Source organism: Lacerta agilis, chromosome 17 (assembly GCF_009819535.1).
Source record: "Lacerta agilis isolate rLacAgi1 chromosome 17, rLacAgi1.pri, whole genome shotgun sequence".
In the NCBI taxonomy this organism is placed as follows: Eukaryota; Metazoa; Chordata; class Lepidosauria; order Squamata; family Lacertidae; genus Lacerta; species Lacerta agilis.
Window position 1 is genome coordinate 27115963 of NC_046328.1, and position 114342 is coordinate 27230304.

Genomic DNA, 114342 nt, shown 5'->3' on the forward strand with positions numbered 1-114342 from the left:
GTGAGGGATGTGGGTAGAGTTAATAAGTCCAGATCTCTTGCAAAGATGTTTAGATGGCATCCTTGGAGAGGCAGGACATCCAGGTGCTATTTAGGAACATAAGGAGCTGCCTTACCCCAGGGTCAGACTATCTGTCCACATAGACCGGTATTGGCTACTCAGGCATCCAATTAAGTTGATAGGAGGCAGACACATGATGCGTATAAAATGAAGTACAGTCAACTACTCATTTACGCAGGGGTTATGTTCCAAGGCACCACATGTTGAAGGGAAATCATGTATATTGAGAACCCCATTGAAAAAGCCTGCAAACATGCTCTAAACCTCTGAAAACCCTTGAAAAACCCTTAAAAAAAACCCGAAACCCCACCAAACTCCGTCACAATTGCTCCCTCCAAACCTCCTTGTTCAAACTCCAAAACTCCACAGACCTCATAGGTTGCTGCAAAGGCTCATGGGATTGCTAGACGCCATTTTCACACTCCTTTAGGGTCATTTTTGCCCCTTTCCGTGCCATTTTTGCCCCTTTCTGGGTTTGCAGGGATGCGCTTGTGCGCGGTCACACATCCCTCAAATGCGCATAAATGGGAAGTTGCCTGTGGCAATCTATGATTGCTCCATGGAGAAGGGCTGTAGCTCAGTGGCAGAGCACCCATTTTGCGTGCAGAAGGTCCCAGGTTCAATCCCTGATGTCTCCAGGCAGGACTGGGACAGTTCCTTCCATGAAACCCTGACAAGCCACTGACAGTCAATCTGGACCATGTTTTTCCGCAAACTTGGGTCTCCAGCTGTTTTTGGAATACAGCTCCCATCACCCCTAGTTAGCAGGACCAGCGGTCAGGGATAATGGGACTTGTAGTCCCAAAGCAGCAGCTGGAGACCCAAGTTTGGAAAACCTTAATCTAGACATTACTGAGCTGGATGAACCAATGGCCTGACTCTGTCTAAGACAGTGTTCATGTTCCTTAAGATAGGATGGGTTGTAGATAAAGGAGGAGAATATGAGGCCCCACCTTGATTTCGGCTTTTTGGAGAAGGGAGCCAAGGCAGTTTCAATATCTGTATCAGCTTCACTCTCTTCCACTTCCTCCTCCTCCTCTTCTCCTTCACAAATGGATTCTGTTCCTGCAGTCGATAAATACAACGAGGAGAAATTTGACAGGAACAAGGGCGAAGATGGTAAGGGGTATAATCTGACATGGGAAAGTACTCCATCTCGGTTGCCAAATTCTCAGTTGTCCCTTTGTTAAAAGGACTTCCTGGGCAGAATTTAAACCAGCCTTCCCCAACCCATTGCTCTTCAGTGTCTTGGACATCTCTTGGGGCTGATGGGAGTTGTAGTCCTGTGCATGTGGAGAGCAACAGGTTAGGGAAGGCTGGTTTAAACTGTTGCATTGGACGCCTAGAACAGTGTTTCCCACCATCCCTGACCACTGGTCTTGCTAGCTAGGGATGATGGGAGTTGTAGTCCAAAAACAGCCGGTGACCCAAGTTTGGGAAACACTGTCTAGAACCTTAAATGTTCTGGCTCCAAGACACCTCAATGGACACTTCCTCCCAAACGAGACTCCATTCATTCAGTTCGGTGTCCCCAATCCAAATCCCGTGGTGTCGGATGAGAGATGAATGGCTACCATGGCCTTTTCCAACTGTGGTGCCGCCTCAATGGAACTCTCCTTGTTAACGAAGTTCATGGAGTTTTGAGACCAGGTGGCTGATTTGTTATTATCAATTAATCTCTGTGTGCTGCACTTTAGGATTCTTTTTATAATGTCCTTGGGTGAAATTCTAATGGGGGGGGGTGGCTGTAGATCACAGCGCTAGAGCACATACTATGCACAGAGAAGGTCCAAGGTTCGATCCTAGCATCTCCAAGGAAGGCAGAGAAAGACCATTGATCAAAACCCTGTAGAGTCACTGCCAGTCAGTGTATAGAATACTAGGCTAGATGGGTCTGGCTTGTCAAAAGAAAGCTTCCTGCTTTTCTGTTTAAATCAACCCTACAATGATGACTGGAATCTTACATTATTTTTAGAGGGAAGGCCATCACACCTTGGCCAGGGCACATGCTTTCTTTCATGCAGAAAACCACAGGTTCAGTCCTTCACAGGTTCCATCTCCAACAAGTAGCTCCAGGAAAGACTGAAACTCTGGAGAGCCTCTGCCGGTCAGAGCAGACAATACTGAGCTAGATGGACCAATGGGCATACTGCTTTGTTTCCAATCAGAGCATGTCCCATAGCTTCCTGCTGAAATCCTGCAGTTTTCATAGCATAAATGTCCTGGGGTGGAGGTTTTTTTTTTTTTGTCCCACTTTTTTGTGTGCCCCTCCTGATGACAAGAAGATTGAGAAAGCATCATGGAACAACGAATAAAGAGGAATGACGTGCGGACAGTCCAGCATAAATCCCCCACTGATGCGCTAATACTACATTAATAACACGTCGCAGAAGACACTCAGAAAAAGGGCAGCGGAAATGTCACCGTATGTGCAGCCAGCCCTGGGATCTGCTGTGCTTACCTTCCTCCATGAGATTGACCCCCAGGGGTTGCCCATTCTGCAGACTGGAGGTCTGGCAGCTGCCACCGTCATCCCTCAAAGAGAAGAAAGAAGAACAGTGATGGGGAAGGGGGGGGTCCATCTCCCCACACAGGATAGGGGAGGAGGGTTCTGCCCACCTTCCACCCCACTGGAACACTGAGAACTTACTGCTCCGATGTGCCGCAGATCCTGGGTTCCAAAGGGAACTGCTCTGGACCAGTATTGATGCTGGCTACATCCTCTTCTGGGCTCCTGGCCCCCTCCTGGCTTTCCATGCCTCTCCCTGGGTCTCCCTGCTCATCACCGCTTCCTCCAGCCCTGTCTGGCTCGCCATAATTTCTGCTGGTTCCTCCTCCCTCCTTGTCCTCACTCCGACTTCTTCCCTGGCCATTTCCATCTCCCATATCCAACTTCACTGCTGCCACCTGAGCTTCCGGCCCTGCAGTTGCCTCCCTGTTTTCTTGCACATTTTGATTCCTCCCCAAAGATCTTGGTGTGTTGTTTCCTTCCCCTGTCCTGCTCTCACCCGCCACATGAATCCCACCCTCCTGTTCTCCCTGCTCAGGCTCCAGTACTTCCGCTCCTTCTTCAGCATTACCACTTTCCAGGGGCTCCTCTTCATCCTGAGCTGGTTTTTCCCCTGGAGACCCATGGTCCCCGGACATTTTATCCCACCCCAAATCCAGACTTCCTGCAGCTTCACTCGCCTCACTGCCACCGCCTCTTCCCTTTTCCCGTTCCTCCTTTTCCCCAGGGTTTCCATCCCAGCCCAATATTTCCTCTTGTCCCAAAAACTTTCTGGGCTCCTGGATTATCACCGTCTCATCCTCTTGCAGCAATCCTGGAAATCTGGAAACAGAAGGTGGGGAAAGTTAGTGAGGTCAAGGGCAACGGGCTCAGGTTTGTAGGCTCCTTCCAAGAAACGCCAAGGAGAGCAAGTTATTGAGCTTCTCCCCACTCCTGACAACTGTCCTGGTGGAGAACCAAGGGTGGCTGAGATTCCAGGGTGGTGGAGGGATACCTGTTTGGGGGCACCTGTGACAAATCTTCACTTTGAACCATTGTGGGAGCATCCTTGCACTGGTTCACCTGCGTCCCTCGTTGCCTCAGCAATGCCTTGGAGGCACTTTCAGCCACCCAGTGCTCCAAATCTGCCTCAGCTGTGTCCAAGCCAATGCCACCCGAGCTCATCCCCAGTGGTCCACGCTGACCCCAAGAAGCTGGCGAGAGAAAGAGGGAAAATAGGTTTAAGTTTTACAGCTGACCTGGCGGCAGGGCTTTAACTTGAAATCGAGTCTTGAGACCATGGGCGTACCCAGGGGGGGCAGGGGGGGCAGCTGCCCCCCCAGAAGCAAAAAACAATTAAATGGTTATCGGCAGCCTAAAAGGGAAAAAAAGCTCAAGACGGTCTTTCTCCCCCTCCCAAAATCTCAATAACAATTGAGCTCTTCTGCTCTTGCCGAGGCAGTTGGCCAGTGTGTGTGTGTGTGTGTGTTGCGCCGGCTGTTTCCCCCTCCCTCATGCCGACAAAGAGCTGGCGTGCCTATCAGAGACCGGATCCTAGCCTGCCCCCTGCTTGGTCAAATGGGGATGCAGCCTGAGACTTGGGCAGTGTCAGGGGGCAAATTCATCGTTGCCGGGATTCATCGTTGCAAGGGAGCTTGGCAAACTTGAGTTCCCTTGCATGGTGAGTAGTTCCTTTGCGAGGATTGAGGATCCTGGGAAACTGAGTTTTTCAGCCATTTGGGGCTTTCTGTTTGGGGGGGGGGAGTTTTTTCTGTTTTTTGAAGCTGTTTTTTTTTAAGCTGTTTTTGTTTTTGAACCTGAACGACCATGGCTTGCCCCCCCCCCCTAGTTTTGATCCTGGGTAAGCCCCTGCTCGAGACTCTTAGCATGCTGGCAATAAATAAAAGCTGAGCAGAGTTCTGAGCAAGTGCAAAGTACCTTCCCTGAGGGGCAGAAGGTTCTGTTCCCCAGAATTTCCTGGGTGTTGTCAAGAAATAGAAGAAACCCGATGCCGGCACCCTTACCTGTTGTGTCTCTGAAAAGCATCGCAGCCTGTGACCTTCCTTGTGGGCTGTAGGCCAGGCTGCGACCGTTCCACCTCACCGACACGTTGTTCAGCTCCTCTCTGGAGCATCTGCTGCTGCTGCTGCTGCTTTCTTCCCTCGGGACCTCCCTTGTGATGGTGGTGCTGGCAGCAGGACTTTCGGTAGGATGGTCCTCTGGCCCCTGGACTATGCTAGTCCTCTGCCATTCCTGGGAAAGGTCTCTCCTCAACATGGTGGCCTCTCTAGGGATTGTCCAAGGTTGGGAGAGCAGAGAAAAGGATCCACCTTGGCCAGGAGATATCAAGACCTCCTCATCCTTCTGGGGTTGCCATGGAGACCGTGAGGAAGACCAGGCCTGACTGCGATGTTCTCTGGAAGTTTGGGAGCTGAGTGTTATGGAGGGGAAAGGATGGGCCACGGAATGGCCCCAGCTCTTCCTGTGCTCCCCGAAACCTGACCAGAGTCTCCCATAAGTTTCCGGGGCCCAGGATGGCACCGTTTCAAAGGGGTGAAATGGCAACTGTTCTCTCTGGCGTCCGATTTCAAATGGGAGCTGCCCATCCCAGTTGGCAGAGTGGGGCCTTGCCAGCAGTTCCTGGGATGCAAGGAGCGAAAGAAAGGCACGTGGGAGCCAGAATGGGAAATATTTCAAATATTCACTCTTCAAATGGTTATTTCCTTACGTTTGCTGGTGGTTTGAAATAAAACGAGGTTTAATTGTTTCTAAATGTATTTTAAAGAGCGCACAGCGAAAAGCTACTAGACAACCGTCAGCATCAGAAGGTGGATGCTATACCTCAAACTTCAGAACTAGAACCTGGATGACAAATATTTATTCCTGAATTTATAAACTGCTCTACATTTAGAGAATTCCCCAGTGGTGAACAAAAATGAAACATAAATAAATATTCATTTTTGGCTTTTATTGCAGAAATTATTTCAGAAATGTAAAAAGTCGGCAAAATTTCAGATTTGAATGGAACCCTCTCCAGATCCAAGGAAATAGGCCTGAAACTTATCTTTTGGGGGGGGTAGTGCTGGTGCACAATTTGCCCATTCCTAAATGCATATGAAATTTCACTTCAAAAGAATATTATTCATTGGGTTTTGGCACAGCGGATTATATAGTTCACAACAGCCACCTGAGTTAGTTTACCTGTCTCGCATCAGACCTGTGTGGCTTCTGAAGGCCTCTGCTCGGATGCGGAAGGGATTCTTCATAGTTGCTCTGAAATAAAAATTAGCTTTGGATCATCGGGGGGGGGGTGCCGATTTCTCCATCCCCAATTTTATCCACCGGCACCCCTTAGTTTAACACTTGACAGGTGAGGAGAGATTAGAACTTCAGGTCAGCCATTTGTTTTCTCCATCATGGGAGCACGAATCTAGCTCGGAAAGTTAATAGTGACCCAGGCAGGTCATTCAAAAGGATGTTTCTGGGCCTCCTGTTTCACTCAGGTCCTGCTTGCGGGTTTCCTGTGATGGGCATCTGGCTGGCCACTGTAAGAACAAGATGCCGGATTAGATGGGCCTTTGGCCTGATCCAGCAGGCAGGCTCTTCTCATGTTCTTATGATGGCAAACGTCCTCTTTGTCTAGGACCCAACAGCGACAGCTTACTATCCCTACGCAGGAAGGATGAGGTGTATCAGCCCAAGCCAATGGCAAATAGTCAGCAAAACCTGCAGGGCAACAGGTTACTCCTCACTGCGCTGCATGGAGGTTTCATTTTAGCCATTGACATACTGCACCTTGATCCGGTTTCTTTTTAAAAGCTACCTTAGATTAGCAGTCATCCCTACCATCTTATGAATATCACCTGTTAGTTAAATGTTGCAACAACAGGCAGATCTCTACCCAGGTAGGTAGCCGTGTTGGTCTGCCATAGTCAAAGCAAAATAAAAATTAAAAAATTCCTTCCAGTAGCACCTTAGAGACCAACTAAGTTTGTTGTTGGTATGAGCTTTCGTGTGCATGGTATCTGAAGAAGTGTGCATGCACACAAAAGCTCATACCAAGAACAAACTTAGTTGGTCTCTAAGGTGCTACTGGAAGGAACTTTTTTTTAATTTTGAGATCTCTACCCGTCACTGGATCTGCATGCTGGGGGGAAATTGGGCCTATGAAACGTCTGCCTCTCTCAAGATGTTGAATGCATGAGAATCGCTAATCCTGCCCTTGCAATATAGCTACACTACGCAGAGGAAACCCACCGCTAGCAATTGATGGGATTCTTCTCCCATGAACCTGATTTTAAACAACCCCCTTGCCCGTTTTTCTTGGCTACCTTGGCTAAATCGCTTCTCTTCCTCCTCCTCCTCTTCCTCAATGCATCTATCTTGGCCGACAGATCCGCCAACTGGGCCTCCACTTCAGCAAAGTCCTGCAACAGCTGTTTGTTCCGGATCCGTGCTTGGTTCTCATGCATGCATAGCTCAGTCCATAACCTGCATAGTGCAGCCACTTGCGTCTTTGGGCTAGGGGAGAAAGAGAAAATAACTCTGGCACTGCATAAAGTGGAGCAGGGTAGCAAAAATAAATTGGGGGGGGGGAGATATTATAAGAGGTTGGTCAGGGTGGGGGAAGGTAAGCATCTTGCCATCTGATGATAAAGAGTGTCATGTATGGAGGAGCTTAAGGCTTCATGGGAAGCCCTCAAAAGCACCCTGCTGATGACCAGGCTTTGCATTACTTGTGAGCTACATTGACGAAAGTGTTGTTCTGCATAAGTCATGTTTTTTTATTAAGATGCTCGTGATCTTCCATATCTCATTGCTGTGCTGCTCAGCACATAGTGCTGTCTATGAATGAGGGAGAAAAGGAGAGAGAGAGATGAGACGAAGCAGGAGAGACTGAATAAAAGAACTGAAGAACTGTAAAGTTGCAGGAATCTGGCAACTGGACTTCATGCTTGCTGCCTGTGAACTTTAAGGAAGCAGGAAACTGAAAAGCGGAAACCCTCTCTGGGCTCAGAGAGAGAAACTGAGCAAGAAACTGCTGTGCCTTTAGTGTGTTTTAGTAACATATAAGTTCATCCTGACATATGTGTGGAATGTGTTGTACAAGGTATGGAGGTGCTACTAAGAAAAACTCTACTAAAACTTTCATTTAATGGTCTTCATAGCTTCCCTAGAAAGATGGATAGTAGGGCTGGATGATGTATTGCTACATCATCCAAAATCGCTTTGAAGTCCACATCGTGATAATGGTTCCATAATATTTGACATGGCAATATATCACAAATCACAATGTGTGTGCTAGGTAAAAAATTGTGATATGGGAAAAACCATGAAGCTGGTCATCACTTCTCTCATGATTCCTGCTGCCCCTGTTGCTCTGTACTATAAAATAACAGTTGTAACAATATGTTAAAGGTAAAGGTAAAGGGACCCCTGACTGTTAGGTCCAGTCACAAACAACTCTGGGGTTGCGGCGCTCATCTCACTTTACTGACTGAGGGAGCAGCCATTTGTCCACAAACAGCTTTCGGGTTATGTGGCCAGCATGACATAGCCGCTTCTGGCGAACCAGAGCAGCGCATAGAAATACCATTTACCTTCCCGTCGGAGCGGTACCTATTTATCTACTTGCACTGCATGCTTTCGAACTGCTAGGTTGGCAGGAGCAGGGACCGAAAAACGGGAGCTCACCCCGTCGCAGGGATTCGAACTGCCTACCTTCTGATCGGCAAGCCCTAGGCTCTGTGGTTTAACGCACAGCGCCACCCACGTCCCTTTAACAATATGTTAAATGTAAGTAAAAAATTGATCAGTTTTAGACACCTAAGTAGCAGCTGTTGCCAGGACATTACCCCGTTCACGTCTACATAGTTACATCCTTATTTCAGACATTGGGATATATCACTATTTTTAGCTGGTGATATATATCACAATGTTGAAAACCAGACATGGCTCAGCCCTAATGGATAACTCTCCCTCCATGCCAGTTAAAGACGATACGATCTAAGTGTGTGCATGTGAAGCAGAATGTTGGGACAGTGATGAGAGATGAACTGTCATGAGCTCCGCAAGTTAACAGTATCAGAGGACGCCAGGGGATTTTTTTTTCTCTGGAGCCCTGATGTGGGAGCAGTGGACTCCAGGTGTCTGTTGGAGGTTTCCAGCTGTGCCTCCACATCTTCTCAGCCTGGATATTTGTAACATAAAATAAAAATGCAAATATGGCAACATGGCAACAAGCTTCTGGCGACCTCCTTTCTGAAGGAAACCAGACCTGAGTAAGCACTCCATTCCTGGAATGTGATGCCACTTAGAGAAAGTAGAGCAAGTACAACACATCCAGCTGATGACTGGAGAGGACATCCTGCAGTTACCATCCAACTAGGAAGTCCACTCTGCTCTATGCCAGAAATGAGCCCTTAATGTGGAGGTACCTGTTCTTTGGCCGCCTTCTACTTCAGTGCTTCTTGGAGACATTCCTCTTTCAACAATGAATATATTTCCCAGTTGGCATCTGCTATACCGTATTTTCCTGTCTATAAGATGCCCCCATGTATAAGATGCCCCCTATGGTGCTGGAGGAGACTCTTGAGAGTCCCATGGACTGCAAGAAGATCAAACCTATCCATTCTCAAAGAAATCAGCCCTGAGTGCTCACTAGAAGGACAGATCCTGAAGTTGAGGCTCCAGTACTTTGGCCACCTCATGAGAAGAGAAGACTCCCTAGAAAAGACCCTGATGTTGGGAAAGATGGAGGGCACAAGGAGAAGGGGACGACAGAGGATGAGATGGTTGGACAGTGTTCTCAAAGCGACTGGCATGAGTTTGGCCAAACTGCGGGAGGCAGTGGAGGATAGGTGTGCCTGGTGTGCTCTGGTCCATGGGGTCACGAAGAGTCGGACACGACTGAACGACTGAACAACAACAACAACAACAACAACAACAACAACAACAACATTTTGGGGGGACTCAGATTTAAGAAAATGGGGGAAATGGCCCATAGTATAAAATGCCCCCTAATCTTTGACATTATTTTTTAGGAGGGAAACCTAGTTTTATACATGGAAAAATACGGTATGTATTCACGCCACACCACTTTCTGAGCAGTATCAGATTCCAGGGGTTCAAGGCCCTTCCCCAGGCTTCACGTTTCCTTTTGGGAATGAGGCACAGCAGACTGTGGAGTCTTTATGATATATGATTTATTTACATGTATATACAACCTGAGCCTACGATGGAGGGGCTCACAGTACAAATACCCCCAAAGGGTCTTGTTTCTCCCAGAGCCGCAGCCTTGGATTCAAGCAGACATCAGACATTGCTCTCCAACTTTCTCTCCAGCTTGCTGCTAGGTCACACATCACCGCAAACTCTCATATTTCAACTCAGGATTTGCCCTTTTAACTATCTCTCATTTGTTGTCTCGCACAGAGCCCACTTTCCTTTGCTCTCTTAATGGGCCATTTCTCAAGTGATCATCTTAATGCAGGAAACTGGCCTGGTTTATATTTCAACACTTGCTGCATCCAGGGATCACTCCCCCCCCCCCGCCCACAAACTAGTAACAATACATTTGGAGTGGTGTTTTAAATTTCATGTGTTTTTAATTTTATAACACACAAATGTTTAAGCTGCTTTCTGCATATGCAATTGTTCTGTGTATGTTTTTATAGTATGGGTAATCCTTTTGGGTTGCTTTCAAGGGAAGAGGTTCATAAAGAAAATAAGTAATAATGTAGCTTTAACACACAGTCTGGCAAGCAGAGAGAATTGAAAACTGAAAGAACAAAAATAGGAACCAAGGAAGCTGCCTTACACAATCAGACAAGAAGTCCTACCTGGAGACCCTGGGGGTTGAACCTGCGACCTTCTGCATGAAAAACAGAGGCTCTGCCAACTGAGCTACCGCCCTGCTGGATCACAGTTGTTTCTTAACACAAATAAAAAAGCTGGAAGATGCTTCAAATGCTCCATCCCCATCTCTGCAAGCTGTAGCAACAAGCTTCTCTAAATTGTAGCAGAAAAGATCACTTCAGCCTAGTCCCTGTTTAGAAGGGCTTTCTGCATCAAATCTCCAATTCTATAGACAGCCATGCTCTTTGCAAATTACCTTACAGCTCTTTGCAAATTAAGAAAAGGCACAATGGAAGTGGTATGCAGATAGCTTGCACTAGTAGCTCATCCTGGGTCATGTGCCATCAGCCATTTATCGGGGATGGGAAGCAAATTGATCATGGTGGGCAGAGAGAAGGGGAGGGACTCAACTGACCTCTGCAGGCTATTTGGAGGGCAGATCCCTACCTTTTTCTCTCGCTCTCGGTTTGTGGGGTACGATCCAGTTTGGCATTGAGAGCCTCAGGCCCACAAATTTCTTGTGACCAGTTTCTCATCCTGATGGGGGAATCTTTTGCAGATTGTTAAACTGATGATAATGTGCTCTCCTCCTCCCCTGAGCTTCTTCACCCATCTCACTTCCCCATACAAGGTTTCTAACTGGGCCAATCTGCAAAGATGATCTCTGGATTAGCAAGTAAATCTTCTTGTTAAAACGCTGTAGTCTCTCGCCAGCCAAGTCACTGCTGAGTTTCACTCTTTCTCTCTCTCCTGGCAAGGACCAGCTAAAAGCCAGAAAGAGAGAGACCTGTTTATTATTCACCCCAATTTTCTTGCACAAAGCCTATGTGGAGATTAAAATATGGAAGCTTCCAGGCTACCTGTCTATTGAACACTCATCCTGATTTGTTTGCAGATGTATTAGACAACATTTCCTATTTAATGAGCAGTCGTTTTGATGTGCTAGTGGAATGTTTGCATCAAAACAAGTATTCTCCCACACTTTCCGGTCTCTTTCCTTGCTGCAAGAAGTTTGACCTTTCCGGGAAGCAGGTTTGTTGCAGAAAACCTCCCAATCAACTATAATTGTACAACCTGAATTTACAAGTATGCAATTGGATCCCACCCAAAAAAAGAACACCTTATGTCTTATCTTTATTGAGCATTTATTCTGGTTTGTTTGCAAGGTGGTTGTCTTGATTTGCTAGTGATGAGTTCCTGTTAAATCATTTGCTCCTCCCACACTTCTCGGTCCATTTCCTCATTACTTTCCTAAATGCAAAAAGTCCTGTTTTTAAAAAGTGGGTTTATTGTGCCAGAGCAACAGAGCCCTTTAATAACACTTTAATTGCAGAAAATACTGACAGTCTAGGGGGGAAACAGAAGCTACCAAATCATCTTGGTGAGATGGCCCTCGAATGTGGTCTCAAGCTATCCCAGGGAAGTTGAGGTCACTTCAAGATGACCTGTTCGTTGAGCATTCATTCTGATTTGATTCATGGGGAGGTTAGACAGCATGGTTCCAAGCAAGTGTTAAGTTAGCCCACTCTTTCCAGAGCATTTCCCCCCCCCCAATTTCATTTCTTATTGCAGAGAGCCGCAAATCAACTTTTAACTGCACCACCTGAATGTGCTGCAATGTGACTGAATCTGACCTGACAACAGTGATGATTTAGAAGTGCTCATGGTCTCAAGTTGCTGTATGGAAATGGGAGAGAGGAAGCTGGAAGGACTTTGTGACCAAAACAACAGACACTTTCTTTAAAAAGTACTGCACAAGAACACCCATCCAGGAGAGCAGTTGTCTGACCAACTCTATCTGGGCTATTTGCTCTTCCTGCAAGCAAGCTGTATGGAAGTTATCTTGTACTTTTTTATCTTGTGAACTACCCTGAGAACTTCAGATGAAAAGTGGTATATAAATTATATATATATATATTCCTCCTTCTGGCAGCTTTCTGCAGAAAAAGGGCCTCCTGCAGATACCATCTCAACGTGAGCTCCATTGCACATGGTGTTGGAGTCGGGCCTTTAAGGTGGTGGCACCTCCCCTCTGGTCTCCCTCCCATGAATAGACAGGCAGGCACCATCTCTACTGACATTTTGGTGCCTGTTACAGAATTTCCTATTCCAACAAGCCTTCTAATGTGGCTTTTTTTTTAAAATCCTAGTCAACATCCATGTTGGCTGTGAAATCATTTCATGCGGAGTTTATTGTGCATGTTATTACAGCAAAATTACTCAGAGATGCTTCATAGGAAGTGAGTCATGAATGAGATAAATAAATCTATGGGGACACCTGCTGACAGTCGCCAACACCCCCACAATGAAATTCATGCAGAGGGAGGTAGAATCGTAGAGGCCCACTGCAATGCAGAAATCTTTTGCCCAACATGGGGCTTGAACCCACGACCCTGAGATGAAGAGTCTCGTGCTCTACCAACTGAGCTATCCAGCATCCTAAGGAGGCATCAATTTCCGTTTTGATATATGCTCATCACATGCAGCTTGTTTCCGTTCTACTGTTCACCTTCCGACGAAAGCCATGTTATTTGTTGTACTTGCCGTGTGAAAATTAATGAAACACATTTTTTTTAAAAAAAAACCCTCAGTTATTTACCTTGCTGTCCTCTGTGGCAGAATTTTACATAATTATGTTGTCATTACGTTATTTCACCCCATTCATTTCAATGCAAAGGAAATGCAATGCAATTTTGGGACAGGGGGAAGGAACCCGTTATGTATCATTTGTAAACTGAAAGCAACAATAACAAATACCAATCATATTCATTGGATTGATTTCCATTCCAGACTTGGGGATGATGAAGCAGGCATTAGCAATTTCAACTCCTCTTTCCCTGGGAATTCTCTGATATCCCCTATGTGAGGAACCCACCCACTCTATTAAAAAAAAAAATACAATATCTCTAAACACACACACTTAATTCTAACACCAAAAACAGGTTTTGTTTGTTTGTTTTATTGGCCTCCAGCTCCTCCTTCAAGAAAAACACAGCGAGATCTTCTGTATTACAATGTCACAAGGTCTAGGACATTAAAAATAAAATAAAATAAAATAAAACAAGTTACTGGAGATGAATCCTGGCAAGCCCCAGGAAAAGGGGTGGGGTGGGGTAGAGAGAGACTGATAAAGGTATAAAATTAATTTTGGGCAGGGGAGGTAGAAGGTGTCATGTTGGAGTTCCACATGGATGGATGTGAAAGCGGGGTGCAGGCATGCACTATGGATTTGGGAGAGCAGAACCAGAAGTGGTCGAATCCAGCACTCGGGTGTACAAAGTGGGGAGGATGAAGAAAATGGTTGTCAGAACTGGGGAGGGAGACCACCCTCACGGCTTTCTAACAGCAAGGGATGGGGCCCGGATGTGCTCAGCTTCCCCCGAGGTCCAGTTGTAGCATTTCCTCTGGAGTGAGGGAGAAATGAGGCCAGAACAGGGCTCCCAGTTGGGTTTAAGAAACAAAAATCAGTCTGGTTGCCAAGCGACGGGAATCCACTTGGCTCACGCACACGGCCTCAGGGCGCCTGGAGGAAAGTCCCGCTCACCCAGATCCCAAGGCCCTGAGTTTTAATAGGACTAAGAACAGCCCTAAGTCCCAGAAAAGAAAAACTGAGGAGGGGGTCATCGCCAAATCAGACTATGCGCTCACCAGCCCCCCTCCACCCTGGCTCCGAAGAAGGCTGAGGCCTAGGCCTAATCTAGTATTGCAAGGGCCCATCACAGGATGCTGAGGTGTTGCCAGGGCGACAGTGGGAAGCTTCTCTCCGGGGCTCTTGCCAACAGGGCCTCCACCCCCTGGGCCTTTCCAGCTGCCGCAGTGGTGGGGAGCTCATGCCGCCTTGGGGACAGGGTGCCGGGGTGGCCGCAGGAGCCCCCGAGGCGGCAGCGGCCGGTGGAGGGCCGCCCTCCTCCGGTTCCTCAGGCTCTGCTTCCGCAGCAGGTATCGGGAGTACTGCACCTCGGGCATGGCCAGCTTGAGGCACTGTTCGTCCAAGGGGGCGCCCGAGCCCGGCAGGTCGTATCCCACGATGCCCACCTTGGCGCTGGGCTGCCAGGGCCGCAGCTCCTTGTTCTTGATCTGCATGGCCGGGCGCAGCTGGGGCTGGCCCCCGAAGCAGCGGCGCGCCAGGTGTTCACAGGCCCGGCGGAGCGCCCGCACCTCCTTCTGGACACAGTCCTGGCCCATGCGCCTCAGCTTCCGCCAGAAGGTGGCGTTGAAGTGGTCGTAGAGGCGGGCGTCGAGGGTGTTCCAGGCATGGACCTGGGCCGCCACGCGGGCCGAGGTGATGTTGAGCTTGGACTCGGGGCTGCGCATGTTCAGCTTGACATAGAGGATATCCTCCAGGTCCCAGGCCAGGAGGCGGCGCAGGAGGACCAGGGACTCGTCGAAGTACTCGGCCAGCATCACCAACGAGAAGATGCCTTCGACTTGGCGGATGAACTCCGGCAAGTAGGTGGGGTCTTCGGGGCTGTGGTCGGGGTCCCCCCCCAGGTCGTATACCAGCGTGTTGTGTGCGTACATGGCGTATTTCTCGTGGGGGCGGTAGTAGCGTCGAGGGTCGTCGAGGAAGGTCTCCATGGAGCCGTTGGGCACCCTCTTGTAGGCCGGGCAGTACTGGTTGTAGTAGCTGAAGAGAGACTCGAACATGGCCACCGGCTCGCGCAGGATGGTGACGTAGATGGTGTCGTTGGGCATGAGGCGGTGCAGCTCCTCGCGGTTGAAGCGCAGGTGGCTGGCGATGAGCCGCGGCGGCAGCGTGTAAGGGTGCACGAAGCGGGCCGAGAAGTTGCGCGGGTAGCAGAACTGGTGGTCGCAGGTGTGGTGAGGCAGCGCCACCGTCAGGTTGTGGCGCTCGGCGAAGCGGAAGAGCAGGTTCTGCACGGTGGTGCTGGCCGTCTTGTGGGTCTTCAGGAAGGCCACGGCGGTGTGCTTGGGGCGGGGGGGCGGCGGAGGCGCGCAGCTGAAGGACGCCGACTTTGGGAACCTGGGCGGAGGGGGGCAGAAGCAAAGGGTCCGGTTAGAGGCGGGGGGGGGGGGTCGAGAGAAACAACAACAAGCCCAGAGATGCTTCCCAGTCTCACCCCGAAGCCCTCACGGACCCTCCACCCTCTTCCCCCACTTATTTTGAGCCCTCCCTTCATTTTAATTCCGCTCCACCACTTTTTTAAAGCTCTGCTCCTTTCCCCTTTCTATTACCCAACCCAAATCTCATCCGCAGGGCTGGCCCAGTTATGAGCCTTGGTGAAGCAGGTGCCTCAGGTGGCAGGCTGGGGACAGCTGGGTGGAGCGGGAGAGGAGCATGCCATTTTCCACCTCCTGTGCTTGTTTGCCCATCTCCTCCGTGGCCACCCCAACCTCCCTGAGCTGCCTCAAGTCACCTCAGGCACGGGAGGTGGTGGCAACATTTTCTCATTTGCCTCAACCGGTAAGACATCATAGGCCATCTTAAAAGTGCCCACTGCCCATTCCCACACCCACCCACCCCTTCCTTCTTTTCTTTCTCGTTAGTCTTAGCCTGGAATGGTGCCAGGGGTCAGCATCACTGGGGACCTACAAATGCCCATGCTCTAATAGGGGCCCCACTCTCTTGGGCCTCTTCCTCCTTGCTGTTGGTGTGAGTGAGAGGTAAGAGCAGAGAAGAAGAAGCCTCTCTATACTTTGCCCTCATTCTCTGGGAGGAGGTCTGGATTGGACCCAGAGGGAGAAGTATGCAATTGGGCAGCGGCAGCAGCAAGGAGGTGGTGCACTCAGAACCCCAGATGTTACTGGACTACATCTCCCATCATCCATAGCTAGAAAGACCAGTGGTCAGGGATGATGGGAATTGTAGTCCAAAAAGAAGCTAGAGATCCAAGTTTGGGAAGCACAGGCTCAGCCAATGGGCAGGCAGTTGTAGCCCAGCAATGTCTGAAGAACAGTGGCCTAGGGCATACCCAGGGAGAACAGGGGGAAGAGCATGTTGCCCAAAGGCTGCCCCCAAACCTAGAACTGTCTGGCACCAACCCCCGCCGTTTCTAAGTCTCCCACGCCTACCAGCCAAGGTGGGCACTTTGGTGCAGGAGCAAAGTGCCTGTGCTGAACGCCAGGAGGAGGAGGAGGATGGCCTTCTTGCGTGACATCATCTCAAGGTTGGAGTGCAATGGGCACAGGCTATGCTGGGGACCCTTATCCAGGCACAGCGCAGGGGCAAGTCCACCCCGGCATGGAGGCTCAGGGCAGGCAGCAGGCAGCGGCCTCCAGCCTTGCGCAGAAAGGGATACCTGCGAGGGGAACCACAGCAGTCAGCAACAAGTCCTCTCTCTCTCTCTCTCTCTCTCTCTCTGTGTGTGTGTGTGTGTGTGTGTGTGTGTGTATATATATATATATATATATATATATATATATATATATATGAGTCGAGGAAGATCCAACTCAAACAGAGGCACTATGGTTTCACAGGTGAACTGCTATAAAATGCAAGTAGAAGAGGTTGTAGCCAATGCTAATCCTCCTTAGAGCAGATCCACTGATGAGAAGAAGAAGAAGAAGAAGAAGAAGAAGAAGAAGAAGAAGAAGAAGAAGAAGAAGAAGAAGAAGAAGAAGAAGAAGAAGCTGAGATGGCTAGACTAACTGTGAGAATTAAAGAACAGATTGAAGAAAAGTTTCTTGAAGAATGGAAATATTTTGCGTAATATTTGAAAAAGTATTACGGTTATGTTAAAGCATATGCAGGATTTGAAGTATAGCATCAGATGAGAACTGCAGTTTAATCATTCATAATTAACATATATAATAGGTAAAATATAAGCAATATAAGGTAAGAAAAAACACCATGGAAGGGTGGATGGGAAGTCAACAGATATGAGAGATTTGTTCTGGTGGTTGTTTAAAAGAATTTGTAAAAATTGAAAAGTTCATTAAAAACTTATGGAGATAATACTAATACTAATAATAACAACAATAAAATATTATTATTATTATTATTATTATTATTATTATTATTATTATTATTATTATTATTATTCTGCACATATGACTGCTGGGAGGCTTCCAGCAAAATTTAAAAACACCAGAAAACATCAAACATTCAAAACTTCCCTATACAGGGCTGTCTTCAGACCTCTTTGAAGTTCAGAAGGATGACTAATGTAGGTTTATTCATTTCAATGGGTCTCCTCTGAGTAGAATTTCATGGGAAACACTGGGAGTCATGTGTCTACAAAGTGGGGGGGGGGAGGCTGGCATTTGCCAGAGGCAAGGGGAGAAAACACATTCTGCATATACAGCATATATTCACCCACTGAGAACAAACATGGTAAATAAAATAAATGGTTCACCCACCCGTTAATATCAGATGCTCCAAGTGTCCCTATTTTCCAGGGACTGTCCCGGATTTACAGATGCTGTCCCAGTTTCTGATTGGATCCTGGAATGCCCCGCTTTTCCTTAGGACGTCCCTATTTTCATCAGAGAAATGTTGGCAGGTATGGAATTATCTGACCCCTCAAGCCAAGGAGATAAGTAAATATGCAGCCTTTAGAAGACATCTGAAGGCAGCCCTGTATAGGGAAGATTTTTTAATGTTTAATGTTTCATTATGTTTTTATATACAGTGGTACCCCGCTAGACGAATGCTTCGCTAGACGAAAAACTCGCTAGACGAAAGCATTCGTCTAGCGGGAGGCTGCCCCGCTAGACGAAAAAGTCTATGGGGCTGCCTCGCAAGACGAAAAAATTTCGTCTTTTTTTTTTTTCGTTTTGCGGAGCGCGGCTCCCATTGCCGCTCCGCAAGACGAAAACCCCGCTAGACGAAAATTTTCGCGGGACGAATTATTTTCGTCTAGCGGGGCACCACTGTACGTTGGAAGCCACCCAGAGTGGCTGGGGGAAACCCAGTCAGATGGGCGAGGTATAAAATCATTCATAAATAGATAAATAATGGAATAGGACATCCTTGTTCTCATTGGAGAAATGTTGGAGGGTATGAAATATGTACTCTGGCATCAAATACAACATTTGGTTCTGAACATTATGCGGTAGCTGAATATCTAGAAATGAAGTAAAAAAATAAAATGCCATGAAACACTCTTCCAGCTCCAAGTCCTGCCTTCTCTTCTCAAAAGCCTAATTTTGCCTCTCGTCCTCATTCCGCCCCCAGTCCAAACTGTGCTCCCCCTTACACAGTTGTTCCTCTTCCCCAGCCTCCAGAACTATATTCCTCCCCACTGTCACCTGTCCCCTCTGCACTAAAGGGGGGGGGAATTAAACTCCTGAACAAACCCTTAAAAACAAACAAAGCAACAATCTCAGAGATGGTTATCTGAGCATGCCCCGAGTGTCCCTTCTCTCCCCCCCCCCCATATATCATAGAGGACAAGGGTTTCAAGGTCAGAGAACATGGCATACAGGCAGAGTTGAGCCCCCAAACCTCTCTATTGAGAAATAACCTGCTAGCACAATCCTGGGAAGGGAGCGGGCAGAGAGAGGAAATTGCCACCAGCTGATCTTTCGCCTTACCTGGGTTCAGCAGCTCCAAAAGAGATGTTCTTACAAAGCAAACCCCTTTCCCTTCCCACCCAAAGCAAAGCACCTGTCCTATCAATTTCACTTTATTTCCTGCTCCTGGCCCCCAGTTCCCTGAGCTATCCCTTACTCTCACTCTCTCTCTCTCTCTCTCTCTCTCTCTCTCTCTCTCACACACACACACACACACACACACACACACTGTCCACAGCTGAATGAAGGAGCATCCAGCAATCTCACCGCCACCAGCCCCGAGGAAACCAGAGAAAGCCACCAAGTTCACCTTTCTTCGCACAACAGGAGATTAAGTGTCCCAGGACTGGGATCGTTCCTCTCCCCTCCCCACCCGCCTCACCGCTCTTTTCTGGACAGATTCCAACTCCTCCTCCAGCTCCTCGCCATGTCCTGTGGAAAGAGGGCAACACAATTGCTCCTGGGACATGGGCCTGGAATCGCCAAGCACAGCAAACAGAAACAGCTGGCGCCCCCACCCAACGCCACCCTCTGGCTTTCAGGCCTTGGCAGAGAAGCCACCTTGCAGCTGAATAAAGGCTTTGGGGGGGTCTCTGTAAGCAGCCTTGAGTCCTCCAGGTATTTCAGACCACAATGGCTGATGTAGTTCAAAACAGCTGGAGGGCTCCAGGTTAGCAAAGGCTGGCCTGTAGCATGAAGGAATTGTTTATTTACTTCCCTATTAGACTAATCTGTATTCCTGCACTGCAGGGGGTTGGGCTAGATCACTCTTGGAGGTCCCTTCCAACCCTGTGAGTCTATGATTTGTTAGTTGCTTGTTACCCAAAGGTCTTTGAGCTCCTTAAAAAAGGTAAAGGAACCCTGACAGTTAAGTCCAGTCACGAACAACTCTGGGGTTGTGGAGCTCATCTCGCTTTACTGGCCAAGGAAGCCAACGTTTGTCCGCAGACAGTTTTTCCGGGTCATGTGGCCAGCATGACTAAGCCGCTTCTGGTGAACCAGAGCAGCGCACAGAAACGACGTTTACCTTCCTGCCGGAGCGGTATCTATTAATCTACTTGCACTTTGACATGCTTTTGAACTGCTAGGTTGGCAAGAGAGCTCCTTACAACACGTTTAAAAGTGTACGCCTTAAGTACATTATGCCACTGAAATAATTCATAACAGCACCTCAGTATGAAGGCAGATCCTGAGGGCTTCCAGTGCTCCCGATCATGTGCAGAGTGCAGTCCCTTCAGCACAGAATAACCACAAACAGCTTCCCTCTCCAGCACACATTTGGAAGGGGAGCCACTACAGCAGGTGCCAAGTCATTCTTCAGAGGCTCAAGCCTCATTTTCAAAATGCACACAGCTCTCCGTGTCCCCCTTGCTGGCTCAACATGGAAATAAATGAGGAGGATTTTATAATGTTATAAAGTTACTAAAGAAGATTAGAAATGAACGCAGAAGAGAGGATGTGAGGAGGTCCCAAAACAATGTTAGGAATAAGATAAGGTTAGTTAAATAAGTGTTTGTTTGTTAAGATTTTTGTATTTTTTTGTAGTTTTGTAGTTTTTTTGTAGTGTTTTGTTGTATTTTGTATTTTGTGTGTGTTTTATTGTTAAAATTTAATAAATTCTTATAAAAAAAGGAAATGAATTTTGTAGTCTGTTCTGTTGACATATGCAAAATCTTAAGACTTCTTTTGCAAAGGAAAGGAAAGGAAAGGAAAGGAAAGGAAAGGGACATACTTCTAGCCCTCATGAAAGTTTGCAATGTTCTCTCTGCCATCATTTAGAAGGCAGAGAATTTAGAAATAAAATATGTATTAGATATACTTATTTCCTACAAGAAATGGGAGGTGTTTTGCTGAGATTCTTCATTAGTAACTTTAAGCATGTGCAGACTGCTTTTTGTTGTTGTTGGGTGGTTGCAGAAAAGGGTGCGAGTGGCAAACTTATCTGCAGGGGGTAGAAATAATTTTTGCAGCAGGTAGAAATAATATGGACATTTCTGCAGTAATGCTGAACCTGGTGAAGAACACCTGCCCTGCATGCAGAAGGCCCCAAGGTCGCTTGGATAGCTCAGCTAGTAGAGCATGAGACTCTTATAGAATTCTATGATTCTATTCCAGTGGCATATCCAGGTGTGGGCTTGGAGAGACCCCTGTCTGAAACATGGAGAGCTGCTGCCAGTCAGTGTAGGCACTACTGAGCTAGATGGGGGAAAACAGGTCTGGTTCAGTATAAGGCAGCTTCTGCTGTGTGGTTGTGTCTGTCCTTATTGACTTTCAGGAGGAACTTAAAAGCATTCCTGTTCACTCAGGCATTCGATGGTTGAAAGATACTGTTCCTGGCAACTCCGAAGTCACTGGCTGAGATAATGGGGGTTGTTTGAAACATTTTTGAGAATGTTTTTTTTTTTTAATGATGCTCTTTTAATTATGTGCTTGCTGCCCTGGACTCCTCTGGAAGGGAGATTTAAATAGAAATGAGAAGAAGACGACGACGACAAGCTGTGTGGCTTGTTTAAAATCACGATAAGCTCACTGACATCCAGTGAGGCTGAATGACAATTCAGGACAGACAAAAGGAAGTCCTTCTTCACACAGCACATAGTTAAACTACAGAATTGGCTCTCATAAGATGGAGAGATAGATGACTCTGAAAGAGAATTGGGCTCATTCATGGAGAATAAGGCTATCTGCGGCTACTAGTCATGATGGCTACATACAACTTTTCCAGGATCAAGGGCAATGGAAGCTATTCATTACCAAAGGGCATAATGGCTAAAAGAATTACCGGGGTCAAAAGCTACCAAAAAGAACTGCTTTGTGTAATCACTCCAAAGGAGAATAGCCATCCCATTTTTAGAATTGTGACTCAAGAACTCTAATAATAATAATAATAATAATAATAATAATAATAATAATAATAATAATAGTATTATTTATACCCCAGCCACTCTAGCTAAAGGTGCTAGTTTCATGGCACAATAAAATTAAATCCAGTTCAAAGGAGAAATTACTGCAGGAGGAAGACCTGACCCTAGAAAAGGAACTGCAAGAACACATGCGATACCCCAAGCTCAAATGAAAATTGTGCAGAGAAGTCCATGAAGGTGGCAGGCGTGGGGCAACTCACAGACAGGCAGGTTGCTATTAACAAGACAGCTATGGCCAGTCCTGGATAGCTTAACCAGAGTTGTCCATGCACTGGTAACCTCAAGGCTGGACTACTGCAGTGTGCTCCGTGTGGGGCGGCCCTTGATGTTGATCCAGAGACTGAAGCTAGCGCAGAATGAGACAGCTGGGTTAATTGTTGGGGAAACTACTGCCAGGATATAGTAACCTCATCTGCATCGGCTGCCAATCAGCTGCTGGACTAAGTGCAAAGTTCTGGTACTAACCGTTAAGGCCCTCGACAGCTCAGGACCAGGTTACTTGAGAGACTGCCTTAATCCTTATATGCCTAGTAGGTCACAGCAGACTGCAGAAGAGTTTCTCTTTGAAACTCTAAAATACCAGAAGCCTCTCTCAGTAGCCTGGAGCAGGGCTTTCACTGTGGCTGCCCCTGTTCTGTAGAAGAACATTTCCGTTGAGGTATGACAGGTGCCTGCCTCCTGTCCTTTCTGGAAGCAACTGAAGACATTTTAGTTTCAAGAAGCATTACCAGCTGGATGGAAGGGTGTTCTCAAACCTATTTTCAGTTTCATTTTTGTACTGTTTTTTTAAAACCATTGTAGCTGGTTTTTGTGGTGTGTTTGCAAATCATCTTCATAAATTAATGAAATTAGAATGACAAAACCAATAAACTTAAGCAATAATAATTAACGATGAAAAGTTTACAATGGGCCTTGCTGGAAAACTATTTCTGGCAAAGAGAGCACGAGGAGGAGGATTTAAAAGGTACTGGTGGGCAGAACGCCCAGCATGAGGAAAGGTTTGCCACAACTGTTTAAAAAAGAGAATCCATTTTGTACAAGCAGGCACTGTGGAGAACTGAAGTCTGAAAAAAGTAAATGAGATACTGGAGAGAGGCAGCAAAAGCCACTGTTTCTGGCATCCATTGCAAGGGCAGACCAGGAACAAAAAAGAAGTCAATGTGGATATAAAAATAGGCATCAGAAATTATTCCGTTGAAGTTAGGCATAGGAGCCGAAGTCCATGGCAAACCAGCACAATGAACCATACACAATAATAATAATAAAATGTTGGTGGGTTTGTGCAGGTGTGTTTTCAGTGTTTTATAGTGTTCCTTACACTGTGTTCCTCAGGGCCACCTCAAGACATTTTGCTACCTGAGGTGAAGGACAAGATGGCTCCCTCCCCCAGGGCACATACAGGAGCCAACTGGAATGGCAGTGGAATCTTACTCCAATATCTTTCCCTGCAATTGAGGGCAGCAGGCTGGCATAGAGGGTACAGGGCAGGCCATGTGGCACTGACAGCTCTGGCTACTCCTCATACTCAGCACCTACTGCCTGAGGCAGCTGCATCATTGTAGGACCAGCCCTGGTGTTCCTGCCACCCCAAATGGGACATTCAGATGACACCATCGTCCTTTCACAACCATCGTTCTGTGCCTTGCATTTGTCCATCTTTTCTGCTAATGCGGAAGGCCCAAAGATCCAGAACAGCAGTGCAAAAAACAACAACAACCCATCTTAGGTGTGGACGTTCCTTTGGGCTTTTACTCCCCAGGTTTAAGTGTGTGTGGTTTTGACAAAACTGGAGACTCTCCTCCAACCACACCTCTTCCCTTCTGGTTGCTCCTCACCCGAGGCTGTTTCATTCTGGTCTTGCACCATTGCTGCTGGACCTGCTTTTAGCCTCATTTCTTCTCTGCTGTGCTTATTTCTGAAGAAGAGCTTGTTGCTCAGAACCTCCATGCAGGGAAAGCGGGCAAGTTCCCACTTGTCTTCTCCTGCCCCAAAAACATAGCATCAAAATACAGCAGGGTTCGCACATTCCCCTAACCCCAACTATGATGGGTTCAATGATTTGGCTTAGCATGCATGTTTCCCTAACCCAGGCTCATGGGGGATGGTTTTGTTTTCTGCTTCAGACAAACCATGAGCTGCAACCAAGGTTTGCTCTACGGCTGGAAAAGAGGAGACTGAGAGGAGATACAACAGCCATATATTCAGATATCTCAAGGGCCATCACATGGAAGATGGAGCAAGCTTGTTTTCTCTCGTTCTGGAGGGTAGGACTTGAACCAATGGATCAGGAAGAACTTTCTGACAGTAAGAACTGTTTGGCAGTGGAAATGACTCCCTTGGGAGGCAGTGGACTCTCCTTCCTTGGAGGATGGATGGCCACCTGTCATGGATGCTTTAGTTGAGATTCCTGCATTGCAGGGGGCTGGGCTGGATGGCCCTCGGGGTCCCTTCCAACCTTAGAACTCTATGCTTCTACGATCTTTTCATTCCAAGCAGCTTTCAGTTCATGTGCACTGCATTCTGGATTGCTTCTAAGTGCTGCTTTTTCAAAGCATTTTCTAGTTTAGAGATCCAGAAGGACTGTGATTTACTAGGGAAGGGTACCCAAAAAAAACAAGGCTGTCTATAATAAATAAAAAGGGACAGTTAGAAGGCTTTCTCCATGGGCCTTGGAGATTGTGACAGGCTACACGTGAGGCAGCAGAGAGCCCAGAGGCTGGCAGGGCCAGACCCATGGCTGTAAAGAGCTATTTGGTTCACACCCATCACCTTGAACTCGGAGCCCAGAAGGCAGCACAGCTAACAAGGGCAGACGCCTCTGCGAGGTCCTCCTCGTGCAGGGCAGACGGCCTATTTCAGCGGCCACCAATGCCTCCATGAGAGAGGCTGATCGAAAGGTGGGTGAACCGAATTGACATCCTTTCTCATTCAAAGTTATCAGCAGAGAGGGCGGGGGAGGCTGAAAATCCAGAACCAAGGACTGAATGGAAAATCCAGAACCAAGGACCACCTGAAAATCCAGAAGCAAGGACTGAATAGAAAACTTGACAATTAAAAATGTGGAACCTGCCCCCCAACTCCTCGAACCCACCCTTTCAGAGCCAAGAGATGCAGCACCTGGCTCCCAGTGCACCAGCCACTAAACCTCTCTGTCCTTCACTGGAATCTAGGCCACAGACTTCATCCGATCGATGAGCACGAGCCTCAGGGGTGAGGTGGAAACTTGACAGCTCCGGTTCCCTCGATAAATCCATGTACAGCTAGAGAGAGCGCCGGAGGGCCAGGGAGGGGGAGTTGGGCGATCAGAGCAGGAGCACGCAAAAGCTACTTTGCAAAAACAACATAGCCCTTTCCTCTCTGAGCCAACCTTTCCTCCTCTCCTCACCCCAATTCTTCCGCCCCCCCCCAATTTATTTTTATTAAATTTCCAAATTAAACACATTACCTCACCCCAATTCTAAGGGCCCTCCCAGACTGGTGGGTTTCTTGCAGGCATTTCCCACAATGTGTTGCTGGTGGAATAACAGCGCATTAGTGGCGGATTTAGACTGGACCGTCCACGCAGCGTTCAGCTTTGAGAGTTGTTCTGCAGTGTAACCCCACTGTCACTGCATTATTGCTGTCTGAAGGGCTGCTCTTGCACTACAACAGCGCAAAGCAGAACCAAAAGGTCAACGGCACTCCAGAATATTTGCGGTACGAAAAGCTGCAAGTTTTTCAGCAGGAGGTCACGGGATACGCACCAATCGCGAACGAAGCCGCCCTGAACCTTTTGCACAGATGCAAACAGTATCAAAAGGGGGGGCTGATTAATTTGCATGTCAGAATTAAGAGGCAGGAAAGGTGTTTTGAGGAGGGGGAGAGAAGAGAGACTGGACTGGAGAAAGAAATCTTTCAAATTCCTGAATGCTAGTTGCCACATTTCAGAGCACCCAGGAAGAAGGAGCTTAGAATTTTTGTTTTTCAAATCTTTGGATCCAGTCCCCAGGCACAGCTACTTGGGAGTTCATTCTCCGTCAACCTCAGCCAGGCTCGTTTCTTTGAGACAACAGTGCGTGTTACGGTTGTTGCTGCACAGACCACTCATTATCTACAGGACCTGCGAGGCCCGGGTTCAAATCCTGCCTCTGCCAGGGGCTTTGTGCAAGTCACCCACCCTCTCTCAGCCTCAGCCCCTGGAAAATGGGGAGACGGTGTCCTTGTGAGTCCCAAATAAAGCAAGGGCTTTTAAAAAGCAGCTAGCAAGTTTGAAAAAAAACACAAAAACATTATTGCTAGCATTATTAATAGGCACTGCTGCAACCATCCAGCTACTCTGCCTTTTATGCGGCAGTTTGACTTGCCCATTCAGGTGGAAACAAGGAGGACTGGCTACCTGCCTAGTCCCAAGAAGTATCCATTACCTGCCGTCCACCGGCTCCTCCGTGCCAGGTTACCTGGGCTCAGATTACTGCCAATGATTAAACAGGACAAGGTTCCAGCAAAGGTGACCTGGTTTTAGAATGCGCTGCAAGAGCCCGTTCACGGTCGCCGCACTGGGCCTCTCAGAGAGGCTGGAGGAAGGTGACAGCAAATTGGGAGAGCCCAGTGCCCAAAGATCTTCTCTAACCACTGCATAGCACTCCCCTTCTTCACTGGAACATAAAAGCTACAGCAGGAGTGGGGAACCCTGATTATCGGCTGTGCTGGCTGGGGCAGATGGGAGACGGAGTCCAGCCAAGTTTGTAGAGCTACAGGTTCCCCCCGCCGCTGAACTACAGGAATGCTTCTGAACCTCAGTTAATAGCTATTACTCCACTCCTCCCTTCCAGATAGTGGAGTCCGTCACCACCTGCCGGAGGTGGATTGCAAAAACGATACACATATCCCATCCCACTGCTTTAAGAAACTTGTTAGAACCCATTTTTCTCCCACGACCTCAAAGAGACCCAGGCGTCCTGGCCCCCAGGCCCATATCCTTGCCAAAAACTTACTGGACCCTCATTCTCCTCCCAAGGCCTTGTGGAACCCAGATATCTGACTTAGTAGAGCTACATGAAAGTCCCACCATAGGGATCAGACATTTGCCTATATGGAAATCTCTAACCGGTTTGCATACATGCTAACAAAAAGGGAATTGATATGAGAACTGCGATGTACATTACTCATTCAAAACCGAATGATACTACTGAAAATTTAATAATAACAACTCCGCATTTTAAGTGACATGGCCAAGCAACGGTAAATATCTCCCAACAATGTACATAAGTAGAACTAAGAACTACAGAAGCAAACGATATGCGACACTTCAAAATACATCCTTAAAAAGACGTCCTTTTAATTGTGCATTTATGGTTATTTGTGCTCATGATGGTATCAGGGCACTTTCAGTACGGCTTTGCACTTGCCAAAGTTTGGGGTAAACATACTTGCTGGATTTCCAGTTGGTTCATGCATCTACAATTGCTTCATGCCGAAATCCTGTAACATAAAATCCTGTTTATTTTAATTTTTTTTTGTCCCTCTCTTTTTGTGCTATAGGGCAAGGGGGGTCCCTCCAGGAGGCAATGGTGTAATAGCCTTGAGTAAGCATCACAGAGGGACGCAGGTGGCACTGTGGTCTAAACCACAGACCTTTGGGCTTGCCCATCGGAAGGTCGACGGTTTGAATCCCCGCAACAGGGTGAGCTCCCGTTGTTCAGTCCCTGCTCCTGCCAACCTAGCAGTTCAAAAGCACATCAAAGTGCAAGAAGATAAATAGGTACCGCTCTGGCGGGAAGGTAAACAGCATTCCGTGTGCTGCTCTGGTTCACCAGAAGCGGCTTTGTCATGCTGACCACAAGACCTGGAAAAACTGTCTGCAGACAAACGTCGGCTCCCTCAGCCAGTAAAGCAAGATGAGCGCCACAACCCCAGAGTCATCCGTGACTGGACTTAATTGTCAGGGGTCCTTTACCTTTTTAAAGCATAACAGAACCACTAACGCAGTGGAATTGCGTGTGGATGGTCAGGTTAGAAATCCACCAATGATGCGCTATTCCAGGGGTCAGCAAAGGTTTCCAGCAGGGAGCCAGTCCACTGTCCCTCAGACCTTGTGAGGGGTTGGGCTATAGAGTGGTGCCCCGCTAGACGAATGCCTCGCTAGACAAAAAACTCGCTAGACGAACGGCATTCGCTAGCGGAAGGCTGCCCCGCAAGACGAAAAAGTCAATGGGGCTGCCTCGCAAGACGGAAAAAAAAAAATTCGGCGCGAAAACCTCCGCACTGCATTGCCGCTTCGCTAGACGAAAAATTCGCTCTACAAAGACACTCGGTAGAACGAATTATTTTCGTCTAGCGGGGCACCACTGTATTTGGGTGTGTGTGAACGAATTCCTATGCCCAGGCTTCTTCAAACTCGGCCCTCCAGATGTTTTGAGACTACAATTCCCATCATCCCTGACCACTGGTCCTGCTAGCTAGGGATCATGGGAGTTGTAGGCCAAAAACATCTGGAGGGCCGAGTTTGAGGAAGCCTGCCTATGCCCCACAAATAACCCAGAGATGCATTTTAAATAAAAGGACACATTCGACTCATGTAAAAACACGCTGATTCCCGGACTGTCTGTGGCGATTGGGCTGGATCTGGCCCCTGGGCCTTAGTTTGCCTACCCATGCACTATTACTTCATCAGAGACATGTTGCAGAAGACAACCTGAAAAAATGACAAACCCCAATCCAGAGGGCCCCCAAAACACAGCATCAAAATACTGTACAGCAGGGTTTGCACCCTAAGCCAAACTATGACAGTTTCAATGATTTGGCTAAGCAGTTTCCCTAACCCAGGCTCATGGATGGTGGCCGTTTTGTTTTCTGCTCCAGACAAACCATGAGCTGCAACCAAGGTTTGCTGTACGCCTGGAAAAGAGGAGACCGAGAGGAGATACAACAGCCATCTTCAAATATCTTAAGGGCTGTCACATGGAAGATGGAGAAAGCTTGTTTTCTCTTGCTCAGGAGTGCAGGACTTGAACCAATGGCTTCAAGTTATAAGAAAGGAGATTCCGAGTAAGAGCTGTTCAATATTCAATACTTCTATTGCTTGGCTGTGAGTCCTGGAGGACTTGCTCCCTGCCATGACTGAGCTACAGAAACGGAGGCTGCTGAAGAGGTCAGAGACCCAGGTCATTGAGTCTGGGCTTCCACAGCCACCAGCTCCCATGAACAACCATTGGCAGGACTGGCAGCAACAGCAGCAGATATGTTCTATGCTTACGATAATGTTTTATTCTCTTGCTAATTATGGTGCTTTAAATGTGCATATTTGCTTTCTCTTCAAAGATTTAAGGGCTTTCCCCTCCTGTTAACTTTGCTGCGATAAATGTGCTTTCTGTAGTTGACCTCCATTACGCCGCTTTATTTTGAAACCTTTAAGACAATATTTTAGCTTCCTGTTAATTATGTTGCTTTGAATGTTGACTTCATATTTGACTTTCTTCAGTCATGTTTCATCCTGGATTGTTTCATTTGATATTTTAATGTCGGCTGTAAATTGCTTTGAGCTTTCCCTCCCCCTTGAAAATATAAAATGTAGGGCAGGCAGAAATCCCACAGGTACAGCTTTGCCTGTCAGATCTTCTTCCTGCACACAAAATGCTGCAACCCTTCCAGTTGCTGTGTGTTCTGCAACTGTTAAAACAATGCTGACCCTTGCCAAGGAAACAGGACCTATCCTACGTGATTTTGAGTCTGTAGCATTGCAATTTTCCAAAACGAAGACAATCCCCCCTCTCCAACCCCCTGGGAACAGAGAGGATTTGGGATGTCGACAGAGCACTGAGATTTTGCTTTACCCTTTCCTTCTTCTGCATGCTCCCAGCTCTTGGGAACAAGAATGAATTATCTATCTTTAGAACCCACTTTGCCCCCTTGAACCGCTTCTCACAGGATATATATATATATATATATATATATATATATATATATATATGAATGACGCAATGTTCTTATTGTTTCCAGCATGGGTAAGACATCTTCCCCAACTGCCAGCCACGGGGAGGCATAATTGCCTTCATTCTATAGTGACTGTTTTTTGCTTACTTCATTCAAACAACATGCATGGATCCCCACAAGCCACAGTTAAGAGGGCAGCAATGAAGAGCTCAGGGTGACTTGGGAGCCCTTTCTCCAGCAAGAAGGCAAAAAAGCACTCTTGGCATGGTCAGGGGCACACAGATTCCAGAGCCACTCTCTGGGGCACATAATAATTCTATCTCTTTAGGCTCGTCCAGGCTTTGCAACACCATAAAAAGTGGGATCCCAGAGGGCTGCAGTCAGGTACAGCTCTTCCCCCCAAAAAAAACACATGTGCCATCCTGCACCCCTGCATGTCTGTCCTTCGTTCTCACTCCACCCCTCTCAATCCGTTCTCCCATAGCAAATGTCAGGCTTGTTGTTGTTGTTCAGTCGTGTCCGACTCTTCGTGACCCCATGGACCAGAGCACGCCAGGCACGCCTATCCTTCACTGCCTCTAGCAGTTTGGCCAAACTCATGTTAGTAGCTTCGAGAACACTGTCCAACCATCTCATCCTCTGTCGTCCCCTTCTCCTTGTGCCCTCCATCTTTCCCAACATCAGGGTCTTTTCCAGGGAGTCTTCTCTTCTCATGAGGTGGCCAAAGTACTGGAGCCTCAACTTCAGGATCTGTCCTTCTAGTGAGCACTCGGGGCTGATTTCTTTAAGGATGGATAGGCTTGATCTTCTTGCAGTCCATGGGACTCTCAAGAGTCTCCTCCAGCACCATAATTCAAAAGCATCAATTCTACGGTGATCAGCCTTCTTTATGGTCCAGCTCTCACTTCCGTACATTACTACTGGGAAAACCATAGCTTTAACTATACGGACCTTTGTTGTCAGGCTAGCTGAGGCTAAACCCAGTGGAAGATGTGAAATCTTGTTATGTTTTCCATCGGTGGAGAGGAAACCTCTGGCCCAGCTGAGCTGGGCTCCCCTCCACCTCAAATGCCACCTTAGGGCTCACTGAGGACCATCCTTGTCCTGAGGGGAGGGGAGGAGAGAACTAGCTTTCAGAAAGCCCCACCCCCACCCCCCCACTGCAGCTTGCCTTTGCCATATTGTGGTAGGGGAAACCTGTGGCCACCCAGATGTTGGCACAGTACAACTCCCATCATCCCTGAGCATTGGCCAGGCTGACTTAGGAAGGGCGAGAGGGAGAGAGAGCTGTCCAAAGAAGGCCATGGAGAGAACCTAAGAAGGTTAAGCAGAGTGCAGCTGCTGGATCAGGCCAATGGCCCCTCACAGTCTTCTCACAGTGGCCAACAAGATGCCCTTTCCTCCCCACTTGCGATTCCCAGCAACCGATATAAAGAAACCAGAGAGCATATAAAGAAGGAACAGGTGTCCCTGTTCACTTTAGGATCTGGCCATTCCCACCACCAGCATGTGGCCCCCAAGACATTATTACACTCAAGGCAATGCCAACTTGGTGCCCTCCAGCTGCTTTGAACTAAAACTCTGGAGGGGCAACAGGTTGGCGATGGCCGCTCAATGTAATGGGACGCTCAAACAGAAACAGACCCCTGATCAGTGTTCCAAACTCAGGTATCTAAGATAGGCACCCCAATGACTCCTTAAACCAAGGTTGCAGTCACCAAAATGGAATGTCTAGTTGCCATTTTGGGGCAAGGGGGCTCTAAAGTCTTATTTTTCAAATGATGGACTGACTGTGATTGATTCTCAGTTAAACATCTGGCTAGTTCAAATGACAGACAACCTTCAGCTAGGTTAAGAGTTTTGAGAACTTAAAGCAGAAAAGTCCCTTGATCCAAGGACAGTCCACATATATATTGGAGCCAGTGCGGTGTAGTGGTTAAGAGCGGTAGACTCGTAATCTGGTGAACCGGATTCGCGTCTCCGCTCCTCCATATGCAGCTGCTGGGTGACCTTGGGCTAGTCACACTTCTTTGAAGTCTCTCAGCCCCACTCACCTCACAGAGTGTTTGTTGTGGGGGAGGAAGGGAAAGGAGAATGCTAGCCGCTTTGAGACTCCTTTGGGTAGTGGTAAAGCAGGATATCAAATCCAAACTCCTCCTCCTCCTCCTCTTCTTCTTCTTCTTCTTCATCTGACCTCTTTTTCTTAATGGTGACTGTTCCTGCTCTGGCTGCACAGAAAAATCATTTGAGTTCCCGAAATTCATTCTGATTGTGCAGATAAAATATAACTGATAGAATACTACAGGACGGGGTATTAGTGTGTCAAAAAACTCCAGATCGAAGGATCCCCAGATGATGGAGACGTCAGGTGCCATCGTGGTGCCTAGGCATCATCACTTGGTTGCGAGTGCCCGAAAGCCAGGTGCAAAATGCGCCTGGCTAATTTCAAACACTGCCCCTGATCCAGCCCGTTCCTCGGCTAATGGTAGGTGATCCAAAGCTAGAACGGCTTGAAGACCTCCGGCGAAGAGGAGCCCACCTGCCCTCCTAGCTCTCTAGGCCATGGGTAGGCAAACTAAGGCCCGGGGGCAGAATCTGGCCCAATCACCTTCACAATCCGGCCCGTTGATGGTCCTGGAATCAGCGTGTTTTTATATGAGTAGAATGTGTCCTTTTATTGAAAATGCATCTCTGGGTTATTTGTTGGGCATAGGAATTTGTTCGCCCCCCCAAAAAAAAAAATTAGTTCGGCCCCCCACAAGGTCTGAGGGACAGTGGACCAGCCCCCTGCTGAAAAAGTTTGCTGACCCCCACTGGCAAACTATCAGTCAGGACATTTCTCCTGGAACGCAAGATGCAGACCTACCTTTTGGACCAACATCAAGGAACATGCCTTTGTCATCATTGATGGGGCAGCCCTTTGGGTATCTGTGGAGGGCTATCCTGTCCCCCTCTCTGCTTTCTGTTCAGCATGCTGAAGACACCCAGCTCCTTCACACTCCCATCTCCACATTCACTTCCCTCCTCTGAACCTGGTCCAATTTGTCTACGTTCTTTGGAAAGCGCAACACCACAACCTGACACAGTTTGGTCCTTTGTCCCCTTTATGTTTTCCTTCTTTTGCTCCTGCTGCGGCTTCCTTTGTTTTGCCCTTCTCCAAAAAAGACAATAATTATTATTTATAAAAGAAAAAAAATAAGACTTGATGCCTCCCCTCCCCACCTCCAAGCACAGTCAGAGACTCAAAAGAGAGAAGGGGCTGGACAACTGCAGAGGTGCATAGCCAGGGAGAGCTCTGCCAAAATCCGCAGGCTGGGGAGGGGGCCAGAGGGGGCCAAAGAGGTATTCTGCATGCAAAGGAGTTAGCGGCAGTGCTGTTGGCTCCAGCTCAACCCAAAATCTGAAGATGACTTCCTGACTAGGCCTTTAAATATAGCTGTCATTGCGTTTCTGGCATTTTGAAGTGCTAATTAAAGGTGCCGGACTCCTGCAGAACATCCATTAAGCCGAAGGAATCGGTTGTCTTAAAAAAAGAAAAAAAGAAAAAAAGTTTGATAGCAGGGATGAAAATAAACTGCAAAAAAAATACCGGTAAGAAGTGCTCCCCTCTTAAAATACACCCCCAGGAAAGTAATCAGGTTGGGGCACAGCACGGGGCCTTCTTGACGTTGGTGCCTTAATCATTTAACTAACAATGCCATGTACACCCACCTCAAACACACTAAAGCCCGACTCCACTGCAAAGGGTGTTATGTATATCTCAGCCATGGAATGGAATGAAAGGAAGGAAAAATCACGAAGGAAGGGTATACACAAGTAGCCAACCGTTGCAGGAAGAAGGTCAGAATAAGCTCCGGCTTGCCAGAGACGTTGAAAATGATAATAAAGGTTTCTTCGGTTAATGTTCGAAGCAAGAAGAACAAGCAAGTCCCTTGCATGGAGAAGACAGAGAAACGCTATTGGGTGACAGAGAGAAGGCGGGTGACTGCTCAACACCTACTATGCCTCTGTCTTCACCCAAAAGGAAAGCAAAGAGGGAACTGCAACACAAGATGGGAAAACAAGTGGTAAGGGGACTTTAAATGAATTCAAATCTCCAGGGCCTCATGAGCTGCACCCAAGGGTTACTAAAGGGGCTTGCGGGTGTAATCTCAGAGCCTCTGTCTCTAATCTTTGAGAATTCTTGGAGACTGTAGGCGGGCAAATGTTGTGCCCATCTTCAAAAAGGGGGGAGAAGAAGATTCAGGTATCTACCAACTGGTGAGCTTGACATTGATACCTAGAACAGATAATTCAACAGCCGATCTGTGAGCACTTAGAAAAGGATGCTGTGATTACTAAGACCCAGCATGGGTTTCTCAAAAACAAGTCATGCCAGACAAATCTCATTTCTTTTTTTCTTTTTTTTTTGATAGAGTTACAAGCTTGGTGGATCAGGGGAATGCTGTGGACATAGTGCATCTTGATTTCAGTAAGGCTTTTGACAAAGTCCCCCGTTATATTCTTGCAGAGAAGCTAGTAAAATGTGGGCTGCATGAGGTAACTGTTAGGTGGATTTGTAGCTGGTTGACTGACCAAGCCCAAAAAATGCTCACTAACAGTTCCTCGCTGTCCTGGAAAAAAGGGACAACTAGAGCGTCAAAGGATTCTGTCCTGAGCCTGTTATTGTTCCACATCTTTGTAAATGACCTTAGAGGAAGGTATTGAAGGAATGCTAATCAAATTTGCAAATGACACCAAATGCAGAGGGGTAGCCAATGCCACTGAAGACAGAATTGGGATTCAAGATGACCTTAACAGATTGGAGAACTGGGCCAAAACATTTCAATAGGGACAAATGCAAGGTTCTACACTTAGGCAGGAATAACCAGATGCACAAATATAAGATGGGGACACCTGGCTTGCCAGTAGTACATGTGGAAAGGATCTGGGGTCTTAGTAGGTCACATGATTAACATGAGTCAACAGTGTGATGCAGCAGCAGAAACAGCTAATGCTATCCTAGGCTGCATCAGTAGAAATATAGTGTCCCGGTCAAGGGAAGTAATAGTCTTGCTCTGTTCTGCCTTGGTCAAACCACACCTGGAATACTGTGTCGAGTTCTGGGCACCACAATTTAAGAAGGATGTTGACAAGCTGAAACCTGTGCAGAGGAAGGCAACCAAGATGATCAAGGGTCTGGAAACTAAGCCTTATGAGGAACAGTTGAAGGAATTGGGTATGTTTAGCCAGGTAAAGAGGAGACTGAGAGGAGATATGATAGATTATTGCCATTTTCAGATTCAACTACATACCAGCAAATTCAGGTTGCATAAGTATAGCTACCTGGGTGGTCCTGCACAACAAACCCACTTCCCCCAAAGATCAGGCTTTTCGTGATAAGGAAAGCGACAGAACACACACACCAAAAAGTGCAAGTTAATATTTGCTTTGGTGCAATGTCATCTAACCTCTTTGCAAACAAATCAGGACGAATGCTCAACAAATACATCACTTGAAAGTGCCCAATGTTAAACCTTTTTAGAGCATTTGCACCGATTTCTTTGCAGAGAGGTTAAATGACAATAAACATCCATCCTCAATGAATTCAAAATTGCTTGCGGGGTGTTTAAATGTCTTCCTATTAAGCTATTGTTCATCCTGTCCGCTCATTTTTTCTTGAAGTGGGTTTGTTGAACTAGGGCAAACCTAAATTTCTACTACACACCTGATCCCTCCTGCAAAATACAGAGTCTGGAGGCATCCTGAGAGTCTTGTGTGGAAAAAAAAACTGCAGGTTGTATCCAATGTTAATCCTGCTCAGAGTAGACACATTGAAATCAATGAGCGTTATTAAGTTAGGTCCATTATTTTCAATAGGCCTGCTCTGAGTACAACTAAGCTGAATTCAGCGCAAGAGCTCTTTCACACTAGAGGATGTGTGTTGTAGCGAGAAGGCACTAGGTTCAATCTGCAGCATCTCCAGTTAAGGGGATCAGGTAGCAGATGATGGGAAGGACCTTTCTCTGTCTGAGATCCCAAAGAGCCACTGGGAGCAGACAACTTCTCTCCTATGTTCCTACGAATCCAAACTTGAGTCTCTCAGCTGAAGCATACCAGTAAACCCACAAGAAAGTAGGGTTGCCAATCGTTTCTTCCTGTCAAGACCCCCATGAATTTCACATCTGTATGACAGGCAGAAACTCATAGGTATAGCTTTCATCTTTCTTATGCCCATGCCAGCAAGATGTGGCAGCACCCACTGAGTTATTGCCTGGTCTGTGGTTGTTAAAGGATACAGGGCCACGGCAAAAAAGGAGAGGCACCTGTCCTGTATGGTTTCATGTCTGTACCACTGCCTGTCCTAAAAAAAAAAAAAAGTATAATCCCTAGTCAGAGAAGACAAAGCTGGCAGATCATGGACGCACACAGAGCGTAGAAGATGCTTTGTACTTTCCTAGGTTGAAACACAAATCAAAAACTAAGAATGCTGTGAAGGCATGCTATCAACAGCGAACAGGGTGATCAGAAGGCCAGTGTTGCTAATTGGATTACTAGCCAGATAAGCCTAGTTGAAGGCATTAAATTCTGGCTCCATGCCCCGTCCCCCAAAGGACATAAATCCTATCATTCGTCTGGCTATTCCAGAACCTACCACAGGCTGCATCAGGGCTTGACACAACAGGACAGCCTTTGCCAACCGGATGTTTTGGGCCACAACTCCCATCAGCCCCAACCATTGCACTGAATGGCCACAACTGACTGCAGTCCACTGATTTCAAGGAGTCTGCTCTCTGAGTAGGGCTTCAGTTGACCACAGCCCAATCTCTTTCAAGGATCCCTTCCTCCAGACACCCCCACGTTTGGAAACAGGTGCTGCATCTAAGGCATGCATCAGATTAAGCCTTGGGAAGGCTGCACAACTGCAATGCCAATTTATACTCCCGAAGGCAGATGGAGGAGGCAGGAAGGGTGTTAAAAATCTTAAAATTTGTCCCAGTATAAGGCAAGTCCAAGCCACATCAGACAAACCTGCCCACAACATAGTAAAGTTAGAATCCAACCATCCAAGGGGAATCAGTAGCTGCACAAGCCAGTTGGGGAAACTTGGAAGAATTCAGGTCGCAGGGGCGCCACCTGAGCATCGAAAGGCTTGGCATCATCACACACAACCAGGAAGCACTTCCCAAGCAGCCTGAAATAATAATCCAGGCACTAGAAATATTAATCCGGCTGCGGGGAAATATTAATCTGCCTCTGGCAAAGAGGAGCAACTGACCCAAATGAAGTCCCTTTTGCCTGCGGGATTATGTGGTGCAATTGGGGTGGGGTGGGGGAATAAAGGATAAAGCTTGTGAATGTGAAGGCACAGGAAGCTCCTGCCTTATACTGATATAATGAAAGGGGCACAGGAAGCCGCCCTAGATAGAGTCAGATCCTTGGTCCATCTAGTTCAGTACTGTCTCTACACCAAACTGACAGTAGGTCTCCAGGTTTTCAGGCAGGAGTCTCTCCCAGCCCAACTCAAAGATGCTAGGGATTGAACTTGAGGCCTCCAGCATGCAAATCATGCACACTCCTTTTCCTAAAAGCAAATCAAAGATTCCAGCCCTCATTGTTCTTCATAAAGGGCTAATTTAACTAGGAACACAGGAGGCTGCCATATACTGAGCCAGGCCGCCACTGCATTTCCCCATCACCTTCCTTACTGCAAAAAGTCCTAACAGCACCAAATCCACTTCAATTGCACCACCTGAACTGGGCAGAATGTCCAAAACAGCGACTGTATGAACACACCTTGGTATTCAGTGACATAACGCCCCTGGGCGTGCGCGCGCACACACACACACATGCAGTTTAGAAAGCATTTCTTAATGTTTCACTTGAATCCACCTTTTCACAGGATTTTGACATGCTTTGTGTTTCCTATCGAATGGTCAGGGGTGATGGCGGCTGTGAGTCCAGCTAAATCTGGAGGGCCGCTGGTTGTATACAATTTTTTTTTTAAATGACCATCAGCAATTAACAAAATGGAACAATTGTAGTGTCACTTGTAGACAAGTATACGAAAGGAAAGAAGTAAGTTAGAGCTTGCACAGCAAGAGGAAATCTCTCACCCATCAGGAAATGCAGCTGAGAACAGAGAGCCACTCCAAAACGGGTCAGCAGGTGGACAGAGGGCTTTATCCCTTGTGTTAACAAGAGTAACACACTGAAACCAAAGGCCTGGGAATCTCTAAGGCTGAATTTCTCCCCTAGGTCCCCCCCCCCATTGCTGGGTTGGATTTCTCTTGAGAAGCCCCTGCATACTCATGATTTGACACAGAGGTTTCTCAGATTTCTCCAGTGTGGTACAGCCACCTCCATTCTGGCAGCTACCAGCAATTTATGTCTCAGATGGTTCTGTGCCAAAGAGTTATTAACTCCAACTCTCAAAACGCCTACCCTTTTAAATAAAAAAGTACGTGCAATGGCATTCAGTGTCCTGGCTCCAACAGCAAATTTAAGACAAGGACGTTTGTGAGGATGTATCCGGTGCACAGACTAGGAATGGGGGTAGTTAGCTAACACACTCCCTCCCACCCTCCCAAGGAGTCTGCAGTGACTTATCTGGGTTCACAGTTTTGGGTTCTTTTCCACCCACCACGCTAAGGGTAGTGATGTTACCATTTGCACACACACAAAAAACACCAATTCACTTGGGCCCATGCATCCGAATCTCCCCCCCCCCCCCGCGCGCCTCGACCAGCCTCACTGCAGCTCCCGTCCAGTTCAAGGAGGCACGTGCGGGAATCTCCTTCCCCGGTGGATCGGGCCCTACAGAGCAGGCTCCCCCCCCCCGTCCTTCATGGTCCACCCCAAATCCACCAACTCACCTCTGCCTCTCGGGGCGACAGGGAAGCCTCTGCGCAGGTTTGTGCGTTGAGAAACAGAATCCTAAAAACGTGTCCCCTCCCCCGAACCGCCTCTCAATCCCAGGGAATTCGATTCAGAAATCTCTCGCTCCTAACTTATTTTGCAACCGTTCTTGCCCTTCCAAAGAGCTTTACAGCTAGGAAGCAATCAGGCTAAAATAGTTTGTTTAAAAAAAAATTAAAAACCAAATCAAGCAAATGAAATCCACAGCGCCGATCTCAAGCATGCTTACTCGAGAGCAAGTCACCTTCCTCGCCAAAGGACCAGATGGCATTTGAAGTATTTGGCTATTTTTTCTAGAGAGAGGAAGGAGAGGTCCTCCTTTCTGTCCCCTTCTCCCACCCCCCAACTCCCTGGAGCTTTCCTCCTCCCTCCCACCCCCACCCCCGGTCTCTTTCCCCTCGGAGGGAAAGATTCTCACACCACCTTGGCTTTCTGCCCGGGTCACCCTGTTCTCACGTTGAGCCACGCCAATGGAAACGCATTGGGATGCGTGCAGAAAGAAAGAAGGAGAGCGCCATGCCCTCGACCCCCCCCCCCAAAAAATACGAACAACGCCAAAAAGGAGGAGGGGTAAGGAGAAGGAAAAAAGGAAAATCCTTGCATCAAGAAAAGACCCTATGCAATGGCTGGCTGGAGGAGAAAAAGGGTTCCGGGAAGGCGGGGGGGGGCGGATATAGTGCCCCCCTTCCCACGGGAAAAACAGCTTCTCCACCCACCCCCGACTGGAGGACACCCCCCGTTCCCGACGCACCTGTCCCCCTCCCGGCGCTCGCGTCGCCTCGGCTCCCGCTCCGGCGCTCCGCCTGGGGGAATGCCTCGGGGGGGCTCGTCCCCCAGCGCCGCATCGCCCGGCCCGGAGCAGCGGCCAAGGCCGGCGACGGCAGCGGCCAAGCCAGCAGCAGCAGCAGCCCTTCGCTGGGAGCCGGGCAGAGGGCGCGTTGCGCGCAGCCTACGAGCCGGCGGCGTCCCGGCGCAGCGCCATGATGCGTCTTGGGGAGGCGGAGGACGGGCTCTCGCTCCCCCGACGGCGGCGGCGGAGGCGCGGGGAGAGGAGGACGCGGCGGCGGCAGACCAGCCAGAGGGCGCGTGAGGGCGATGCGGCTCTGTACACACAGTCACACATACACATATACACACACACACACACACACACACCCAGGCACGTGTCGCCGGGTGGAGTGTGTGATGGGGGGGGGGGGTCGGTTTCCCTAGGCGAAGATCCTGCAAGTGCGCGCGCTCCGCGAAGGCGCGTGTTGCGATTGGCACGCGTGGACGTGCCTGCTGCTGCGCCGCGGGTTGTATCCAACCGAGTTATGCTCGCAGCAGAGCCGTTGGGATGGCTGGACCGAGGTGAGTCGATGGATGTCTACTCGGGAGTTTGGCTAATGTGAGCTGCCTACAACCCAGGGTTACGTCTTACGTGTGAATGGCCCCCCGGCAGTCGCTTGGCCTTTGCTGGGCGTTATGTGCAGCGCGCGCGCGCTTCTGCGCCTTTTCCTCTTTGTGTGGACACGTGAGGGCGTGCATGTTTCCCCATCTTCAGAGGAAGAGCTCAGCTCACCGGTGCCCAGTTGGGTCTCCTCCTTTCCATTTCGCCCGGCGACTGGTTCCAGTGCCGAAATGGGAGAAGTCAAGGCAGGAGGGGCTTCACTGAGAACACTCTGCCCAAAGGCTGTTTCCAATGTTGGGGGAAAGCTCAGCACCCAAAAGGCATCGTGTGCTAAGCAAAGAGGGGCAACCTCTGAGCATGTGCAGACTGAGGGGCTTCCTTGGAGCCAGACAGTCTTTTCTCAGAGTGTGTGCAGAGCACTCTAGCACCTGTTTTGAAAATAAATCTTTATAACCCAAGCAAGTATGTCGCCACATTAAAGAAATATTGACTTACCATTCTAGTTGATTAATCTGGTTGGTTGGTGTGGGATAGTGCTTTTGAGATTGTTTCCCAGCTCCTTTGACCTTTCCTCATACGGCTTGGTTTTCAGACCCTTGATCATCTTGGTCACCCTCCTCTGCACACATTCCAACTTGTCAATATCCTGCTTAAATTTTGGCGCCCAGAACTAGGCACAGTATTCCAGGTGTGGTCTGACCGAAGCAGAACAGAGCAAGACTATTACTTCCCTTGAACCGGACACTCTACTTCTGTTGATGCATCCTAAAATAGCATTAACTTTTTTTTGCTGCTGCATCACACTGTTGACTCATGTCAAGGTTGTGGGGCTACAACACCCCTGGCATCCCCACTTAAAAGGAACCAGAAGGCAGGCAATGGGGAAAGGCCTTTCTCTGCCTTGGACATGCTGGTGCAGGGGCTACCAGTCCCACCTTGTTTTGATGCAGCAGGACTTTTCTTACACCCTTACTGAGAAGCAAAGTTCAGCTTACAAGCCTATGCATACAACCTGAGAGCTAAACAGCAGCATTTACCAGAGCTCTGGTGCTCTTTCAACATACCATGAGCATCTTCAGGAGAGACACTCTTAGCCAGACTCTCCCAATGTTCATCTTACAACCCATTAAACCAGTGTGCTGGTACCTGGTACGCAGGTGGCACTGTGGGTTAAGCCACAGAGCCTAGGGCTTGCTGATCAGAAGGTCAATGGTGTGAATCCCCGCAACGGGGTGAGCTCCTGTTGCCCGGTCCCAGCTCCTGCCCACCTAGCAGTTCGAAAGCACGTCAAAGTGCAAGTAGATAAATAGGTACTGCTCCGGTGGGAAGGTAAACGGCGTTTCTGTGCGCTGCTCTGGTTCGCCAGAAGCGGCTTTGTCATGCTGGCCACATGACCAGAAGCTATATGCCGGCTCCCTCGGCCAGTAACGTGAGATGAGCGCCGCAACCCCAGAGTCTGACACGACTTGTCCTAATGGTCAGGGGTCCCTTTACCTTTTACCTGCCCTTTGGAATGCACCCCCAACACACATCGGGGGGTCACCTACAACCATTGGGGCAAGTGGGGCCTTGCCCCACCAACCTCATTCTGCCCTCTGCCAGATTTCCAACCCTCCCTCCCCCCCACTTGCCTGCCTTCTTTCTTACAACCGGTTAGGGTGGCTCTGTCCTGCCAATAACTCTGGCTCCATCCATTGTTGGTCTTCCTGAATTCTGCCCCCGCTAGTCCCACCCAATGGGCACCAGCCGCTCCGCTCCTGGTCTTGGCATTTAACAGCCTGCGGAAAACTCACCTGATCTCGCAGCAGGCTTTCCCAGAAGAATGATTTAGCTGTGTCGATGTATTTGTTACAAGCATGTGTCTGAATGCACAGGTATTTTGCTAGAGTGATGAGGTTCGTCCATTAGGAATATGTGTTTACTCTCACACTTAAGTTCTTAAACCAGAGGAATAAAGAAAGCTTGGTTTATTACATGTAATGAAGGTGAAAGAATATACAAACAACCGCCTGTTTTGTGCAAGGGATACATTCCAGGTAAGGCTGCGTGATATACTGTATCAACATGTGTCCAAAACCGGTTTGAAGTCCAGATTGCGATGTCGGATTCATAGTTTCTGACCTGGCAATACAGTGGTACCTTGGGTTACAAACACTGCTAACCCGGAAGTAGTACCTCAGGTTAAGAACTTTACCTCAGGATGAGAATAGAAATTGCGCTCCGGCGGCGTGGTGGCAACGGGAGGCCCCATTAGCTAAAGTGGTACCTCAGGTTAAGAGTGGCCCACCGGAATGAATTAAGTTCATAACCAGAGGCACCACTGTATATGGTGAATGATGGTGTGTGCAAAAATCGCAATGTGGGGGGGGGGGGACCTTGAAGCCAGCCAATGCCTCTTCATAGCTCCACCATTGTTTCAGACATGGTGATATATTCGTATATCGCGATGTTTAGCTGGTGACATATCATGATTGAAAAGTAGGTCTCAGCCAGGCACAGTTCCAGGTTATTGCTCACATTGTCAGAGTGTGCATAAGCCTGTGCTGTTATGCCCCTGTCTCATGTCTTGTTCTGGATCCGTGCATGGTCACACATTCGTTGAATGGGCACAAAACACGAGTTGCCTGAATAAATGCTGCTTCGTGCAGCAAAATTACATTTTGAGCAAGCCACGGGTCCTACAATGCAGGCACACTTTGATCCCTGATTATTCTCAAAATCCTACAGAGAATGAAAATTTTGCCACAGAACTCATACTAAATAGCAAGGGGGGGGGGGAGAGGAACTGTACACCTGTCCTGAAGGAGAAGCAGGTATGCATTTCTTGTTGGCACCAAGCAGAATTCTCGGAGTTTTGAGAGCCAACCTTTGAAAATCAAGGGCTTTTGTACCATTTTTGCCAATGCGTTCAAATAGAGAAGGGAGCGGGGCTTTGAAATGACCAATTCCTATAATTCCAATAGTCCCGTGGTTCCGTTGAATTTATCCCAGAGTTTCCTACCTTTCCCCCATAATTCACAGTTAGCGATGACTAAACTGGCCGCCTTGTCTGCCTCCTGCCTCAAAGTTATCCCACCATTATCTTGACGGCCTCCATTCAAGTGTTAAGTCAATTTTCTGAAGAAGTGTGCATGCACACGAAAGCTCATACCAGGAACAAACTCAGTTGGTCTCTAAGGTGCTACTAGAAAGAATTTTCGATTTTGTTTTGTCAATTTTAATGGTAGCTAGGTTAACATGTGCTGATCCTTATCCAAACAAGGATGTCTCCTGAATGCCTTTCAGGGCGTGTTCCTGAGATTAGACCCGTACCAGGATCAAGACAGTTAATTGTGGAGGTGCTCCTGTCATATGAAGTTATGTCAAACTTTTGACTCATGCCATGATCTACAGTAATAAACTAAAGTTCAGATTGACACACTGCCAATTCACATATTTGATTTGGATATCTTTTTTTATGGGTCTTGTACTTCATTTATGAATGTAATTTGATGGCTGGTTTTCTACCAACTTTGTGCCAACTTTGCTGCCACATAAACCCGGACAACACCATTACTGGCCCCAACGACATCAAACATACCATCTCGGGACTATTTAATTGCTCATCTTCTAACATTGTGTATGCCATCAAATGCCAACAGTGCCCTTCAGCTCTCTATATTAGACAAACAGGCCAAACCCTACGCCAAAGGATAAACGGACATAAATCTGATATCGGGAATCACAAGACAGAGAAACCAGTACATTCAGTCTCCCAGAGAAACCAGTACTTCAGTCTCCCAGGACATTCTATACAAGATCTCAAAGTAGCTGTCTTACTGCAAAGGAATTTCAAAAATAGACTGGAAAGAGAAGTTGCTGAATTGCAACTAATTACCAAACTTAAAACCACGGAGAGACCTGGTCTGAACAAAGACATTGGATTCTTATCTCATTATACATGACAAAGCTATCTTTAGCCATCTCACCCCTTGCCTTTTCCTGTAAGACCAATTGCAGTCGTTAACAGTCTTCAACAGGTTTTCCACACCTATCAGCCGATCACCCATTCCCACCACCCTTCTGAGTCATACCCCTCCCCACTCTCTCACTATATATAAGGGTCTGGCGACTTCTGTTTCAGTGTATCTGAAGAAGTGTGCATGCACACGAAAGCTCATACCAAGAACAAACTTAGTTGGTCTCTAAGGTGCTACTGGAAAGATTTTTTTTTATTTTTTATTTTGTTTTGGTTTTCTACTGTTCAGTGCCATTATTATTATTTTTCTTAACGCTGGCGGTATAGAAATTCTTGGATGTGAAGCAAGCAGATAAGTTTCCTACAGGGCTGCAGCTCTTGCCACTGCAAGATTGTGCACCTACACGATAGGGAGGAGGGTGGGCTTTCCTGCCCCCAGCACTCCAGCTGCCCTTCCTGCCATCTCCTTTCGGCTTAAACCTGACTGCAGCTGCTCCGCTCCTCAAATCTCACATTTCCCTCCTCACCCCCTTCCCTTTCCCTTCCCAGAGTGGCTAAGTGGAAATGCTTCTTAAAACGTTTGGAATTTGATATTTTTTAGGAATCCGTTACCGAAAGCCCAAGCCGTAAATGCACAGCGAAGAACACAGTTGCCAAAAGTAATACAAACCATCAAGCTCTTCCTATGTCCCAGAGCAGAGCCTGGGAAAAGCTTCTCCTCTGAGCCACGGCCAGTTGAACAATGGATACTGTATAAATTTCACCTATCTACTGTGGGCTGGTTTCTTCGTCCACTCATGGTCCCCTCTCCACCCTCCGTCCAGACAAGCAACAGGCATGATGAGAGAAACACTTGAAGTGCAAATCAGGACTGGTGTGAGGGTCTGGGAAGAGTTCTGAGGGCCAGGTGGAAAGACTTATAGAGGGCCACATTTAGCCTCCAGCAGTGGCTTAGCATGGGGTGGGGCACAGGGGCAGTTGTCCTAGGTGCAAAATGTAAAGGGGCGCAAAAATTTCCTTGAGAGCCAGTGTGGTGTAGTGGTTAAGAGTGGTAGACTCGTAATCTGGGGAACCGGGTTCGTGTCTCCACTCCTCCACATGCAGCTGCTGGGTGACCTTGGGCTAGTCACACTTCTTTGAAGTCTCTCAGCCCCACTCACCTCACAGAGTGTTTGTTGTGGGGGAGGAAGGGAAAAGGAGAATGTGAGCCGCTTTGAGACTCCTTCGGGTAGTGAAAAGCGGGATATCAAATCCAAACTCTTCTTCTTCTTCTTCACATCCCACCCCACTCTCTCCTGCCTCTGAAACTTTGCTAACAGTTCTGTGGTGGCTCCTCCTACCCGGGTGCCCAATTGATGGCCCTGCCTTTAAGGCTGGAGCACCCAAGCAGACTTGTCTAGGACTGAACTGGCTCACTGGTGGCCGGAGCCAAGAAAGACCCAGCGGGATGCCCCCTCCCCAAGCCAGGCTGGGCAAGGCCAGGCGGGGTGGGGTGGGGGGATGGGATGGGACAGGACAGGACTCCTAGGCCTGGATCCAGTGGGCAGCAGGGCAGAGAAGAAGAGAGGAGCTTCCGTGCTCAAAGCTAGAGGGGGCGCCTTATGTGCCCGTTCCTGCCTTTCCACTCTGTGCCTTCAAGGGGCTGGAGGCAATTGTGCGCCAGGCGGCTGAAGGCAAGGGGGCAGGAAGGAGAGGAGACCCAGGGGGGGGGGTTTGGCTGTGCTTGCCTGTTCCGCTCAGGGGAGGGTGACCTTCTCAGGAGCTCTTGGCCAAGGGGCCTTGGTAGGTCCCTAGATGGAGGTGCATGGCAAACCCAGGAGCCGCCTTCGGGGCTCACAGGCGACCGAAGCTGCCACTACCACCACTTTTTAGGGGGTGCAATACTAGACTTGTCCTGGGCGCTTTCAACCCACGCTATGCCACTGGCCTTCGAGCCTAAGGTTTCCCACCCCTAATCTGTTTGGCAGCTGGTTCTGTTTTCTTTCTCCCACTCCCCTCAGGTTGAATAAGCCTATGCCGGCATTTGTGCATTCCCATAAAATACTTACAGCTGGCCACATAAAATGGGTGGGGATCCTATGGCCCCAGGGCAGTTGGACTTTGTCCCCACCTCTTTTGCCTGCAGTTTTTAAACAGAATTCCTTACAGCAAGTGTTCTGTTTGCAGACAACCCCGTTGTTCCTTCCGTCTTCCACTTTCGCCAAATACCCGGTACTTTTTCGTTGTTAAAAGAAGGTTATTCTCTGACAGAGAGGAAGCGGATGTGGCGCAAAGGGTTATATTGAGCTAAGCCCTGCTCAGAGTGGACCCAATGAAACCAATTGCCACAGATCAGCCCCGCCAGTTATGGGGTGAGCCTGTGAGCTGGTTGGGATCCTGGGTAAGAGATGGGCAGAGTCCCGGATGAGGTGCAGGAAGATTCAGAAAAAGAAGAGGTTACCAATTATGGCACTGATATATGTGTTTTTAATAGTCGTTAATACCATGCTTTATCACCCTTTGTTTCTGTATTAAGCGGTATAGATTTGGGTAGGTAGCCGTGTTGGTCAGACACAGTCGAAATAAATTTTGAAAATTAAAAATTGTCCAGTAGCACCTTAGAGACCAACTAAGTTTGTTCTGGGTATAAGCTGTTGTGTGCATGCAGAACAAACTTAGTTGGTCTCTAAGGCGCTACTGGACAATTTTTTTTATTTAAGCGGTATAGAAATGGTCCTTTAAGAATAAACCTACATCCCTTCATTTCAATGAGTCTACTTTGAGTTGGACATAGCTGGCTACATCCCAAAGTGGATAGGGTTGCCCTAATCCAGATGAACAGGCTGCAATTTCTCTCCCTCCCTCCTGGGAATCAGACACCCCTTCTCTCAATAAGCCCCCCCCTACAAGATGGGGAAAGTCTTGGAGAACTGGAGCAGAAAATGCCACTTCCCCTCCCCTCCCCATCCCCACCAGCCTCTCCTTTGTCCCAGCAGCCGGACACCCATTGTGTGCTGGGGTGAGGGGCAGGGGGCTGACCTGTCTACCAGGGGACAATAGCAGGCATGCTGGGACTTGAGAGGTCCCCTTTGTTCCTCCCAGCCTCCCACCCTCAAGCCCCGGCCCTTCCTCCCATCTCCCCCTCCCCTCCCGGGGCGAAGGGCAGAAGCTTGAGCCACAAAGCAGCGATTGTGGCTGCGTCCCATGAGAGCGACAGCAGAGAAGACAGGCGGATGCTGGCCTTAAAAGCAGCCTGGGACAAGTCCGCCGCTGGCGGGAAACACCCACACAGCTGGCAAGCAGTGTCATAAAATCAGACAGGGGAAAGAGGTTCAACCACAGCTGGGGCGCTGGCCCTGTCTCAGCCCGGCCAGCGCACACTTTTTTTTTTTTTTTGCTTCCAGCTTTGTGCGTTGATTTTGTTTTTGAAAAGCAGGTTCCAGCCAGCATGCCCAATGGTCAGGGATGACGGGCACTGAGATCCATTGACTCTCGGGGTCTCTTCTACGATTATGATTCTTCTAGTCACCCCCTTTCTATACATTATTTGTCTTCTACGCAGCTGCTGGAAGTATGGCAGCTGTCCTCTTTCTTTACCTGTTTTGAGTGTGTTCAAAAGCATTGGTACATTTCCATAAGCCGCCAGTAGCCGAGAGAATAAAAGCATTTGGACCCAAGACCGCTCAGTGCAGGGCTGCTGAGCCTCCCCCCCCCCCCAGCCAGAGGGCCGGCCAGAAGTTGGATGGCTAGATGTCATGGATGCTTTAGTTGAGATTCCTGAATTGCAGGGGGTTGGACTAGATGACTCTCGGGGTCCCTTCCAACTCTACAATTCTATGAGCCAGGAAATGGGGTGCAGGTATTGAGGGCCACAGCAGTAGCAGAGCACTTATTTTGCAGCCAAAGCTGCCAGGTTCCAGACACGGCCTGGAGAGTCTTGTCTGAAACCCAGGATACGATACAATTTGATGCAGTCGATGCTGGATCAATACAGACCAGTTGTCTTGAGTTAGCATAAACCGGTTTCCTATGTACAGTGGTGCCCCGCTAGACGAATGCCTCGCTAGACGAAATTGTCTATGGGGCTGCCTCGCTAGACGAATTTTTTTTAGTTTTTTTCCTTCGTCTAGTGAAAACCGCGGTTTGCATTGCCGCTTCGCTAGACGAAAAAACCGCTAGACAAAAAGATTTGCAGAACGAATTATTTTCGTCTAGCGGGGCACCACTGTATTTGCAAACCACCACCACCACCCCGCACCCACCTATAGCTCCATTAATGGGGCTACCAAGAGATTTCCTGTGGAAAAGCTTCTGGCAGGTTTTTACCTGAGCGGTGTGAATTTGCTGCCCCCTGGTGGTCACTATCCAAACCCCCTTCACTGAGAGATTCGGGACTTCTGACATCCGCAGGTACCAGCATCGGCTACCTAGCTAGTCAATTCATGATTTCTATCACACACTTTACATTTCAAAACGCTTTAGCAGCATGTTTGCATTCACAACAAACCTGAAGGTGTTTGTCATGAGGAGTGGCAGCTGCCTGGGGCTATGGCAAAGGTGGAACTTGAGGCAGAGACCAGAGCGCCTATTTGCTGCACAACACTGAGAGCATTGCAAAGCTTGGACAACAAACCAGTAGAGAAAGGACAATATAGTTGTCACGACCTACCTCACAGGGCTGTTGTGAGGATAAAATGGAGCAAGGAATAATCATGCAGGCCACCTTGAACTCCTTGGAAGAAAGGTGGGGTATAAACATATGATTGATAAAAGAAGTAAAATTCCGCTTTCTTGTTTTCAAACAGCTCCGAGTTAAGCTCACCTTCCCCCTCCTACAATCGCAAAAAGAAAGGAGCGTTCCTGGCACTGAGCATTATCTCAAATCCCCTAACATGCACCCGAACACTTAACGAGACTCACCTTATGTGGGATGGGAATGTGTCTGGGATGGGAAAATAGGGAAATGACAGCAACGGCAGACATGCAAAGGAACTTGATAAAAGGTATTAAACCAGGGTTCCCCAGTGTGGTGCCTGTGAGCACCCCAGCAACTGACACCCCCAGCCCTTGGCACATGCCAAGGCCCCCACCCCATTTTATTTCATAAAATACATAAGCTTGGTATTTTAAAAAACAAACAAACTCAAAAGTGGTTTACAAAAAACCCTGTTTAAAATTCTTGTTTCTCATTTCTACTTTTGGGGGCTACAGGGTTGCCTGGTTTTTTGTGGCAGTGGGGAGGCTGCCAGATTTTTCAGTCCGTTTTCTTTGTTGTTGGTTTTTATGGGGGGGGGTGCACATTTGCCTGCTCTTGGGGAGGTCTCCGAGTATCAGCAGTGAGGTGGGTATTTTGTGTCCAAGGCAGTTTTAAGATTACCAAATGAGATCCCCTGAAATCAAGCAGAAGCTCACAAGCAGCCAGGCAGAGAATTGGGTTGTGTGTACACGTACACACACACACACACACACACACACACTTACTTCAGAGCAGGAGAAGGGACTACTGTGAGCAGGAATGCACAAATCCAGTTATGGAAGCAGGTTGACACAGCATTAGAGTAAGAGAAGCAGTACAAGAGCTCACCCATACCTGTGCATTTTACCTTCCATGCTTTAACTGAGTGGAGGCGCAGGGTGAGGTTAGTGGCAACCCTGGAAAGAGACAGCTTAAAGCTGGCAGGGGAACTGAGTGCAAGGAATAAAGTGGCAGAGAGATAATGACTCAGTGTGGCTCACCTGAATGCTGAGTCCGAAACAGGAGACTGGGGGCACAGGATTATCTTTCCGGACGTATGAATTTGCAAATAAACAACTGACCTCCTGTTTCAAAGCACTGGGGGGGTGGGGGACCACAGACATGGATCATACACTATACACACACCCTGCAAATTTCATGCTTCAAGTTTACTTTCCTACCCACGGGACCTGCAAAGTTAAGACGCCCAAATTGCCATGGAGAGTAGAAATCATTTCACCCTCCTCCACCTAAGTAAACAAAGACCTCCAGAGGGCAACTCTGACTTTATTTACAAAATATTCCACATCTTTATCCAGACCGAAGACACGAGAACAACACGAGAGCCAGTGGGTGCAAAGGAGAAATGGAAGAGGGAGGGGGTTAAAAATGAACGACAAACAGGGACTGCCGAGACTTTTCGGAGCTGGGCTAGAACTTGAATTCTTTGTACTTCTTGGCTCCTGCCCTGGTGTCCTGGGGCTGTGCTTTCCGCTTCTTTTGCTGGAGGAGCAAAGAGGGCAGTCACAACATGCTGATAATGCTGGAGAATTTGATTCCACCCCAACCCCCACAAAAAAGCCCAATGCAAAAAGACACATATGCATGCCTGCACACACCCCTCCCCACCCGCTATGCAACTGCATCACCTCTCCCAAACTGCTGTGTGAGCTCCACCCCCCTTCCCTTAGGGCCCTGTACTCTCTTTTCCCCTCCTCTGCCTTTCCTCGGCTTCTTGCTACAAGTTTCTGACGGGCCTGTTGCTTTCGCTGTCCCCCTTCCATCCACAACACCTGACATGCAGACAGGCTCTCCTGGCCCCCACCTCCCTGCCAGCAACCCAGCCTTTGTCCCTTCCCTGAACCCTGTTTGAATTCCTCTCCCCAAAGCCACCCACAGCCCTCTCACTTCCCTCACAGCAGCTGCATTTTGCCTTTCTAGGACAGGGTTCCCCAAACTTCGTTTTTCTGCTGTTTCAGGAATACAACACCCATCATCCCTAGTGGTCATGGATGATGGGAACTGTAGTCCAAAAACAGGTGGAGACCCAAGTTTGGGAAACCCTGTTCTAGGACATCCCATGAGAGGGATAATGGAGAACCTGCTTGGCATGCATAAGGGCCTGGGGTCAATCCCCAGCATCTCCAGCTTAAGATCAGATAGCGGGTGCCGGAAAAGGCCCTTCTCTCCCGCAGAGCCACTTCCAGAGTACACAGTGCTGGAGAAAGGCAGACAAAGAGCCTGGCCTGTGGGAGCTCTCCGTGGCTCGGCCAACTGTCTAGGCTGGCGAGTCCCCTCCATTCCACAGGTCCCCATACCTTCTGCTTGGCAGCGTGCTCAGCCACCATGTCGCTGAAGTCCTCCTTTTCCACCTGGGCTTGCTGCTCCCGCACGTGTTCCTCATACTTCTGCGTCATGGCCATGGGGTCCAGCTCCAGCTCCTCGGGGGCCAAGGCCACCTCCACGCCCTGGATCTCTGGCCCAGGACCTTTGCGGCTCATCACCTGCAAGGAAACGCAGGGGAGGGAGGGAGGGAGGGAGGAGGCAGCCAACAGCGGATACTGGTGTAAGGTGTTTGCGGGGTGGGTGGGTCACTATCCCTCGCCTCCCAAACCGCACGCAAACACAGAGGGGTGTTGCAGGCAGCCCACCTCTCAGCTGTGGAAGCAGAGCATTGCCTACAAAAGCCTTGCTTTGGAATAAGTCCATCCGCAGAGCTGCATCCGCAAGAAGGCGGGCAAGCCAGCACGGGGGACTCCCCAACTGAGGGCATCACTCAGGAGCAACTGCCTGACTCCTGCTCACACGTGGACAAGCACTCGTTTGTCTCTCTCTGCACACACGCCACGTGGTATGTGTGCATCCATAAATCTCTCTCACTGAAGCCCCACTTTTCCACCTGAGACTCTGGTATCCAAGTAATTTCTGCTTCACAGGAGACCCGCTGAAATTAATGGACCTAAGTTGCCATCCATGTCAATGGGTCTACTCTGAAAGTAAGTGTGTGTGTGTGTGTGTCTTATGTGCAGAGAACCAGGCTCCACCAATGCAAAGTTGTCCCTACGAACAATTATTGAGGAGGTGGTCTGATCTCCCACTTCCTTTGAGTTAACTCTCTTTTAAAGCAACAGGGAACAGGAATTAAACCATCTGAAGCAAGGGTTCTTTAAGCTTAAAGTGATACGTGTCTGTAAGGACCTACAGGGCAGCAATTTTAATTTATTATTATTTTTGTTCCCTTGCCCCTGCCTAGTGACAGAGTGGTCGAACTTCGCTCCAGGACAGTTGTTAACTTTCCTTCTCTCCATCCCCAGTCTAGTATATCTGAAGCAGAAACCAGGTGACCGCACCTCCAAACCTGCTCTGCTCAGCTATGCCTAAAACTGAATTTGCTTGCTTTAAGAACAGACACTCTGCACACCTTGTTTCAGAAATGGGCTTCAGGGCAGCGTACGCACAAAATGAAAACCCACAAGGCAGCATTTGAAAGCATAAATCAGTGGAACAAAAATAAAAAATTAAGGGGGGGGAATGCAGCAGCCCAAGATGCCTGGGTAAATTTTTAAAAAGTTTTTAACCTGGTGCCACGAAGTCTACAGTGCTGGCTCCAGGTGTCCCTCAACTAAGAGATCATTGCAGGGTTGAGGGGCCACCACAGAGTAGGCACTCTCTTTTTAACATTCAGAGCGTTCCTCTCTTACAGGGAGAATGCACAGAAGGGTCTTGATGATCAGCCTCTGGTGTTTGAGGTAGTGTGCCTCCAGATACTGGGAATCACAAAGGAAGGAGACTGTTGCTGCATTCAGGTCCTGTTTTTAGGCTTGCAGGAGGCATCTTGCTGTCTACTGCAAGAACAGGACGGAGGACAAGATGAGTCTTTGGCCAGATCCTGCTGCCAGGCCCTTCCTACATTCTTAAAACACATGAGGTTGATATGGGAGGTGCTCCTTCAGCTATTTGGGCCCCAAACATCCTTCAGCAGAAGGCAGAACTAAAGCCAGCCTCTTCTTACCGTTGCCATGTCATAGATGTGAGTGGAGCCCATCATGGCCCCGCCGACTGTCGCAGTCCTCTTCTCTGGCAGAACGGTGAAGAGCTGGGGTGTCTCGCTGCTATTGAGGATAACATGAGGGAGAGAAGAAACGCTCAGCATCAGGGAAAGGGCAGAGAGAGGGTGGTTGGGTGCAGATTAGCCAGGAAGAATCTTGCCACACGTGGTGGAGACAGAGCTCTGGGTCAGTGCTAACAGGCTCTTGCACAAGGGAGGGGAACCTTTGGCCTGCGGGCCAATCGTGGTCTTCCAGGCTCCCCTGTTTGACCCATGACTTGAGCAAGCCACGCCCACCTGCTCCCAAAACATGCAGCAACCCCTGGGAGACGGCCGAGGAGAGAAGAAGCCAACACTTACCCATCCATGGCCTCCTCGATCTTCTTCTTACGCAGTTCAATGAGTTCAGGCGTCTCCATGCCAGCCGGGACCGAGGAGAAGCCCCCAGGCGTGATCAGACCACTGGAGAAAGATCAGAAAGGGTGGTCAAAGGCCAAGCCAAATTCGACCAGCTGCCCCCCTCCCATGAATGAACAAGCGATGGTCTCAAAACAACTCTAGTTCCAGAGATCCACTCTGTCTCTGCAGGGGTGTCTGCGTGTCCTGGGCAAGACGGGCCCAGCTCCTCCTCTACTAATACCCATTTGCTTGCCCTTGGCCTCTGCCCGAGTCAGCCTTCCATAAATAACCCTGGTGGCCTCCATAAGCTTTGGACTACAGCTCCCAACAGCCCCAACCAGCATGGCTCAGAGAAAAATGCAAGCTCAGTGGGGGAATGTTGCGCCACTTCCTCATCACCAGCGACAGGACCAGGGGGCGCTGGGCTGGGTAGGGGAGCAGTGGACCCTCTGTGCAGGGACGTGGGTGCCAGGCAGGTGCCCAGCAACTGCAGACACTGATACTTGCTCAGCCAAGGCATGGCAAGAGAGAGCGTCAGGTACTTAAAATCAAGAGAAATGTAGAGCCGGAAGGGACCCAGAATCACAGCTACTTGCCTGTCTGCTGGAGTGATGAAACCCGTCTCGTCCGGTTTCTCTTCATCACTCTCCTCATCTTCCTCCTCCTCAGAGGATTCCTCATCGGAGGGCTCCAGTTCTCCCCACGGTGTCCGGTCGATCTCTTCCTCCTCTGTCTTGGTCTAATGGCGGGGAAGAGAAAACGTGATCCTGGCACCTCCCAGGCCAGCAGATCCAAACGCAGCACAGAGCAAGGGCTCTGGAAAAGCGGTCAAACCCCACAGGCGGCAACCCTGGCCGCCAAGCAAGTGAGGCTCCAGGTGCCTACCTGGAATTCAGCCGCGTTGGTCCCAAAGACATCTCCGTAGAGGGGCTTCCCAGTCTCATCTACTGGGGGCTTACCCCAGCCCCCAGCGTGGTATCCGAATGAGCATCCCTGGAGAAAAAGAGGGTGGAGGGGAGTCAGTCATTCAGCAGTGGACAGGAGGAGCTGGGAAGTGTTCTCTGGGCTCCCCCCCCTCAAATCCCAAAGCTCCCGAGAGTGCGGTGTTACTTTGTGATGTGAGGGACTTCCAAGCTCCAGCTTGGATAGCTCAGTTGGTTAGAGCGTGGTGCTGATAACGCCAAGGTTGCAGGTTTGATCCCCGTAAGGGACAGCTGCATATTGCTGCATTGGAGGGGGTTGGACTAGGCCAGGGTTTCTAGGAGGGGGTTGGACCAGGCCAGGGTTTCTAGCTGCTTTGGGACTACAACTCCCATCATCCTTCGCTAACAGGACCAATGGTCAGGGATGGTGGGAACTGTAGTCCAAAAACAGCTAGAAACCCAAGTTTGGGAAACCCCAGACTATGTGATCCTCAAGACCCCTTCCAACTATGATTCTATGATCCCTCTTCAATACTTGCATACCCATTTAGTGCCAGATGTGATCCACAAGTACTGAAATCAGTGCAAGCGGGGAAATGCAGCACCTTGAGACTCTCAGCTTAGGAGCCCAACTTTCCAGCCCTCAAGGCTTTAGAGAGGGACCCAGAAGTGTGTGGGCTACAGCTAAGGGGCATCGGTAGGGCTTTCAGCAAGGCAAAGCTTCAGTCGCCTTTCCTAGCAGACTCCATGGGGTGGGGAAGCAAGCAAATCACTGGAGATCTGCGCAGGCCAGACTCCAGCCCTTGCTTGGGAAGCTGCCACGCACCAAATCAGAGCTTTGGTCCGTCTCGCTCAGTACTGTCTACAGCAGGCATAGGCTAACCCGGCCCTCTAGATGTTTTGGGACTACAACTCCCATCATCCCTAGCAAACAGGACCAGTGGTCAGGGATGATGGGAGTTGTAGTCCCAAAACATCTGGAGGGCCGAGTTAGCCTATGCCTGGTCTACAGTGACATACCAGCAGCTCTCTGTGATTTCAAAGGGGATTTCTCCCAGCCCTGCCTGGAGATGCCAATAGGGATTGAGCTTGGGACTTCCAGCACGCATGAGACACAGCTCCCCCTGCTACAGGTCCTGCACACCAATCCTTGATGGGTAGTCCCCACTGGGACTGGTGGGGTGGAGGACGGAGGAGCCAACTGGTTCCAGTTTCACCCCCCATTCTCCTCTTGCCCGCTGAGTTCTACAAAGGCAACACCGAGACTGAGCTGCCACCCCTTGGAATGGTTATAAGAAGGCAGGGAGGCAGGGGCTGGTTGAGGGCAGACGGAGGTTGGTGGGGCAGTGCCCCATTTAGAGCCACTAATAATAACAATACAGGTCGCCAACTGGCCATCTGTTTTCTAGAAAGTGAGAAAAAGCCAAGGCGGCAACAAAGGGAATGATTCTGCTCACCTCTGGGATCGGGGAATTCAAGCCCGGAATCTTCAGGTTGGGATAGGAGGGGGGCGGACCGTAGCGCTGCATGGCAATCAGCCAGGGAGGAGGGACTTTGTGCGCGTTCTTGTTGGGGGCAGGCCAGAAAAAAGACAGTCATCAGTCACAGAAGCCTCCCCACTTGCGTTACCCCAACCCCCCAGCTCCCCTTCCCCGCTATCTCATGCCGTACGTGCCGCACTCTGCTTTCCATTCTCACAGCCCTCCCTCTCCTCCAGTGGGGTTGCATTCAATGCTAGTCCTACTCAGAGAAGACCCCGGCTTCATCAATTTAAATCGGCCTATTCTGGGAAGGAAACAACCCACAATATCCTACCCAAACACACTGCCCCAAATTTTTTTACCTGCCAACAAAACCAAACCAGGAGGTAAGCTCCTGTGGGGGTGGGGTGTCTGAAATTAAATACAGTAGTTAGGAAGTAAATTACACACTCAGTTCTAACTGTTAGTTCTACTCAGAGGAGACCCACTGAAATTAATGTGCATGATTAACTCACTGGGTCTATTAATGCTAGTAGGTCTGGTATTACCCCAGCCACTCTGGGCAGCTTACAGAATATATAAAATATATAAAACGTAACAAAGCGTCAAACATTCAAAACTTCCCTATACAGGGCTGCCTTCAGATGCCTTCTGAAAGTTGTATAGTTCTTTATCTACTTGACATCTGAAGGGAGGGCGTTCCACAGGGCGGGTGCCACTACCGAGAAGGACCTCTCCCTGGTTCCCTGTAACTTCCCTTCTCGCAGTGAGGGAACTAACAAAAGACCCTCGGAGCTGAACCTCAGTGTCTGGGCTAAGTGATGGGGGTGGAGATGCTCCTTCAGGTATACTGGCCCGAGGCCGTTTAGGCTTTTAAAGTTAGGTGCAACCAGCTCAATTTACACTTCCTGAAAATCGCTTCACTCCTGAATTTAAAACACATTTGCTAAAATGGGGATCTGGAGGATGTAGATTGCCTCGGAAACCTGGTGAGCCGGCAGCCCGCATTCTGCCTGCCTTGCCTCCAATTCCGCCTTCCATGAGAGCCCATCCTCCCGTCAGCCCTGGTGGCTGGGAGGGCCGCTGGGCTTAGCCTTCTGCCACTCACCGGCCCGACGGGCATCCCCAGCGCAATGCGCAACTCGTCCGACAGGTCCCCAGGCTTCTTCTCCTTCAGTCGCGTCTCAAACTCCTTACCCTGGCAGGGAAGGAGAGATGAAATCAGAAAGGGGGGCTCTTCCACAATGGCTTCCTTCCCTCCCTCCCTCCTACCCAACCAACCCTTTCCGGAGGGAAGGCTTGTCCGGACAACATGGCGCCCCAGGGGGGACTGGTGTTTGTCGGGGCTGGAGGGGTGGAAAACAGGGAGGCCGGGAGGGGGTGGTGTCAGAGCCAGTGACAGGCAGAGCCAACCAACTCGTGCCTTGTCCTTATCCTCCATCCCTGCAGAGTTCTACCAGGGCAGCGCTGCAATGCAGGAGCAGGGCAAGGCTGACAGCTGGTACCACCCCCTGAGCTGGCTCCAACTAAGGAGGCAGGCAGATGGGGGCTGGCAGAGGTTGGAGGGGCAGTGTCCCATTCGCCCTCATGGGCCAGCCTCCACCGAGGGCTCCTCTGCTACCTCGTAATACAGGTCGCCGTGGATGGTAAGCTTGGGCTTGGTCTGCCACTTGAAGAAGGCGTCGTGCAGCTTCTGGTAATCGATATCGATTTTGCCCATCTTGGGACGAACTTTCTCCCTCATCTTGGACTTCATGGTCTTCTGCTCCTCCTAGGAGGGGGTGGAACAGGAAAGAAGGCGGTTACAAAACGGAGGCCTACACGTACCCTGTCTTTGCCAGGATGCATGAAATTTGGCCAAGGGTCACAGGTCGCCCAAAGGCTACAGGGTAATGCCAGGTTTAACCATCTCCCTGAAACTGCTGGGAAATCTGGTTAGCACCAAGTTCAAAGTGTGCAGGCCACAATTCCAGGGAGGTCAAGACTTCAGCTTCCTGAGGATCTCACGGTGGTAGCCAATGTCTGTCGTACTGAAAGCAGACTTACTGAATGCAACCAACACGACCAACGGAGGTAGATTAATCTCAGTGGCTCTGCTTTCAGTAAAATTTCATTGGATACAACCCTCAGCTGCCGCCCGATGGCAGGAGCATCTAAAAGGGGCAGACAAGGATCCAGTTCACTGGCCAGATCTGGTTCTCCACTGCTGGGAGTACAGTGGTACCTTGGTTTACGAACTTAATCCGTTCCAGAAGTCCGTTCTTAAAACAAGGCGTGCTGTTTTCACATAGCAGCGGGGGACTCAATTTACAAATGGAACATACTCAACAAGAAGCAAAACATTATTCCAAGGCAAAGTTCACAAACCAAAACACCTACTTCCAGGTTTGCAGCATTCTGAATCCAAGCTGTTCATAAACTAAGCTGTTCTTAAACCAAGGTACCACTGTACTGGGGTCATTTTGCTGCCCGATGTCAAAGAAAGGCCCCTGCTCAGCTCTTTGTGCAAAAGCAGACCAGGTGGGCAACAGGACGGCTTCCTCTCTGCCCCCGATGGCAGCTGGCTAGGTGAGGAGAGCAGCTCAAGTGTGGCCCGGAGAGCTCTGTTCTGCAACTCCTTGCCTGAGGCAGCTACCCCCTCTGCCTAACAGTTGGGCAGATGGTGCAGAAGCAAAGGGCAGCCTAAGCAACTCGCCCCACCGCAAGCACTTGACATTCCTGTGAATTTCAGGGCCCTGCCTGTGTTTTTGGAGGGGAGGGGGACACAGACTGACCTTTTCCTGCAGAGCCTCTCTCATCTCCTGGATGCCTGTCCGCTTGATGAACTCGGGGAGCTCAAAGGGTGGCTTCTCGATGCCCCTCTTGCCTTGCAGATATTTGCGCTTGAAGCACCAGTGCCGGGGGACAGGGACAGAGTTGCGCGTGGCCTTCAGGTGGACGAGCAGCTTGGGGTCCTGGGCTGTCACGTCGTGCATCTCCACCACGTCAGGACGGGCCACGAGCTGCGGGGAGGACAGGGCAGAAATGGGGCCAACTCTTCCTGCTTTTTGGGTCAGAGCGAACCAGTCCCATCTCGCTGTGGAAGTTGCTCTTCTCACTCCCAACCGCCGGGCTTTTTAGAAATCAGCTTCCCATGCCACCCTGCTTGTCTAATTTGACATGTAAGGCCTCGTCAACCCGAGTTCAGTGCCAGGGCTCAAAAGAACACCTCTGAACACACAGAGCTTTGCCACAGACACAGGACCACCCACCAACTCCACAAAAGCACATGGCATTAATCCCACAACAGAGGCAAGGCTGCACCTTGAGCCACAGCAGCCTCCCTAGATCACAGAGATACACTGAAAAAGTAGCAGTGTATCTGAAGAAGTGTGCATGCACACGAAAGCTCATACCTAGAACAAACTTAGTTGGTCTCTAAGGTGCTACTGGAAGGTTTTTTTATTTTGTTTTGACTATGGCAGACTAACACGGCTACCTAGCTGTCACGTTAATCACTAAGCCTGCCACTAACCATATATTTACCATCAACTTTGAATTCTAATCATGTCGTGTATGTATGAAATGTAGCTTTTAAAGTAAAAGGAATATAAAAAAAAACCTCAGGTCCGCTACATGAGTGCGTTCTTTAAATGTGGGTTGTAAAACTGGTTCTTACATTAGAATTTACAGTTTGTGGAGAATATTCTCCGGAGAATTTTCTAGCAGAGAATTTTCTCGAGAATATACTCTGGAGATAATGTTCTCACCTTACATCACTAGTTAGGAGACCATTCACGTGTTAACACATCATAGCTCCTGGAAGAGTAACATCTCTGTTTTGGGCCAGCTCTCAAATGCATCAGCAATAGGCAGAAATTGGGGGGGCGGGCAGGAGGAAGGTGGAAGAAACAATGAGGGGACAGCCTCCTGGGATGGAAAGGCAGACTTCCAATTCCTTTTAAAGAGGGAATCAACTGTACCAGTGTCCCTCTCCCTGTTACCCTCCACAACAGACATGCACTTGCACACCACACACCAACAATCGTACCTGTTTGAGCTCAGCCACCGTAAAGCGATTCATCCGCCGAAGCTTCTTCTTGGACAGTTTGGGAGCCTCTGGCTTCTTCTCCTGCACACAGTAGGGAGGGGCAGGCCGTCATTTCCTCTTATTGCTAACCTGCACTTTATTTCAAGTACTGTGACTTCCACAGCACTCCCCCCCCACCGCCCGCCTTGCAGACTCCCAAAAGCTCAAAAGGAAGGAGGAGTTGCGTGAAAGGAGGATTCCACCCCAGGAACCTGACAGTCGGGAGGCAGACTGCCTCTGAACTTGGGAGGTTTCACTCTTCAGGCGTTAGGAGAGACCTGTCCGTTTGCATCACAGGGTCTGGCAAGCAGTTCTTAGGAACCGAGGGTCCCGAGGAGGTGGAGTGAGAGCATTTCTGCCCACCCCTGAGATGCACCCACCTGCTCATCATCTGAGCTGTCGTCACTGTCTTTCCTCTCCTCCTCAAAACCCTTCTTCTTGGGGAGAGCTGAACTGGCCACCTTGTCTGCTTTCTCTGGTTCCTTCTCCTTGTCCTTTTTAACATCATCGGTCAGCTGTGGCAAGGGACAAGCAAAGGGTGAAGCAGGGACTCCCCGTTCCTCCTTCCTCCTTCTTAGAATGAAGCACAAACACAGGGAAGCAGTGGGGTCTCTCTCTTTTATAATGTAAACTAGGTCCAACACCTTCCATAGAAAGGTAAGGAGAACTTGCCATGTTGATCAATCCCTTTAGAGGCGCAATGATGCTCACTCCAGACTCCCATCAGTCCCACCATTAATGGTTAGGGATGGTGGGATTTTAATATATTTAATACGTTTTCAGCAAAAGTTCACATGCACTTGTTTGACAGGCATTTCTAACGATCTGAGGTTCTTCCCCATAAAAAAGTGATTTCTATTTGTTATATTCATATCCCATATACAGTGGTACCTCCAGTTGTGGACGGGATCCGTTCCAGAGGTCTGGCCGGATCCCGAGGTTTTTGCAACCGGAGAACGCATCTGCACACACACACACACACGCAGCGGTAGAGCGCTTCTGTGCATGCGGCAAAACCCAAAAAAATGCTTCTGGGATTGCCGCTTACGCATTCCGAATTTTTCGTAACCGGAAGGATACACAAGTGGAGGTACCACTGGAAATGCAGGGAACGAGATCAGGAAATCCCAGGCCCTCCTCATACCTTGAATGCCTCAAAGATCCTCTTGAAGAAAATGAAGTTGGGGTCATAGATCTCTGGCTCCTCTGTGACATACTCAATTTCCACTGGGCCATCGCCCCCAGACTCCTCCCCACGCCCCTTGGCATCCTGGGAAGGTGGGCTCTCTTTTGGGGATGTGCTCTGCTGCTGCTGCTGTTTCTTCTTCTTCTTCCGGTTTCTCCTCTTGCGGTTTTTCTGTCAAGCGGACCAAATGCGCTCACTTAGATTTAACAAGATTTACATACTACTAAGCTGCTTAAAATAAGATGCTGGTAAGAAAACACAAATAAAATAATTGGACTTAAAACAACCCAAATATACATAATAAAATTGTACGTCTGGGTAGGCTTGTCTAAACAAAAATGATTTTAGCAGGCGTCAATAATGGTACAACACTAGTATCAATAAGCAGGGAGTTCCAGAGAGTAAGTGGTGCCACGCTATACAGGCATACTGCAGCAACTTTAATGTTTTGTTTTTTAACTTTCAGGATCAATTGGCCTCCTGAGGCCATTTAGAAGAAGTCAAACAAAAGTAAGGTCACAAATTATTAATAGCTACTCAAGAAAGCATTAAATCAGCAGCAGATAAATCAGGGATCAACACACAGCACCATAATGAAATAAAAAAGGTCTGAGAGGCTCTCCTAAAGGCCAACAAGGAGGGTGTCAAATGCATTTCCCCTGGGGAGGACATCCCAAAGATGCGGGGCCAACACAGGACACATTTCCTTTGATAGGGCAACATTACTGCCTTAAAGGCAGCCCAGTTCTTAGGAACCGGCTCTTTCTACCACCTTGGGGGGGGGGGGAACATCCTCAGCTCATGCTCTAAAGTCTCACTTGACTGAGCCCCTTTACCCACCCCCTTTTAATACAGCTGCCTGAACACACCGCCCATCAGTAAGCTTCTGCTCGCCTTAATAGGCCAGGACAGGACAGCTTTGCAGAGGAGCCGATAGCTTACAGACAACCGAGGCTGCCACTGGCGGCAGTTCAGGGGTGGCCAACTTGCCCAGACCACTGGTCGTGTTAGCCAGAGCTAGCGGGAGTAGTTCAGAGGTGGCGAATCTGTGGCTCTCTACATTAGTGGTTCTTTAGCCTTTTGGGGGGTCACTGACTCCTTTGGGAATCTGATGAAAGCTACGAATCTCTCCCCCCCCCCAAATGCACATAAACACAAACACACAAAAGCTTGCATATGACATATTACATTTTGAGGGGCGGATTGTGCATGTGTGTGCCCCATTCACAGGCCCCCAGAGTTTTAAGACCCCTGCTCTAGAGGCTGTTGGACTACACTTGTTGTCCTCAACCACTGGAGCCCCAGTGTCATCTGGAAGGCCAACAGTTCCCCCACCCCTTCTGTACTTCCTGCCTCCTCACCTCTTTCTTAGACAGAGCCAAAGCATCCTCTTCAGCATCTGAAGCGGAGATACCAGCCAACACCCTCAGGTCAGTCTCCATGTCATCATCTATGGGAAAAGCACAAGTGTGAGGGAATGAGTAGCAGAGAAGATACAGGAAGCCTGGCCTAACCATCTCTGCAGAAAGCTTGCATGCTGGCAATTCCACCCCTCAGTCGGTCACGATCTGCCACAATCTGCTCTTCTGCTGCCTTTACTGCCACTCCGCAAAGTGCAGAAGGAAGGCACAGAACCCAGCTTGAGAGGGCCCAGAGCGTGCGAGTCACAAGTTCAGTGGCCAGCTCCTCCAGAGCGCTTGGCCTCCTCCAGGTGATGCGACATCACGCATGCATGACGTGCACCGGGACACCTCAATCTTGGGGCAACCTGACACCTCTGGTTAGAACTAAAATTTCAACTCCCATATTGGTCATGTGACCGCACGGAACACACACAAATTCACCTAGAGCAGGGCTAGAGAACCTCAGACCCAGGGGTTAAATGTGGCCCTCCAGGCCTCTCTGCCGGGCCCTTGGGGCTCTCCACGAGCCACACCCACAACTGGCCTTGCTCCACACCCTCCTTGAATGTTTCTGCCTGGCTGAAATGTGTCCTTACTCTGATAATGCTTCACGCTTGCCTAAATGGAGGATCATAGAGGGGGATTTGTGAGTGCTTGCAGAAACCGGTCTACTGCAGGAAGCTAAAATTCACATTAGTTGTTCCGCCCCTTTTTGCCTCTGGCCCTGCCCACCACTGGCATGTGGACCCCCCCCCCCCCAGGTTACCCTGGAGAGAATGCAACCCTTGGGCTGAAAAAGGTTCCACAGCCCTGACTGTGTGTCTCAATTTCGACTTTAACCTTTGCCTCAGGCAACCCAGTACCTGTGGCGCTCGGCACAGCAGTGAGCTCCTCCTGGCGAATCTCCTTCAGCTGGAGGATCTTCTCCAGGGCTTGAGGGATTTTGGGACCCACGCCGGACTCATCAACCTGGAAGACGAGACAAAGTTTCTTAAGACAAAAGTGGCCTCATTCTGCTTCCAAACGCAGATCTTTCAGCTTTTGTCTAACCCTGCGTTTGTTTTAAATTCAAGCTGCGTCTCTCAAGAACACAGGCTGCACCAGAGAGCACACTCCCAGCACCGCCCGTGTCTGACTGCTTGAACCTCCTTCCCATCTGAAGCCAACCTAGGGCAAGAATGCCGATTCCCCCACTCACAACCTCCCACAAGAGGCATTGGTGGCTCTAAAAGGGGATTAGGCAAATTCACGGAGGAGAGGGCTATCAAAGGCTACTGGTCACAATAGCTACGCTCTGCGCTCCATAGTTGGAGGCAGCAATGCTTCTGAATACCAGTTGCTGGAAACCACAGGAAAGGAGAGGGCTCTTGGGCTTGGATCCTGCTTGCTGGTTTCTCACGGGCATCTGGCTGGCTGCTGGGAGGACAGGATGCCGGACTCGATGGGCCACTGTCCTGATCCAACAGGCTCATCTTAACTCGCTCAATTTCTCCCATTCCCCAAAGCAGTTTCCCTGTCACCCTGCCAAGCCCACCCCCCCCCCCACATCTGCAACAACCAGTCTTACCTCGCGGCTGTCCTCTCCAGGAGGAGGTGGGGGGCCACGGGGTCTTGGGCCAGGTGGTCCAATGGGCGAGCCCACAGGAGGGTTCCCTAGGAAAAGATTGGCAAATGAACTCCCAATGGGAAAGCAAAGCAGCAACGGCCACCGTCAATGGGCCACTTCCCTACTTGTCAGAAGGAACTGCATACTTTGACATCACTTGAAAAGCTTTCACGCCCATTGCAAGACAGGGGGTGGGGGATCTGTAGCCCTGCAGGTGCTGTTGGGAGTCCAACTTCCATCAGCCCCTGTCAGCATTACCAATGCCATGGGTGTTAAGAGATGTAGTCCAACAATACCTGGAAGGCCACAGGTTCCCGGTGGGGCTTAAATCTCTGATTTAAGCAAGTTTCAAGCCCGTTTGGTTCTCAAGAGCTTTAAAGAGGGAGAGCAACACTGAGTAGTGTCTGATCAACCTCTTTAGCTCTTAACTCCACTCTGCAAGTGTCAGCTTGCATTTCTTGGTGCAGAAAGTATTGACTTGATGTGTAGAGATCTTTCCTATTCTAAGTAATTCAAGAGGCTTCTGTGTGAAAGAAACAAGCAGAAGGTTCATGATGTTTAGGTTATTCCTTCAGAGGAACAGCTGGTTTAAACTGGTTCTCTTATCTCTTTCTGTGAAGGTCATGCTGACTGTAATAGCAACAGAAGGAGCCTGGGTTTCACTTTCTCCATCTCTCTTCCTTCTGGTGTGGTTGTTCTGTATGTAGTGTTACGAGTTATTATGAGTTATTGTAAGTTTAAGTCTGCTGCAACTGGATTTCTTATGGACAGGGCCAATCCTGAATGTATTGGATTTGTGACCATTATGCTCATCTGCCTTCAAATAGCAGTAAAGCTCTGCTGGATGAAACATCACCGTATTTTTGCACCATAAGACGCACCTGACCATAAGACGCACTTAGTTTTTAGAGGAGGGAAAAAAATATTATAGCATATGCAGGCGATGCTGTGAGCAACTCCGGAGCAAGAGGAGGAGCTGCGCACAGCGTTAAGCAAGCGGAGCTCCCCTCCTCCCCGGCTGGGTTTAAAGCAAGCGGGGGGGGGGGGGAGCACAGCGTCTCCCCACCACCACCGCCAACCTCTCGCAAAAGCGGGAGTAAAAAGTAATTGCCTCTGGTCTATTTTTTGGGAATCCTGCAAGGTGTTTAAGTTTTTACTCTGCTAACTATATGTTGAAATTTACTCTGGATCAAAATTGAGTAGAATTCCATGACAATAAGTACCAAAATATGCAGATACATTTGCTCAATTTTAACACAAGCCACTAAACTCAGCTTTCCTAAGTGCAATTTTAGTTCTGCACATACAACCAAGCCAGCAGTCCCACCTTCCATAAATTTATCCAGCTCTTCACTAAAACTAGGATGGGGGTGTAAAATCCCTTGGCACAGAACCCCAGTTAACATTTTGTGCAGTTGTGGGGAGGGTTTCATTTTGATTCTCTCAAGATTCCCTGCCTGGCATTTTTAGCAAACAACTTCAACAATCTGCCATTCCTTCAGTTCAACAAGTTACTGCACAATGCAATTTGGGGCCTGCTTTTCACTGAGGAGTACAGACTCAGAGGGATAACCCTTGCCAATACACCTCTTTTTAAAGTGGGCATAAATACCTATCCTCTTAAATAAATAAATAAATAAATAAATAAATAAATAAGATTCTGGGCTCCCCTCCCATGTCATCATGTAATATGCTGTTCCTTGAAATAAGAATAAGTGGGAATGGATTCCTAGCCAAAGAGTATGCGAATGACCCAGAGTGAGTGAGGTCTGACACTCCTCCCTGAATGATTCTGGCAAGACTGCCTGAAGCAGCTTGCCCTCTTTGCATAAACGGGCCCAAGTTCCTTCTCTGACGCAAAGGGACTTACCTCTTGGGAGCCCCTGAGGTCTTGGCCCCAGGTCCGGAGCAGCCCGAGGTACAGAGGGAGCCAGCTTAGACATCTCTTGCTGGCGCTCCTGTTCCATAAGGACAGCAGCCTGAGACGGGAAGAGAAACAACACAGATTCTAACATAGGAAGCTTTTTATAACAAATCACACAATTGATTCATCATGCTCAGGCATATCTACATCGACTGATGTCTCCAGAATTTCAAACAGAATATAGTTATAAATTAGCCTCTTGCATATGTACCATAAGTATGTATACAAACTCAATGAGAGGTATGAGTTTGCTTTTGCCATGTTACCTCATTTATATTAGGTCTCATTCGAGACAAGCAAACTCTCATTTTCTCATCAACGCAAAAAAACCCTTTCACTTTTCTGATCTTTCATAATCTGTTGGAGTTGAAAACAGTATGTCATGGAGAACTGTGGAAGAATAGCCAGTGCTTTTGCTCTCATTTTGAAAATATATCTATCCATATTCTGCAAATACAGTGGTACCTCGGGTTAAGAACTTAATTCGTTCTGTAGGTCTGTTCTTAACCTGAAACTGTTCTTAACCTGAAATACCACTTTAGCTAATGGGGCCTCCCGCTGCCACCGCCACAAGATTTCTGTTCTCATCCTGAAGCAAAAGTTCTTAACCCAAGGTACTATTTCTGGGTCTGTAACCTGAAGCGTCTGTAACCCGAGGTACCACTGTAATTAAAAATATTTTGATATTATACTATACTACACTTAAACGTTTCTTTGATTGTCCTTGAATCTTCCCACTGTATATGCCACCCTCTCCTGCCACACCCTTTGAGAACCACTGATCTAAAGGGAGAGGTGAGTAGGAACATTCAGTTCACAGTATAAAACAGGGATGGGTCTCTCCAGCTGTTGTAGGAGTACAGATCCCAACATCCATGACCACTGACCACAAGGGCTGGGGCTGATGGAAGCTGGAGTCCGAAATCTGGAGGACCACAGGCTCCCCATCTCTGGTCTCACCCTTGCGCTCCCTCTCTCACTCACAGACGCACAGGCTACAAATATGTTCTGCAGCACAGCAGAGTTCATGTTGATTGGGAGCCTTTGCATTATGAGACACAAACACAGAGGAGCAAGCTGTTACCTGCTTGACCCTCTCCTCCTGCTGGATCAACATGGCTGCTTGCTGCTGAGCCAGCTTCAGCCGCTCTTCCTCAGGTAACACAGAGGGATCCACCGCCTGCATACGTAGAGGTGGGCCCATGCCAGGGGGCGGAGGAGGCGGCCCCACCCCCATAGGGAAGTTGAGGCCCATGCCAGGGGGTGGAGGAGGAGGCGGAGGCTGCATTGGCGGCATCCCCATGGGAGGGGGCGGCAGAGGCATTCCGGGATGCTGCAAGACAAGAGAGAAGAAGGCAGCTGTGGGAAACGTTGGAAGCACGCTTGGCTCACATTTTTAAGGATTCCTGCGTGACACAACCACCCATGAACAGAATGACAAGAGGAGTTAAAGATCCAGACGTATGGGATGGGCGAGACCTCGCTTGGAAGCAGATCTAAATGTCTTTGTGGCTCTCAAGCTGGACGTGAGCCAGGAAGGTGATGCAGCTGCTGAAAAAGCAAATACATTTTACGGCTACGTGAACTCAAGCATAGCATCGCAGCAGGCTCCACGCTATTCTGCATTGGTCAGGCTGCATCAAGAGCAGGTGGGGGGAACCTGCTGGCCCTCCAGATGTTCCTAAACTACAACTCTATCATCCCTGACCATTGGTGGGGCTGATGGGAGTTGTAGTTCAGCAACATCTGGCAGAAAAAGGGCTCCACATGTATAATCTAGGCTAGGGAGTCCTATAGATGTCCATAATTTTGGACTCAACGTTTTAAGAGGAGTGCAATCAGAAGAGGGTGATCTTAAGGGGGGCATCTGGGATATAATAATGTGTTTGTGGGAGGAGGATTATTGCTTTGTTTTTGTTTTATTATGCACTTTGTGTTCTCATTTTGTATTTTTATGTTGTGAATCACCCTGTAATCTTCAGATGAAGGGTAATATACAAATTTAATAATGACAGTAGTAGTAATAGTAATAATAATAATAATTTGTATAAGTGAAGTTTTAATTTTTATGTATAATTTCTGCTCATATGTTTCTGTTTGGCTACAACCAGTATTCGGTTGCCTTATTAAATTTGGGTCTTTCACAGCCCTGCTACCTGACATTTTTTAAACAAACATACTGGAGATGAACCTGAGAGTGAATCCAAGACCTTTTTCATTCAAAGCACATGGGCTGCCGCTGCGCTTATGGCCTCTCTTGAAGCCGCTCAAGTCTCATGAAAGTGGCCAAAGAGGTTTCCTGGATATATCACTCACCTGGCCTGGCATGGGGGGCAAACCTGGCTTATCTCCATCATCTCCTCGTAGAACTGGCCTGTTGAGCACTATCCCAGTCTGTAAAGGAGGAGATGGAACAGTTGTAGAGGCAACCATCAACATCATCATAACATTTATTGCCTGCCCCTCTCCACAAGGTCCCAGGGCAGGTTACAAAGGACACCCATCTGCCCTGTGAGAGAAAGAAGAGGGCATGGGAAGCAGGCATATACAACAACAGGGCCTTCTTCAGTCTGACTGCCCGCCCCATCCCCTGGCCAACTTTAAATGTTTGGGGGATGTTGGAGAGAGGGTACAAGCCAGTCCTTCAGGCAGCTTAATGCATTCTTATCCTCAAGTGTTCTGAGTGGTCACATTTGTAGCCACAAGAAATACGGTCTCACCTGAAGTGTGTAAGTCTGCAAGCGTTCTACCAGCTCCTCACGGCCACCTGGAAGGACAGAGAGACGCTGAGGTCATTCTGGGGTTACTCTATGTCACATGGGATAAGATGTCAGGATTGGAGTTTAGGGCCAACAGTACTGCACCAATTCTCCTCAAGCTCATCTCTCTCTCTCTCTCTCTCACACACACACACACACACACACCATTCCCAACATCCTGACCATATTGTACCAACAAAACAACTTCCTCATCATCTCCCATTTACCTTCAATAGGGAAAATCCCCAGACTCTCCCACATACCCTTCTTTCTGCAGCTCAAGAGCAGGGCCTTGACATTATTAATTAGAGTGTTTGTTAAGTTAACCGCTCAAGGCTAAATAATCTATGTCAATAGAGGCAGCAGCCATTTTGCATGGAAATTTCATTCCTGGCCCCTGTGCACATAAGCCCATCCCACCACCTTCTGGGACCAAAAGGACCCACACGTTGGTGGTCGCACATCAACTGGATGCTGCCTGTAATTATTATATAAAGACCAGCAAGTTCATTGCACAGGGTTGGACCAGAGGACCCTTGGGGTCCCTTCCAACTCTACAATTCTATTATTCTATAAGTTCAGCCAGCATCAACGTGATATGACAGCTGTGTTAGTAGTTTACCTAGAGACACCTAGTGAGTTTGAGAGACCAAACACATAGCTCAGTTTAGAGTATTTGCTTTGCATGTAAAAGGTTGCTGGTTCAATCCCTAAAAAAGCATCCCAGGCATCCATTTTGGTAGACAACACTGGGCTACATGGACCATAAACCATTATACAGTCGTACCTTGCAAGTTGAACGGAATTCGTTCTGGAACGTTCGGAAACCAAAGTAGCCAATTGGAAGCCACAGAAGCCCTGTCAGACGTCTGGCTTCCAAAAATAGTTTGCAAACCAGAACATTCACTTCCAGGGTTGCGGCATTCGGGAGCCAAAACGTCCGAGAACTAAGCTGTTCGAAAACCAAGGTACGACTGCACACAGAGATGAAGCCTGAATACAACCTCTCTGCTGCATTATGCCCCAAAACCTGCTACTTGGCAAATACACTGTTCTCTTCACCTGCAGCCCCTGGAAAGCTGGATTTTGGTGTGGAGGGCCCAAGTCAAAATTATTTCACATATGCCACAAATGTAAAAACTACAAGCTGAACCTCCCTCCTCTAACTACTCCACAAAGCAGGGTTAAGGAACTCAGACCCATGGGCCAAATGTGACCCCCCAGGCCTCTCTATCTGGCCCTTGGGATTCTCCCTAGGTCACTACCACCCTCCTTGCCCCTGCTCTAACCCTTCTCCGGTTATTCTGCCTGGTTAAACTATGTTATTGAATGTCTCAATTGCCTGGAGTGAAGTACATATAGTGTAGTGGTTCAAGTGTAGGACTAGGGTCTGGGAAAATAGGTTTCAAATCACCATTCATACTGCAAAGACACCCAACTTCCTGCTGTTCTCTGGCCCCAAGAATTCACTGCCAGCTTCATAACCCCTCCCAATTTCCCCAACCTCATCCACTAAAATCCCTTATTCTTCTCCCTCTCTCCAACATTCCCCCTCTCTTCCCGCTCTGATACATTTCTGCTCCCCTGTAATAACAACTCATTGATCTTGGAAGCCAAACTAACCAACTCTAAAGTCTCTAATCCCACTATGGATACATTAAAGGAATTTTCAGAACAGGTAAACATCATCACGCCAAATGAAATTTGGAAATAACAACTCAGGCCTCACCTACATTACTGAACCCATAAAAAGTGTGTCCCCCCCCCCTTTAAAAGTGCAATCCATGAATTCTTACTCAGAGTTACATACAAAAATGAACCACAGCTCCATGGCAGAGCCCATGCTTTAAATGCAAAATCTGACACTCAGCTCTATTCCCCCACTGCCACCAAAGCTCCTAAGAGCCCTTTCACATCCTCCTCCCATGACCCCCTTCCTCCTAGAAAGAGTGTAGCTCAGCACTTCTCATACAGAAGACTCCAGGTTCAAATCCCCTGTGGCATCTGCACACAGGGCTGGGAATGCCCCCTGCCTAAAATCCTGGACAGTTGCTGCCAGTCAGAGCAGGGCAATACTGTGCCAATTGCGTGAACCACCCACAGCCTTTCGGCCTAACCTGCCTCACAGGGTTGTTATGAGGATGAAATGGGGGGGGCTCCTTGAGGGGAAAGATGGGGCGTAAATAAATGTGATAAAGCTGAAATAAATATAAGGCAACTGCCCGTGGTCCCTGCCCCCACCCCACCCCCGTTCGCCCGCCCACAGCACCTTCCCCGCTCTCCTCCTGCTGCTTCCACACTACGAGGGTCCTTCCAGATCACGGGAAAGGCCTGCAGGAACCTGTTCCCCTACCGGCAGGCTGTAAGCGCCCCCTTCCCCACCACAAGCAAGGCCTGCTCACCCTGCGTGGGCGCCCCGATCTCGGCCAGTTTGGCCTGCAGCTCGTTGGGGGACCAGGCCGCGTATCCTGGCAACGGCATCTCCCCTGCCTTGGGGGGCTCCGAATGCACCTCGGACGCCATCTTGCCTTTTCACCGCCGCGCTCACGCGAAATCCGCCGAGCGCGCACAACGCAGAGTTCCCGCTGAGACCGCGCGGCCACCGTACGCGGTACTGCGGTGGCGCCTCCCGCCCAATCAGCGGCAGCTACGACAGAACGGCGTGTGCCCAATGAGGAAGCTTTGAGAGGACGCAAGCCGCGGCGAGTATAGGCAAGCGGCCAATCAGAGGACGGGGATGCCGCGTTCTATTCAGGAGCGGGAGGGTTAAGTCGCGTTGGGTTCTGGGCTATGTAGTTTAGCTGAGCTTCGATGTCTCTAGTTGCGGCCTTTTTTATGTGTGTATGTTTCTGGCCCACTCAAAGCACAGCGTTTGATAATTTGAACTTTTTGTATCCTCTGTTTGCTCACTGGTCATATTTATTAAGTATCACACAGAGATTTCTGCTTTTTGTCCAAGGGTCTCAAGGGCTGTAGTACATAACACACTGTTTTGAACGCATGACGGTATCCAAATGAAAGTGAGTTTGCAAAGCAAACATTTCTCCAGCACTGTGGGAAGCACAAGTTAAATACAAGCTTCATCTTCACAGGGAACAATCAACATGTAAAAATAATATAGGATCACATTGAAAGTTAGCTGCAGGGGTGCAGTCCCAGATGAACATTTGTCTGTCTGTCTGTCTGTCTGTCTGTCTGTTTGTTGTTAAATTTGTGTCCCACCTTTTCTGTCAAGTGGTGCTCAAGGAAGCTGACAGTGAAATCAAGTAAAATACAAAATATCAAAAACAAGCAGGTTAAGCAAATCAATAAGCACAAAGTGGTAGCCAAATTGCAGCATGCACAATGGACATAACAGCCAGCTTGTGAAGCTAAAGACCTGACTGAATAAAAATGTTTTTGTCCATTGGTGAAAATTCATCATTTCACACCCACCATACATTTAGAACATCCCCAGCCCTCCAATAATCCTATGAACTGTAATATGTTAAGGGTGCTGAGAACTATAATTCTGTGAGGAGTAAACTTCACTTCCCATTACCCTCCCTTTTATGGGGGAAAAGGTACACCTGTTAAAGTGGTATAAAATATGATTTAAATATATGGTGTAAGTCTAACCTTAAAACATGCCTCCCTTGCTAAGGAGTTCCAGAGCTTGAGGAGCTTCCTACAATCCTCTGAGGGGCAAAGTCAAGCATTCAAAACAGATTCTGCAACTTATTTATGTCAAACCCAGTAAATATAGTTGTGCTCAACAGATAGATGAAAAGTCATTTAATAAACATAACATAATGTATAAAACAAGTGAGAAATCAATAAAACGTCAAGCTATGTTGACCCTTTAACTGAAGCCTCCAGGAGCAGGTGAAGTCTAGTTTGGGAACACCATGCAAACATCTTCATTTGGAAAGGTAATCATGTTCAGCTGTCTGTAAATGGAGATTAAAAAAAGGAGTCAGATCCTATGATTATTTATTACACTTTATCCCACTCATTCCAGCATGGTATAATGGTTAGGGTGTTGGACTAAGGTTTGAGAAACCAGGATTAAAATCCTCATTCAGGGCACTTGCTCAAAATTCAAAATGTGGCCACTGGTGAAAAAAATATCAGCAACATTTGGTCTATGCTCTCAGTGCAAGGGTGGGAAGTTGTTGCCCTTCAGATGTTGTTAGACTAACTCCCATCGTTCCCAATTCATTGGCCATGCTGGCTGGGGCTGATGGGAGCTGGAGTCCAGTAACATCTGGAGGGCCCACACATATCTCCCATCCCTGCCTTAGGAAATGGATACCGGTATATTTCATTCTCTCCAGCAGCACTGAACAATGAAGAGTACAAAGAGGTTAAGCTTAATCTCATTGAGCTCCTTTGAGGAAAGAAAGAGCATATCTTCATTGGAGATTAATTTCAGTGGACTCTCCTACCCGGTGCTTTTTGTCCTGGCGGCATGTGCCAGTACGCAGTACTGTCACCTTCTTCTTTTTTCAAATCAGAGCCTCGCACCTCCTTCCCGAAGCCTGGACAACTTCTGCCCGGCTTAGGGAGGGAGGGATGATACTCTGGCAGGGCCCAAGAGCCCTCTATTGTATGGTGAATACCGGCACCTTTTTTCTAGGGGGAAAAAGCACTGTTCCTACCTCAAAGAAAGTGTCTAAGATCTTGTCAGTGGTGGCCGCCTGAGACTGGAACTGCTGCTGGTTTGTCTCAATTGCTGTCATTAGTCGAAAATAGAAGTAGAGATATTCCCACTCTCTAGACAAAGAAGAAAAAATCATTGGGGGTACCAAAGAGCTTGGGACATAAGTACTGATAAGAGCATCTTCCCCAGTACAGTACCGGTATTAACTATTTCAAGCCCTAAGTATAATCAGTGGAGGAGGCCCTGTTAAAGCAAGCGCTGCCTGGCTGGTGCTCACTTGCGGCAGCGTCTTCTCACGTCTTCTCAAAGCCCATTCCCTACTTGTGGAATGCTCTTCCTGGTGAGATGTATCTGTCCACCTCATAATTAACATTTAGGAAGGGTGTTAAACTGTTACTTTTCACCCAGGCATTTCATAACTGAAAGATACCTTTCCTGGCAACATTGTAATTATTATTATTATACTGCTAAATTATTTTGTTCCGCTGCTTTTGGTTGTCTGAGGGGGAAGGTCTTCCTTATTACTACGGTGGTACCTCTAGTTACGAACTTAATTCATTCCGGAGGTCCCTTCTTAACCTGAAACTGTTCTTAACTAGAGGTGTGCTTTTGCTAATGGGGCCTCTTGCTGCCGCTGCACCGCCAGCACACGATTTCCGTTCTCATCCTGGGGCAAAGTTCTCAACTCGAGGTAACTCTTCCAGGTTAGCGGAGTTTGTAACCTGAAGCATTTGTAACCTGAGGGGTTTGTAAATCGAGGTACCACTGTACTGATATTTGTAAGCCTCTGTGGAACTCCGTTTTCTTCTCTTCCACTGAAGAGCAAGCTAAAAAAATGTTGCAAGTAGATACATTTTCATATATTGGCTGCTGTGCATCCTCACCTGTCCATCAACTCGAGGCTGCCATATTTTCCCATGACTGTTTTTCTGAATAATTCCTCCTCCTTTTCCTCTTTTGCTTGGGGCTTATCTGCAGTAGGGCATAAGGAGACTTGCCAGCATGCATAGCCTGGCTTCAATGTTAAGAATCACCTCCCTCCCTCTGAACTTGAGGTTGTAATCAGTGTTCGTCCAACTCAGAGTGTATCCATTGAAATGAATGGACATAACTAACTTAGGCTCGTTCATTTCAGGTTCAGTTGATGAGTGGGGGACACAAAGAAGCCTGCATTTTGCAAGCATTGGCTGCTTGAAGGGGAAGTCCCTTTTGGAGATGATGCCTTAAAAAAAAAAAGACCAGCTGCTTGCTTTGGTTATGCATGCCTGCTCACTCAGCCAAACTGAGCCAAACCCCGCCCAGGTTCACCAGCACAGCAAGGGCAGCTAATGTGATGTCAGCTGATTGACAAATAGGCATGGTCTGTGGGTGGGAAATGGCCTTGTGGTTCAAACTGGACCACCTGGTGGGCAAAAACACTCAAGGAGCAGGTGTGGCCTGCAGGGAAAGTCCAAGGGGCTGATAGAAATATTTGGAGGGCCACATTCGGGCCTGAGGTTCCTCACCCCTGCAATAAAGGTTCTAAGCTTGAGCCCAGTCTCAAACCCTGCTGCCCATGCCCCCAAACACTATTGTCACCTGCTACTTTGACAAAAGCATCCTCTGCCACACTGCTCTCCTTCAGTTCGACCCACTTCTGTCAATTGGAGAAAGAAATACAACTCAGTGACTGGCACGCTCATCCTGGCAGCCCCAGCCCCAGCTATTCCCTGTCAACCCCCAGTCTGCATGGGGGAGAGGGGGCGGCAGCTGCCCCCTCCCAAATCAAGTAACTAAGTAAATAAATCCTTAACTAAAAGTATAAATTGTAGAAAGATTTTGACAAATTTTTCTGAGCACTTGAGGTCAAAAGAAAGTAGTTTAAAACAACGGTTGTTGAGACATTTCATTCCGAATCTGCTAGACAGAGCCACAGAGGATGGTGACAGGTGGGTGTCCTACCCCACCCGTCATAAATCCGGGGTACACCAATGGGAGCTGTGCTGACCTTTTGCCTCTTGAGCTCTTGACGCTTCACCAAAGCCATCTGGAAGTTGTCAACCAGGACCGCAATCACCAGGCTGCAAGAGAAAGGGAGAGAGGGCAGCAACGGGGCTGTGACTGTTCTATATTCCACAACTTACCAATTGCTTCCTCAAAGAGAGATGGGAATGTACATAAAACCATCGCTTTCATAAAAACAAACAAACAAACCCAGAGGCCTTCCTTTTGGGTATTCTACCACTAGAAATTAAAAAGGAGATAAGATCACTATTTATGTATGCTATCACAGCAGCTAGAATTCTCGTGGCAAGGAAATGGAAGAACGAAACAGTACACAATCAGAGACTGGCAGATCCTCATGTTCTAACACTTACAACTAGCAAAATTGACAGGAGGAGTTAGAGGAGTATTGAATCAGAAAATTTTTGGAGAATGGAAAATATTCAAGGAATATATAGGATCGTATTGTAACAACCCGGCCATACTAGCAGAACTAGAGTGGTACTTGTAAATAAAATATATAATAAATATCTTCGGAGATAGATGGAATAGTACTAAAGATCAAAAACTGTGCAGAAAAAATAATGACAGTATGAAAAGTACATTGAGAACGATTGGAAGACTAGTTTTTCAGAAGTTTGTTTACTTATTTTTTTATTGAAGTGTTAACAAGGAAGATTTTTTTTATTATGTTAGTTAACTTTTTTCTTTTTCTTTTTTCCCCCTTTTCTTTTTATGTTGTTGAGATTGTGAATCTTTTTATATGTGTAATTTAAACCAATAAAGATTATTTAAAGGAAAAAAGGTTAAAACAATCACATATACAAAATCAATTAAAAATACATTGCATATATAGGAACGCTTTCAAATCCAATACAGAGCCTAACTGCATCTCAAGGCTTTAACGGCAATCGTTGCTATTCAGAGCCGGCCCACCCATGAGACTGGGTGAGGCAGTTGCTTCAGGCGGCAGTTGGAACAGGCAGCAAATCCAGCGCACCGCTTGCCTCCTCCCTCTTCTGCTGTTCTCGTGCTGCCGCTGCCGCTGCCACTGCCACTGCCACTGCCACTGCCACTGCCACTGCCTCCTCTTCCTCTACTGCCACCTGCTCCTCTCTGGCCTCCTTTTACTCCTCCACTGCCTTCAGGGCACCAGGACTTCCCTGGGCGGGCTGCTTCCAGTCGCCTCAGGCGGTAGAGGAGGCGGTGGCAGGGGGAGCAACATTTTCTGCTGTGCCTTAAGCAGCAAAAATGTCCTGGGCTGGCCCAGTTGTTATTTAGTCTTTTCTTGGGTGTCTCAGGGTTTCAAGAGCGCTTATCGCTGCGTTTAGTTTATCTCAAACTTTTTACTTTCGCTTTAAGCTTTTACCTTGCTGTGCTTTTTGGAATCCACCCCACACAGTTCCCGTTCTGGTGTGATCAGTCAGAGCTCAATGTACAGGTGAAACTCGAAAAATTAGAATATTGTGGAAAAGTCCATTTATGTAAGCAATTGTTTTCATTAGCTACTGGAGTTTAATATATGAGATAGACTCACGACATGCAAAGCGAAATGTGTCAAGGCTTTATTTGTTATAATTGTGATGATTATGGTGTACAGCTGATGAAAACCCCAAAGTTGCAATTGTTAATTTGGGGTTCTCATCAGCTGTATGCCATAATCATCACAATTATAACAAATAAAGGCTTGACATATCTCGCTTTGCATCATGTCATGAGTCTATCTCATATATTAGTTTCACCTTTTAAGTTGAATTACTGAAAGAAATGAACCTTTCCACGATATTCTAATTTTTTGAGTTTCACCTGTATTTAGTAAACAGCTAATCCCATTAAGAGTGTCTGGCTAAGACCAAAGAACCCCATGTTCAAAGGTGCTCAGTTGTGAAGCTCGCCAGGAGTATGGCAGATTTCCCTGCCCAGTTTGGTAAACTTATCAACCCAATGGTCTCAAAGCAGGTGTCAGGAGGACAGCTCAGGCACCCAAATCCCATCCCCCCCGAAACCAGACGCAAGGTCGTATCCAAGCAGATCCTCCTCCACTGTCTCAGGCAGGACTAAATCTGCCACAGCAGGGGCACCAGATCCTGGGGGCGGGCGTGCCCTTTTGGGGCTCCCCCCAATATTTTTGGGGTGGAGGCCGGGCCTCCCCCAGTGTCCAAGAAATGAAGAGGCGAAGGACGGAGCAGAATGTGGTGAGGCTACAGTGGCTCACATGCAGAGAACTGCCCCCTTGCAAGCTGACATCTCTGTGCCAGGGAGAACCTTGGGCCGGTCCTGATAATGTAAGGTTAAAATTCCGCGGGGGGGTGGTGGTGGTGGTGGTGGGCGGGCAGTGAACAATGTAGGCTACCTTGAGCACCTTGGAGGAAAAGCATGATATAAATGTAATAAATCAACGAACCATCCCTTGACTTCCCATCCAAGGTCCTCTCCAGTAAGTCAAAAACCTGAGGAACCTATACAGTACTTACTTGAGAAGGAAGAAGTACTCCACAAGGATGTAGATAATCAGGAAGATGATGATGTACCAGGAACCTGGAAAGGAATATACATGGGGCCTGTGAGTGATAAAGCTGCCTGGGGTGGGTTTTTCAGGAAATCTCCATGTTTAACATATCGGCATGGATTCCCCACCACCACCACCAAAATTCCCGTCTTGCTCTTCAATCTTGACACGAGGTTGGTTGTATTTTTTTTTTTAACTGATTGTGCTAAAAATTGCGCTAAGTTCTATGCACCCCCCCCCCGCCTGACAAGCATCCTCTTCCCTCACCTGCAGCTTGACAGGTAAGGTAGATGAGGGACCAGTCATCCAAAGTGAAGAGCTGGAAAAGTGTGAAGATGGTGTTGAAGAGGTCTCCGAAGTGTTTTTCGTCAGCTTCCTGGAACATGTCACGCAGCACCACGGAAGACATGACTGACAGGTGGAAGGCGGGGCTAAGGAACGAAATAAGCAGCCTTGGAAATGCAGGATCGCGGGAGAACGCCATCCCTTTGCTCTTCCAAGGATTTGTAATTAACCTGTGGAATTCACTCGTCATAGGATGACATGACAGAAATCAGTGACAGTAACATTTTGGGGAACGGAAGGAGGCAGATCTCAGTGTTGCCCTTGTTAGAACTCAGCAGGGAGGAGGAGGATGGGGACAAAACTAGAATTACGGTAATGGCCTCTGTCTACCATTGGCTCTGGCGCCACCTATCGCTGGCCTCCCTGCCTTCTGCCCTACCAGTCCCAATGGGCACCAGCTGCACCTGGATTCTTCCCTCTCCATTCTGCTCTTTCCCGGGAGGATACAGAGGAAAGAGAACATGAGGAGAATAATGGCTCCGATGGACTGGCAGGAAAGCATAAAAGTGCTTGTGACTTCCTGGAGGTTCTCCATCACCCTGCGTGCAAAAGCAAACAAAGAAACTGAGAGTTAGGTAGGGTTGTAAGGTCAGTCGCTGTCAATCCTTCTGCCCCGCACCCCACCTTCTAAAACCTGGGAAGTTGCTACGGATAATAATAATAATAATAATTTATTATTTATACCCCGCCCATCTGGCTGGGCTTCCCCAGCCACTCTGGGCAGCTTCCAACAAAATAAGATGACCCATTTATTGAGCAAATTACAGTTCCAAATATTCTTTGTGGACAGTGATAGAAGAATGCTTTCAAGGTATTGGACGGGAGGGTCCTGGTATGTGCTAGAAGCCCTCTTGCGAAATATTGACCATCTGGAGGCGCCAAGGAGCTCTTCTATTCCCCTCCCCCCCCAGGCTCGAAATTTTGGCGCTAACCGGAGTGTGAGCAGGAAGCGGATGGCACGGATAGCACGGACGGCCTTGCAGATTTTGAGGACCCGGAAGAGTGTGAGTGTGTTGCTGCGGTTGCCCGTTCTGATGAGCAAGGGAAGCAGAAAATCCAGCACCGTCATGCACATAATGAAGAAATCTGGTGAGGAAAAGAAGAGGAAACATAGAAATTAAGGCAGACCCACATGAAACGGTGCTTCAGACTGTCAGCTGAGCTGGGAAGTGTAGCATGAAAGCAACGTTAAGCTTATACAACTAGTATAACATTATGGGCATTCTAGAGAAAACAACAACACATAGCTGATTCCCACCCTGAATCTTGTGCTTGCTTAGTACCAACCTCTTCATCATTTGAGAAGGGTCTGCTGTTAGTTCTGCACACGTTGCTATTCTCAGGCAGTCTGCTAATTAAATAGTTTGCCCTGGAATCCCTTGGTATCAGCCAGGGCTTTTTCTCTCAGCTTGAACTTGCCGAAACTCAGTTCCGGGGCCTCTCTGGTGGGTGCCATTGCCATAATAAGAGAACAAGGGAGGCGTCCATGGTGGGTTCCGGCGCCTCTTTTTCTAGAAACATAGCACTGGCATCAGCACCTGTTCATACCCCCTCGACCACACTGCAAAAAGACCCACCAATGTCATTCCACGGGTCGTGGAAATAGTCACAGCCCAACGCAATGAGCTTGAGGATGGCCTCTAACACGTAGACAGAAAGGAAGGCAGGATCCATGGCAGCAAAGAACCATTCTGTTGCAAGAGAGGAGAGAAAGAGAGAACCGTTGTGAGAAAGCCACTCTCCTCCATGATGAAAGCTGTTGTGATCTGTGGAGATGCCCACCACTGAAGACGGTGGATAGCCTAAGCGGGGGAGTGGGGGCATTAGTCCCTGGTTGAATCTCCACAGGAGATAAAGGTGTGGGTACAGGACCACAGATAATGCCCCTAAAAGCAAGGCCAAACTCCAAAGTGGTCTCAGCAAGGTTCTGAAGCAACTGGCTGGTTTCTATGGGGGATAGGTAGTCACTGACTAGTGTTGCTTCCTGAAAGGGTCAGTGCCTTATTCTGCAGATATAAGGCCCTTGGGTCAATATGACTTCCAACTGTGGGGATCTCTCCTGAGGGCCAGCCTTCAGAGTCTGGGAGCAGAAGTTCTCCTTGGGGCAGGACTGAAGCCCCTGGCCTTATTGAAACCAGAGCATGCTCTGGCTACTACCCAGCATTCAGAAGAAGTCTACGGAGCAGGATTATTTATGAGGAAAGAAACGCCTCTCCTGAGGGCTGACCTCCCCGAATTTCGACCACCGCAAACGTTTGAGCCACCAGCAATAAGGTGTTGAGGGCAACCACCGAGCAGATTATGAAGTCAAAGATGAAAGACTGAGTCAAGTCGTAGATGATCTTCCGCAGCAAGACGAGGTGTGGGTGGATCTTCTGCCAGGCATACACCACCATCTCTTTCAGAGTCATTCTTCTGTGCTTCCTTTTGCGATGATGGCGGGTGGGCTTTGCTAGAGTTAGAGAGGGAGGAAGAATCGTTTGAGGGTGAGGGCAGAGGAGGCAGCCATTCCCCTCACCCAGTTTCTCAGACCGCATGAGGTTGTCGCCTGCAACAAGGGCCTGGATAGTTGAGTTGGATAGAGCGTGGTGCTGACAATGCCAAGGTTGCAGGTTTGATCCTTGTATGCAACAGCGGCATATTCCTGCATTGCAGAGGGTTGGACTAGATGATCCTCAGGGTCCCTTCCGACTCTACACTTCTATGATTCTATGATTCCAAGGGATGTTGGAGAATCCAGAAGAGAAAGGGAATGGGGGTGAGATTTGCTATGTTTGCTTATTCATCCCTTGCCCAGAACAGAAATTATCCAGTCAGTATTATTGGTAATGGAATAATGTAATGATAATGAGATTGATTTTGTAATTACATGATGTAAGTGTTCACCATAGCAAGCAGTGATATGGATAATGCAGTTTTTGTCAGGAGCCAAACTGCAGTGTAACAGAATCATAGAATTGTAGAGTTGGAGGGTCATTTAATCCAACCCCCTGCAATGCAGGAATCTCTCTGCCCAACATGGGGCTTGAACCCACAACCCTGAGATCAAGAGTTTCATGCTGTATCAACTGAGCTTTCCCGCTGAATGTGACGAATTGTGGGTGGGACAGAAATAAATCCCTTCTTACATACCTCCCCCTACAGCACCCATGTTGGGGACTAAGTCCCACAGTTCCAAGTAATCATTTCTGAATTTGGCTGAGCTCCTCCTCCTCCAGAGGAGACCATGTTAAGTACAGTGATTTAATTTACTGTAATTGGGAATGCTTTAATGCATGAATGTGTGTTTAATTCTGGAATGTTTTCCCGTAGCTCTCGTGTGATTGGTTAATTCTGTTCACATGGGAGGCATCTTATTACATTCTCCATTTTGTTTTTTGTGTGAGTGACTTGACTGTAATGGCTGCATCTCCATGAACGCTGAAGAAAAGAGAGAACTCTCTAAAATGCAACACACCCTCCAACATTTCTCTGACGAAAATAGGGACATTCCTATTATTATTATACCCCACCCATCTGCCTGGGTTGCCCCAACCACTCTAGGCAGCTTCCAACACATATAAAAACATAATAAAACATTGAACAGTAAAAACCTTCCCTATGCAGGGCTGCCTTCTGATGTCTTTTAAAGGTTGCATAGTTACTTATCTTATTGGTTTGGGGGTTATATAACTCCATACCCTCCAACATTTCTCCAGTGAAAATAGGGACGTCCCAGGATCAAATTTGAAACCGGGACAGCTTCTGTAAATCCAGGGCTGTCCCTGGAAAATAGGGACACTTGGAGGATCTCATATGCAATAGAGGAGAAGAGTGCTAATGTTTCTCTGAATGTATGTGACAAAAAAGAAGTACAGAATCTGATGTTCTCCCAAAGAAGCAGTAAAGAGAAGTCTGCTGGAAAGAGAAAGTGGAAGCCTCTTGGAAGGAGCTGCATGGGTTAGCTGGGCAATGTACAGAAGGCTGAGTGCAAGGCCTGGAAAGACAGAAAGACGAGTTAGTTTGAATGTTTACGGAATAACCTTCAACTACCGTATTTACTCAAATCTAATGTTCACCTTTTTTGGCCAAATTATGTTTTGAATACTAAGGTGCGCATTAGATTCAATGGCACATTTACATTCACCAGCAAATACATACATACATACATACATACATACATACATACATACATACACACACATTTGGTTTCAAGGTTCTGGAAACTGAGGTGCACGTTAGACTCGAATAAATACGGTAAGGGGGGGGGGACAAGTCCCATGCTTGGATAAGCATGTGAACGTAAATATATTCTTCTTTAGCTACGTGTTCTGCAAGTGAAAGCTTCGAATATTTTAACCTTGTTTTAATTTCAATAAAAGAGTCCGTATTGCACAAGATTTGGCTTCCTAGCGGCAATTTAGCTACTCTTCCAACAGACCAATCTCCATGTAAACTTCCCCTCTGACAGTCTTGCCAGGGTTTTAGGGAGCTAAGGATCTGGGGCCCTGACTAGAAAAGGCTCCCCACTCCTGACAGAGACAGCCCTGGGCTCGATGGCCAGGTTCAGTATAAAGCACATGGCCATCTAAAAATGGCCCGGGGGTGGGTGGGAAGGTCCACTGCACCTATGTAAAGCCAAACTGCACCCCTGGAATCACCCCCTCACTTTTGACTCTCGTCCCTCCATGTGCAGATTTGTCACTTCTCCTCGACCTGCTGCTCACATTGCTGAATCTCCTCCGGTGGTGTCTAGACCCTCCCAAGGCGTGCGACACGGAGCTGACGGCCAGGACCGTGGAAGGATCTGGGTGGGGTGAGGGTAAGTACCCAGGCCCAAGGCCGGAATAGGGAGTCCCAGGCACTCCGGCGCCTGCACCCTGGGCTTGGCCCTGCTCCTGGGTCGGCAACAATTTCTCCATCTGAGGCATAGAGGACATGGCGGGCACGGTGAGGTACCGGTAATCCATGGTGGCGGATTGAAGGAGCCCTCACGGCTCAGACGCGCCTGCCTAGAAATGTCCTCCCAGTCTGCTTCTCCAGTCTGGGCTGTGGCGAACCTGGAACACGGAAGGCCCCAGGCTTCCGAACGGGGAGCCTTGGCAGCTCTTTGTGATGCCATTGTGAGGCAAGGCAAAGGATGCCAAGGCAGTCAGAGGTGGCGGTGTTAGCAGACAGCCTATGGAGCCTAAGGCCCAGGCCACAGATCTCCTGCCCCGCTCCACATTTTATTTTTAGCTTTTTTTCCAGCTGACCTTTTCTACGTCCAAACAGGTACCATGTAAGAAACCATAACTAATAACAGAAAAGCAAACCAATCCCCCTGCAAAAAGTGTTTTGATTTTCTTCCAAAAACTGGTTGACAACACAGTACCATACTCATAATCAGGGGTCCCCAAACTAAGGCCCAGGGGCTGGATGCTGCCCAATCGCCTTCTAAATCCGGCCCACGGACGGTCCGAGAATCAGCATGTTTTTATATGAGTAGAATGTGTCCTTTTATTTAAAATGCATCTCTGGCTTATTTGTGGGGCCTGCCTGGTGTTTTTACATGAGTAGAATGTATGCTTTTTTAAAAAAAAATGCATTTCTGGGTTATTTGTGGGGCATAGGAATTTGTTCATTTTTTCCCCCTTCAAAATATAGTCCGGACCCCCCACAAGGTCTGAGGGACAGTGGAGTGGCCCCGTGCTGAAAAAGTTTGCTGACCCCTGCTCATAATCCTCCAACATGCTGGAGACCCAAATCGGACACTCCTTTTTTTTTTTTGGACCCAAATTCTCACACGTGCGTGTGAACACAAGACCAAAAGACACTCGTTTTTTGGTCTTGTGAAAACTGGGGCCCTGAAGCAGAGGCGCCGCCAACTCGTAGGGGCCCAGGTCCCTTTGTGCCCCCCACCCACCTAATAAAAGCCTCGTTTGGACTTCATTTTGCAAGGAATTTGTAACAGGGTTGCTGGAGGGCAAGAGAGCTGGGATTGGGCACAAACCTCCAACGTTGTTTCTTGCAGCCCTTGAGATTGGAGTAAGTCTTAGAGCTCTGCTAGGAGAAGAGAGGAAGCGGCTCCTGGCTCCTTATCATTTATTATAATTAAACCTGGAGTGCTTAATTCAGATGACTTGGAGAGTAAAGCTCCCCACCTATGATTATTGTTGTTGTTGTTGTCGTTGTCAGTGTTTGATTTTTTTAGAGAGGGAAAGGTGTCGGTACACACAATGATGTTGTTACAGTAAGTGCCACACTTTTAACATTGGGGGGGGGGGAGAGGTGCCGATACTGTGTACCCTTGAGTATCCTCAGAAAAAAAGGAATGGTTGTTGTTGTTGTTGTTGTTAATCCACCCTTTACCCCAAGGTTCCAGGGCAGGTTATAATTAAAACGCAATATTTAAAAGCAACTTAGGTTGAACTCTTCTGTGAACTGCCCTGAGACCTCCGGGTATAGGGCGGTTTATAAATACAAATAATAATAATAGTAATAACAATAATAATACGGTAATAATAATAATAATAATAATAGTCACAGAAATAAGGCAGGTTCTAAAAATATGCTCAAGCAGGCAAATGCATAATTTTGCAGCCAGCCGCTGTTGCTTTGGTGCGAGCGGGAAGGCACCCAGATGCCTACAAACTTGGGCTTGTGGAGAGCTGGGTTCAAGTCCTTTTTTAGCTTTAAGAATTCAGAGTAGCCCTGGACCAGTCAAGGTTTCTGAGACCAGTCAACCTCACAGAGCTGTTTTGGGGTGGGAAAGTGCGGTGTGAAGGGGAATAACCCTTCATCAGCACTAGGTACATCTATTGCTAAGATTGGGCGCAGGGTTTATCTGCCCCCCCAATATGTTTATTCAAGTTGGCACCACTGCTTCAAAGCGTGGCATTGCCTAGCATCATAGGGATGCCAGGTGACTGACAGGTGGTTCCTCCAGCTGGCATGCCAGGGTTTGGGGAGCTAAGGATCTGGGGCCCTGACTAGAAAAGGCTCCCCACTCCTGGTGCAGACAGCCCTGGGCTCCATGTCCGGTGGTCCGATTCAGTATAAAGCAAATCCTAGAAAAAGCAGCAGTGCTGGCTCACCCCATTTTGAAGGAAGTTAAGTGATAATATACATGGCCGTCTAAAAATGGGTCGGGTGGGGAGGCCCGCCGCACTAACGTTAAGTGTAAATGCACCCCTGGAGTCACCCCCTCACTTTTGGCTCTCGATCCTGTGTGTACAGTTTTGGATCCTTGCCTCGACCGCCTGCTGCTCTTGCTGCTGTATCTCCTGGACCCTCTCATGAAGGGCGACATGGAGCTGACGGCCAGGACCATGGAAGGCTCTGGGTGGGGTGAGGGTAAATTCCCAGGCCCAAGGCCAGAAAAGGCAGTCCCAGGCACTCCGGCGCCTGCACCCTGGCCTTGGCCCTGCTCCGGCATCATTTTCTCCATCTGAGGCACAGAGGACATGGCGGGCACGGTGAGGTAATTCATGGTGGCGGATTGAAGGAGCCCTCACGGCTCAGACGCGCCTGCCTAGAAATGTCCTCCCAGTCTGCTTCTCCTGTCTGGGCTGTGGCGAACCTGGAACACGGAAGGCCCCAGGCTTCCGAACGGGGAGCCTTGGCAGCTCTTTGTGATGCCATCGTGAGCCAAGGCAAAGGATGTCAAGGCAGTCAGAGGTGGTGGTGTTAGCAGACAGCCTATGGAGCCTAAGGACCAGGCCACAGATCTCCTGCCCCGCTCCACATTTTATTTTTACCTTTTTTCCAAACTAACCATGTAGGAATCATAACCAATAACAGAAAAGCAAACCAATCCCTCTACAAGAAGGCGGGGGAAGTTTCAGAAACTGGTTGCCAACACAGTACTGTACTCATAGCCTCCAACAACATGGGGAGCAAAATTGGGATGCTCCTTTTTTGGTCCTGGGCTCTTGCGCCTCTGTGCGAGCATGAAACTAAATGACACTCGTTTTGTGATCTCGCGAGACAAGGCAGAAGCGGCTTTCATTCTGGCATGAATGCTCCATCCACTTTTGCCCTTGGCCCTACTTACCACAGGCATGCGGCCCTTGGAATGTTACCTAGAAGGGAAAGTGACCCTTGAGCTGAGAAGGATTCCCCACCTTTCATCGCCACCAAGCGCCATTTTCAACTGCCCAGGTCAACCCCCTCAGAGCAGGCTGAGTCTTTCTCGTCTCCAAAGCTAGTTTTATTTCTAGGTGCCTCATGACTACAGGTCCAGAAGGTGCAGATCTGGCTGCAACGTTCCCTCTTTCTTTCTTTCTTTCTCTCTCTCTCTTTCTTCTTTGCCTGCCAGGCTTTGCTCTCAGGTCGATTCTGGGAGATCTTCCGGATATTCTGTCCTCCTACGCCTGAAACACACCACAGGTCTGAGAAGGTCCTGGGCAAGGCATCAGGTGTGCATTACCCAAAAAAATAAAAAAATAAAAACCAAGATGAAAGAGGGTGCAGATGCACATAAAATTTGCATGAGCTAATTTTGTAGGTAACAACTCGCATGCAGAAATAATTTCTGTAGTGTGAACAGGAACACAATACATCTCGCCATGGGGGGGAATAGGACAGCGAGCAGGTGATCTGTGTGCCTGCTCATGAGAACAAAAGAAGGGCCGGCTGCTGGATCAGGCCAATGGCTCATCTAACCCAACACTGTTCTCACAATGGCCAACCAGATGCCCACTACAGTGGACCCTCTGGGTATGTATTTTAATTCGTTCCAGGGGTCTGTGCACACCCCGAAAAATCCGTATCCAGAGGCACTGCTTCTGCACACACACGCAGAGTGCTTCTGCACATGCGCAAGCGGCGAAACCCGGAAAAATACTCCCAGGTTTGCAGATTTCGCAACCCGAAGTTTACGTTCATCAAGAGTAACGTAACCCGAGGGTTTACTGTATATAGAAAGGCCAGAACTGCTGTGCAATTACTAACGTTTGATGGGCAACCTTTCAAGGCCCCAGCTTTTTAAACCAACCTTGGCTTAAAGCATGGACTGTTTTTAATCCAGACATAGACCGTGCAACCTTTCCAACAGAGGGAAGAGAAGGCTGTGCTCTGCAAAGCAGGATACATGGCCTCCTGAAAGAAGGGCTTTCCAGGGACCTCCATGTATGCACACACACCAATCCACTCTCCATGCCTGCACACCCCTCGCGTCCCACCCAGGCAGTGGCGTAGCATGGGGTGGGGGGTGGCAGCACAGTGGCAGTTGCCCTGGGTGCAAAAATGTCAACACCCGGTGCTGCCTCAGTGTAGCTGCACGATTCTGACACTCGGCTCCATTGAGAACGGCTACTCCATGTGAACCAGGAAGTAATCTCTCCAGACAACGGAGCGACTCTTCTTATCTCTGCAGCTGCGATCTCCTGGGTGATGCAGAGGCCATTAGGCAGTTGAATGTGCATGTAACAGTTTCCCTCCCTCCCAACCCCACTCCGTGCGGTCCCCAGGCGCTGGCAACCCTTGCTACGCCACTGTACCCAGACCACCCAAATAAGCTTTTCAGGTGGCAGCAGCAGGGAAGGATCCCTTTGCCTTACCCCTTGTTTCATTTACACGGCATGTGTGCTGCAAAGCAAAAGCTGAGGTGGCAGCCACCCCACTGTCTTCTCTCCATAATGCCTCTGGGCCTTTACAGGACACAAGCCCATGTAAAATATATAAATCAATAGCTTGCAATTGACATCAGCCCCAATGGGCACACCAGCATTTCATAGAATCATAGAACTGTAGAGTTGGATGGGACCCCAAGGATCTTCTAGTCCAGCCCCCTGCAATGCAGGAGTGGCAGCTAAAGAATCCCTGACAGATGACCATTGAGCCTCCGTTTAGAAACTTCTGATGGAGGAGAGCCCACCACCTCCCAGGGGAGTCCATTCCGCTGTCAAACAGCTCTTCCTATCAAAAAGTTCTTCCAGAGGTTTAGTCAGAATCTCCTTTCTTGTAACTTGAAGCCATTGCTTTGAGTTCTGCTCTCTCTTGGTGCCCAATAAACAATCTGGAGCTCCCCAATTCTTTCTTTGCAAGCGGGGTTCACTGACAGTGAGCCCGCCTGGGATCGGCTGTGCTAGGGAGTCCCAGCAGGCCATCCCGGGCGCACAAGCTCCTCTTCTTTAGGGAACGGCTGCATTGCGGGGGGTTGCCCTAGATGAACTCTCGGGATCCCTACCAACTCGACAATTCTATGATTCTAACAGTGCTAGAGCCCCCTAGCTTGGCATGCAGAAAAGACCCCATGTCCATAATGATTTCCAAATGAACAAGGGGGAAATATCTGTTTTCACTCAGGGGAAGAAGGAGAAGGCCTCCGGCCAGCCACCTTCTTCCTCTCAACCTTCCTTACATGGCTTTGGCCGAGGACTTGCGAGCAGATTGCCGCACCGCATGCTTCCACAGCATTTCTTCGTCGATCCCCAGCGCAGCCAGGACCTGGGAGAAACGGCGCTCCACAGCCTGGCGGGCGTTGGCCTGGCAGGGAGAGAGACTTGAGTGGAGACACAGGCAGGCCAAAGGCAGAGTAGTTTAAAAAAAACAAAAACCCATACAAATGGCCCTACTGCCACAGGCTGTGCTCTCTCGCTCTCTCTGCTGCCATTTTGTTGGCTCTGCCAGAACAAAGGCAGCAAGTCTTTTCCTTTAAAGGCCTCTGATCGCCTTGCAAGGAACTGATCTTTCAGTGTGGCCAGAACCTACCCTCCGGAAGTCCCTGCCCATTGACATTTGTTCTGTTTATAGCCAGCTCTTCCTCCCAAAGGTGCCCATGGCAGCAAACACAGCGAAGGAGGTGAGGCTTATTGGCGCTGATCTGTGACAGGGCCTTTTCGGTGGCAGCTCCTGTTTGCGAAATGCCCTCCGTGGCGAGGTGTGCCAGTCCAAGAGCATTCCTGCTTGCATAGGGCTGAAAGTTACTGTTCCCGGGAACCCTGAGATCAGTGCTGGAAATAATATTTTTAGAATTATTGTTTTGCTTTAAGGTTTTCCGCATTGATAAATCAAGGCCGAGTGGACAACTCAAACCTGTGTCTCCTCGCACTGAACCGGATATTCAAGCTGCTGTGCTCTATAACCCATTGCTTCCCCTCCACTCCACCCCAGCCCCCTGCCCCCGTTTCACCTGCATGACTCTCTCAAACAAGAAAGGTCTGCTCTCCACACGGTCTTGCATCTCCTGCAGCTGCAATGTGTACTCCTCCATGCGCTGCTTTTCCTGCCTCCTGCACACCAAAGTGAGAGGTTGGTAGGCCTTAGCTGTATTGTTCCTCTTCTGATCCCTCTACCCCAACCTGTAAATAACCAGGCCTGCTTCCCCTGTAAGTAGAACACCTGCTTTGTGTGAATTATAGAGTTGGAATGGACCGTGAGAGTCATCTAGGCCAGCCCCCTGCAATGCATGAATCTTTTGCCCAACATCGGGCTCGAACCCATGACCCTCAGATTATAAATCTGATGCTCTACCAACTGAGCTATCTGGGCAACCCAGGTTCGATCCTCCCCAATGGCATCTCTAGATTTTAAAAGTCAGTTAGCGGCATAAGGGGGGAGGAAGCTGTTGCCAGGAAGAATATTCCAGGAATGCGGCCCTCCAGGCTTTTCTGCCTGGCCCTCGGGATCCTCTCGAGGCCACACCCCTGATCCAAGCCACACCCTGCTCTGTGGCCCTCCTTAAGTACTTTTCACTGGCAGGAAAGTGCTCATAATCTTCCCAGAAACCAGTGCCATTGTTTTCTGAAGGTGAAGTTTGAATCCCCACCCCTCTGTCATGCTCAAGAGCAGAATTGCTCCTTCTAGCCTTATGAAGATATTGCTGGGTAATAATTTTGGCAGCCCTTGATACAACCCTAGTTGGCAGCCGAGTGCAAACCAGAAAACGGGCTGTGTACACCTTTAAAGCACATCCGCCCGCCTCAAGAATCCTGTGCACTGTAGCTCTGCAAGGGGTAAGCTACAGTTCCCAGGGTTCTTTGGGGATGGCGAATGTGCTCCAAATGTGCTTTCTGTGGGATATAATCCATTCGAGCAGTCAAATACAACATTCCTTGTTTCCCTAGAGTGGACACAGGCAGGGGGATGTTACGCCAGCCAGTATAACTTCCTGTTCCACTGGTCTGGAGCGTCCTCCCCCTGCATGTGACCAGACAGACTGGCGTGACCCTGGCTGACTCCATAAAATATGCGAGTCACACACCCATCTTTCTCTTGATGGCATTTTCTTCCCTTTTTGTATTTTGCTGTCTGCTGGCTCTCAGCCAGCAGTACATGGGCTCAATCTCCATATGGGATGAACTCGCACTTTGTTCTGTAATTACAAGATAAAGCCTGCCTTCAGGGATTATACTGTGAACTGAATGTGAGTAAACTAGTTACTTTTAAGACTCTTGTGTCTTGATTCTTTTAAGAGAGATCAAGGGGGACTTGCCAGGAATAATCCAATCTGGGCAGTGAGACTAGATTGCTTAACTAAAGAGATTCAAACAAATCTGCAAACTAGCTTACTGCTGTATCGGGGGGAATCTGCTCCGCTACATGACTCACCAGCGCGAGTGAAGGAAGGATAATATTTAATCAATATATTCTTTCCTACTGTCCTTAACAGTCCCACACCTTCAAGTTATGGTGCATATGCAGCCCCCGTTCTGCCCCACATCCCAGAGGGACTTTGCAGAAACCTGACGGCAGGTTACCTGAGCATCTCCCGTTTTCTCTGCAATGACACGGAGGGGTGGTCCATGGTCTGGTACGTCGCCAAGCACTTGGCCACTTCCCGCTGCACTTGCTGCTCCTTCGCCCTGCGCAGCTCGGCTCGCCGCTTCTCCTTCCGTTCCTGCCTCTCCCACTCCTGCAAGAGCATCCTAACAAAAAGAGGCCAACCTCGGGCATGGGGAAACCTCTAGAGGTGAGGGTGAGGGGGTCCTCCAGGCAGGCTGGCATTGTGAGGACTGAAGGGCTCTGTCGCCCGAGCGCAGCAAAGCCACTTTTAAAAAAGAGGCCGACTTTTTAGCGGTGGGAGGAAAGCGATGGGGAAATGGATTGCAAAGGGTGAGGGCAACGAATAATGAAGATGTGTAAATGCTCTGCAAGCAAACTGGGATGGGTGCCGTGCTGGATGAATGCTAACTGTGGTATAATCATGTCAGTAAAGACTGGATGAACGAACACTCGGTAAACACGGTGTCTCATTGATGAGCAATTTTGTCTACTGCAGTCTCTCATTTTTCCTACCTGAAGTTCCGTTCTCCACTTTTCCACATCAGTTTGTGATTTTTGTTTTAAAAAAGGGGTCCTCGTGAACATTTACCAGCATTTTAGTATGATTTCCCCCCTTAATATACACATACAGCCGTACCTCGGAAGTCGAACGGAATCCGTTCCAGAAGTACATCCGATTCCAAAACATTTAGAAACCAAGGCGCGGGTTCCGATTGGCTGCAGGAATCTCCTGCAGCCAATCGGAACCCACGTCGGACGTTCGGGTTCCAAAGAACGTTCACAAACCAGAATACTCACTTCTGGGTTTGCGGCGTTTGGGAGCCAAAACGTTCAACTCGCAAGGCATTTGACTTCCGAGGTACGACTGTACCTGCTTGCAGTTTTGCTTAACATACGCATTTTTGCAAAGCAGTTCTCACCCAATAAATCACGTCTTATTTTCACTAAGTTGGACATTTTTATGTACACTGTATGTTAGTGTGTGCATTTCTCTACACGTTACTTGGCTGCAGAAGTGAATTGCACAATTTAGGGGAGTGAGTATTTCAAAGGTGTGTGGTGTGGGGTTGTTTCCTGTTTCAGAAATGGCGAGTTAGGTTCCTCTTTAAACACAAAATGAATTTAATTTCTCCTCCATCCCTAACTTTTCACTTAGCAAAAGTCAGCCTTTGGGGTTCTTTGTTTTAATGCTTAGCTGAAAATTCTGCAACCTACCCCCAAGCAACCCCCTGGCCTTTCTCATTGGACTGCGGGAAATAATAGCACAAAGACTTTGGAAACGCCACCCCCCTCCCCAGGTGCCCTGCTTACCTGTTGGCCTCTTGCCGCTTGCCAGAGGTCTTGGTGTGCATCACTGGAGCAACCATGGGGGGACCAAAGTCCGGGCAAGAATGGACCCTCCAGTGTACCCCATACAACCGCCGGACCTCGTAATACGGGTCTTCTGAGTCCTGCTTGTCCTCTTCTCCAGAGAATTGCTGGGAGCTGCCCGTGGAGTGAAGTCGGAAAGGCTTACAGATGGTCAGCTTTGCTGGGCGGAGGAGACCAAAGAGGCATTAACGTGACCTGCCCCAACCCGCCTGCCCGCATATCATCACTTCGCAACATATTAATTGATTAATTGAAAGTATTTTTTTTAATTGAAACTACGGCAACTGAAATAGAAACAAGCATCCAAACAGGAACTGCACCGTTTAAAAGGATACATCGGATTGCGAGTAAGCTTTAAATGACAATGGTTGCTCTTATAATCCAGTCTATAGAAAAATAGGAAAAAGGAGAAAAGGCAAAGAAAGGAAAACAGAGAGTGGAGAAAAGAGAAGAGAGAAGAGAAAGAGAGGCCAGCACACGTTAGAGGGAAAGGCAGGCTATAAATGTAATAATAGTAATAATAATGTTTTAAGAATTTTAAGGTCTCAAATATAGAATAAATGTTCATAAATGCACACATATCTAATTACATGAACCATGTGTCTGAAATGGTATAGGTCAGGAGAACAATCTTGAAGCCATTTAGAATCTCTCAATGACCTCAAATATTCCTCTGCAGTAAAGGAGGCAAATGGGGAAAGCCTTCCCACTGTCCTTTTTGCTTGCAAATCCTGCTTCAAGGGTTCATTTGTGTATGAATAGGGTGAGCCTGTGACCTGGATTCAGGAACTAAAGTATTAACCATCACAAAAGAATGGCCAGGCTGCCCAGGTAATGCAATCAGTGACCGTTATCAGGTATCCTGGCAAACAGGATTTCTGCTGTAGACTGCCTCCTCTGCTGTAGACCGCCCCCTTCTGTGATGTACGTATGATAGTAGTCTTGGGCTACAGGGTGGGCAATTTCAAAAGTCTATATATGGGCTTGCGCACCATTGTTCAGAGTTCTCCTCCCTCCTGCGTGTGGTGAGTGGGAACCCTGTTGCAACAGTCCCCTGAATAAAGATCAGGATCGCTAGCCGCTTTGCTTTTCGGTTTACTCTGGTTGGCTGTTATTTCTCCTACCAATAGGGAACCCACTTAAGGACTCTATATGGGCTCTGGAATACCCCATAAAGGAAAAGGAGCAGGGTTTTTTTCCCTAACAACAACAACAACTCACTTTACCAAACTGAGTCGGACTTACTTGGATACCATCCTTAATGTTGACCTTATGCCCCCCCCCCACCTTGCCCATTACCAATGAATGACTGCTCCCCACCTTGATCCTTCCTCTGCTCCAGTTGCTCTTGGAAGCGCCTCTGGAGACTCTTGAAATTGGGGATCCTGCGGTTGATGGTGGGCTGGAAGGTCAGGTGTTCTTCCTTGTCGGTCTGGGCCCGGCCCTTGGCTTTCCTCGCCTCCCTCGGGGGACCAGGCTCCTCGGGCTCTGTGGCCAGGCAGAGGAGCTCCGCTCGGAGTTTCTCTTCCAGCCGCTTGAGCGAGAAGTGCTTGTTGCTCCTGGGGCCCTGATCCTCCAGGCTCAGGAGCTTCTGGGTGAGCTGCAGCCAGCGCTGGCGCTCCTTGCGCATCTGCCGCTTCCGATCCTCCAACCGGGTGTCCATCTTCCAGTAGAGAGGCACGAGGGAGCTCCCAGGAGCCGGGCTCACTTGGCGGTGGCATTTCTGGCACACGGGCCAGGGATCCTCAGGAACACCATTCGAGGGCTTGGGGTCTTTCGAACAATGGCCGCCTTTAGGGCTGCCGGCTCTTGTGTTCCCCAGCTCTGGCGTGCAGGGAGGCTCACGGAAGGTGGTGACAGAAGTCTGAGGGGACCTCTTCTTCTTGGGTTTCTCCAGGAGCCGGTCTTGGTACATGGCCTGGCCGTTGACAGAGATGCTTTCCCACATCCAGTGGAAGGGAAAGGAACCCGGTCGAGATTGCTTGGCAGATGCGGGGACTGGTGTAGGGCTTGGTGAGGCATTGCTGACATCTGGAGTGGGAGGTACTGGGTGCTGCCTAGTGGGGGAAGCAACACTCAGATTGGACACAAACCTGGTCTCCCCACCTCCCAGTTTTGGAACCCTGCTTCCCAACTTTGATTTGGATCATCAAAACGCTTCCAGCTTCCGGCAGCTTTTAGCGCTATCCATTTATTGCTCCTCCACTGTAAAACGGCACACAGAATCGCAACTGGTTTTTCACTGGCATTCTCTTTTGGGGGGCACATCCTGCTACATTCCAATCACACTAGTGGGTGTGACACAACCACGGAGGCAGGTCCTATTGAAGGACTTTGGCTCAGTGGCAAAGAGAATTTAAAAGAACTGCAGACAGTACAATTGAAGCATCTGATGCACATTTCACTCGTGAACCTGGATAGCTCAGTTGGTTGGAGCATGGAGCTGATAATGCCAAGGTTGCAAGTTTGATCCCTGTATGGGGAAGCTATATATTCCTGCGTTGCAGGGGGTTGGACTAGATGATCCCCAGGGTCCCTTTCAACTCTACAATTCTGTGATTCTATGTCATGGATTGGTTGGGTGCAGAGGAATGGTGGGAGAAACCAGCTGGGGAACCACTCAGAGAAGAAGCCTCACAGCCTGTGGAGTGGTGATGGGACGATGCTGAGTGGTTGGAGGGAGAGGACTGGGGAGAGGAGTTGCCGGAAGCTGGAGTACAGGACTTAGTGAGCAGGGAGAGTCTGTGGCAGAGAGAAGTCCAGCATCAGAGACAGAAGCTGAAGCAGGAGAGGAGGGAGGTGATGAGACAGAGATGAGTCCTGCTGAAGAAGGATCACAGGTATCTTCCCCTCCTGATGTGACAATCTCGCTTCCCCAATTGTTTCCCAGAACCCGGAGAGGCATGAAAAGGACGGAGGAGAGGTAGGTTGGCTGCCTGCAGCCGCAGTCTCAGATTGCTTGAAAAAAAGCCCTGCAGTGGAGGGGAAGGCTGTGAGGAGGCATAGTCTCGGCAACTGATTTTCATGGAGGAAGACCACTGGGAATGTGCTGTTCTGACTATTAGGCCTGACACTCAACCCCAAGTCTTGGGGGATCATGTTTTTGCTAATAAAGAGTTAACTCCATATTTGATCTGTGTAAATTGTAAAAATGCTCCTTTCAAAACTTGACCTCTCAGTAAGACCTCAGTCTGGGCAGGCTGTATATTTTAAAATGACAAGCACAAACAGATCCTGCTCTTAATCAGGGGCATTTCCCTTGAATTACCACCCAGTCCTTACTTAGGATTCCTCCAAAGAACCTTGGGAACTGCAGCTTATTAAAGGCGCTGAGCGTTGTGTTAGAAGACCCCTCACATCACCCTTCACAAACTACAGTTGCGGGATTCTTTGGGGGAGCCACAATTGTTACAGTAGTATAGGAGTGCTTTAAATGTGTGCTGTGGGTGGGACCCTCCTTAGGCCCACGGCAACAACTTGCCTGCTCAGTTCTTGCTCCGGGTCTACGTCTGAGATGCTGTTGGCATTTGGGGCTGTTTCCTCAGGCTCCCAGCAGGGCTTCCTTGCGGGGTGAGGGCCTCTCTTCTTTGCCCGCTTCATGCAGATCAGCATCCCATCACCAGCATCCAGGTAGTCCTCCTGAGTCACACAGACATTTTATAGCACCAAGGCTGGCCTCAGAGACATGCTATTGGGCACGAGGACCCTGAGCCCAGCAGAGGGCCCACCGTCTAAACCAAACCACAGTTTCCACTTTGCACAGAGAAGATCGGTTGGATCATAAGAGATCCCTCAGTTTGCTCTTCCAGGTTGGGGCGGGGAGCCAAGAATGTCATGCCTGAGGGCCCACCCAAAATCCTAGGAGCGATTGCAGTGATTCTAGTGGTACGATCCGGGCAGGACTTTGGGGCAGATACCCAGGACCCCACTCAGCAGAATGAGACCTCCTAAATAAAGGAGTAGGATGTATCATTTTACAGGGTGGAACTTACTTCTTGTTAAATTCTTCAGTGAGGAGCCTTAAAAATACCTTTTTGGGTATGAGGAATTCAAATCTGCTATTATTTTTTGTGATTGGACAACATTTACCGGTAGCTTGCCAAGTCTACATTTTATGAAGTAGCATAGAATAAATTGCTTTAGGAAAACCAATGAATTTTAATTTTACCTTCTGAAAATGTCAGTCATGCTAAATAATAATAATAAATAAAAACAATATTAATATGTAATATACAACTGCAAGTATTTGGCAATCATTTGTCATGATTTCTATGCTATTTCACACACATTTTACATACCAATCCAAACTAAATTAAATCAATATAACCAAGCAATGTATTTTGAATTCCCAAGTCATGTTACAACTTTTTAGCACCTCTCCTTTTGGGAATTTGTAAGCTGACAAATTCAGCATGCCCTAATTGCAGCAGGGACTGCCTTACCACATTTCATAGTAAATTAAGCAATGTGCATCGTGCTTTTGCTTTGAACTGTGCGATTTACTGACTGGCACAATGTGAAACTGAGGCTTAAAAATATGGATATTTAGGCATGCATGTTCACTTGCATTCTGCACCCTTTCCCTCCCCACCATACAACGTCTGGTACAAGTTACGAAATCAAGTCCAAGGGGAACAATGATTCCCGTGCAGACCAACTGAGAATTTCCCATCATTCACCTGGGCCCCATCACCCTCTGGCTAGGAGCAGGCAATCCTCTGGCTTCCAAAGGCCACAAGCAGCATGGCCACACCTGGAGGTTGATGTAGCCTTGGTGCACACATTCACATTACATCTCTCTGGTTTTCAAAGGCTTACACATCCCTGTGAGGCAGACCCCCCCCCCCCAGTAGCAAGGGAAACACGCTTAGAAAGTATATGAGGTGCACAGAAGCATTTTGGCCATGCTGATATTGCTGAACTAAAACATCTATAATCCCAGGCCATTGGCCATTCTTGCTAGGGCTGATGGGCGTTGTAGTTTAACTACGGAAGGGCAAATTTTCCTCACACCAAATATCACTGGATGGAGAAACCGTGACTTCACCTCTTTGTTTGTACAGTGCCTAAGGAGCATATTAAAACAGTGCTAATCTTGTTGTCTTGTGTGTGTGAAGTATGGCCCCCGCTTATGGGAGCAAGAAACTCCTGTTGCCCTCTCCAAGCTACCTGCTGTGGAGCGGAGCTCTCCGAGATCAGGCCCAAAAGCCGCACCCGCCCCTTTGGCTCATAGATGGTGCCGGCGATCCGGTTAACGGGGTCCACTGAGGGCCTGACACAGGCATTGGTCAGCACTGAGTGGCGATGAGGGTTCAACATGGTGCCCACGACAACATGGAAGGAGACGCATCAGCTTTCCAGTTACCACAGCAACCGGCCCACTTCCAGAACAGCCTGAGTGGCAAGCTTCCGGAACAATACATGGCTCTCCCCAGCCAGGGGTTTTCATTTTTATTTATTTCATAAAAGTTATACACCGCTTGATTGTAAAAACAAAACAAACAAACAAACAAAAAACCCTCAGAGCAGTTTACAAAATATAAAACAGGAAAATCAGGGGGGGGGGAATCACAACCCTACTCCAGACCCTCCTATTGTCCCTATTTTCCAGGGACAGTTCCAGATTTACAGAAGACATCCCAGTTTCTGATTTGATCCCAGAATGTCCTTGTTTTCCTTAAGATGTCCCTATTTTCATCAGAGAAATGTAGAAGGGGATGGTAGGACGTCCCTATTTTCATCGGAGGGTATGGAGTTATGTGACCTCTGAGCCAAGGAGCTAAGTACCTATAAAACCTTTAGAAGACATCTGAAGGCAGCCCTTTATAAGGACGTTTTTTTAATATTTAATGCTGGAGCAACCCAGTCTGATGGGCAGGGTATGAATAATAATAATAATAATAATAATGGAATAGGATGTCCCTATTTTCATCAGAGAAATGTTGGAGGGTATGCTACTCTATAACATACAGAAATTAAAATACTAAAACTGGTAACTTTCTAAGCATCTGGGTAATTTGTCTAAACAGGAATGATTTTAGCAGAAAGAGTAAAGAGAAGGTGCTTGCTTGATCTCAATCAGCGGGGAGTTCCAGTGGGTGCTGTGACACTAAATGATCAGAGTTCTTACAAATGCGTAACAGGTATTATGTGGCGCTTGTAGTAGCGCCAATTCCACCAATCAAAGCGGTCAATTGGGCATATGTGAGGTAAGGCGATCTTGCAGGTAAACTGGTCCCAAGTTGTTAAAGGCTTTATATAGTGATAACAACACAATGAACTTGGCTCAGTAGCAAATCAGCAAGTAGCACAGATCTCTTGAGCACAGGCGTTCTAGGCTGACAAGGCCTCACTTCTGTCAGCAGCCGTGCTGCAGCATTCTGCACTACCTGCAGCTTCCAGATCAAGCGTAAGGGAAGCTCTCACATGGAGCGCATCGCGGTAATTCCAGTCTTGAAGTAAGCAACACATCAATTACTCTGGCAAGGCCTTCCCAGTCCACGGCAACCCATGTTGGGCTTTCATTTAAAGCTTGCCTTTCCACCCCAGAGCCTGTTTGCAACAGCCTTCAAGCATCTTGACGTGGCAGAAGTAATATACTGGGGTTCTTGGCTTCCACACCGTCTGTGAAGCACTGTCCTCAATCACTGTAAAGTAGCCGGCCACTTCTGGAAAGGCAATGCCACTTGAGAGAGTGTGTGTTTATGTGTTTATATATATATAAAAAACTGTAGTCACAAGATAATTGTGTTATCATTTTAAATAGCATTTTAATGTAAAAAGGTGCATTTACATCTAAAGGTAGGCCCAATGTCAGATGAAAAACTGAAACAGAAGAGAATAGCAGCTTCCCCCAAACTAACCCAGGGAACTCACAGCTAAAACAGGAGTAAAACTCACATCTCTTTTACTTATGGCCACAAGGAAAGGTGGGCATCTCAAGAGCCCAGCATTCTTGCCCTCCTCTCTGGGGGGCTGTTTGCATTGTTGGCTGATTTACTATTGAAAGTACCTAGAAATTAAAACCACCTACAAGCAGTGTGGGCTGACAACTTTTCTGGAATGCAGCTCAAAATTCCATCATTGCCTTTCCGCTGTCCTCTCAAAACTGTTGCGATTCAAGGAAGCAGAATAGATCTGTAAGAAGGAACAGTACTGTTTCTATCTAATGTTGTCAACCTATAATGCCTGCTCAGCATCAAATGAGATGCCTTAAGCCTCCAAACCACCATCTCGTGCAAAGGATGCCCTGACACCCCACCTCTCCCATCATCCAGAAGCTCAATGGTAGAGCCCTGTTTTGCATGCACAAGGTCGCAGTTTCAATTCTCAGCATCTGCAGCTGAAGCATCTATGTAGCTGGTCTGGAAAGTGCCACTATCTGTCAGAGCCGTCAGTACTAGGCTAGGTGAACCAACTCTCCAACTCCAAATAAGGCGGTTTAATACACCCTACATAACTGGAAACATTATTGGAAAACAGGCCAGGAATCCTGTCTCTTTGATCTGCCCGTCCCATCTTGTGGGCTTGCAGCAGTGCAGACCTCCAGGCAGGCAACATTTTGTAAGGATTCAGTGGGTAATACAGCCAAAGCACAAAAGCAGAGCTTAGATGTGGAAGGATCCTAAGCATTGCAAAGCGGCTGGCAGAATTCTAAAGGAAAGGGATAAATATCGCCAGAATTCCTTCACTCATCTCTTGCTCGCTTTTGGCAGAAGCAAGCTCCCTATGTCAATGAGATACCAACCTCACAAATGCCAAGAAGAGAGTCACAGGTAAAGCCTTTGCACCTACTACCAACTTTTGTGTTGTGTTTTCACCGCAATTCTTGCCTAGTTTTCTTAGCTTATCCCTGTGCCTTGTGCCTTCCAGCCTGAGAGAGTAAGGAAGGGGGCGTGACATTTCACAGCTGCAGAGTGAAATAAGCTGGTGGAAAAGTACCATGCAGATCAGAAAGGCAGTGAATAAATTTGGTCCCAGCAACCTCAGCCACCAGATGGAACTTAGCCCAGCAGGATGGCTAAGCTCCCATGGAGACTTCCTTCCAGACCACTGAAGTGAACCATTTGGGGCCCCTCAAAAGCATCCCCAGTGTGCCAAAAGCCACCAAATCAGATGGAAGTATATGTCACCAGCACCCCAAAAGGAAAAAGCTATTGATGACAGGGGAGCAAAAATTTGAGAATTCATCTCTCAGTTCATCTGCTTTTGAGCAGAGGTGTAGCTAATCACTCTCCCCTCACAGGGACTCGACTCCCCTTGCAAAACACAGAATGGAAACCTGGAGGGAGAGAAAGAGAGAGAGAGAGAGAGAGAGAGGGAGATTGTCATGGTCTGCGATCAGGCTGCAGTAGAGAGAAAGAGAAACAGGGCTACCATCAGTTCTGTTGGGAAATGCAGTAATCCCTGGTTCTTCCCCTGCTTGGATTCTTTCCATTCCAGATGGTCATTTTGAGAACCTTGTAAGTGAAATAACTAACAACTAAGAAATAGTGTCCGGGTTTTCTTTTTCTTTTCTTTTTTCCTCCTCTCCCCCCCCTCCCCCCGCTTTTCCTTTTATGTCTAGACTGCCTTAAGCTTGAAGACAAGGGCTGTCTTATTATTAATCTTTTCAATCCACTCTGGGAGCCTCTCTCAACTGAAGAGCAGGTTAAAATGCTTCAGATTAACAAAAAGTAACCAGAATGGATGAGTAGTGTGTGGGTCATTATTAGCATTCCATCAAAGTAATCATAAGTGGCCATTTTTCTGCAGATAATATTTTACTCTATTTCTGCTGCTCCTGTGAATTGCACAAAAAGAGCTCTTCTTGGAGTCAAGGTGGGAGAGAGAGCAAGGAGAAAGAAGATTTGAGAAAAGTAGCCTTGTGTGTTCTGAGCTTCCAAGACTCACAGGCCTTGCAGTGATTGTGCCTTGGGACACACCCCACCATTTGCAAGTAAACCAGGGTCCGCTGGCTTACAAAGTTCCCCCCAAACCTGTCTTACAGGGTTATTGTAAGGATTACAACCAAGTAAGTTATGTGCAGTGGTTTGAACATGCAAAAGCGCTGGACAAACCTCTGGTCCATGGGGTCATGAAGAGTCGGACACGACTAAACGACTAAACAACAACAACAAGCATTATTATTGTTAAAAGAAATTATTTTGCCCACCGATTGCTTTTTTCTGGTCATCCTTGCATAAGAAGTGCATGTTATACATAGCCCCAACCTGAACCCTGGAACCCACCTTTAGAGGTCACGGGATTTGGGGAGTGGCTCAGATCGGGGGCACTTAGTTCGGAAGGTGATCCCGTCCCCTGGCAAAGGGGAAGCAATGAAAGGCATGAACCACACCAGGTGCCCCTGGTCCCCCAGCACTTCCCGAAGGTTGTCTTGCCAGCCCAAGTCGTACTGACGATCTCCTTCGAACCATTCGTTGGTCGTCTGCCCACGCAGGGCCAGCAGGCTGTGAAAGAGCAGGAAGCCCGTGCAGAAGAGGAAGCCAACAATGCAGACATCAGTCACAAAAGCAAAGATGAAGATTGTGATGTTCACCTGCCCTACAAGAGAGATCCAAGTGCCACGTTAGTTACCAAAAGGAGAGAGAGGAAAATGGGACTCCAGGAACCCTCCACCTGCTTTGCTGGAAAACCAGCAAGTTTTGGCTCTGCCTCCCCTCAAAATCTTTTCATTCCAGCTTCTCTAAGAAATGCCTGTTTGCTCCCCACTTCCCAATGCCCTTTCCTTGTGTGCCATGGCTTGTATATCATAAGCCTGACGGCAGGGATGCCTTATCTTTAGAGCAGGGATGTCCAACAGGTCAATTGTGATCTACTGGTAGATCTATGGTAGGTTTTGGTAGATTGCGGTCGACTGCTGGGTCCCTTTCCTTAGTGTAGGTAAAATAGAATCCGGCCCTGCCCCGTCGCTCTGCCCTCCATTGTTGCACGATCTGCAGAACGGAAGATGGGAGTTTACCCAGTGAGGCTGTCTGTTTCCCCAGCGATGTGTTGGTGAGTGGCTGTTCCCCTTTATCCCTCGAGGTTAGGCTTGAATTCTCAGAAATCAGAGCTCAACTTTGACCTGAAACCCCCCCCCCCAAAATGGGGCTTTCCACTGCCAATTTTTAATTCTGTGAGTAGATCATAGTCTCATGGGAGTTGGCAACCCCTGCTTTAGAGGAAGGGACCTTCTTGAGTGGTAAAGTATCTGTTTTGAATGCAGAAGGGCAGGTAGAATCACAGAATTGTGGAGTTGGAAGGGATCACAAGAGCCATCTAGTCTAACACTCTGCAATGCAGGAATCTTTTGCCCAATATGGAGCTTGAACCCATGACCCTGATATTAAGTATCTCATCCTCTAATGATTGAGGTAAGCCTGGGCTTGAATTAAACCCTGTCCACGGTTACAGGCATCTCCCCTACTTGCGCACCTACAACCACATACAGTGGCACCAGGAAATGATTAAGTAATTTAATTCATACCAGGAAATGGAGGAAGAGAGCTGGAGTACTCATGGCTCGTGAAGAGACCCTCCCCAGAGCCTGAACAGGGCAAGGCAGAGGAAGCCCCAAAGAGACCAGAGGCACAGTGAGGCTTTGTTTAGGCTGCTCAGCCTCTCTGCCTAACAGCTGATACATGCAGTAGCACAGCAGCAACCTTTCCACACATCCTCCAGCCTTCTGCCAGCCCCAGAGCTTCAATTCCAGTTGTGGGTATTTTTGGTACAGTATTTTTTGATCTGGATTGGAGAGAGAGGCACCAAGGGCATTTCAAGGATGTTTAGGGGGCGCTCCCCACTTACACGATTTTCCCGTATGCGTGCGGGGTGCTGGAACGTAACCCCCACGTAAGAGGGGAGTGGCCTGTACTCTCAAAAGCAGGGCTGGTACTATTAAGAGTGGTGCAGAGGCATATTTCGTCAGTTTCCAGCATGCAACTGTAGGTCTGTGATGGAGTCTGTACTGTGCCAATGAATCTTACCCATCAGTAACATAAGCCAGGGAAGTAGTAGCAGCAGCATCGCCTGGACAGAGGTGCCCTCCTGGAGCAGTGATAGGACCACATCAGCATTGATCACGCAGCCGTACAGCAAGGCGACAGAGCCATGTAGCAGCAGGCAAAGGAAGTAGCGGTAGTTCTGGTATCCCAAGCACTGGCCGAGCAAAGTGCAATGGTGGTCGCGCCGCAGGATGCAAACGTTGCAGGAGAAACAGTGGCTGCAGCGGGGAGGCACGTGAGATTGGCAGGAATAGCAGTAACTGAAAGAGAGTGAGGAGGGATGGTGAGGTTTGTATTGGGCTCATGGGGAGGGGGGAAACCTTGCTTAAATCCCAGATGAACCACTGCCCATCAGTTTGTTTGAAACTGGGTTAAACTAGTGGTTTGACTTGGCATAAAGCAGCTTCCAATGTTGTTGTTTTATTCTTAAAAACTCTGGTTAAATGCCTTTTGGCAGTTCGGTCCCTCGGGGAAAAGATCACACAGCAAGTGGGAGATGAACCCAGCCCCAAACGTTGGCCACAGAAGGAGCAACTGTGGGGACAGTGCTTCTCTCCTCCACTGCAGGAAAGAACACTGCTCCAAACGCAGGCTTCCCCGGGACTGTCGAGCAGCCAGAGGATTAAAGGTTGCCAGCTTGTGTCACAGATGTGAGGGAGTATTCTTTCAACCAGTTATCAGTCACCCTGAGCAACTGATTGAAAGGTGGAGCATAAAACTGATAAAACAAATAAATACATGAAAGGGGGCAACTTTTTTATTTAAAAAAATGCAAAGAACCTGTGGGGACAGGAAGTATGCCTTTCCCCTTAACCATAAGTTAAGTTCTACTAAATTCAATGGGGATTACTCCCATTTATTTCTACCTGATATGCATTTCTTTATATGTTAATTTCTACATTGCTCTATTAAGAACAAAACTTTCTCAAGGCAGCATACTTAATAAAATCAACCTAAGAGACAAAATTCAAAGACAAACAAAGATGCAAATATCAGAATACTGTAACATAAAAATAGGGGACATGACAGGTTAAGCTCTTGTAAATAATATGTTTAAACCTGGCATCTAAAATCAGGCACAGAAACCTCCCTAGCATACAAATGCAATGAATTGCACAATGTAAGAGCTGCTGCAGTAAATACCCAATTCCTTGTGGCCACTGAGGAATTCATTTACAATATTCCTCTTTTGCTTGTACAGTATACTCATTCATTTTTTAAATTTTACATATTAAATCCATTTCTCTAAATGCCCCTTGGTTTCTCTCTCTCTCTCTCTCTAACACTTGCCTCCATCATCTTAATGAAGCAGGATCTTGCTTACAAAAAAACCCAAAAACAAAAAAACCTGTGCTGCAAGCCTGCAATACATTTAGGAATGCCAGTAGCTGCCAGGTAAGACATCTGGTTCAGTACTGTTTACTCTGGCAGAGCATCTAACAGAGTTGTCTACCCTGAAATTCTCAGGGGCCTTTCTCATTATCTGCTAACCGGTTCCCTTTTTAAGTGATGGCCCCAGAGATGGGACCTCCTGCCTGACAGCTGCAATTTCTCCTCAATTAATTTCCCTTTAAGGCACCCCAAGCTTTTAGCTAGGCCTCACTGGCGCTGTTGCTCTCCTCAGGGCTTTTCCTCCTCTGAAAAAAAGAGCTTTGGAAAATAAAAACCAACGAGAAGAATGCCTCTGAGCATGTGCTGAGCATCAGGCCAAGGCGCCTTTCCCTAGCCCAGGCTTCCTTAAACTCTACCCTCCAGATGTTTTTGGCCTACAACTCCCATGATCCCTAGCTAGCAGGACCAGTGGTCAGGGATGCTGGGAATTGTAGTCTCAAAACATCTGGAGGTCCGAGGTTGAAGAAGCCAGCCCTAGCCTATCAAAAACGCCTTTCCTGCCTTTTCCCGCCACTTCCCCAAGCCCCGCCTCCACATTCCCACGCCCTTCTCTGATTGGCTGCCGTCCCCAACTCACTCCCATCCTTGCCCCGCCCCCGCCAGCATAACGCCGCGCGTGCTGGGCGAGGCGGTGACGAAACGGCGCGCGTTCTCGAGCACGTTCACCAGTAGGAAAAGCAGCGATGCCAGCGACACAAATGGGAATGCTTCTGTCCTACGGGCTTCGCTCTCACGCTCGTCGGCGCCTCCGCGTTGCCGAAGCAGCAGCACCGCGATCACCTCCAAGGCGAGCGCGCCCACCAGAGCCGCCCCCACGCACACGGGCAGCACCCTCCGCTCCCAACCGCTGCCGGCCATAGCGGCGCATGCGCGACACCGGAGGAAGTCTTCGCTGCCAATCCAAAGAGCGAGCGGACTCTCGGGACCGCCTTTAGAAGTGTGATTGGCGAGCCGCCTAGCCAATCCATCCGCCACGTGAGGCGGCCCACGAGTTGTGTTTACCTCACGGCGATTCCTCAGTGTCAATGGAGCGCTTGCGTTGCAATGTGAATATAGTCGCCTATTTAATAAATCTGAGTCAAACAGCTTAAGCTTCTGCACACCATACATCTAAGGGCCTTCACCCTAAAGTTACCAGATTTTCTTCAATAAATCCGGGGACACTTAAAAAATTGATTTTTTTTTTGAAAAGAGAAAAAAGTTATTAAAAAAATTAAGGAAAAAATCAATACCACAGATCAAAGTTTGCTTTGAAACTGAGCTGGCGAGTGGGCAGACGGCACCCAGTGGGGACCCCGGGATGCAGCCGAGCCTCCCAATGGCGGAGGAAACCGCTCGGGCACCCGGAGCGGCAAACATAACATGCACCCGGGGGCGCGCTGATCCTCCCCGGGGTGCCAGCGCCGCCAGCTGATTGCACAAATACGCCCGGCGTGCAGCGTATTTGCTCGATCAGCGGGCGGATTTTCCCTACGGCGGTCGCGCCAATCGCAAAAATCCACACGCCGGGAGTGCGAGCGCCGCCACGCTGATCTGCCCGGGGGGATTTTGTCACACACCCCAGGCATGACACCCGGGGTGGACCCCTGCTCTCGCTGCGGGGCTGCCTCAAAGCTCACAGCCACCACCGACTGAAGTGATCCAGCGCTCTCTGCCGACGCCAGATGGAGCCCAAAGCTTTTGCACGAACACACCCACCCACACCGCTTCTTTCTCTCTCTCTCCCCAGCCCACCTCCGCAAAGCCGTGCAGCCGCAAGCAGCTCAAACGGAGTGGAAAGTGGCTAGTGGTGGCAGATCGAGCCTTTAGATTATCTCCTTCATGTTTGGTACTTAGCTGTCTGTCTCTAATCTGAACAAAATAATAATAATAAAAATCCTTCCAGTAGCACCTTACAGACCAACTAAAGTTGTTATTGGTATTGTTATTGGTATCTGAAGAAGTGTGCATGCACACGATAGCTCATACCAATAACAAACTTGGTCTGTAAGGTGCTACTGGAAGGATTTTTGTTTCTTTCGACTATGGCAGACCAACACAGTTACCTACCTGTAATTGTCTCTAATCTGCTTTTATTGCCAGAAGACGCCCCCCCCCCTCCCACCAGCTTGGGCGGGTGGTAGCGGCTGCGGCGAGGAGACAGAAGAAGCGGGGTGGTGCCAGTGGTGGAGAATATATATGTCCGTCCCCATATTTTTTGGCTGCCGCCGCTTCTATACATACATGATGATGATATGTTTATATGATTAGCTGAGCCCAGGGGTGGGTAGAAGAGGGGTGTGTGTGGAGATTGGATGAAGAGGTGGCTGGAGGAGGCTCCAGTTCAGAGCTAGTGGAGAATCCGTGTCAGGACTTCACAATCCCCAGTCACACACACGCAGAGAGGTGCATGGACGAAAGGGAGCTGGCAATACATTTCATTGGGATCTTTTTTTCCAGGGCGATTTCACTCGCGCGCCCCCTCCTTTCCCTCTCTGTCCTTTCTCTCCCCACTGCTTTCAGTGCAACCAGCTGATCTCCGTTCACGGGGCAGCAGCAGCAGCAGCAGCAGCAGCGTCAAGGAGAGAAGAAAAGCAAGGGGGGTAGGGGAGAGAAGCTTGAAGAAGGTTTGGAACTGTATCCTGCTAGAAGCCAGGATGCCATCCAGGGAGAGATGTAAATGAGGTCGACCAGGCCGGCGACGGAGAGAAAGGGGGCTTTCCTTTCTGGGTTTCCCTCTCACGCGTGTGCCTGTGCTAATATAATATATGGCGGCAACCAGGTAATGGAAACGATCCACTGATTTGGCTTTCTTCGTAGCTTCACACACACACACACACACACACACACACACACACACACACACACAGCAGTGGTTGAGTGGTCTGCCTTAAGACAGTCTGAGAAGTGTTGGTTAAAGGAGAAAGCTGATTTAAAAGATTTAGAAAATCAGGCACTCATTTTCTGCACCACTGCTCTTGTATAGTAAAAGTTTCTCTTTCCCATCCGTCCCAAATTTGTTTTATGATAATGCATTTCACTTTATAATTGCACTACATAAATGGCTTTTAAGTTAATTAATTTTCTCTATACGTACAGGGAAGTTTAAAGAAATATTTGAACATTGATGTTACTCATAATGCATGTTCTCATGTCGTCTAAGAAATTGATGTATGGGGAAAGGAAGAATTTTAGGAGTAGCTTAAGTTGTGTGGTTGCTTTCTTTATGCATTTCAAGGCCCATTTCTGTGCTTAAAGACACCCAATTTGGTTTTAAGCTACATCTTCAGCCCTTTGAGGACACTGGTACTGACTATACCAGGGGTCCCCAAACTAAGGCCTGGGGGCCGGATGTGGCTCAATCGTCTTCTAAATCTGCCCACGGACAGTCCAGGAATCAGCATGTTTTTACATGAGTAGAATGTGTCCTTTTATTTAAAATGCATCTCTGGGTTATTTGTGGGGCCTGCCTGGTGTTTTTACATGAGTAGAATGTGTTCTTTTATTTAAAATGCACCTCTGGGTTATTTGTGGGGCATGGGAATTCGTTCATATTTTTTTTCCAAAATATAGTCCGGCCCCCAACAAGGTATGAGGGACAGTGGACTGGCCCCTGCTGAAAAAGTTTGCTGACCCCTGGACTGAGTGCCAAAGTTGGAATACAGTAAGCTCAAACACTAAAACAGCACCACAACTCCACCTACAGGGTTTACAGTGATACGACACCAATTCACAAATACAACTGTTTATTTCAATAAGTCATTCACAACCTGTCAAAGTAACATATAACACTTCATTCATAAGGCGTCAGGGAACATCAACATAAGCTCCGGAATCGCCCAAAGCCCATAGTCATTCTTCCCTGGAGGAAACGCTCCAGGCAGAACCATCAAGCTTTCCCCCTGTAATCAAAATCACAGTAGATAGACATCAGTAGGATGGATGGGATGGGCTGAGAAATACTGATAACAGTCATTCGCAAACCTTCCTATATTTGTCAACACCACTTAAGAACTTTGCATGTAAACATTGAAATGTTAATAACTGTCATAACAACAGTACTTTACCAAACATTTGTCACAACTGCTCACCTGTAATCTCCGGAATTGCCCCTCCTCTGATATATTCCTCTGCGCTGTAAGAAAAGTATAAAACCTCGTGCCTTCTTTTGTTTGGGGTTCGCCTTCCTTCATACCACATTGGACGTTTGGGAGTGGGAACCCCTGTTGCAACTGTGGGAACCCCTGTTGCAACTTTCCAAGAATATGCCCCCTTCTCCCTGAAACTCTTCCAGAATATGCCCCCTTCTCCCTGAAATTCTCCCAGGATTTGCCCCCTGAACCCTTCCTGTAAGATGCCGCACTGGAACTACTCTCCATGCAATGCTGGTCAGGAAATCGACCCTAACCACCCTTGTGTCTGCCCAAAAACTACACCCTCCTTCCCTCTGGGACCATCCTAGACAACCTCCCTAGGACCCGCCTCTGAAGAGAGACCCTTTCTTTCCAAGCCTTCCGTTGTAACCCTTGCCACCATCGCAGCTCTGCTCACCCTAGAAACTGCCCACCCTGAAACTTTGCCAGAATATTCCCCTTTCATCCCTGAAACTCTCCCAGAATATTCTGGCCACGCTTCTGGGGGCAAGGGGGCATATTCTGGGAGAGTTTCAGGGGCCAAGGGGGCATATTCTGGGAGAGTTTCAGGGGCCAAGGGGGCATATTCTGGGAGAGTTTCAGGGGGCAAGGGAGCATATTCTAGGAGAGTTTCAGGGGGCAAGGGGACATATTCTGGGAGAGTTTCAGGGGGCAAGGGAGCATATTCTGGGAACGTTTCAGGGGGCAAGGGCATATTCTGGGAACGTTTCAGGGGGCATGGCGGCATATTCTAGGAGAGTTTCAGGGGGCATATTCTGGCCAGGTTTCATGGGGCAAGGGCTCATATTCTGGAAAAGTTTCAGGGGGCAAGGGGGCATATTGTGGGAACGTTTCAGGGCGAAAGGGCATATTCTGGCCAGGTTTCAGGGGGCAAAGGGGCATATTCTGGCCAGGTTTCAGGGGGCAAGGGCTTATATTCTAGAAAAGTTCCAGGGGGAAAGGGGGCATATTCTGGGAACATTTCAGGGGGCAAGGGGGCATATTCTGGGAGAGTTTCAGGGGCACATACAGGCCAGGTTTCAGGGGCAAGGGGCATATTCTGGCCAGGCTTCGGGGGCAAGGGGGCATATTCTGGGAACGTTTCAGGGTGCAAGGGGGCATATTCTGGCCAGGTTTCAGGGGGCAAGGCGGCATATTCACGGGATGTTTCAGGGGGCAAGGGGGCATATTGTGGGAACGTTTCAGGGGGAAAGGGGGCATATTCAGGGAACGTTTCAGGGGGAAAGGGGGCATATTCTGGGAACGTTTCAGGGGGAAAGGGGGCATATTGTGGGAACGTTTCAGGGGGAAAGGGGGCATATTGTGGGAACGTTTCAGGGGGAAAGGGGGCATATTAAGGGAATGTTTCAGAGGGAAAGGGGGCATATTGTGGGAACATTTCAGGGGGAAAGGGGGCATATTCAGGGAACGTTTCAGGGGAAAGGGGGCATATTGTGGGAACATTTCAGGGGGAAAGGGGGCATATTCTGGGAGAGTTTCAGGGGGCAAGGGGGCAAATTGTGGGAACGTTTCAGGGGGAAAGGGGGCATATTCAGGGAACGTTTCAGGGGGCAAGGGGGCATATTGTGGGAACGCTTCAGGGGGCAAGGGGGCATATTCTGAACAGGTTTCAGGGGGAAAGGGGGCATATTCTGGGAACGTTTCAGGGGGAAAGGGGGCATATTCTGGGAACGTTTCAGGGGGAAAGGGGGCATATTCACGGGACGTTTCAGGGGGAAAGGGGGCATATTGTGGGAACGTTTCAGGGGGAAAGGGGGCATATTGTGGGAACGTTTCAGGGGGAAAGGGGGCATATTGTGGGAACGTTTCAGGGCGAAAGGGGGCATATTGTGGGAACGTTTCAGGGGGAAAGGAGGCATATTCTGGCCAGGTTTCAGGGGGAAAGGGGGCATATTGTGGGAACGTTTCAGGGGGAGAGGGGGCAAATTGTGGGAACGTTTCAGGGGGAAAGGGGGCATATTCTGGGAGAGTTTCAGGGGCAAGGTGGCATATTCTGGGAGAGTTTCAGGGGCAAGGGGGCATATTCTGGGAGAGTTTCAGGGGCACATACAGGCCAGGTTTCAGGGGGCAAGGGGCATATTCTGGCCAGGCTTCGGGGGCAAGGGGGCATATTCTGGGAACGTTTCAGGGTGCAAGGGGGCATATTCTGGCCAGGTTTCAGGGGGGAAGTGGGAATATTCTGTGAAAGTTTCAGGGGGCAAGGGGGCATATTGTGGGAACGCTTCAGGGGGAAAGGGGGCATATTCAGGGAACGTTTCAGGGGGCAAGGGGGCATATTCTGAACAGGTTTCAGGGGGAAAGGGGGCATATTCTGGGAACGTTTCAGGGGGAAAGGGGGCATATTCAGGGAACGTTTCAGGGGAAAGGGGGCATATTGTGGGAACGTTTCAGGGGGCAAGGGGGCATATTCTGAACAGGTTTCAGGGGGAAAGGGGACATATTCTGGGAACGTTTCAGGGGGAAAGGGGGCATATTCTGGGAACGTTTCAGGGGAAAGGGGGCATATTCACGGGACGTTTCAGGGGGAAAGGGGGCATATTGTAGGAACGTTTCAGGGGGAAAGGGGGCATATTGTGGGAACGTTTCAGGGGGAGAGGGGGCATATTGTGGGAACGTTTCAGGGGGAAGGGGGGCATATTCTGAACAGGTTTCAGGGGGAAAGGGGGCATATTCAGGGAACGTTTCAGGGGGAAAGGGGGCATATTGTGGGAACGTTTCAGGGGGAAAGGAGGCGTATTCTGGCCAGGTTTCAGGGGGAAACGGGGCATATTCAGGGAACGGGGGCATATTCTGAACAGGTTTCAGGGGGAAAGGGGGCATATTGTGGGAACGTTTCAGGGGGAAAGGGGGCATATTGTGGGAACGTTTCAGGGGGAAAGGGGGCATATTGTGGGAACGTTTCAGGGGGAAAGGAGGCGTATTCTGGCCAGGTTTCAGGGGAAAAGGGGGCATATTGTGGGAACGTTTCAGGGGGAGAGGGGGCAAATTGTGGGAACGTTTCAGGGGGAAAGGGGGCATATTCTGGGAGAGTTTCAGGGGCAAGGGGGCATATTCTGGGAGAGTTTCAGGGGCACATACAGGCCAGGTTTCAGGGGGCAAGGGGCATATTCTGGCCAGGCTTCGGGGGCAAGGGGGCATATTCTGGGAACGTTTCAGGGTGCAAGGGGGCATATTCTGGCCAGGTTTCAGGGGGGAAGGGGGCATATTCTGTGAAAGTTTCAGGGGGCAAGGGGGCATATTGTGGGAACGTTTCAGGGGGAAAGGGGGCATATTCAGGGAACGTTTCAGGGGGCAAGGGGGCATATTCTGAACATGTTTCAGGGGGAAAGGGGGCATATTGTGGGAACGTTTCAGGGGGAAAGGGGGCATATTGTGGGAACGTTTCAGGGGGAAAGGGGGCATATTGTGGGAACGTTTCAGGGGGAAAGGGGGCATATTGTGGGAACGTTTCAGGGGGAAAGGGGGCATATTAAGGGAATGTTTCAGAAGGAAAGGGGGCATATTGTGGGAACGTTTCAGGGGGAAAGGGGGCATATTCAGGGAACGTTTCAGGGGAAAGGGGGCATATTGTGGGAACGTTTCAGGGGGAAAGGGGGCATATTCTGGGAGAGTTTCAGGGGGCAAGGGGGCAAATTGTGGGAACGTTTCAGGGGGAAAGGGGGCATATTCAGGGAACGTTTCAGGGGGCAAGGGGGCATATTCTGAACAGGTTTCAGGGGGAAAGGGGGCATATTCTGGGAACGTTTCAGGGGGAAAGGGGGCATATTCTGGGAACGTTTCAGGGGGAAAGGGGGCATATTCTGGGAACGTTTCAGGGGGAAAGGGGGCATATTCACGGGACGTTTCAGGGGGAAAGGGGGCATATTGTGGGAACGTTTCAGGGGGAAAGGGGGCATATTGTGGGAACGTTTCAGGGCGAAAGGGGGCATATTGTGGGAACGTTTCAGGGGGAAAGGGGGCATATTGTGGGAACGTTTCAGGGGGAAAGGGGGCATATTGTGGGAATGTTTCAGGGGGAAAGGGGGCATATTGTGGGAACGTTTCAGGGGGAAAGGGGGCATTTTCATGGAACGTTTCAGGGGGAAAGGGGGCATATTCTGAACAGGTTTCAGGGGGAAAGGGGGCATATTGTGGGAACGTTTCAGGGGGAAATGGGGCATATTGTGGGAACGTTTCAGGGGGAAAGGGGGCATATTCTGGCCAGGTTTCAGGGGGAAAGGGGGCATATTCAGGGAACGGGGGCATATTCAGGGAACGTTTCAGGGGGTAAGGGGGCATATTGTGGGAACGTTTCAGGGCAAAAGGGGGCATATTCTGGCCAAGTTTCAGGGGGGAAGGGAGCATATTCTGGGAAAGTTTCAGGGGGCAAGGGGGCATATTGTGGGAACGTTTCAGGGGGAAAGGGGGCATATTCTCGCCAAGTTTCAAGGGACAAGGTGGTACATTCTGGGAAAGTTTCAGGAGGCAAGGGGGCAGGCTGAAGGGAGAGGGAGCAGAGGAGAGGAGCAATTTCTTAGGCAGACTCGGGGGGAGGGGGATATAGTCTGGTTCGTGGATGAGGGTGACATATCCCAGGAGAGAGTCAAGGAGGAAGACGGCTTCTTTTGTGGTGGGCTCAGAAGGGTGATGGTGGGCTTAAGCGGGAGAGAGATAATTTTCATTGTGGGATCAGGGGGCAGAGCCTGTCTTAGAGGGGGCTTAAACATAAGGTGCGCTCTCGTGGGGTGTGGCAGGAGGGTTCTTGAGAGGCTTGGAGGGCTGTGCTGTCTTCTGTGCCCGCTGGCGAAACACTGACACCTGCAAAGAACCACAAAGAGGGAAGGTGGAGGCTCAGGAGAAAAAGGAGTAAAAGAAGTGATAAACTTGCCAAGGAAGGCAGGATCTAGAGCCAAAGGATGCTAGAAAAGAGCTAAGTCCTTCCTTAGCAATTGGGGGGGGGGAGAGACAGGGTCAGTCCCTGGAACATACTTGGGGGAGAAACACATTCAGCCATTATTATTTTTTCGGCTCTCTTTTCATATCTCTCCAATGTTGAAATTAATACTGTATGCTCTGTGGGGCAGGAACCTGCCTCCCTCTGCCCATTCCATATTCTGCTAAACTCCCTTGGCTATAGCCGGCACTCTGTAAACCGGTAGTTCCAAGAAGATTATTAACTGGGGAGTCTGCGGACAAACGCCTGCTCCCTCGGCCAGTAAAGTGAGATGAGCACCGCAACCCCAGAGTCGTCCGCAACTGGACTTAACGGTCAGGGGTCCCTTTACCTTTTTACAAGGCAGCTTGTGATGTATAATGGGATTGTCATATGTCATACATTGCCATACATTGATTGAAACATTCCCAATTTCCCCAGACATGTCCAGGATCCCAGTGACAGAATTAGAATCCATGGGGAATTTTGGGAAATCAGTAAAATGTCTGGGTTTTTTGAAACTTTCCCCAGAAAAGCTGAACATCTTTGTGTTCTGATTTTTACTTCTTGAAGTATGGCAACCCTAGATTATATACCTGCTGGGATGTTAGTGACAAAAAGGACCATGGGCTTCCTAGTCCTGCTGGCGGCACCAGTTTCCCAGCACGCCGCAGAGTGAGTGTGGAAAGTTAAAACGATGGCTCCAAACTCCCCAACAGTCCAGGACTGAGGGGGGTAAGATAATGGCACAGCAGTGGGGACCCTAGTAGCTGCCTAAGGATGCTATGTGCTACCAGGTTTGTGAGCTCATGGAGATGAAGGATCAGAAGGGACCTGAGGAGAAGGATCAGGAGAGAAAGATAAAGGCAGGGAGAGATGGGCTAGCCCTTCCTCAAATGCTAATTCTGGG

The 114342-nt window shown here is 48.7% G+C and overlaps 5 protein-coding genes and 1 non-coding gene across 7 annotated transcripts; all 6 read right to left on the reverse strand.

The window, feature by feature from the left end:
• Positions 1-13348: 13348 nt before the first annotated feature.
• On the reverse strand, positions 13349-16542 carry GAL3ST3 (galactose-3-O-sulfotransferase 3). Its single transcript, XM_033135905.1, has 2 exons — positions 16439-16542; positions 13349-15389 (listed from the first exon to the last, which is right to left on the reverse strand). Exons 1-2 carry the CDS (start codon positions 16525-16527, stop codon positions 14234-14236), a joined length of 1245 nt encoding a protein of 414 aa, XP_032991796.1. The 5' UTR covers positions 16528-16542; the 3' UTR covers positions 13349-14233.
• Positions 16543-49942: 33400 nt separating this feature from the next.
• On the reverse strand, positions 49943-71048 carry SF3B2 (splicing factor 3b subunit 2). The gene is made up of 21 exons (XM_033174510.1): positions 70876-71048; positions 68435-68481; positions 68031-68108; positions 66799-67047; positions 65661-65769; positions 63752-63837; positions 63048-63153; positions 62143-62231; positions 60740-60952; positions 59976-60110; positions 59557-59637; positions 58301-58528; positions 57148-57297; positions 56635-56724; positions 55503-55610; positions 54008-54115; positions 53719-53861; positions 53084-53185; positions 52688-52787; positions 50994-51179; positions 49943-50178 (listed from the first exon to the last, which is right to left on the reverse strand). Exons 1-21 carry the CDS (start codon positions 70994-70996, stop codon positions 50107-50109), a joined length of 2601 nt encoding a protein of 866 aa, XP_033030401.1. The 5' UTR covers positions 70997-71048; the 3' UTR covers positions 49943-50106.
• A 1179-nt stretch (positions 71049-72227) lies between these two features.
• On the reverse strand, positions 72228-85475 carry CATSPER1 (cation channel sperm associated 1). The gene is made up of 13 exons (XM_033136208.1): positions 85148-85475; positions 82659-82853; positions 80180-80543; positions 79530-79643; positions 78885-79038; positions 78400-78491; positions 77875-78018; positions 77573-77636; positions 75103-75175; positions 74694-74751; positions 74000-74087; positions 73114-73228; positions 72228-72402 (listed from the first exon to the last, which is right to left on the reverse strand). Exons 1-13 carry the CDS (start codon positions 85400-85402, stop codon positions 72373-72375), a joined length of 1746 nt encoding a protein of 581 aa, XP_032992099.1. The 5' UTR covers positions 85403-85475; the 3' UTR covers positions 72228-72372.
• A 625-nt stretch (positions 85476-86100) lies between these two features.
• Positions 86101-97472, reverse strand: TSGA10IP (testis specific 10 interacting protein). Of its 2 annotated transcripts, XM_033136268.1 has the most exons (8): positions 97180-97470; positions 95492-95649; positions 93331-94067; positions 91951-92170; positions 90615-90782; positions 89048-89147; positions 88277-88401; positions 86101-86285 (listed from the first exon to the last, which is right to left on the reverse strand). In XM_033136268.1, the coding sequence occupies exons 1-8, from the start codon at positions 97327-97329 to the stop codon at positions 86240-86242; spliced, it is 1704 nt and encodes a 567-aa protein (XP_032992159.1). In that variant the 5' UTR covers positions 97330-97470; the 3' UTR covers positions 86101-86239. The 2 variants fall into 2 exon arrangements, with proteins under 2 accessions (XP_032992159.1, XP_032992160.1); XM_033136269.1 differs by lacking the exons at positions 86101-86285; positions 88277-88401; positions 89048-89147 and adding an exon at positions 89148-89241 and having other exon boundaries at positions 97180-97472.
• TRNAI-UAU lies at positions 89334-89406 on the reverse strand. The gene has a single exon. It is a non-coding gene; the product is annotated as a tRNA-Ile (tRNA).
• Positions 97473-98755: 1283 nt separating the features above from the next.
• ZDHHC24 (zinc finger DHHC-type containing 24) lies at positions 98756-105260 on the reverse strand. Its single transcript, XM_033174865.1, has 4 exons — positions 104965-105260; positions 102978-103255; positions 101241-101553; positions 98756-100291 (listed from the first exon to the last, which is right to left on the reverse strand). Exons 1-3 carry the CDS (start codon positions 105243-105245, stop codon positions 101243-101245), a joined length of 870 nt encoding a protein of 289 aa, XP_033030756.1. The 5' UTR covers positions 105246-105260; the 3' UTR covers positions 98756-100291; positions 101241-101242.
• Positions 105261-114342: the final 9082 nt, after the last annotated feature.

Excerpts from the sequence above, each read along its gene's own strand:
- SF3B2 (XM_033174510.1), bottom strand. The coding sequence starts at position 70,996 with ATGGCGTCCGAGGTGCATTCGGAGCCCCCCAAGGCAGGGGAGATGCCG. Across the intron at positions 65,770-66,798 it reads AGGAGGAGAGGGTCAAGCAG|GCTGCTGTCCTTATGGAACA; the intron begins GTAACAGCTTGC and ends TTCCCGTCTCAG. Across the intron at positions 51,180-52,687 it reads ACATCTATGACATGGCAACG|GTGATGAGCCGCAAAGGTCC; the intron begins GTAAGAAGAGGC and ends GTTTCCTTGCAG.
- ZDHHC24 (XM_033174865.1), bottom strand. The coding sequence starts at position 105,245 with ATGGCCGGCAGCGGTTGGGAGCGGAGGGTGCTGCCCGTGTGCGTGGGG. Across the intron at positions 103,256-104,964 it reads GGGGCGGGGCAAGGATGGGA|TTACTGCTATTCCTGCCAAT; the intron begins GTGAGTTGGGGA and ends ACTCTCTTTCAG. Across the intron at positions 101,554-102,977 it reads CTGGCTTATGTTACTGATGG|GGCAGGTGAACATCACAATC; the intron begins GTAAGATTCATT and ends TCTCTCTTGTAG.
- TSGA10IP (XM_033136268.1), bottom strand. The coding sequence starts at position 97,329 with ATGTTGAACCCTCATCGCCACTCAGTGCTGACCAATGCCTGTGTCAGG. Across the intron at positions 94,068-95,491 it reads CCGGAGCAAGAACTGAGCAG|GCAGCACCCAGTACCTCCCA; the intron begins GCAAGTTGTTGC and ends TTCCCCCACTAG. Across the intron at positions 89,148-90,614 it reads AGAAAACGGGAGATGCTCAG|GAGGCAGGAAAAGCAGCGCA; the intron begins GTAACCTGCCGT and ends TTTGGTGTGCAG.
- GAL3ST3 (XM_033135905.1), bottom strand. The coding sequence starts at position 16,527 with ATGATGTCACGCAAGAAGGCCATCCTCCTCCTCCTCCTGGCGTTCAGC. Across the intron at positions 15,390-16,438 it reads CAAAGTGCCCACCTTGGCTG|GTTCCCAAAGTCGGCGTCCT; the intron begins GTAGGCGTGGGA and ends CCCTCCGCCCAG.
- CATSPER1 (XM_033136208.1), bottom strand. The coding sequence starts at position 85,402 with ATGAATTACCTCACCGTGCCCGCCATGTCCTCTGTGCCTCAGATGGAG. Across the intron at positions 74,752-75,102 it reads AAGAGCTCAAGAGGCAAAAG|AAGTGGGTCGAACTGAAGGA; the intron begins GTCAGCACAGCT and ends TCCAATTGACAG. Across the intron at positions 74,088-74,693 it reads TGCTTTTGTCAAAGTAGCAG|ATAAGCCCCAAGCAAAAGAG; the intron begins GTGACAATAGTG and ends GCCCTACTGCAG.